We start from the raw sequence: 144,179 nt of genomic DNA, 5'->3' as shown, positions 1-144,179 counted from the left end.
TCAGTTTATTGTCATTGAGGAGGAAAGAAACCACAAGAATTTTGACTTTTTTCTCTCAAAAATTACTAAAAACCAATAAACTGATTATCAAAAAAGTTACCAGATGAATAAAATGGTTGATAACTAATCGATTAGTCCCTGCAGCTCTAGATTTATTGGTCATTGGTAGAACAGAACACAGTGAATTAAATACTTTAAGATACTTTAAGACTTTTACCACAAGAATTTTGACTTTTTTCTCTCAAAAATTACTAAAAGCCAATAAACTGATTATCAAAAAAGTTACCAGATGAATAAAATGGTTGATAACTAATTGATTAGTCCCTGCAGCTCTAGATTTATTGGTCATTGGTAGAACAGAACACAGTGAATTTAAAAAAAAAGTCACATCACAGGTGTTTCCTCTCTCCTTCTTGATGCGCCCAACAATACCCATTTTTGGTTAACTTTACGCACATGCATGCGCGCGCAATGTATGGCCAGGAAATGGAGAGGGCAGAGGGGGTTTCTGAGGTGAAGTGGGGGTGAGAAGAGGAGAGGAGGAGGAGTGTAGACCAGAGAGAGAGAGGGAGACGGAGATGTGGAGTGGCCGTGAGGGGACAGGAAGGGAAAGGAACAGTCGCTTTGCTGCTCAATTAGCGTTTTAATCTCCTTGTTAATGTTTCCCCGAGACAACAACGGGATTACACTTTTCACATCGTAGCTTTGGTTTATTTGTCTCGTTTATAGGTTAGGGGGAGAGGAAGGAATCGCGGCGCACTTTGCGTAAAATCCAAAGTGATACCAAACCATTTTACGCACGACTCTGAAGTTGGGTTTTGAGCAGAAAGTTGGACTCACAGGCAGCCTCTTTTGGCAATTTGGTGAATCTACCTGCGGGATTACAACTCTGTCCCTTTTTTAATGGCAGTTTTGTTTTAAAGTTTTAAGTATTAGCGGCTGGAAGGAAACAAGAGGACAGGGTGAAAGTTTGGGCTAAAACTCAGGACACATACGTGAGTTGGACTCACGTCAGGACTGAGCAGGACTCTTCCCATGTCTCAACAGCGGAGCACTTTCCCTAGCAGCACCGGCTGTGTGGCGCTGACGCGGCGGACCATGGACAACAGGCCTGTCCGGAGGAGGCGACCCGGAGCCGTGCGACATCTGCTGCTGGCGGCCGCCTTCCTCGCCTGCAGCTCCCAGCTGCTGGTGGTGGATGCCAACTCATGGTGGTGAGTACTTGGATGATCACTGGGTTTACAGGGTTTATTTTGTTTGATACCAACTTTTAAACGTGTTCACTCTCGCATCATCTCCTCCATATCTGTACCTGAATGTACTGACAACATGACAAATGGGGGGGGAAATGTGAACTATAGTCTTTGTGTTGCCTGTTGTGTGTGTTTTGGGGGTGATGTTCCAGTCGTGTGGTGGAGCACTAACAGTGAATGGAACAAATGTGAAGGCTCTGTCACAATATTTACCCTGGCTGAGCCCCAAATGGCACTGCATGGAGCCTGCTGCTGCTGCTGTTGCTGCTGCCTATAGGAGCGTCAATTAGCCACACTTGTTCTTGACTTACAAGATGCAACAATGCTGCTCAGTTCCTTTTGTGGTAATGTGGAGGAGGGTGTGTGCAGGTTAGAGGATGCAGAATTCACAAATCAATATATAACCACTACACTGTAAAATCTGACAAAGTGACTTTACTTTAAAAAAGTCAGGAAACTGGTTACCTCTGAATTACCAAGTAAAGCAGACTATTAGATTTAAGTTGGTGCTAAAAAGTTTAACAACTTCAAATTAATCGGTTTCCTGGATTTTTTTTAAAGTAAAGTAACATTTTCAAGTAAAGTAACTGCCAGATTTGACAGTGTAGTGGAGTTAAAACTACAGTATTTGCCCCCAAAATGTCGTGGTTAATGGTTTTCCCCAATTTTCTTTAAAAAGTCAATTCACTTTACACTGTTGTTAGTTATGTTAAGATTATTTTAGCGGAAAGTGGATAAAAATACAAAAAAAAACTGATACTGATGAAAAATGCTGCAAAGTTTGGTCCGATAATCGGCAATCAGTTGACTCATATACATACGTGTAAATATAAGTTTTATTTTACTTGTACTTTTGGTACTTAAGTACATTTAATATCAGATACTTTAAGACTTTTACTCAAGTACTATTCATATGGCAGACTTTCTCGTTTATCAAAGTAATATTTTAACACGATATCGTCACTTTTACCTGAGTGTGACCTCTGGGCTCTTTGTACAACACTGCCCACTTAGTCAATAAATCCATATGACTGATGATTATTTATCAAATCTCTCATCATGTTAAAGGTGCAACGTGCAGTTTTAGGGAATACATTGTAATCAGAAGATTATTGACTGATTATTTTATGCGTTAACAAACTAAATAAACAAACTCTCTTTGTTTCCATGACTGAATAAACTGAATAAACAAACTGACCTTAAAGGACAACACAGTTTCATACTCTTTTACTTTGTTTATATGTGGCAGACCCTGTCACCTTTTCTAGCTTCAAACAGTGTTCTGGGGACCTTATTTTCCTTTGAGAACAGCTTGTTTATTCAGTTATCGAAAAATAAATGAGTTTTTATTATTACCTCATTAATATTGTAAATATTAAAATTCTGAGTTTGAATTTCTTCTTCAAAATACTTAGTGCCCCTTTAATATTTGTTTTAACTACCAAGGCCATATTACTATTACTATTACTATTACTATTATTATATATATGGGATATTTATTTTCCCTTTATTTGCATGATCAACAAGCCAACTCGTGCAATAAATCAATAAATGCACTTGTTGTAATACATGTTATAACTCTGAAACAGAACTGATCTTTGTGTAGCTGTTTAGATGGGAAGCATCTCCACACAATCTGATTTCCATTTGTTTGTTTTGTTTATGGCCATGAAACGGCCATGGTCATATTTTCATTGTGTGGCCACAGATTGACATTTTTATTAAAGCAAAAGAGATCCAAAATGTATGATTAAGGTACAGTTTTGGACAGGAAAAACAGGACAGCGAGGGAAACCTGAGAGGGTGTTTGCGGTGATGAACACCAGAAGAGTCTATTTATCTACACTTTATAGGGCGGTTGTACTAATAAACTTGTGTCTGAACTTTGTCCTCCACAGCGCAGAGAGTGAGAGTCGTAGATCACAGAAATCCTGCCTCATCTCTTTAAGCTGAACAGACAGAGTTTACTACGTTGAATTTAGACTTAATATGGCCTCTGTCTCTCAGGTCGCTCGCTCTGACCCCCATCCAGCGGCCAGAGATGTACATCATCGGAGCTCAGCCTCTCTGCAGTCAGCTGTCCGGTCTCTCTCAGGTAAGTTCCACTCTCAAGTTTAAAAACAGGAGCTTATTCTGGCTTTTTGTGTCAGTGGTCAAATAAAGGAGAGAAGTCCCCCACAGGGAGCGTTAAAGTATCAAACCATTAGCGCGCTAATCTCTGCTAATCTCTCCTCCGTGCTGCTGTGCGCTCTGCAGGGCCAGAGGAAGCTGTGCCAGCTGTACCAGGACCACATGATCTACATCGGAGACGGAGCCAAGACGGGCATCAAGGAGTGCCAGTACCAGTTCAGGCAGAGGAGGTGGAACTGCAGCACCGTGGACAACACGTCTGTGTTCGGACGGGTCATGCAGATTGGTGAGTTTTTGAGAGAATCAAGAAGAAGAAGAAGAGGATAAGGAAGTGTTGCTGTGTCATGTTTTAAAAGACCCGTCAATCTATTTCAGAGTCACTTCAGGTTCCACTCTGACAAATTGAAGCTTTGTTGTTGTTGTTGTTTTTCCTCCGATCCTATATGTGATTGTATTTCGTTGGGAGACAATTGCACACAAGTGAAAGAGTGGTGATTTCACCAAGCATGCAAAAACCAGAAGTTACTGTTATCTTTGTTCAGCTGGAGGCGTTTATGACCCTTGATCCAATGAGACAGAAATGTAAGTGGTGGCAGCTGTATTGTGTTATTGACTATGTCAAAATATAGAACAAGCATTTACAAAAACAGATTTGTCATGAAAACAGAGTCATCTTTGTCACAAATCTGCTCAACTGTGTCCGGACAGGTCATGTACATTACAGTGCTGAATGTTTGACAGAACAGAGGTCAGGCACATGACAGGCTGAAATAATAATACCACATGTCACTGTTTAGACAGGAATATGAGTTGAACAGTAGCCTGAAATCTGATCTAAAGCAGAGTTGAGAGGGTTAGTAGAGACACCACTGGTCCAATGAAAAGACAGACCATAAAGCTTTAAGGTAACGGTTTGGGAAACGGACTTTGTTTTTGACAAGGTCATTAAATTAAAAGTGATACAAAATTTAAGTTAGTGCAACAATAGGTGTCAGGTAGACTTTGGACACTAGAGACATGCTGCCACCACTTTTTGAAATGACCAATTTTGTGCCCATCACCATCACTATTAGGAATATAGCTCGCACCAAGAAATGTTAGCTAAGAAGTGACAATAATTCGGAAGGTGGACCTTCAATATTTGGGGTCGATATGTGGTCTAAACGTCTGACATTTTCCTAAAGTGTAATAAGTGAAGTATTCTTACTGATGGATATATTTGATTCTTCATAACATCCATTAGTTTGTAGGATTACAACAGATTTATTGTTTGTAGTGGAAGGAAACACTTATCTCCTGTAGTCTTGTACATAAGTGCAATTTTGATGCACTTGTACTTTAGTTGTAAGTAAAGTAGTATTTCCATTTTCTGCTATTTTATTCTTCCACTGCACTGCATTTTGGAGGCAAATATTGCACTTTTACTCCACTACATGTATTTGATAACTTAATACTGGCTGCCAGATGCTTTGCAGAGTGCATGCTGCACAAGAGCAGACTTTCACTTTTACCAAAGTAATAGGTTAAAGGTGAATTATGTAGTTTTGGGTAAGAAATTGTAATCAGAAGAGAAAGATCTTCACTGACTGATTTCTTTTATGCCTAAACAAACTAAATAAACAAACTCTCTTTGTTTTTATGACTGAATAAACAAACTGACCTTAAAGGACAACACAATTTCATACTGTTCTGCTTTGTTTATATGTGGCGGACCCCGCCACCTTTCAAGCTTCAAACAGTGTTCTGGGGACCTTATCACATTGTACTTTGTACAACACTGCCTAAGATGGACTATTCATTGTAATATACATGACATTTAAAATCTTTATTTTGAAAACATTATGCAAAAGTTTATGCCTGAAAGTTGGAGCCAGTTTGGGCTACTTGTCGTTTACGCATGCGCAATGCGACGGATAACTTGTTCAGTCGATTCAAAACGCAAACGCGTGAAACCAGAAACTTAAGAGGCAGAAACTTGTCAGGTATCGGCAGTAGTTTTAGTAAACATCCAGCAGCAGGAGCTCAGACATGGATCAGTATCATGTCCGTCTAATTCCCAGCAGGCGGTGTGGGAAAGCTCTCATCAACACGTAAGTGTCAAATCCGCTGCGGGCAGTCAGACGAGGTGTTTGCTGCTCCTCTGTCCGTCTCCGTCCCTCTCCGGCCGCCTGTCTCTCTATTGACAGTCGGCCTCTCTCCGCGTTTATACGGAGGTGTTAGTCGGTCCATTGTCCCGCGGCTGCTCTTTTGAAATGCGCTGATGAGCTGACACCGAGCCGGCAGATCCGGACCTGCTATTTGAAGTCTGGGCCCCGCAGCCTCATAAACCACTCGGCCCCTCTCTCCCTGTCTCTGTCTCTGTCTCTTTATCCTGCTGCATAATATGGACGAGCATCCTGACTCCTGAGAGTTGAATGAAGAGCTCTCAGGCCTCAGCTCTGATTGCATACCTGCCTGTCTGTCTGCTGGGTGTTGATTCAAGACTACAGCCATCATATGATGTATTATAGAGCGACACCAGAGGAGACAGAGCAGCTCTTTAACTATTTATTTTAATGTTTGTGGCAGATTTCTAAAGGTTTTTGTACTGTGAGGAGGCAACGTTATACTTTTTAGTCCACTACATTTGTCCGACAGCTTAGTTACTTTTCAGATTACCTCCAAATTTGATTTAGCATCTTTCTGATAAACTGAAGTATTCAGCATTCCTTCATAGGTTGATATTCTCCCACTATTCTCCTACTATATGATGATCTTAGTGCACAAAGGTCAGACTTCAGAAGTACAGATGTGTGATAAAAAGTTACCTTGGTGAAAGTGAAAGTCAGTCATTTGAGTACTCTCAAAGTACCTGATATTAAATGTACTTATAAGTATCAAAAAGTAACTTTCTTGCAACTTCAGTGTCAAGAATACATTTAAAAGTAACATTTCAAGATATATTTCCATGTTTATACAGTATACGAGGGGTCAGCCTGGCCAAATATCCGATCAGAATAAAATAATATAGTATAAAAGAAGTCTAACAGGATATTTGAAACTCAGTACCTTTAAGCTCCATCAAAGCATCACCAATCAGAAGAAGGAAAAAAGGTGCTATCACAGGAATAAAACAGCAATAGAGGGCAAAAGTATGAGGATGAAGTCAGCATTTCAAATCAGCAGTTTTCTGTAGCAAATTTAGAGAATATCAATGTGAAACCGAAAAGTACCATTATTTATGAGAACATTAAACTCATCACTGAGAAGGGCATATATCCATATAGAATAAGGACATTAAATAGAGAAAATTCACCCTGTAAAAAGTCCAATAAAATGAAAATAAAACGGATAAAATGAAATTTGAGTGTAATGAAACCTCACTGTACTCTTTGTAAATGGTGGTACCGGTGGTGTTTCTGTGCCGTTCTCATGTAAATGTTCACCCTCGCAGCACTTAACTCCCTCCTCCCTGTCAGGTCATCACCGTCTTATTCATCTGAAAGCTTTGTGTGATGATGCAGAGAATAGACATGCAGGCTGTGATGTGTATTCCACCGTGTAACATGGTGTTAGATGGTGTTAGCGAGCAGAAATCATTAATATGGACTCGTCTGTTGGATGTAAAGCATCAAAGCAACGACGGAGGGTTGGTCGAGACATTGAGTATAGATGTTTTCCTGTTGTCTGTTTATGTTGTTATGTATGTAAGTATGTGTGAATGACCATTTAGAATCTGAATGTAGGTGTTTGTACAGAGTTCACCTCCTCTTGTGCTTTAAGTGTGTTTCCAAGTGGTATTATTGGCTATAAATAAGGGTTGACCAGCCACAAATAGGACAGGGATACCCAAATGCCTCATGGGAAAACTGATATGTTTACTTCATTAAATGCTGCTCGTGTCCTATGGATGACTGAGCTGGTATTTAAAGTTGTTGAGTTTAACCAGGTCCAGAGTTAGAGCCTCAAATCACATCTATTGTCTATTGTTGGGTCAGGTGGGTGTGGGGCTGTTTGCTGCATGTGTGTGTGTGTGTGTGTTGGGAGAGGGGGGGTTAACCTGTGCAGTGTTTCCTGTCAGCGAACACACACCTTAACTACAGCCCTAATTAAAAAACGTGATGTCAAAATAGAGCTTACTGTGAGTCATCTAAGAGTTTTAAGTAACCTATTTTCTCCCTCCATCAGGCTCCAGGGAAACAGCCTTCACCTACTCCATCAGCGCGGCCGGCGTGGTCAACGCCATCAGCAGGGCGTGCCGCGAGGGCGAGCTCTCCACCTGCGGCTGCAGCCGTTCCGCCCGACCCCGCGACCTGCCGCGCGACTGGCTGTGGGGCGGCTGCGGCGACAACGTGCACTACGGCTACAGATTCGCCCGGGAGTTCGTGGACGCCAGGGAGAGGGAGAAGAACTACCCGCGGGGTTCTATCGAGCACGCCCGAACACTCATGAACCTGCAGAATAATGAAGCGGGGAGACAGGTAAGATTCAGCATGAACTTAATTATAAAAAACTATATATTTTTAATATGTTGTGTCTTTCTTTCACTCCAGAAAAAAACAAAACAAATGCACATGCTAGCCTTATCAAGATCTCTAGATGCCCGTACCGCTTTTGTCCACAGTGGCCGCCAGAATCAACAGAAAATTAAAGTCCTTTGCAGCCGCTTTAAGTTTAGAGGTCGCCACACTTTTTCTGTATATCTTAAAGGAATGTGTGTGTGTCAAGGTGGCCCCCTGATTGCCTGACCTGGCAGTATTTGTGAGTGAGTGTGTGTAAGTTATTTATTGGGAGGGTCCAAATGGTATAACTGCTAACGCCCTTGGAGTCTGGCTAGGTCGCCAGGTCAATGCACATTCCAGTGAATTAACACACATACACACACACACACACATAGGCTCATACACACATATAATTGCAGGAACACAATGGACAATAACATGGCTAATTGTATGATGACATTGGATGAGACAGATGGTTCCTGGGGCTTTTTGGCCCACTTTGGTAGCCGTACAGCAACAATTAGAAGTTTCAAACTTGATATTGGAGCTAAAGTTCTTTGGAAATGCTTTCAGGTTACAAGAAATGCACTTAAAGAAGCTGTTCACCTTCGAATGAGCTGTACACACACACACACACACACCTCCCTCATAAAAGGTCCATTTGCCCGTTCTGGTACACACTGGACCAGGAGAATGTGTTTATCTTCAGTTAGAGGGGCTTTGTTTAAGCTGTTTGCAAGACAGAGACGCTGTGTGTGTGTGTGTGTGTGTGTGTGTGTGTGTGTGTGTGTGTGTGTGTGTGTGTGTGTTTGCTCCGTTTGATTTGTGTGAGAGACAGTGAGCCTGGTTTTGCATGTGTGTGTATCAGGGGTCAAAGGTGAGGGTCTGGAGAGGTTGTGTTTCTGCTGAGGGTCCCATTGGGGCTGTAGGAGAGAGTATGAGGGAGACAGATCTACTGCTGCAGCCTTAGTATTAACACACACACACACACACTCACACACGGTTCCTCAGCCTTTCTGTAACATACACACTCCATTGAATGAGTTTTCCTCCTCTCTCCTGTTTGATCCCTGGTTTTCATTGTTGTCTGTCCATCGAAACGGAAGAGAGGAGAAGAGAGAGATGAAAAGGAGGAGAGGAAGGCAGCCTCTCTCCTCCTCTTCATCCCTTCTTCTCTCTTTTTCCCCTCTCTCTCCCTCTTTTTCTTTCGTGGACACGCCGGTTTGTCCTAAGCGGGATTTGTCTTGCTTGGCTGAACAAGGCAAACCACAGGGCTTTTGTGGAGGTGACAGGGGCGTGCCGCTTGCTGTGTGTGTGTGTGTGTGTGTGTGTGTGTGTGTGTGTGTGTGTGTGTGTGCGCGCGCACGCTCAGCTACATTTGATTTGTGTGCAAAGAGGACAACGTGGTCGTCTGTGTGTGTCTGTGTGTACAAGCGTCTGGAGACAGAGACGCAGGGTGAGGGATGGACCTCCGTCACACTCCCCCGACTCTCAAAAGACCCCCACACACACACATACACACAAATGTACACACATGTGCACAGTCACCTAGGTCCACTGTCTCCGTTTCACACAAATCAAATGAGGCAGGGCTCGTCACATAGAGACCAAAACAACGTTGCCGGTCTGAAGACAATAACAGGCCACCTTGGTGCCGACCTCTGCTCTGAACACGGAAGTAAACTTTCAGTCACAGGTCAGCCTGTGGATCAATGTGTTGCTTAATGCAATAATGACAAGTTAATGTTTCGATTGGAAACAGAACATGTCTTAACAAAAGAGAAACATTTTATGTATGTTTGGATCTAAAGAAAATAGAAATAGAAATGTGTAAGTTTAAGCAAATGTAGCCGCAGCCAAAAAGCTGCACTTGAACACACCGCAAAGACTACAGACGACAGCCTACAAGCTCATACGTTCTGCCAGTGTGAAAAGAATAACTCTGCGGGTGTACATATGTTATGAAAAGGGTTTTTTGACACCATTCTCACTAATATAGCCACTTCTAATCGAGAATATGTCTGATCAGTGGCAGACTCAGGATGTTTGAGGGGATCGGGGCAAAAAAAATAAATAGGGCACCAGCTGTATGCGGTGGGGCACCAGCACACAGAAAGCTATCATGCATTTATAATGAACTAGTTACAAACCCTGATTGAATAAAAAACTTTTCACTATTTGTCCACTGGAAGGGCACCCTAGAGGGCACTTTATCTTATCTTATCTACCATAGGGGCATCAGGGAGGGTACTTTCAGCACCAGTGTGTCTGATAAAAAGTTGTAAATGTCACTGGCAAAGAGGAAGAGGAGAAACTTAAGGGGCTTTCCCTTCTTTCGGTTTTTCTTCTTGCGCGCACATTTGCTCAGGTAAACAGCCAGTCATAGTGATGTCTCTCACCGGCGGGCCTGTTGCTGATCCAAAGCAACGCTCTTGTGTAATTATCTTGTTAGAACAGTCTTCTATTTACAAGCTGAAACTGTTCTTTACGAAAACAGAAGTTTTAGATAGGACTCTCGTCGATCTAGATCTTAGTGTTTCAATCCCCGGTTAGTGCCTTTGTTTAGTTGAAAGTTGCTGATTTGATTCACCAAACCAACAGTCAGTGTGAAAGTCGGTTTCTCTACAGCTGCAAAGTTTATCACCCACATCGGAGCTGCTCTGAGCAAAAGTAGAGCACAGGCGGAGTAAATTAGGCCAACAGCAGGTCACAAAATTAGCTTAAAACACAAGCAAAGATTTAATGTCATAACTATATTTTGATTTTAACAACAAGAAGATAAGGCAGAAAGTGTATGCTTCTTCTTGGCTATCTTTACTCCTCATTCTTCACTGATCCTGTCACAAAGGGTGGGCTATTTTCTCTATTTCTGCCCCATTCTAGCACTAACACCACACACACACATACACACACACACGGCTCCTAACCCCTAACCCCTGTCTGAGTTGAACCTATTGTGCCTGACACAGAGACCGTGTCTCTACCACGGATGGCTGACCGTGTGTGTGTGTGTGTGTGTTTTCAGCAGGTCCAGTGTCACTGCGCCCAGCAGGCACGGCCCACCAAACAGCTCAGTGTGGTGCTGGACACACACAGACTCATACAGTAGATCCATGGTTTAATTTGACAGCATGTGGTTACTGGCACTCGTAATATTGATAATAATAATGAGCTGTTTCTATAGTAACATTCAAAGGATGCAGCTCAAATAGATAAATCTGCAACATGAAAGTACAGGAAACATAAGCAAGTAATAACTTAAAAGACTACTTAGAGAGAAAAGACTTGTTAAAAGTTAAACGATCTGTTTGAGGCTGTTGCTCGTAAACTTCCACTGATTTTGCCTCCTTGTATCTTTGAAAATGTTAACATAGTTTGGGGCCATTACATAAAATAAAGAGATGCGTCCCTAATTTTCTTACTACCATGGCTCCGAACCTCTAATAAACCTCACAGTGGGAGATCTGAGGAAACACGAAGGCTCGTAAAACAACTAGGAGCCATAAAATATAAGAATTTCCTCCTGCTGTTGTATGAAACTAATCCTTAACCTCCCATTAACTCCTCTCTTGCTGTGAACAATCAAGAGAAACAAAAAGAAAAGCGCTTTTTATTTTCCATTTAAATCCAAACTGTTGCTAAAAAATTTGAGAAACTATGCGAAAACAGAGCCACAGGCTTTTTACCTCACAAAATGTCATTGTCCTCGGCTCTAAGGGTCACGGGGGTCGGATCACGGGATTGGAGGGTGCCGAGTGCTATGCCTGCTGGGTAGTAAAGTAGAGGACAGGGGGAGCAGGAGGTTGGGGGTCGGGGGTGTTTCGGGATGCAGGGGTTAACAGAGGTGAGAAGGTAATTGGGATCAGGCGATGTGAGGAGACGGAGCGGTGGGAGAATTCAAAATAGTTGATTCAGCAAATATGTCTCAGTGGCGTTGGTGCAAACTTGAAACAAAGAATGTTTAGACACATAGTGCATGGTATCATTGGGGTGTGTGTTGAGGAGGGGTGTGTGGTGTGACTTGTTTCTGAATGTAGGTGAAGCTGCGTGAGTGGAGGGCTCCCCCTAAAGTTCACTGCTGCTACGGCCATAAATCTTGTACTTCCTGTTGAGTTTATTTTAACACACCCAAACATACAAAATGCTTCATGATGTTGAGACACGAGTTGCCGATCAATTTCACAGTCATAATGTAAAGAAATTGTGAAAATTGGCCAAGATCTGGACTATTTGGAGACACTGATACTAATTTTTTTGGGAACGTGTGGTAGGATTTTACAGGATTCAGAATGGGAATTGTGTCTATATTTATATTTTTAGACATTTGGTCTTTGCTCCTGTTTAAAACGATTTCAAGAAGAGACATTTGGGGCTCAGTGTCATGAAAAAGTAATAAAAATGGCAGATTGGTGTGTCTTTCTATTATAGGACGCTGTAATCCGCTGAAAGCCAAACTTAATAAAAAGTCATCCTATAGTTTTCCTGCTTGTGTTCTTTGAAATGACTGCTCTCTGTATAATTGTGTGGGAAACTTGATTTACAATAGAGCCACACTTCCTCTGCCTTCTATTTTCAGTCAGCTGTTTGTTTTAGTTTGGTGGAACAGCCGAGGAGAACAGCACATATGGAGCAAAAATCTTTTCTTCGTTTTTGCATTTTTCCTTCTGGTTGTCAATTTAACCGCACATTTTAACAGGAGGTGGTTTCGCACCAGTGCACAGTGCTGACAGACAACCGGAAACATCTTTCTGGATTTATTGCCGTTTAAAGACAATTTTAGAGAGGTGCAGCCGTGCATACGCTGTGTAAGTGCGCAGCTGGCACATGAGGATGATACATGTGGTTTCTCTACCATCATTTTTTCCCCCTCCCGTTTAATTTGTCAGCAGCATATTTAAAGATTTGAGCTGAGCGACAGATAGATGGTTGTAATGCCGTCATTTTAAGGCAACTTAGCGTGACAAACCACATGAATTCCACTAGTCAAAAGTTTAGGTAGCAGTTACTGCTACTCTGCTAAGCTAGGCTAGTTATCTTATAGCCAAACTAGTTTACTTCATAATAAATGTATTTTTACATGCCATTTTCACTAAATTAAACATTTCTAAGGTATAATATTTATTATGTTGGTAAAAAATGATGTCAATAAGTCAGATTCTTGCAAGTTTTGACCAAATATCAAGGCTATTTAATGCAATTTGTCATTGTAGGGCAGCATTAGTGAAACAACTTCACTTGACTTAGCTGTTATTGTTAATATTTGTTATCTGGATTTACCTTTTCCAGAGGCAATTTGTTGAGCACATTAGTAGTAGGAGGGTGTGGTAACACATGTTCACCACTAGATGGTAGCAGCGCAGCAGCAAATAGAGTAGATCTACTCTCCAACATACTGTTCCAGGTCAGACCTTCAGTCTGACAGATAATGTCATAAGAATGTATTATAAGGTCCAAGATACAAATACATTTTCATTTTCCATTCCTTTTTCTCCTCTGTCTTTTTACTTTACAACAATCATTCGGTTTGAAGATTGAAGATTAAAGCAAAAAATTGGCTTTTATTCTACATTTAACCAACAAACTGTCTAATTTTTGGTTTAAGTAGAAACAAACATTTTCTTTCTACACCTAAAATTAGACAGACTCAAGAGTGAGTGTTTATAGTGTGAATGTATTGTGTTTTTGCTTGTTCCCTGACAGCAATGAAATCAGATATAAGAAAACCAACCTCATCTATCTTTTTCTCCTCTCTCTACCAGGCGGTCTACAACCTCGCAAATGTGGCCTGTAAGTGTCATGGCGTCTCAGGTTCCTGCAGTCTGAAGACCTGTTGGCTCCAGCTGGCTGACTTCAGGCGCGTCGGGGAGTTCCTGAAGGAGAAATACGACAGTGCGGCGGCCATGCGCATTGGACGCAAGGTACTGAACTCATACTGTCATGAACAAAATACTGAACAGAAATACACTGGAAAACAACCTGAAATCTTACACCAACTGACTCTCTCTAACAGGGCAAGCTGGAGCTGGTCGACAAGCGCTTCAACACCCCGACCCCGGAGGATCTGGTTTACATCGACCCAAGCCCCGACTACTGCCTCCGCAACGAGACCACGGGCTCTCTGGGCACGCAGGGCCGCCTGTGCAACAAAACCTCGGAGGGCATGGACGGCTGCGAGCTCATGTGCTGCGGCCGGGGATACGACCAGTTCAAGACCTACAAGCACGAGCGCTGCCACTGCAAGTTCCACTGGTGCTGCTACGTCAAGTGCAAGCGCTGCACGACGCTCGTGGACCAGTTTGTGTGTAAATAGCACTGGAAAGGAGGAGAGGGAGCGGAGATAAAGGGGGGATGAAGGATAGAAGACAGGAGGGTGAATTTTCAGGGTTTTGTTCAGGATAAGTTAAGATACACAGGTTTAATTTGAACCCTTCTCTCTTTTATCAACACCTGCGTGGCCATTTTTAAGCACAATAATGTAGAGATAGACTGGCAGGGAAGAAGAACAGATGTGGGAAGAAGGAAGAATTCGATCGTGCTCTTTGGACAACAGTTTTTTCGACGGAGATTCCCTTTTCTCACCATTGTCATCATCACCTCCTGTCTGGTGTAACATCCTGATCACAACCCTGAAGGAAGGAGGAATGGAAAGACGAAATGGATCAAAAAAAGGACATCAAGGATAAACGGACCTAGAAAAATGGAACAACTGGATCCTGAAAAGAGGGACACATGCAACCAGTGTGATAAAATATGAGATGAAATAAATATATAATTAAGTAATAAATAAATGTACAACTCTGATTGTTATTTAAAGAGGCTCGAACAAACCTGAGGCACAGTTTGGACTCATGAAACTGAGTCCTTTTGGAGTTTGAAGCCATTTGAACGGTTGACCTTTGACCTTGCAAGAGTAATTCTAGCATATGTGAGTTGCTCAAACACACTTGCGATGCTAGGAGAGGACAGCCGAAACTCAAACAGATGGTTGAGAGCGAATGGAAGAGGAATCACATGTTGGGGGTGAATGGAGGGAATGGAGAAAAAATGGGAAAAAAGTTAAAGGAAGTTTGGTTGATTGTTTTCCGGCAACACGGCTAATTGGAATTTCCCCGCTGTCGATCTCTGTTCAGATGTGCAGTAAAAACACTTACTGACAGGACACACTTTATCCATTTGCCTCCCTGTTACTGCTCCTGTTAGAGCAGATTTGCAGCACCTGTGAGCTGACAAGTGTGTCCGTGCAGGTTAATGAGGCCGCGGCCATCTTGACAAGCGCGGCCGTTTAAGCAAGCTCCGCGACCTTCATCTGACAGTGAAGTGAGCAAAACCTCCATTAGTGAGATTAATGTGCCGTATCTGCCTTAATGAACCCCGCACTAAGAGACACGTTCACTGTGAGTGGACCTCTTCATCTCACGCTGTTATGCAACTTGTTAAGTCAACAAGAAGCCCTGTGGTGTCAATTCTGGCAGTTTTGCCACCAATTTAACATTTTATAATAATTATACCATGAATTTTTGCAATTTGTATTGGTTGAGATTATTGTAAATGTACAATGTATTCCGATGGATAGACACGAACATGAAGAGGACGACGAGGAGGACTGAACATGCTGTGTGGAAAAACAGAGAGGACTGCAATTTATTATGTGCTACTTTAAAAGAAGAAGGTATATTTTATTATTGTTTTTCATCTTCTGTTTTCTATGTTTTATACATGAGTATTATTGTGTATTCTTTTGATAAACTAGTCTTCTTCGACAATGAGGCGTCGTTCTGTTTTTGAGTCTGCTGCGGTTCTTTTGGAAAAGTCTGATCAGGGATCAGAGTTTCGCTCAGTTCCCAGACGTCTACAAACAGGTCTTTGTCATTTCAGAGGCTGTTTTGGAAAATGATGCCGCGATTGCTTAATCGGGAAGTAACGCAGCACAATGAGCTGACTTACAGTAGTGACATTCACAACATGAATGAAGGAAATGGACTAATATAGCAAGTCATTCTACTGTAGTCTGAAACCCTGGCCGAATGACAGACAATTTTATTTCTCTACATTTTTAACAAGTAATTTAATGTGCAGTATTTTGTAAGATATAAACCTATTCAGGAATTAAAGGATTAGTTCACCCAAAAATGAAATTTCAGTCATTATCTACTCACCCTCATGCTGATGGAGAGTTGGTTGAAGATCTGTAGTCCACAAAACATTTCTGGAGCTTCACAGCAAAGCAGCATTGCAGCATTCTCCGAAACAACTGAGCCATTTCACATTCATCATCAGTTGTTCAGTCCCCATCTACTTCGGTTTAGGAGAATGCTGCAACGCTGTAAGCTCCAGAAATGTTTCGTGGACTACGCAACTTCAACCGACTTTCCATTGGCTTAAGGGTGAGTAGATAATGACTTAATTTACATTTTTGGGTGAACTGTTCCTTTAAGTCTCTTGTGTTGGTGTTTGCTTTTACAATCACTATTCAACTTAGTATGAACATGTCCTCATTTTTTCATCGTCTCACTGCATAATATTACAAAATGTTGCAATGGATACCCTCCAAAATTCTCTAATGAAACCGGCCGTAATAAATAGTTGTCATAGCCGTTAAAAACAGTCAGCAGAAACGTTTTATGTGTGCTGTTTGTGTGACTAGGCCTCTGAATAAACATATCACCCGACACTAAAACTACAATGAACATTTGTAAATATTTAAATATTTATATGATATTTTAGGTTGCCAAAATTCACTTATGTGGAGTAATCTTCTAAACATTTTCATGTCAACAGAATACTTTCATATTGATTAAGAGCTGGTATGAAATTGAAACACATTAAAGCAGCTACGATTAACTTTTCTGTGTTGATTAATTTTCCCATTTTGCAACAGTAAGAATAGCGTGCTCACTCAGCAAATATATTATATATACAGTAGAGAATAATCCCCAAACACAAAACCTAGCGTCCGACTTTAACATTTACATTAAACGTCCAGGGTGTAGGATTTAGTGGCGACCAACTGAACACCCCTCGTCTCACCCTCCCGATACAGTGGCTGCTAAAAAAGCCTTCTCTGGAGCCAGTGTTTAGTTTGTCCGTTCTGGGCTACTGTAGAACCCGGCCTTTCCCTCTGTAGATATAAAAGGCTCATTGTAATGTCACAAAAACATAACGCTTCTTAGTTTCAAGTGATCATACACCAATGAAAACATAATTATGAATATTATATTCCATTTCTGCCCCCAAATCCTGCACACTGGATCTTTAAATTCTTTAGCAGACGATCCTTAAACCCCTTATTCAGGATCAATAACTGAAAAAAATGACTTATATATCTATGTCAGCTGATCATATCAGTGAGCAGACTGTCCTCGTGTTTAATATTAAATCATGTTGTGTTTATAAGTGTATTGTTTTCCAGCATGAAAAAGTAAAGTATAATGTATGTTGGTAAAGTTGTTTTTCAGTTCATTTATTAGCAGTTGTGATCGTCATTCTTCATCTTCTCACGCCTCCTCGAGACCTTTGATCTCATCAGATGGACGGACAGCTTGACTCCTCATCTGCTCCACTGACGCTGCCGCTTTAAATTCCCTACATCATTTAACCTGCACTCTCTCTGTGTCTCTTTGTGGTACCAGCAGTGTGACTTCAGCTCCTCTCTTTAAAAGCCCCGGCAGCCAAACAACTCTAACAACTTTTAGCACTTAAATGTCACGGCTGAGCAGGTCTGAACACTGACCTAACTAACGATGAGCAATCCCATTACTTTTAGCCGCTCACTGCTAATTCAATTAGACCACTGACCAGAGCAGCGTGACGACCTACTGTACTGTCAGTGTGTAATCTCCCTCACCTGATACACGACTCTCAGTGCTTGTGTGTTTAATGTTCTCATCACAGACAAAACTGCTGCTGCTGATTATTCCCACAAAGACTAGTATTCATGTAATAATTCTACACTGATGGTTTACTGCATGTGTCTGAGAGTGTTGTGTGTGTGTGTGTACATGTGTGTTTTAGAGGATTAGGTGAGTGAAAGTGTAACCTCTCTAATCCTTTTCACCTGACAGCCATCTGCTGCTGTGATGCTGCTAATTTGATTCTTTTCATCTCTAAAACAAGCAAACAAAAAGTCAGGTCATCTTTCTTTTATATGGCACTTCCTTTCTCTTATGAGAATGTTTCAGGTTAGATTTATTTCTTATCATAATAATATTTTTATTTTTTAAGTCTGTTCTTTTGCATTTATAGTACTTTTTTACAGTTCCTGCGGAGGGATGAGCAGTGTGAATGTTAAAGGAGAAAGAAAAGGCGATATCTCTTGGTTCTGCTGTATCGTTTTTGATCATTTGTTTTTAAACTGCACATAATTTGTCAAACAATGTTATAGGATGTGCAACGCTAGACCACCGGATGCTTTTCAAAACCTTGGCACCTACATTACCCACAATGCAATTTAGCCACTGAGTGACATCACTCGAGCCAATCTATCAGATTACATGCAGCTTCCTCTGGAGCCACAAAAGCATTTTACTGCTTTTTTCACATTTTGCTTGTTTTTGGAAAATTGGCAGAGTTAACCTTTATCAGTCTGTCTGCAGCTTTTGTGCCTTAACTCAATCCTGTACAGTTTGCATCAAACTACAAACTACAGTTAAAGCAACATTACTTCAAAAAGCTTTGAGAGGGTATAAAATCCCTTTCTAAATTCTAACTGTATTTCTTCCTGGTTAAAGCCAGATTCCCCAAGAAAAAATGTTAATTTTGTTCCCGCCACCACTATCACCTTGCATTTTGACTTGCATCTCCTCAGGTGTTTGGTGAGCTTGAGCTGTCCTGCAGCCTAGACTCTATTATAAACATTTACCTTATCTTCCTCTGTACAGCTTCGACTCTGCTCCTCCTGGAGACGCAGCGAAGCAGCCGAGCGGGGCGAAACATGCAGCCGCTGGGCTCTTTAAAAGGCCAAAAAGTGTCCCTGCACATCTGCATTGCAAACGGGCCTGGAACATCAGCACAGTGTTCATGGAGGGCATTAATGAGACCCTGCTGGTTATTAGCTGTGGGACCTTGTAGTGTTTGACTGCCAGCTGTCAAAATATGAAGTCAAACAGCGGTGGACTGAGGATGTTTGAGCGACGGGGGCGAGAAAAAAGGAAAAGGGCACCACATGTATGTGGGGGGGCACCAGCCAACAGAAAGTTGAGATCTAGCCTATGTATAGTAAAGAGTAGCATGAATTAGTCTGGTATTTACAATTTATTTCAACATGTTTTCTTATGTCTGTGCTGTTTTTGGCATTGAGCAATGAGATGATCCCTCTACAACCTCGGAAGCTCTGGTTTCTGCTCTTCCTTTGCTCAACAAGGGGGAAAGCGCCAATTCTGGAGAACATCTGGATAAAAATAACTTTAAAAAAAGATATATCACTGCAGATAAAATGAAGCCAAGTTCTTCAGTTGTACAGAGCTTGTTGTCTTTTTTTAGTGTAAAAATCTGTAAGGATGTCAGTGGGATACAGGCGATACTACTCGCTGTATTTCACAATGCTGTCTCACTGAGACAAAGCTACTTTTGATCATTTTACTCTTGTGCGTAAAGCCAGAAGCAAACTGTACAGTGGCATCCCTCACATGGTATGTTTGTGTGTAGATTAGCCAGCAGCTGTTGTAGTTAAGACATCCGTAGGCGAACTCTCTGATCTGGATTAGCTGAAGTGAAGAAGACGCACTCTTTTTCTCTCTCTCGCTCCCTCACATGCACACACAGACACACACACCAAAAAACACAGTGAATGCATTCATATTGTGCTGCTGGGTCGACTGCTCTCTTGTCTTTTTCTCCTCCTCTGTCTTTGTCAAACACACACACACACACACACACACACACACACACACAGAGCTCAAAGACCAAGTCAACACAAATGCTCAGCCACTTATCTGTAAGCTCATTCATCCATATGCGTTCTACAAGCTTTGGCTGGAGCCGAATGGACCGCTCAGTCCTGCTAAACCAGAATATCTAATCTGCTTGGGATGCTACTGTAGATTCAGTAAGAGCTGGAGGTTTATTTCCCACATCAGTGCCACTTTGATTATCCTAATTGATGTCTTTTAAACCTGGGAATAATTGTCCTTATTTATAACACAAAACTGCAAGACGTGTAGCTTCCTCTGGAGCCACAAAAGGCTTTATACTACTTTTTCACATATGCAGTAGTACTCCTCAAGACCTATAGACACATGCTAATGTGGGAAATCGGTGGAGTTACCCTTTAACTGCATCAGCGGTTTCTGTTGCAGCTGGTGTAAAGCGTGCAAATCACTGAGCAATGACGCAACACAGACAGTTGCTGCAGTCCTAGTTTCTAAAACAAGGTGAAATTTTAGAGGTCAGTACCAAAAATATTGTTCATAGATTTAGTTTTGCAGTATGTTGTTAAACAAAATGTAAATCCATGTTGCTCCATCTGGATTTTAAATCTGTTTTTCATTGCAAAAACCGTTGTAAAAAAGCTCATGCAATCTGCAGAATAAAGATATTTAAGGCATCATCACCTGCAAATACATGAATCAGAATTCAGGGCGGCGACCATGAAAAGTTTATTAAAATGAACAGTGACGCCAGAAAGTAAGCCTCATGGAAAATGTGTCGGTCATCAGAGGAGCCATAACTGAATACAAATGGATGAAAACAATACATACTTCATTGGTTTTTTAAAGCAATATACAAAATGCATGGACTGCATTTTACACATAATTAACAACATGATTAGCAATCTACAAGCTGCTCCTCTCTTTAACAACTCTGCCTCAGTGAACGCTAAATACAGCCGTGATAAAACTTTCCATGACCTGTGAGCGAGAGAATGAGGTGTGGCTGTTCACGTCGTTGGAGCTCTTCTCTCCCATCACACCCTGTGTGTGTATGTGTGTGTGTGTGCATTAGATCAACTGTGGGATCATGCCTGCAGCAATCATACTTGTTTTCACCATGGATGCCACACTGTTTACAGATGCTGGAATGATGACGGTCTTAGCTGTAGTTGTTTAATATGTGAAGAGATGTTATAGTCCCAAATTGCATTGACAATCATGCAATTTATAATATAGTGATCAATCTAAACCTTGAGCTGACACTGTTATCTGAATAAACTGAATAAACACTTGATTTGCGTTATTTAAAACAAATTATACACCTGATGACAGGTGTGGTCAACCTGTTGAGACTTGTGGCAGCTAGGTGGTGCTTCAGCAACACAAACAGTCTCTCTCAAATACACTAACACACACCACTGCCAGGCCAGCTAATGGAAAGTTATTTCTAATTTAAAGGAGATTATGTAGATAAATGCAACCTGACAAGTCTTTTTCAGTCCTCTGCGTCAGTGTTTTTCAAACGTTCTCTGAAATGTATGTTGTAAAATTTGACAAACAACTTTATTACTCATGAAATATTCATTAACAAAATAATTCAAGGTTCAAGGTCTTTTATTAATTACATTTTTTATGCTTTTTTATAGTTTCTTTCACACGGAAATGGAGTAATATATACATACATAAGTAAACAAACCTATATTATATATTGAAAAACATATTCACAAACAAAAGAGGGAGAGAAAGACAAAATAAAAAAAGCAAGGCAAATGGATTAATAAATAAATTGACACACCAGACCAAACTTTGTAAAATAATATAAAAGCAGCAACACAGAGGTCTCAAAGCTGAAAATGAAGTCAGCTGCACTGCCTTGTTATCGCTCTTCACACTGGCTGTCAATCAGGGCCTTTTATTTGTCACACTCCAATAATTCCCACGATCTGACAATTGTGTGAATGGCAGAACACTGGTGTTCCCTTGAAGATGTTTAAGGGATTTTTTTTATAGTATAGAATTGCTCTCTGCATTGGGAAATGAATGTGTGCAAAATACTGATATAGTAAATGCAAAACTCATTCACTACTGTTGGATATTGGAATAATAATGTATGGTTGTAACAAAATCCCATGGCACACCTGGATTTTCCTTGGCACACCACTCGGGAACCACTGCTCTACGTGTCTGAACTAGACATCAGATATTGTGTGTGCACCGTGCAACAAGGTGCCAATAGAGATTTGATTCAGTATTATTCATTTGGTTTGTATCTTCTGAAATAGCACAGAGAGAAACACACATACTGTCCACGCACTGCCGATTGATTTATTTCTTTAAAGTCCAGCCAAGCCCTAAATAATCGCCACAGTTTTAAAGCAGCCAAGTTGGCTTTGTTGCTCCAGTTGGAAGCATTAGCAGCAGCAGCAGCAGCAGCAACAGCAACAGGTTATCTAAATAGCCACATTACCCAAGGAGGGGCTGGCTGGCACACATATCCCCACATACACTTGCACGGATAGAGCAACAAAGGAATATTCAAATGCTGCACTGGCAATGAGAACATGGTGCAATCAGAAATCAAGGTTATGCAAACATAATGCAATACCCTGCTGCCATGTGATGTGCATGGTGCCACCACTGTGGGTTCACTGCTTCTAATCTCTTGAAGCATATCAGTTCACTTGCTGAATAAGGCTGTCTGGAAACCAGTAAATGATTGAGAATCTGCAATCACAGATGATGCAATTTGATGACTTGAAAACATACTGACAAATGGAAATGACCATGATGCTGAGAGATCCTGTTTCAGATAATAAAGAATGACTTCTAGTTGGCCAGAACTCTTAGTCATTGAATATCATCTACATTTTCCAGGACAAAGACGGGCAACGGAGAAAATGGGTGAAACAGACCATTTTAAAGGAACCATTCATTCCTTATTTTGAAGCGCTTCATCCTGTGACTACAGAGAAACATTATGTCGAACCGCAATACCCCAACCAGACGAGACAAAAATCGCTTCACATCATGTGCCTGCGTACACTTGGCAAAGAACACAGCAGTTCTACTGTAGAAGAAAAATCAATGATTTGAAGCATGAGGTTCAGTTTGGTCAGAAAGACAGACAGAGGGAGATGAACTTTATGCCAGACAGCCGGTTCAGCTGATTAGCTGAAAAACCTCCGGCTCAGTCAATAATACTGTGCTGAGTAAATTATATAAAATCATTTGAAGTCATTATGATTTATGTTAGATGCTGTCAGGAATCCAGAGAATACTGTTAACCTCTTTGTATTGTAAATGTGTTTGAGTTTGGCAGCCACACCCAGCTTGCTAAGAACTTCTACATAATTAATAACAATATTTCTCTTATTTGTGTAATTGTTTTCAGTATACTCTCCATACGCTACATAGAGTGGGCCTAAAGTACACGCTGCCCTTTTAGTGTGAAGATAATAAAACTTTATACTCAATGAGTCTTATCAGTCAGTTACGAGGTGATAAGATAAACTTGTTGCTCGTGGAGCACACAATAATAATCAGGTCAAAGTACTGAGGTAACGTCATACAGATACATTCATCTGCTTTAGCACACCAATGGCAACACATTTTTAGCATCACCTCTCCCAAATGGGCCGTCTTCTCCCCTGAAACCCAACAGATATCTGTTGAAAATGTTGCTGAATTTGTTTAGAGGTGAGATCGTGAACCTGATCAACCAGACCAGTGAAACTTCACTGAACTCTGCTGAGTGTAGCAACACACCCGGCTGCCACAGCCTTGCATCACAATAAATCCATTTGCACAATTATGCAATCAGAGACAACCATAATTGCAGTGTAGCTGGGTGTGTGTGATTTATGTGTGTGTATGCTTATTGTGTGAGCTCTAGCATGCTGCTCCCCAGGTCAGTGCAGCAGCGAGGGTAGGTGATCCAGTGGTGGTGTGATTTTTGACTCACTGCATCCTCCCCTCTCAGATATTGAGGTGGAGTTAAACTGTCACACCATCTGCACCTGTTTTATTTATACTGTAGTTGCTCATCACTTGTTAAGGATTTATGACCTCTCTTAGAATAACCAATGACAATTACCAGCAATATTGTTATTACAGCTAGAGCATAACTTCTTCTAAGCCTTTCAGCAATTTTCTAATGAATTAATCATTCAGTCTTCACTGTATATAAATGGTTTTCAAACTTCTTGTGCCCAAAGCACACCAAAGGATTAGTCAAGGCCAATCTCAAGGCAGAACTGCATTCATTTTGGTGTAAAGAAGCATATATAATAACTTGTTAATATTTATTTTTGGCTTCTTGGACGGTTTTAAAGGATTTTTTTAGGGAATAGAATTTGCCTCTGTGGAGGGAAATGAATGTAATGATACAATAATAATCAATGTTTGTAATAAAATCTGAAGGCACACCTGGACAAGGACACTATTTTGGACCAACTGCCATATATACATTAAAAAAACATTTAAAAGTCATTTGAATTATCTATTAATTTTCTGTTTTCCTTAGTTTTATCATGAAGAATTGATCATCTCTGGGCTTTTAAACTATCTCGTGAAACAAGTAATTTGAAGTCATTTGGCTTTTTAATCACAAAAGATACTTAGATTAATTGATCATGAAAATGGACTTTAGTTGCAGCATAAATATGTGTCTGTTGTACTGTGTGATGTAATGTTTCTTTGTTTTGTGGCTTAAGGGATATTATATAGTCTGGGTGGTATTTGCTTGACCAAATATAGCTGAAAGTTGCTCAATTCCCACATGGCAGCTGCTTGCAAAACAAGTTTCTGACTGAAAGAGCTGGCTGCGCAACTAAAACACCATTTATATTAAATACAGAGCGGCAACATATTTAATAACCTATCTCATGTAATTGTTTTAGCGAATAAATGTTGCTATATCGACTAATTTCACACACTTTTCTGCCCAAATAGTGAAAAACTACAACGTTGATCAGTTTGGAAAGTTACTTCCTGTTCCTGATCGTCAGAGTGTTTTTTTTTCTCCGTTCCGCGCTCTGATTGGCTGCCAGCCGTCATGCGAGCGGCGTCACGCAGCGAATACCTCCCTCCGACGTCGCTGGGTCCAGTCTGGTCTAGCGACAGTCAGAATCCCCGTTCAGAGTAGACAGGAGCACAGCCGCGACTACAACTCTGTGTCAACTGTCTTACACTACCTAGAGGACGGATTCCTGTACAGACACCAGGACCAGGTGAGGAACACGACTGACACTGACCACTATTTGTTGTTATTATTGTTGTTCCATCTTGTTTCAGACTGTTGAATCCACCCAGGACTTTCCTAGCGTAACGTTAGCGCCTCTGTGAATGTAACCTGCCAGCTAGCAGCTTTGCTATCCAGCTAATTCTGGCTGTCAAAACAACAGAGAGAAGCATAATCTGCTAGTAGCCAGCGGGAAAGCACAGCGCTGTTCTCTCTTTACGTGGCGTTGCACTCATCTGGAGGCAGGATTTGGCTTGTTAAAAGGCAGATAGGTGGATGTGTTAAGCTGTCAAGACGAACACAAGCGTCATTAAAGAGTTATCTGGCTTCTTTGGGGTTTAGCAGCTGTTGTTAGCGGACTAGCCAGCTTCGCTAGCTCGGTGTAAACAAACCATCATCGTAGGCTGTCGATGGGCTGCAGTCTGCTTCTTGTTTTAACATTGACAACACCTCCTGGGTCAAATGTAAGGTGGAACATTTTTGCAACAGTTTGAGGTGAGACAAATAAAAATGGTCCTTTTTGTGGCTGTCAACAAGAAGGGAGTCTGGCTGGAGTTTTGGGTTTCTTTGTCTTGCTTGCTCGCCAGTGTTTTGTTGACTCCTCTCTACTCTGTCTGAGTTTACATCATCGCTTAGTTGGCTCAATGTGCTGCTATTTATGCGCACTAAAATCATCTAATATGTTATTAACAACAGGATGCAAGTAGCTGGTGTAAAGGCTCATTTATTTAAACAATTCTGTGTTTCTGACAGTCCTGGTTTTTTTTTGTTTTTTTTTGGCTCAGCTTTGTTGATCTTGTATCTTAACATCTGTTTTGGTATCTAGCTCTCTCATGACTTTTCAGATTGAGAAAATACTGCTTTTTATGTATAATATAGCCATAGCACTATGCAGTAGTTATTTTTAAAAATATATGATAGTGCTGTTTAAGCTTGTATAAGTTTATTTCATGTTGTTGAGCCCCAAAGACTCAAAAGACCTGATCTGAACCCAATCCGTTTGCTTCATGCAAGTCTGTGGGGATTGAACACATATTTTACACATTTACAGTGTAATTTATTTATGAGGTTTTTTGCAGCAGTTTCTCTGAGAAGAAGCTAACATATTCATTAGTATTTTTTACCAAATAAAAAAAGATGCTTTCTGCAAAAAAGGCTGCTGATAGAGGTTTGTAATAAATATTATTAGTTCAGCTCAATGGTCCAAATCTTCTTGACTGGATATTATGTTGTGTTTAATAAGTCTTTTTTGCCAATCAGCATTTATTTTTAGTTGTACTCAACTCACATACAGCGCTGCATGCATGCCCATCCCATTTCAGTGTTCTCTGACTGTTTGGTTTGCCACAAAGCATGAGGTCACCTCATAAATATTTTATGGGCTGGGTAGCTGATAGCCTATTTGTCTTGAACCCAAACTTTATATGTACAGAAACACTCCCAACCGTTCCTCTATCTTGAGATTAGCCCATGGATATTTCATGGAGCGGAGTCTTAACTGGTGTTTGTGTTGAAACTCATTCTGCATTTTTAATCAGCACCTCCTTGTGCAGTTTGACCCTTTGGGGCCTGACAGTGTCATTATTTCAAAGTGCAATTTTGCTTAACAGCACGCATCGGAAAGTAACTTAAAACTGTGACCTGTAAATATAATTACACAAACCCATCCATGATGTTAATCTCAAGTGTCAGTGTCCCTCTGTGTCAAAGCTCACGTAGGGAAACAAAGCAGACCTGTGTCTCTTTTTTATGTATAGCAACTATTTGCACAGTACTATGTGGAGTTCATTAATCTGAGGCTCATCTAACCAGGAAATTTGTGGTAAATGTGTGCACCAAGTCTCCCACGGTAGCTATTGAGCAATACGTCATATTTTATTTTACTGGAAGTTCAACTCTCTAGAGAATTTAATGTATAATGAAGTCAGTCTTTGACAGTGTGCCAGGCAGGAGAGCAGCTAAACATAGCTTCTAATAATAGTAGAGGACTGTCAGTGCAAAAATTGATTGATCATAAGACAGAGTAGCTGCCTCATTCTTTCTTTTATATTCCTTTTCTTGTGTCTGTCTCTGCTTTCTTTCCTTTGCACAAAACAGGCCTGTGTGTTCGTGCATGTGATGTGCAAAACACGCCTTTTTCTTAAACGGATTATGTTGTTATGTTGTTGCCTAAGTGAACATGTACACACATCACAACATTCGCAATACACCCAGCTAAATAAGCCTGTCACTAGTTAATTGCTTATCCATAGGCACAGGAGGCATTTTCCACCCCAAACACTCAGTGTAAACCTCATTAAGAGAAAGATTATTTTTGTTTCTGTGTGACAGAGTATATATATGCATGCATGTTGGTTTGTAAATATATAGTTGTTAGGAAAAATATTATCAAAATCACTATATGGCCAAGTGCATCGTCCAAATCACAAGGGAAAATGTGTCACAACATACCATTATAAGTGAAGCATTGTGGTGCAGCAGAGATGCCCCAGTTGGTGATAATGGAATGCAAAAAAATACCATTTGTGACTAATTTTGCATCTGTCAATATAATCAAAATAGGATTTTTTGGAGGGTGTACATGTGGATTTATTTCTGTTATCAAGTTCATCCACGGTATATGTCATACAGTATGTCTTTACCCACATCCCAACAACAAGAATTCTCGGTAGGACAGCACAGGAGCGAAGGCACTCAAAAAGACTTTTAATGAACAGCAGATTTAACCTGAGTCTCTCTCTTAATCAGTGGAACCAACCCAATTTAACAGCTTCAGAAAAATCTCAGAGAAATCTTACATATTGGCAAATTGACAGTAATCTGACAGTATAAAATTAGTTGGTGACCAAAATGTTCTCATGTTACAGAGTCAGTCGGCACTGATATCTTTTGTAGTTAGTAGCTTCAGGTTTGCTTTTCATCAGAACATTAAGGGGACCTATTTTTATCTGCACGTGACCCACCTTTGGATTACCACCTAGTGCTTGAAAACCACTGCATTTAGTTCCACTGCATTCACCAGCAGGAGAGCCAAAAGTGCACTGACCTTGTTGTGGTCTGCTGTGTTCAGATGGTTGGTGGTTCAGTCAGTACCATTTACAAAGAGCAGTGTCTTTAAATATCTCAGGGTGGTAATTTGGGCAGGATTTAACCTGTTTACATGTTAGCCTTGGCACTGTATAGTGGAGGTCCAGGGACATTTACACATTTTCAAGGAATATTTGATATCTTCCGCGATTCTCTGCTGTAATTAAGTCTGAAACTGTATATCAGATTGATTTTTCAGCCTTCACCACCCACAAACTGAAGATTTGAGAGTTAATAACTCGGTCATAGTAGCTGGCAGCAGTGCCAGCCTGTTATACGGATGTTTTATGTGGATTTTTCTGCTCATGGATCTGTTGCATTGTATCTAAGTGAACAGTTGTGATTGTGGGAGCGCTTCTCTTTTCTGGAGGCAAACATTTCTTTATTTGTTGGTGGACATGGCTTTGCTCCTTATATTCTCAATGAATTTCACTGAAATGTTCAAATAATACCTCCTGTTGGGTGAACCACCTCTTAGAAATTAAGTTTAAAAAGTTTTAACCTAATAGATGTAGTGGATTTATTAAGTTCAATATAATAACAATAGATTGAGTATACCTCGTCTGAACACTGGCTCACCTGGACACTTGTGTGTCTAGCGTGAATGTATGGCTATAGTCGGGTAGAGCATTTGATTGAGGGACTAGTGCTGTTTAAAATGTATTCGACAGATTGTTGCATTTGTGAGTTTGTTTCACGTCAAACCAGTCCTTTGACTATAACAAATCGGCCCATCTCCTCTGGAGAAGGACACCTGAATGTCATCTAACATATGTTGACCATGTGTTATCTGTCACGGTATGTTCCTCTTGTCTTCTGATGGAATTAGGCAATTCTTATGAACAGGGTGTGTGTGGTGTTAATGTGGCTGCCTGTGTGTATATTTGAATGAGAGAACAAGGGTGTGTGGTTCACGTCACACTGGCTCTTTGTTTATCTCTCCATCATAAGACTGCTGGCAGCAGCATCAGTAACTCATAGCTGTACCAGGACTAAGTGGTCACCGCACTAACACAGACAACCTAGGTATGACGCATAATAGTTATAAAATTAAATTAGGTAAATTTTGAGATGAAGAAAGTTTATTTTGTTTATTTATTTATTTATTTTTGCTGCTAGTTGATTGATGTGAGTTAAAAGGCAACTTTGATGTAGAAAACATGCAAAACTATCTTGTAAATAGTCTGATGTCTCTATCATTAATTTTCTCATGAAGCAAACCCCACCCATATCAATCTGCACATCTGCTTTTATTACTAAATTACTTGCACTGACTAGCTTTTAGGTGTAGCTGCATGGAGACAGAGAATCAGAGGTGTGTTTCAGTAATATCACGTTGGGGTGGGTGTGTATACGCGTGGTTATGTTTAAGTGCAGGTCTAAGTACGAATGCATGCTCCCAGTGAACAGTAAAAGCAGTCATGTGGTCTCCAACAGCAGGTTTACATCATTGTAAAGCTGTCCTTAACACAAAGGAGGCCCTATTCACCAACCTCCTGCCACGGGAACACACACAGCATAAAGCACACCACACCACCAAATGAGGAGTTTGACTCCAGAGTCACTAATACAAGTTTTTGGAAAGAAAATTTGTTGATGGATAACAAAATAGTAACAATTTACCAGCCAGAAAGTGTCCTTTTTCATTTATTGCATTCAGTACAGTATTAAACGCACAATTTTAATTCTTCTGTTTCTGCACAATGAAAAGGTTTGAGGTGATTTTGGTTCAAGGGCTGATAATGTACAGGTTTAATTGCTTTTTCAAGACAAAACCACTCGGACGAAAAGAGGAAAATAGGAGTAAGTTGTTGACGTCAATAGCACTTTTCTTTTTACCAGAGTAAGCAAGATCAGGGACTCAAGGTATTGGCAATTTAACAAGAAAACTGACCCACTCACCCTGACCTTTCAAGGTAGAGATCTTTATGTTTGAGTTGTACTGATGTTAGCAAATAGTGGAAGGAGAGACAGACATGACATGTCAGGAGCTAGTTGACTTTACCATGTTGTTTAAAGGGCAATGTGCGAAATCTGTTGTCACAGGAAGCCGTTATAAAATGTCTTTGTGACTTTTGGATTGATGTTAGGACAAAAAAGATTCTGTTGAAGGTTGAAGTGTCTGTGCCGTTGCCTGTGCGTTGGTTATTAGAGTCATGACAACTTGGCTTTAAATTAAGAGGGATATTAATTCCAGAAAAAAAAGCTAATTGGAAAAGCAAATTTTAGCAAAATGTCCTCAAATCGTATTACTTAAGATTTGTGAATGCTTTTACCATGTGGATGTCCTCAAATGTTTTAAAATACATTTCAGAAGCTTAAATCAGAGAATTTGGACCTTTTTTAATCGACTATCAAAATAGCTGGCAATTAAATTAATAGATGACAATTAATTGATTAATTGTTGCAGCGTTACTTGTCCCGGAAACTTGTTGAATATTTGATACACTGCAAGTGCCTTGGATAAAAACAGCTACCTGCACGCCATGTTCCTGAAAATGGGAATGAATGTCTTCCACCATCTACATGACCCAGCTTCTTTTGTTGGGTTTTGTGGTGGTTGGCTTCCATTAGTGCTGCATTACCCCCATCTGCTACACCATCCCTTGCCCCATCTATTCCAGCATTGCGATGGTATGCGTGAAACAGCTGGAAATGTTCCTTAACTTAGGCTACCCCAGTAATTTACTGGTAATTATGTGTGAAAGAGGCTTGTCCTTGCTAAAACTCTTGCTAGTAAAAACAGCCTTGATGAGTAAACAACGGATACAGATCAGTGTAAACCTGTTCTGACTGATTTTAAACTGACAGACCTGTGTAACCTGTTTTAAACACAGTGTCTCTTGGTGACTGTTGCTGGTGTCTGTCTAACCTGGTAAACCAGATGTGAGGTCATGAGAAAGCTGAAAGTCATGCTCAAAGTGGAGTTCTGTTTTAAGGTCCATCACCTCATTGTAACACCGGGTAAACACATCTGATATAGCCCATCAGGTCAAGATTGTACCTGCTGAGAGGCTGGTTTAAGACACACTGGCCTACTTTACTGTGGCTATAATTGCTGTTTTATGTATCAGTGAATCATGTGAGAGTGTGAAATGGCGTTTTGGTTCACTCTCCCTGCTTTCATAGCATCCCATTCTCATAGCTGTTTTCACCAAAGAGCAGACGAGTAAAGTGAGCAACTAGCTGGTTACGGAGGCAGACATTTCCCTTGGGAGTTGGTAGAGACCAAAAACAGAGTTTAAAGAGAGAAAGAGTAAACATGACTCCAATGACAATAAATGCTAAATTAGCTCTGTGACTGCTGGATGTGTAAATAAGAAACTGTTTGTTAACAAGTTTACCATAACAACTAAAAGAATGGTGATGTTATGTCCATGTTATTTCAGGTTGATATATTTCGTGAGGTTTTATATTCAAGAGCATTTGGTTGATGTCTGTCATTTACTCGATTTTATCATTGCTGTTATGGTTCATCCTACTATATGCCATTGCTACGATCATTCTGGTAAAAAAAAAAATCCTCCTTTATGTAGCACAAATTTTGTTTGTGTCAGACAGGAAAATAGACAGAAATAAATGCACTGCTTCCCTATGTGGTACAGTCAGTGTTTGTTTGTGTGACTCTGTCAGAGAGAGAGTAATGACTAGCAGGTGACAGGCCACAGGCCATTTCTGACGGAGTGACTCAAACAGTGAGCACACATCGCAGGGAAGACGGCATGTTGCTTGACAGCCACTGACTTTCACTGCACAAGAACTAGAAGTAGAATAGGAATACTGTAACAATGCTGAGGAAGTCATGAATAAACACTACATACACTGTGTCAAAATCCTGTGTTTTAGTTGACTCTCAAGCAGGATGTTCATTATAATTTGCAGTAAATAGCCTAAAAATAGAAAATGTAAGAGGAATAGGTTTGACTTGACGTGCTAAATCTCTCTAATGAGATTGCTGTTGCAGCCAACAGTGTGTTTTAACTTTCCAGCACACCTGTCTTGAATAAAGCTTTAATTACGAGTCTCCTTAAAATCAAAGAGCTACCAACACAGAAATTTAGGTGAAACGCCTAGCAGACATCATGGGAGGCAAATATCAGCTATATGTATATATATGTATGCAACTTATTTCAAGATTTTTTTTTTGTGAAGAAATAGCTAGCTTGACCTCTAGCTTAGCATAAAAGACTCCTTCTATCAAGCCATAAGACAGCTAAATGAGAGTATGAAAGTGTCCTCTTTTGTAGCATTGTTTATCTGCTTGAAATCGAATCAAAAGCGCTAAAACATGGGTATTAAAATCTTCCAGTGAAAGGCTATAACGATAACTATAATGATAACGTTCGGAGCACCCACACTGATGAACGGTAATGTTCTTTAAACGGGGGCGCCAAGCACTCGCTTTCTGCTCCAGTTCTGTTGGCTGCTTAGGAAAATAGATATTGATGACCTGTTACTGCTGTACTTTTGTAGAGAAACAATAAAACAACAACCGAGAAGAATATGGCTTCAAGAAATTCTTCAAAGATGAGATAAATGCGAAGAATCCATCATTCTGTTAGAGAAAACAAGGAGTTCTCGTCTTTTGAGGTCAAATTTTATTCACTTTTGTATGAGTCAATGTCAATTATCTTAGTTAGTTTTAAGAGTTTAAGAACAAGACGCCCTGTGAATTGAGACAAATTTTGATTGGCTGTCAGTGTTCAATTGTTGTATAGTCGGGGTTTGGATTCCTCCATCCTCTTTAGTTGGATAATTTTAAAAATTATCCATTTATAGATATTGTTATTGTTCTTGGTGTGAACGACCCTTAAATCCATATGTGACTATTCCTCCTCTACTGGTTGCATTATCGCCCTCTCTCTTGTCTCTATATTTTCATTCTTCTAGGTTAGGTTTTGAACATGTGTAAAAATGGCCATGAACTTTTTCAGTGCATCGACAACTTGCACAATATTTACACGTACTGTTCAACCTTTGTCCTACATTTGACTACGAGTAGTATTTCACCCACATCTTCATGTGTCACTACACAAACATCCATACACACAACCAGATGATGCCGCTAAGCAGGTTTACTGAGTCATATCTTCTGTCCTTCTGTAACATCTTGTTCTTGAACCCCTCTCTTTCTTCTTAGCAGATGTAATGCTTTCACCCGCTGCCATTGTGTGCAGTGAACTTCCTCATAAAACACATTTTCTCTCCCTTGGCGCCCTAAACCGAGTGCGTTCATGCCTCATATTCAGGCAGCATTCACGTTCAAGCAAAGACCCCCTCCTCTATAGCACATAATTTATACACAAAGTGATATACATGGGATTTTATAGTACAGTCACAGCCATGACAGATGGGCCCCTTAACCTAAAGTGGGTCCCTAGTCTACAGTTAAAGAACCAGAAGTAGGTACTTCTGCTTCTTTTTCATTTCAGTTCCACATTTTACAGCTGCTGCTGCTGCCCAGTTTCACCATTCACTCTTTCCCCTTGAGGAGAGAAAAGTAGAGAACAAATCAATTCCCATTGACATTTCTTTTCGGGTTTCAGTCATTGTTATTGTCTTCCTTCCCCCAGTCTTTTGTTTTTCTTTTCACCTGAGTTCCTGTGTGGTTTGTCTGTCGCTTGCCAGGATTGATTTTTCTGAGCCACGTCTTCACAGCTCTACAGTGACAGTGACTACTTTGGAGTGAAGTCAGCTGTCTTCTGCCTGTGTGTGTGTGTGTGTGTGTGTGTGTGTGTGTGTGTGTGTGTGTGTGTGTGTGTGTGTGAGTGTGAGTGTGAGAGAGAGAGAGAGAGAGACAGAGAGACAGAGAGAGAGAAAGATGGTGACAGTGAGCACGAGGGAATGTTAGGCACATGCTCATGCATGTGTGTGAAAGTGCACATAGATAAATGACCTTGTCTCAAGAGTATTAGCTTGCTAACCTTAGCATGTTTATTGTTCCCATTTATCTCAGAGTACAGGAGTACTAGAAAAAGAAATTTGGTCATTACTTACAGATCTATTTATCATGTAGGCTAATAAAGTGCAGTATGAAATGAAACCTAGACCCAATGTGAAGATGGTCTGCTAAAAGATAGGTGAGAACATCAATACCACTGTCTTGTTTTGTCTTGTAAATGTAAAGCTATAGCCAGAAGCTGGTTAGCATATTTTAGCATAAATTGCTGGAAACAGGGGGGAACAGCTAGCTGTGGCTCCATCCAAAGCTAACACAAGGTAGATATACGAGTGGTATCAGTATTCTCATCCAACTGTGGAGAAGCAAGTAATGTTTTTAAGTCTTTTATTTGAGAAATATGAGAAAAATGTGTTTATCCTCTGGGTGTTTTTTCATTTCAGTGCAGATCAATGATAAACATTAAGATAAACATAACGGGAAACAACAAGACTCTTCAGATGTGACAGTGGCTTTGACAGCAGAGCGACTTAATGTTGAGAGAGGTTGTTATGATAAAGTCACAGGTTTGATCTCTTCAGAAGACAGTTAATGGTCCTCTGGATACCAGCAGCCTTCACATGAGACTGTAATGTAGTAACTCAAGCAACCCTCTATCTACTGTTATTTAAAGCTGTTTAAGGTTAGGATAGCTTCAGTACATCAGACAGAACGTGCTGCGACATGAAGTGCAGATAAGATGTGCTGTATGACAACAAACTAACAACACATCTCAAAGTACAAAATCAGAGCTGAATTGCCAGGGTTTTAAAATTGCCAACTCACAACATGCCATCACGGCATGCGAGACATGTACACACACTGATTTTATCAGCTGTAGTGGATTCACACTCACGATATAGCTGGTATTGACCTCTGGGTCAAATCAATAGCATCAATATTAAAAGCTCAATAGCATCCACGCTTAAAAGACAATAATGTTTATTGATGGCATCGCTGTTTAAGTCTCAGCCCTGGGCTGCTTCATAATGTCAGGAGAATAAAATATTAAAAATTAAAAGAGGAAGTCTGTACTAAAAGACTATTTCTATATTGCTGAACAGTTGGAAAGCTGTGCCCATCGAGCAGTTTCATTAGCCAAGAAGGGGAAGTGTTGGTAAAGGGCACTGTGCACACAAGTAGATTTGTGGGTGAGGAGTGAGTATTGGTTAATCCCCTCCTAGACCCAGAGTCTGGTTCCTTCAGGCTTCTGTACTGTTTTTACCCGCTGTGTCCATTCTTCTGTCTCTTCCTGGGGTTAAAGTGTCATTCTGAGACAGTTTGATGTTTTTTCTGAGTTGCAGGAAAAAACGAACAGATGGTAAACTTGTCTGTGTTATTGTTTTGTTTCATGGAGCTTGATTTTAGGAAATAATTGAACCTTGCTCAGGGACTTTAATGGGGGGGAAAAGAAGGGCGTTTACAACATTACCGAGCCAAGAAAATCATGACCATATTACCCGGCACAAAACATCTTGATGAGTCATTTTACATCCTGTTGACGACAGACATAATGTGTCAGCTGTTCTCTCAGAACTGAAACTTCTACATTTGGAGTTGGCTCGAAAGCTGGGAAGCCCCATTTGGTTTGGGTGTTTGAATCAGTTTTTTTCCCTCTCTGTTCCATTATACAGAAGCGAGTGTTTTATCTCAATATGGGGTCAGTCTGTTCTGTTCTGCTACTGTGGTCGTCCATTTGGCTCTTGAAGGCAGTGCAAATGAGTGTAAAAATCAAAAACACACACGGTAAGTTAGGAAGCTGTAGGAAACTGACCATACCCTCTATGCATGAGGGTGTACAGGTTCTGTATGTATGTGGTTGTCCACACAAGTCTCTAAATGTTTTTTTTTCTTCTTCCTCTGCTTCCAGACTCTTATCAGACCCACACAGAACAAAATGTCTCTACTGTTTCAATTGTCAGGAGAGCTGTTTGTTCTTGTGTGGCAATCAGGCCACAAGACTGTTATCTTGGGAATCAACTACAGCTGCAAAAAAAACCAAAAAAAACCCCCAAACTCTTCAAAAGTAGTTTATTCCTCTCATTTCCCCGGCTAATAAGGACCCAGCATGAAATCTTACTTTCCATCATGACAGAAAATGAGGGAGCAGTTTCTCAAAAAGAGCATCAATATAATTTTCAGAAATAGTCGATCGGGGAGAAAGAGGAGGGAGGAAAAGCGGAGGGATTGATTGGACGATCTCTGAGTGCTAGAAGTGTTTGATTTCGATTAGGGGACCTGCCCACAGGCCAGTCATTTCAGCTCAAACTATATTCTTTGTCATCTTGGCAGCATAGAATAGCTGTACTGTCTGTTGGTCGATGTCATTGGGTTATGAGACCCTCTGTATTTGTCCTATAGCTCTAATGATTCTCTCTATAATGTTCTTTTGTGTGGTCTTCTCTTTCTACTCTCTTGGTCTCTTTATCCTCCTCCTCCTCTTTTTCAGTATGTAGATGTTCTTTCATCACCAGCACCAGTTGTGGTTTGATGGTTCTTCTCTCTAATAATTGTCATTTACTGGAAAAACCACATGCATGCACTCACTAAGACACAGCTATTCTCTAGAAAGCTGTTCCCATTGTTGTAGTAAGTGCCTTTGATTTGAACAGTAGCTTAACCAGACTGTTTTCTATTTCCCTTTTAAGTATCTTCTTTTATACTACCTATTGAATGAACAAAGTTCATGTCAGTAAACAACTCATTGAAGTGCACAATTTAATGTGACTAAATCAAGTGAATGTCCTCAATATCAGAATATAGTATTTATATTATATACCATTTATAATTTAAAATACCATCTACAAGGAGACTATTGTCTTAGAACGTTTTATCATGATAAGTGTTGTCTTTTCCTGTGAGTAATAACTGCATTACAGGAAAATGATGTCATTTTCTAAGCTAAGCAGACTGTTCTGCTTGTTCTAATACTTATACTTACCCAATATATGCACATTTTTTTTGCAATGATCCCTCAAATGTGGTTATCAATCTCTTGTGATAAAATTAGAATAAGCTTAACAATGACATCACCAAATTATATAGAATCCACCAAATGATATAGGCTGTAATGGCCACAATACTGGTTATTGTTAATCAAGAATCTCAATGTGTAAATATTTTGAGAAAGAAATAGTCATCCCAACAATATAGTTGCAATATTATTATCAAGGTACTTGGTCAAAAATGTTGTGATAATATATAGTGATTTTGTCGCCCAGTTCTTGCATTTATAAAGTGCTTTTGAGCAAATATCGTACTATTATTTTAAGGCCATATTGCCCAACCCTAGAAGTATGTTTCCTATTAATATCTAGTTTTTCGTACTTTTAGGACCACTTTGGGTTGTAGGGCCATTCAAAATGATTGATTTATTGTTATAGAATAGTTGTAAGTGATTGTAGTAGGGATTGTATTGGTTTGGCTCTTTTATATTGTCGTTATACAGTTTCATGGGTATGTTATTCATGTAGGCTAGGTTGTCTTGCGAAGTAAATGTCCTGTCCAAATATGAAAACCCATTGTAACTACTCTGTTGTTATCCTTCACTCACACTTACAGTCTAGATGGATAAAGCTATTTCAATATGATGATTTACCCATGCTCAGATGCAGTCAGGTGCTGAGCAGCAGTAATGTGAAGAGGCCAACTTTCTATCGCTGTGAACTCTCTGAACTCCATTTAGTTTGATCCCACTGATGTTACGGTAGAGTAGGTACATAAGTGCTCACTTGTGGCCACCACTGACCTTCCATTCTATGTAAAATAAGAAATTAACATTTGCTTTTGTTTAATGAAACTTAGCTAGTTTATGTGTATGAGTACTGAAGGTGTTACATTGTCTTGTACTTCAAGATCCATTGCAGCTCTTGTGCTCCTTATGTGCTTAAAGCAGCCTGTTTACAAATGTCTTTAGCAGTTTGTGTGTATGTTCACAATAAGTGCATGCTCAGGTGTGTATGCACATGCCTTTGTGTTGTCTTTCCCCTTGAGTGTGTAATCCACTAATGTATGTTTGTTGTAGCACAGGGGAATGGTTTAAATGAAGTGGTCCAGTGCTCGGGGGCATGTTCACATGGACTCGGCCTCTCAGGAGAGCGCTCCATGTGTGTGTGTCTGTGTGTGTGTGTGTGTGTGTGTGTGTGTGTGTGTATTTTAGAGGCTGACACACACAGAAAACTGATCTCAGCAGCGAAATATATGCTGATATGAATGTGCAGCTGCAATTCTCATCATTTGCGCAACATTAGCACCGTGGTCGCGTGAGTGTTTGGAAACAAGCCGCTGTAGAAACATGCAGATATGAATGGGTCGAGGTCAGGTACACATGAGCTTATTTATCCTCATGAAGGCCAAATGTCTGCCAAGGATAGAAAAGTAAACCAAGGACGCCTTCAGTCACCATGCTTGCTCCAAGTTTAGGCTGCGGTCCTGGAAAGACTTTTTTTCAGTGGAACCAGAACTTATGTGAGACTTTAGTTTAGTACGACCTCCCAGTCATGTGGAATTTTCCCACCTTGCTCTCCATTTTAACACTGCCTGACACATTTTTAATGAGGTGATATGGTGTTATAGTTTCCTGTAAAACTGTGCATAGAAACAGTGAAGTGGTAAGATGGAAAAAAAGGCATTCAACAGGGAACACAGCTACTTCCTGTGTGTGCATGTCTTGTTCCTGTCCTTGACACTTTGCTCGTCGCTAAGCAACTTACCATGACAGCAACTCTGCAGCTCCTAATTGGCTGCCGGTGTTATTAGAGACAGTGTTAGAGACCTTGATACCACAGAGAACTTTTTGAACAGCGAAAGAGATAGAGCCATAATTCAGAACAGCTTTGAATGAATGGACTGCAGTAGCAACAGCCATCTATGGAGGACTGTTTGTCTTGTATGGGGATTGAACTTGCGACCTTTTTAACTACAAGACAATGCCTCCACTATCATATATTTAGTCTGGGCAGTCAGGCCCAAATAGAAGATTTCCCATTGCTTTGGCTTTAATGTACTGTATATACCAAGCTTAATTGCTCAGAATGAAAGCAGTTTTGTTATTACAGGACTGTATTTTTTTACTGTTTGGGAAATTGCCCCACAGGATTATCTCATTACTTTACTGTTGTAAGAATATGGTCTTTTAAAAGTTATAATGTCCTGCTTCTTTCTTCTGTTTTGTTTCAGTTTTGCTCTGTTTAGATTTTATAACTGTAATTTTACATTTGAGGATAAACAAAATCATGGAGACTAACTTTTTTCCCTCTTTTTGTTTTCTCTATTTCTGTCCTTCTCCAGCTTTGCCCTATAAGGTCCTGAGTGAAGAGACTAGACCACTGCAAAGACTACAGCCTCCTCAGTAGAGTCCAGGTTGGTCACCTATCTTATATATATGTCAATTACTCTATTAGTCCATTAGTTGATCAAAATAAAACTAATCTATTTTGATAATCGATTCATTGTTTCAGTCAATTTTCAAGCAAGCACAGAGTAAAACTTTTGTATGCCTGTGGATTGACAGGTGCGTAGGTGAAGACCAAGGATAGACAAACATTAACATCCACCTTTTTCTGTTCAGACTGACCAGGTTTGGTCTCATCTGGGTTCAACCAACCCCATCCATCAAGTTTTCTGTCTTTGGAGGCCGGTCCAGCGTCTCAAGCTGGACGGAGGAGAGACGAGCGGGGCCGAGGGCCCGGCCTTCGTGCTGCGACACAGAACTTCAAACCTCGTCGAACACACGACAGATAGTCAGCCTACAGATCCCATGAGTCCCCGGGAGAAAGGAGACAAGTTCACCTCAGGTCCCTCAACCAGTCACCTCAGCACCTCAGAGTGCCCCTCACACAATGGGGTGAGTACCCAACACACATGCTGACATCTGGTTGGTTCAGAGCCATGTGGCGCGGTTTGGCTCGACTGGTCACACGGTAAAACTATCCCACCAAAGCACTCACACCCTCACATTAATAATTAAATAGGTGGTGTATACAGGGATAGCATAATATTCTGTAACTGATGCTGACCAGCTTTCTGTGTAATAACACAAGAATAAACATAAACTATATACTTGAGGGTTTTTTTTCTTTCCAAAATCAAAATCTGGACCAATGCATGATGTGAAAGGGAATTGATTTAGCTTTTTCAGTAATTTTGGAAAGTACAAGGCTGTGTAGATGTCGATCATAAGAAACAGTAATTAGCATCGCAGTTTAATCACTCGTCCACAGTCTGTTGCCTTTGCTTGTGTGTATACAGCTTTTTAGCATAACAGATCAAAAAGTAGATTAAGTACCAAAGTTAATTAAACATTAGGGGACATAGATAACTTGATCTCAACAGATTTAGATTCAAAGTTGGTTTACTGGGACAACATGTGAGAGTTTGCTTGTTGTGTGCCTTTTTTAAAAGTACTTCATGGTGGTGTTTAGTTCTACTTTAATGTCCTTGATGGGTGAGTTATCCTTAAAGTCTTGAGGTTAAAACACAGAAACATAAATAAATAATAAATAAATAATAAGTAAAAACAGTGACGCACTGCACTCTAGATGCACCATAACCAGAGCAGTTGCATGTTTAGTGCCTTGCTCAGGGGCAGAAAGGAGAATATGTGATCAGTTGCTCAGGTTTTACCAGCAGCAGGTTCTTGGAATTAGATTTTGCATGGTTTGATCATGAGCCTGGTCCAAAGCTTTTCAACCTCCGCTTATTATCGACAGCCTCACCACCTTCAAGGCTTCTCAAACTCTGCGATGAGTCACTCTGTGCTGTAGTAATTAGCAGTGCATTATGATACGGTTGGCTCAGCCTCGCCTGATGTTCAGTTTTAGTTCCACTCCAAAGTGATGTGGATATTGAACTTGTGTGAAATTCACGGCTCCTAAAAATAGGCCTGTTGTGTCTATACGAGGACGTCTTCCTGGAAGGAAAGCAAACATGTTTACCAAAAAAATTCTGTGTGATTAGGATCCCATGAAGGCAGCCAATCGAACTGATCAAACAAATGTGCCAGACACTCTCCCTCAAAGGCAGCACTTGTGTTCCTGTTTAGACTGTGTGTGTGTGTGTGTGTGTGTGTGTGTGTGTGTGTGTGTGTGTGTGTGTGTGTGTGTGCATGCGTGCAGACAAAGCTGCTGGGCTGTTGTTCAGTGTGAAAGGCAATTGGCATAGAGCCGTTGAGCTGAAACACAATAGTGTTGGCGTGTGTGTATTGTATCTGCTTGTGTGTGTGCCCTTTTTACCTGCTGAAACACAACACTGATACCTGAGAGGATGCGGGGGGCCCCCTGGCCCTGAGCAGCAGGGCCAGGCTGTCTTCAACACCCCACAGGCTGCCCTTTGAATTTTTCAGCATTTATGGTAGGTGTTGGTGAGAGTCTCGAAATGTGTCTGTGAGTGTGCGGTGAAGCTTTGGGGTTTGTGTCGCACATCCTGTTTGCCATCAGATTGGACGGGCTGCCTCTGAGTCTCTCTGGCAGTTTGATCTTTTGGTTTTCTGTTTGAATTTTACGTGAAAAGCAACAGGGATATATATATATATATATTATTTTTTTAACACAACTTTTCATTCTTTTCAAGTTTCTTTCTTTTCAGCCCTTTTTGAGCTTGTCCCTATGAGATCTTTCCATGTCTTTCTGATCAAACCTCACACTTGCAGGAAAGATTTTTTGTCATTTCTTCCTTTATTTGGAATCACATTGAAGTAGCACCCTTAGTTAGAAACCTTTACAGAGAAAGGTTGTGATAGTAGATAACCATCTTTGAAAATGTCACAGTTTCACAATATCCTTTATCACACATTATTATTATTAGTTATACTGGCCTCTAAAAGTTAATTTTACAAGATATGACTTCCCTGTAGACATGGAACTTGATATAAACCTGAAGTGTATATAGTTTTAGTCACACTTTCAGAGAAGTAAACATTTACCATTACACCATTAAACATTAATGTTTCATTAACGATATCATACAAGTCCTCTATAGATGGGGTGTCTGGCTTAAGCCATCTTTCTATTTTGTTTTAATATTTGTAGATGCTGAATGAAGAAGCCCAGAAATGGAGTTCATCCCAATTAAACGTAATTTTTGTCACTAATTCAGTATGAATCAAAAAGTATTAATTTTTGTAAAGGCCCTAAACAAGTGGTAATAACTGGCTTCCAGGGAACAGCTGGAAGATCCTGAGTGATGCAGAAAAGACTTAGCTGTTTACCTGCCAACAATCCCAGACTGAAATATTTGATATCAGAATAAGATGCTCAGAATTGTCGTAAGACGAGACCATTACAATTAAAATGTGTCATAATGAACTTATAGCATCTTAAACTAACACTATGGTTTTGCGTTGGTAATCCATCCAAGTGCCAGAGTTCCAGTCCAACTGAGTGTCTTATACAGATTGTTTAATTTAATTTAGGTGATTAAGTCTTAGAGGAATTGAGGACAGCATTAGCTGAAGCTAAGTCAGTTTCAATTGAAAGTTTGTGCTAATGCAACTAATGAAAATTAGATTTTCAGGAGAGTGGAGAAAAGATCCTGCAGAGAACTGAAGATGGCCGGAGAACCCAATAAAGTCTGATAATGTTAGCCTGTCTTTTAAGAGGAGTTTAACCAGAGAATGAATATACTCCCGTGTTTTTTACTCAGTAATCAGACAAAAGATACTTTGCTGTACACATGCACCTTAATCTGAAACAAACTGAGAGGAAGAGGAGAATGTCAGCCAAAAACGCCAGCTGTGGAATTTTATTATACACACTTCAACCACCAAACAACAAAACAAGGGAAATACCAATAAACTCTGAACAATGCTTTGAGATTTTGGGCCTTTGCGTCCTCTGCACATCCTCTCTTTGTGCCAATATTTTGCATTGACGTCCAGCCTCAGGTGGATCTGACATCCAGTTTCACTTCCTCTTATTGTACCTGTCATCTGCTATCACAGTCCTTTGGTTATGAGAGCATTCCTGCTATCGTACATGCATTTAACCCTCTGACAATATAGTGAGGAATGCTGCTGTAATGCTGACATGCTGCAGCATTGTAGGGGCCACAGTGGAATGAGGAGTATGAAGTTGATTATGTTTCTAAGAATGGAAGAATGGAAGGGATAGTTGAGTTTACGTGGATTTAACTAATAGATAGTTGTCGATAAGTAATTCGAGGTAACATCCTACACATGCCAGCAGAATTTCAAAAAATCCCTCAGAAAGCTGCCAAGATCAACATGGCCCTTAGGCTTTTAAAATCTCCCAGCACTGCAGGTGATACCTGGCCACAGTTTGACATCCATTCTCTCAGCCATTGATGCAAGACAAAAAGCAACTCTGAGGCGGTTTCAAACAATGAAGAACCTTGATTTAAGCCCTCCGACTGTGTGCAGTATGATAAAAATCTGTGTTACTTTCTTGCCACGCTAATGCAGATTTTTCATGTCCTCCTCATGGCCACAGCCAAGAACAGAGGGAACAGTTCGTCTCATGGCAGCCTGAGCAGAGTGTCTGTTTTTCAGTGTCCGGCGTGTCGTGTCGTGTGTTTGGAACACACTGTCTGTTTTTTTTTTTGTTTTTTTTAGGGTCTTGGCGTGTTTTCCAAATTGTTTTGGTCCCGAGAGAGCATTGTGCGTGCGCGAGTCACATGTCGAATCTCTCTCCATCCATGCTGTGCAGGGGTTACAGTGTACAAGGGTGAGCTCTTCCCTCTTTGGTCAGTTATAAGTTGTCCGGCTGTCATTGGTCAGCAGAGTTTCAGCTGTGTTCTTGTTGGCTGGCAGCCGTTTTCCTGGATCCCGCCCACCACCAAACTGCCAACATGTGACTTTGTTTATATTGAGGCTGAAGTTCCATGTTTGCTGGAGATTTTTCCTCGAATGTCTCCCCTCCTTCTTCACTTCCTACACAAACTTATCTTCCATTCACTGACTGAAGATAACTATTGAGAGCTGAGGAGTCGTCTTAACACACACACAGACATACAGGGTTTCAGGTGTGTGTGCATGTGAACAGTCATTAGTCTGGTGAAAGCCATTAGCCAGGTCTACATACAGAATGGTTAATGAGTCTGAGGGGAGCTGGATATATGTTTTTTTTGTGTGTTAGTGTGTGAGACAGGGGGAGAGATTGGTCTTGAGGGGCTTTTAAGAAAAAACTGCCTCGTTTATTCTTGAGCAGATCGGTGTCTCGAGGGATTTCCTCGTTCCTCTTTTGTTCTCGTGTCTGTATATCATCCAAGACTGGCTGCTTAGCTCGGGAGTGTGTGAAACGTGTTGGAAGTCTTCATGCTGTTGTTTTTATTCTTTACTTTGTCCTGCAAACACACTTTTCCTGTAAGTTTTTCCTGGGTACTTCATCCATCATCTGGTTTTCCAGTTGTAGCTGACCTGCTGTTGTGTTTAATACAATGCTAAATCATTACTGTAGTTTTTTTTTGTTGTAGTTTTTCTTTTTGTCTTGAGTTGAAGCACTTGCCCCAAAGTTAAATAAAACGCAGGCCTGCATGATTATTACTTTATCGACTTATCATACATATCTTAAATTATCAACCACCTTGATTATTTTTACTAACCTTGATATTTTTTGTTAACAGAGCCTGAGAGTCCACTTTATTTATTGTTGTTGTGTGGTTTTATTTAATTTATGTTTTATTTATTTAGGATATTTTAATATTTGTTTCACATTCAAATTCCAGTGTGAGTAAACGTGCATTATTATGCTATCTTTGTTGCATGAAGTTGTCTTAAAATTACAATAATTTTTTCTTTGACTATATATCATCCAACTAAAGTAGTTACTGTGACAGGCCCTCATACACCTTAGACCATAACATAAGGTGTCAGTGTATTAGATTTTGTTAACTCGTAAATCTAAATTTAGTATGAGCATGTATGACCTTATTACACAAAAGAAAAACAACATTCACTCTACCGCTTCCTTCACATTGCCATTTGAAGAAGAGTGCAGATGAACCTTTTTTATGAAAAACAGCCCCCCAGATTCATGCAAACTCATCTAATCGCGCTTTCGAAACTTGCCTGTAACGCACTGATAAGGTTAGCAACCCTCTTATCAGACGTGAACTCTACTAAGGTCATACACACTCATGCTGACATGTACACACATAAAAACATTTTTTATTTTCATTCATTTAATGAAATAGTTGTTGAACAGAAAATAAATCAGAAACAATTCTGATAATTAACCATTTATGTTGTTTTTTTTTGTTTTCTTCGTCCTCTTTGATAGTAAACTGAAATGGAGTTTTGGACTGTTCAACTGTTTTTAATTTCTGACAATTGGTTGATTAATGGAAAGAATAATCATTAGGTGCAGACCGTGTATATCATTTCTCTGCATGTTTACTTATTGAGCAGCAGTCAGTTCTATATTTTAATATGGGATGTGGGTATTAACATCATAACAACCAACAGAGTTTACAAGCCTAAAGCAGATATGGATTGTTTGAGGTAATAATTCTCCAAACTCCACCCAAAGACCAAGCGTTTACTTTGAGATAGCTTGGTGGCCGTTGTCGGCTTTAACATGTTAACAAATCTGTTTGAATACATTTTCGGAGTTCCCTCAGGCAACTCCCTGGAAATCTGCTCTTAGAAAAATGGGAACAGCGCTCTGCTGAAGTATGACAACAACTGAGATCATGATTACTCAACACATGTGACTGTGGCTGTGAAGCCAGTCTGAGCTGCGCTGACCTCCAGACTGTTTTAGCCATACATGATGAGCTCTCAGAGCTGAGGATGGACATTTCACAGGGGGATGGGATCATATCCTTAACCACCCGCATGCACACTTTCACACAGAGCGAAATTTGACTCCTTAACCCCTGTTATAATGACTTGTTGGACACTGGGAAGGTTGAGTCACGTGTGGCTGACATAGTGCATTCATCCAAGGGGTGTGTGTGTGTGTGTGCGTGCCTGAATGTAAGCACATTAGTGTGTTAGTGATAGCCCATGTTTCCAAGAACTTTAAACAACTTCACTCCTACAGTCCTTCAGTCTTTAGTTGTTATTAGATCTGATTACAGCAACCTCAGCTGAGCAGTTTGCAGCCAAACTCTCTGGATCACCTGCTGCTAAACCTCAACACTGTGGCTTTCACAGTCTGGATTGAGTTTAGTGCCGGCAAACAGATGTTTCACATGAGAAAAGCAGTTTATTCTCTGTCTCTCAGGCTTGCAGCTGATTATTTTCAATGTTCTTTCTCTAAATATCTGCAAACTCCCCAGCTTCCTCTTCACAGTGCAACACCAATACTAAGCACAAATATTATAGAGATCAAGGCAGGAAATCACACTGTGTTTTTCTCAAACCATAAAGAAACAGAAATGTTGTAGAAAGCATTTTGTAGCTTCAGAGGGAGCTACGCAAACATGGACAAACGGCCTCAAGTGTGCCACTTGAGTCGGCGTCGTTTGGGTCTGAAAATGACAGGTTTAAAAAACAGAAGTTTTAAGAAAATGCTGAAAATCTAGGGGTGTGGGGTAAGATCATGTAATAACATTTTCGCCAATCTAGACTAGTTCAGAGATTAGCACACATTCTTTCTGTAACAGTAACAGTCGTGCGACTATACAGTAGGCCCACATGATATGACAAAAATCTGTGATGTCCGATGACATTCAATAATAATGATGATTTATTGTTTTCGTGGACTACCCCAAGAATTTCATTAACCCCTTCTGGCCCCACCTATAAAGACTTTGAAGTGTCCATATTTGCTGTTCTCTCCTTCCTCAGCCATGGTAGCTAACCTTGCAGTCACCACCAAATTAATCTGAGTGGAGCTGACAGCTAGCTGGGGCTTCATCTGATTGGCCAAATGGTGTGAATGCAGGAGTAGTGTATCCAGGACTCCACCTGAAAGGTCAAATGTTTGCCTGCTGAGTGGGAATGCATTAAGTCAAATGATGTTTCTTATTAATCGCGTTTCAGGCAGTCTTTTGTGATATGTTTATCGTGCACGTTCATATTAGTAAAAAAAACAGTAAGAAGGCGGTTTGCAGTGAGACGGTGGCTGATCATAAATCACTTAAACGTCCAGGTTGTAGGTTAAATCCTTCCCATTCATCTCTGCCTCTCTCTCCATATCTGTGTCACTTTCTTTTCATACTGTACTACAGTGCTGTGTGTATGTGAATCTGCCCTTAAAGTATTTACTGTATTCACTGCCATCCGATTGTGTGAAATCTCAGTGCGTATGATATGTGTGTGGTGTGTATCGGAGTGTATCACCATGCTTCATTTATCCCAGTATCATCTGTGCAGGTGTGAAACGTGTGTGTGTGCACACCCATTCAGTGATAAACAGTATATTGAGTACACTTAGAGGACACCCTGTTGTCCCCCTGCATGCACACACACACACTCACACAGAGGTATTCACACCCTTCAAGAATAACCTCACAATCCACAGCACGACCGTCAGCATCTGGATTTCAGCTCCCACCTACATTACATGCATGCATGGACACACATGAGTGGCCATTACCGACACACACACAAAGACCGCAGAGCGCACGTGACTACTTGGCAGTCGCCCAGATACCCTCTACTCACAAAGTATACTCAATCACTGACGCTTACACACACACACACACACACACACACACACAATCGATGTCAGGTGTCACCTTTATCTCGGCTTTTGAAACAGAGGATTTATGAGAATGTGTTTTTTTTTTTTCTCGCCTTCAGGTGTGATTGAAACTGTGCTTGTGTGTTTGTGTCTGTGTGTGTGTGTGTGTGTGTGTGTGTGTTACTACACACAGCAGCAGCAGCAGCAGACTGAGATTCGCCGTCATGCATGATTAAGCGCAGTCTACACAGCCGTAAGCAGACAGACAGATGTCAGACTAACAAACTTTCGGAACCAGAAAGTGCCCACAGACTTTTACTGTTCTGACACATGTAAATGTCCACATGAGAGACATCACAGACACACACACACACACGAAGCAGGGACCATGCGGTTGGAGTGTATTTTGCTGGTGGGTCTTTAAAAATGGGTTAGTCATGCATTATATATACAACAGGACTTCTCTCTCTCTTTCTGCCGTTCTCTTGTCTATGTCGTCTCGTGGCTTTTTCCTCATTTTCTCACTCTTGTGTCTCTTTTGTTCCTCTCCCCTTCCTCCCCTTCCTCCTCCTCCCCCTCCTCCTCCTCCTCAGAACAGAAAGCACATCTTTTCTAATCACTTCTTTTCACAAAACGTGGCATGTGCGTGCGGTGTTCAAGAAGTTTATATTTGTGTTAACATGCATCGACAGCTCTTTGTTGTGTGTTATCAATTTAGTCCACCTGAATCCACTCACTGCTTTTTTTTCAGCGTGTGTGCGTTCAGCTGTGTGTGTGGGTCTGTTTGTGTGTCAGTTATGATGAATGACTGTGTATTTATCACAAAGCAGTAGCCATATTAACTCCGTGCCCGACTCCCCAGCTGTGACAGCTATTGTGGTGAATTGAATTCACACTGTCTTTCTAATCTTCCATTTATAAACGAAGGATTAGACAGACTGTGTCGACATCTGTTCGTTAAAAAATTAGCTTTTGTTTTTCTTGAAATATACTCTGGGTTTTCATTTTTGCTCGTAATAAGTCTGATACAGTTAGACAATAAACCAATCAGTGTTGTAATCAGCACAAATTCAAACATGTAAAAAAAGAGCTTGGTTGTCTAGACCTTACCGCTGTTGGGCAGGTTCTTTTGTCTCGCCTCATATGAGACCATATATTTTGCTTTATAGTGGCATAAAATGAACTGAAAAGGGGCAATTAAATCGTTAATCGCAACAGTTAATCATCTTAAATTTTACGATCCTGACAGCCCTAATTACAAGGTGTCACAAGACGATATTGACCTGTTTTAAGGGGCTACAAGTCAAAAAAGTTTAGCCCATTTAGCACTGCTTCATGACACTTTTATATACTTTCTGTAATTATTTTAATCTACAAAGTGTGAGCACCTTGTAGGCATCTTAGTTCAATAATCTAACACCTTGCAGCAACACACGCCATCACAGTGACACACTGCGATTAAAAAAGTGACATGATGATTAACTGGTCCTGTTCATTGCTCACTGGCAATTTAAAACAAGCAGCTACAGAGTCTTTACGACCACATGGTGCATCACAGGACACAACAACAACATGATTTGTGCTCATATTCCACAGTTTGTTTGTTGAACATCACTGGTCAGCAGATGATCCATGATGAACCGTCAAGGAATTTCTCTTGTCATGTTGAATCTCATTTGCATGCTGAGAGCAGGTTCAAATTAAAGGTCACCTCCTCTGTCTTTCAGTCACACTTCACTTCTTTTATCCATCAACAATTAAAATGCTTGAAAAAAAAAAACAGAAAACGTTTGTGCTCTTTGTCCAAAAAAGAGTCCTAACGATGTCTGTTTCTTGTCTTGTCAGAGCATCCCAGAGTGCAACGAGGACAGAAGAACAGATGAAGATGAAGGAAGAGGGGAAGAGGAGAAGGAGGAAGAGGATGAGAAGGGCAGCGATGAAGGCTTCATGGGAATGACTCCGCTGCTGCAGGCTCACCACGCCATGGAGAGGATGGAGGAGTTTGTACACAAGGTAAAGACCGCGTTAACACACAGGTGTACACATACTATAATAAATATCTCCTCTGCATTCTGCCTTTTAACTCATCTGTACTGATGTTTTGGAGCGCCACACGTTTAATTCCACCACCCACTAAACTTGTTAATCTTCCCAGGAGTGATGTTTGTTTTAAAGAGGAAGTTTCACAACAACACTCAGTAAAAGAAACCAATAAAACCATAAAAACTCAACTCATAAAAACAGAGTTTAGTGTCCTGAGTAAGCTTTCAGTGCTCAGGTTTATTATTTTTATTTTTTTATGTTCTACTTTATCTCTCATACAGAACATTTTGTGAGTCAAACTGGAAAATATCCAAAAATTTAGAGAGTCAGTCGCCTGCAGAAATCAACCAGTTTCCCAGGGATAAAAGTGTTTTAAAGTGTAGTTTGAGAGTGCAAACTTAATAAAAAAAAAACACATTACTGGTTTATTTTCTGCCAGAAACTCTCAGAACATAATGGATTTAACAGCAAGTTCTGAGAAGCTGGTTTATGTCCTGTCAGGGTTTTCTTAACCAACTATGTGTCATTATGATCATTTATTATTTTGCGGTTAAAAATAGAAGTAGGTCAACATCAGGAGCTAACATGTCTGCTTGTAAAGTGACACTGCTGGAATGAGCTGAGCACACCAGCTTGGACTAACACACACACACACACACACACACACACACACACACACACACACACACACACACACACACACACACACACACTGACAGTGTGCTGAAATTGTAACCAGCAGCTTGTAAATTAAGGAAATGAATGACTGAAGAGAAACTGTCAAAGGATTCTTTCTTTCCGCTCTCTGCCAGATCAGGCTTCAGTTTATTTATTAACATCACTTGACCTCGATACTGTTCATTTGACACTGACACCTACACTACACACGATCGTACTCCCCTCTTACACACACACATTCTGAATTCAGTAAACAACCAGCTGCTTCTAATAAAAACATTTTAATGTGATAAGTTGTAATTTTTTCGTTAAAATCTTCCATCCACATCAGAGCTTATATATGATTTTTCTATCCCTGTTCAATCAGGTGTGGGAAGGCCGGTGGCGCGTCATACCTCACGACGTGCTCCCTGATTGGCTGAAGGACAACGATTACCTGCTCCACGGCCACAGGCCGCCCATGCCTTCATTCCGCGCTTGCTTCAAGAGCATCTTCAGAATCCACACGGAGACGGGAAACATCTGGACACATCTGCTAGGTAACACACACAAACACACACACACACCCACTGATGCTCTTATAACCCAAACATCAGTGAACTCCTCAACTTAACCCATTCAGTTAATAATCTCAATTCTAGCCTTGAGCCAAATCTTAGAGTTGTCTCTTTTTCTGTGTTTTTACCATTTTCTGAGTGTGTTCTTACTTTCAGACTTACTTACTTACTTTCAGGTCAGCTTAAACTTCCCTCTAAATGTCAGGCACATTACTCACTGTTATAAACTGAAACAACAGATGAACAACAGCACACACACATTACAGCCAGGACGGGGAAGAGAAATACCAGACTAATGAAAGAATAAAAGAAGTAAATAAAGAAGTTACGTATTAGTTAGTTCTTTGGATCATCCTTTTTAACCAGACGAGCTTGAACACCAGCAAGCAGCACAACCACTTATTAGCTTTTCTAAGCACCAATATGTCAGAAGCTGAGCTGTGGCTTTGTCTAGGAAAACAAAAAATGTCCCCAAATCCATTAAATTCCAGGGCATTACTTACTTACTTATAACTTTTGGGTGAGCGCCTTAGAATAAGATGGATTTGTGTTTGGAAGCTGTTTGTTGTTTTTACACCAAAGCATCATTTTTTTCCTTCTCTAACTGTGTAAGAGCCAGTTAAATGACTCAACTTTGTGAGATTCTGCTCCCACCTAGTGGTTACACAGAGATACTGCAGGTAGCTGCCTTTTTGACTTGAGTGGGATCATGGTGGTAGTCAATACTATTTCTACTACTGATGCTATTTATCTTGATTTGGTCTGTTTGCTTTATCTTCTTGGCATTTAAAATGTGTATCAATTAGTCCAGTAGGTGACAACAAGTGACATAAGTGCTTCTGATAAAGTCAGTGGGGGCCGCAGCATTGTGGATTAATGTTTGATTGTCACACTGTGTCTCTGCAGGCTGTTTGTTTTTCCTCTGTCTGGGGCTGATGTACATGTTCCGGCCCAACATGTCGTTCGTGGCTCCGCTCCAGGAGAAGGTTGCCATAGGGATGTTTTTCCTGGGAGCCATCCTCTGCCTCTCCTTCTCCTGGCTCTTCCACACAGTCTACTGCCACTCTGAGGGCGTCTCCAGAGTCTTCTCCAAGTAAGACTCACACACTGCACAAGAAACATGTCCTTTAAAGCTAATGAACTGTCATGCACCGTGTCTTTAACTCCACTCTGTGTTTCTGTGTCCAGGTTGGACTACAGTGGGATCGCCTTCCTGATCATGGGCTCCTTCGTCCCCTGGTTGTACTACTCCTTCTACTGCTCCCCTCAGCCCTGCTTCATCTACCTGATAGTGGTGTGTATACTGGGGTTGGCCGCCATCTTTGTCTCCCAGTGCGACTTCTTTGCCACGCCGCAGTACAGAGGAGTCCGAGCAGGTAGAGTTCAACATTTACCTTTTATTTAGTTCTTTAAAGCTGCTCTCATCAATATTTTATATTGGCAATGGATCATAAGACTTTGTAATGTGGAAGTGGTCGCTTGCAGTGATAAATCCTCAAAGAATGATTCCCTTCTGGACTTCACCACGGCACACAGGAGCTATCACAACTTCATAATGTCATTATAAGTCAGTGTTAGATTGTGTATTCACTCTCTCTCTCTGTATCTGTGTTCAGGAGTGTTTGTGGGTCTCGGTCTGAGCGGCGTCGTTCCCACACTGCACTTTGTCATCAGCGAGGGTCTCATCAAAGCCACCACCATGGGTCAGATGGGCTGGCTGCTGCTCATGGCGACGCTCTACATCACCGGCGCCTGTCTGTACGCCGCTCGCATCCCCGAGAGGTTCTTCCCTGGCAAGTGCGACATCTGGGTAAGCGACGAAGACTTTCTTCTTCTTCTCCTTCTTCACATCACTCCGTTTCTCTCTGACACACATCTAATTTACTCTTTTCTCTCTCCGTCTGTCTCTCCTAGTTCCACTCCCACCAGCTGTTCCACATCTTGGTGGTCGCGGGGGCTTTCGTTCACTTCCACGGCGTCTCCAACCTGCAGGAGTTTCGCTACACGGCGGGAGCGGGCTGCACTGAGGACGGCACTCTCTAACGCACACACTGACTTCACTCAGTCACTCACATGCATTTTTCGGGGAGGCACTGGTTCTAATGATATGCACAGAATTACACACACACACATATAAAACCTAAGACATGCGCACACACACTCTCCCCCCCCCCCCCAGACTGAAGACCAGAGAAGTGGCTTGTCTGGTGTGTGTGGTACACAGGAAGTCCTCCCAGGGGGCGCTATTAAAAACGACCGATGAGGGTTTTTGTTTCTCTTTCTGTCCCTCTTGTCTGTCTGTCAGACCCCCACCTCCTCTATGAAACCACTTCCAAGACACGGCTTGTTTTACAAACCAGCTTCTGAGACTCTTTTCAGGAAGTTTGTTTTTGGAAGCTCGGCATTCAAAACCCCCTTTAAAAAAATCCCATATTTTTCCTCTGTGTTGAATTCTAAGAGTTTAATGGTTTGATTTGAAAAGGAGGCGTCATTGTGGCTTTAAAAAGAAGAAAACATTTTGGAGTGTTTTTTTTTTTTTTTTTTGCTGAATGCTGTTTTCACACTTTAAAGCATTCGAATATAAAAAAAAAAGAGTTGAGTGGAAACTGTCTTTGGATTTCTTCCATAATTGTGAAGGTAGCAGGGGGAGATGTTGGGATCTGGGTGGGCCGGGGGTTAATAGTCACTTTTAAAAGTTTAAAAAAAACAAACTTTTCCATGTAAATAAGATTTCTAAATTTTGGGTTATAGATTTGTATGAAATATATATGAAAAAAGACCAAAAAAAAATATGTATGGCAAGAATAAATAAAATATGTTAGATGATAAATCAATTAAAGGCGAGGTCGGTGGATGGAGAGGTGTTGGAGCTACACCTGCTCTAGCAGCGATGGAGAGGATAATACAATAATACTGCGGTCGGAGGGAAGCGCTTCAAACAACTTTATGTAGTGTGTATACGCGAGGATGAGAGGTGGAGACGAGGAGGAAACACAAGGCACAACATCTGAATCTTATCAAACGAACAGCGACTTCAAGACTCCGAGTCACTCTTCTGATCTTAGAAATATAAACGAGGAGGCAGCAGAACAACTGTCCGCTACTTAGTTTCTTTCTTTTTTCGCGTTCTGATCTCAAATCAGGACATTTGTGCTCGAAAACCAAATTTAAAGTAAACATTTGTCGTGTTTTATTTTGAAATTCCACGTCAATGCAATATGTTTATTTTCTTCCCTGCCCCTCGATAATGTGTTTAAACATGTTAGTTTTATTTTGGTAAAACTGCAGTATTATTATCACAGTATAGGTGCAGTTCATCGTCTTCCACCTCTGTGACACTTGATAAGATTCACCTCCTCACAGAACAACAAAACATGTTTTTCTTTTTCTGATTGGATTGTATTTTAATTTATCCACTACTGTTTTTTTGGTGTTATTATTATATTATTATTATTGCTGCAAGCTTTAATTTTTCTTTTTCTATATTTTATTATTTGTTTCTCTTGTTCAGCCAGAGATCATGTGATATTTGCTTCAAGTTGAGTCTCCTCTAAAGATCTGATAAACAGGTTTTAAAAAAAATGTGTTCTGGCGATACCAAAATCTCACCTGCACGATGCAAATTCAGAAATTCATCATGAACTGTGCGTCTGTGATCGATTGCAAGTTTCTTTTTCTGAACGGGAAGTTGAATTACTGTCAGAGTGATCAGTGTTTCCTCTTCTCTCAGTTTTTTTTCTTTTCTTTTCTGCATTTTCTGTTTTTATTTGATCTACTTCATATTAATTTATTCTCTTGGGGAGCGCCTGTCTGTTGAAGCACACGTTCTGTCCTGATGGGAGTGTTTGATTGCAATAGACCTTTATATCTGCTGTATTGTTCTAATAAAAAAAAAAAGGTTTTTTGAATCTGTCACTTTGTCTTGTTATAAGTGTGAACCATGACATACATCAGATTTACATTATTTCTGTTATTATGAAATCTCCGTTGCTTTCCTACTCAGCAGGAAAATATTTATAAAAGAGAACTTTTATGTTTTTTAATCAGAGCAGTGGAGGAAGTATTCAGATCTTCAGTGAGTAGTAAAAGTCAATGCATCGTAATGTAAGTAAAAGTATGTAAGTATAACCAGACTTCAGGATCTCTTCACGGTATCTGTGAACATCTCTGGTTGGACGGACCACTCGTGTCATATTTGGTTAATATATATTTATTCTGCCCTCATGTACGTTGTTGTTTGTCTCATGATGTAAAAAGAGCTCCAGAGTCATCTGACAAACCTGTGAGTCTGAGAACTGAATTACCTTTTTAAAATGTTATTATTCAGTGTTAGTATGGAAGCCCAAAGGGGACTTTATTAAAACGACAATGAAAATCCACAATATCATTTTGATTTTTCATGTGTTTTATTCCTGTGGGCCTCCATAGTGATGAGCACAACAACTTAAATTACAATTATTCTGTCCATTTGTCCTCAGAAGTTTCAAACCTGGAGCTCCTAACAAACCTGAAGAAAAATAACCAAAACTATCTGCAAGTGAGAAAATCAATGAATTTGACATTTGTCATGTTTCTACTTATTTTCCTTTAATCGTTTGCTTTAATACTGAAAGACAACAAAAGAATTGATGCGTCAACATCCATTTATTTTTATTTTTCTTATAAAAATGTAGACCTTGCGGACAGACCAGTTCACAAAAAAAAAACTAAATCTAAATATTCAGACTCTTTGAAAACAGAATCACAACGTAGAGTCCTTTAACCTAGATTCACTTCCATACATACATTTCAAACTTCTTCGTTCCTTTAAAAACACAGTAAAATGACGCCTCGCCTTTCCAGCGAGAGCGTGACAAACAACCTTTTACAAATGACCGATGCAAAGAGCAAAAAAGAAAACAAAAATACAACTTAAAAATAGATCTTAAAGCATAATGCTGCAAATACATTCTTTTTCCAGCAGAGACGGACAAAAAACACAAACAGTAAAATAAGCACTTTGGTCTTCCTCCTCAAACACACTGAAGATGATTATGCGAGCAATGAAGTTAGTTTCCGTTAACTCGTGAACTGAGACAACATGTAGGATGTTTTCTGTGGGGCATGATAACTTCACGTACCATGTAGGAGTAACTTCAGACTGATGTGAACTGCTGACATATTATTTTGAAGTTCGGAGCTCACATTCGCTTGAACAGCAAATACACACTCAAGCAAGGTGAGGTACTAAGGAGAATCTCGTGACACTGAAACAAGACGCGACTTCTTTCATTTTGAATCTGTTGTTAAAGTGCAAATCTTCACGTTCAGAGATCTTTTAACTGCAGTCAGGTAAGTTCTGGGTGTCTGATATCACATTTTATATAAAATCCAATGAATTTCTTTACTGGTTTAATGTTGGCTGACAACCTGACCAATCAATCAGAAACAGCATTATGATATATGCAGGATAAAAGATTGACCCAAGTGTAAGAAAATTACACTCAAGGGTGTTCATTGACTGCAGCACAGCCTGAAAATCCTACAAATTTTCTTGAATATAACCTTTTTTTTTGTTCTTTTGCTAAATTTTCAATCAAACAATTTAACAGGGGACTCCCCAAAAACAGAAACCACCTCTAGACCAGATTCAGTCCGTCTGAAGTCACTCAGTCACTATTTTCTGTGTATTAGACACAATAATTTGCTCTTTAGGGAGAAGTAAACTCATATTTCAGACACTTCTGAACCTCGCATAAAATGTGATGTTGCAACTTTCTGCAAAAACAAAATGTGATGTTTGTGAATTTCGGAAGTAGTTTCACATGCAGGGAGTAGGAGAAAGTCCTAATCTGCACTTAAAGGTCAACTCCACCAATTTTACACAGTACACGGTGGCTAAGTTGCATTGTGGGTAATGTAGTCACAGGTTTTGAAGCAGAAGAAGAATGTATGGAATTAAAAAGGCGATTTTTAAACGAGCCCAAGTGTTACAGGAGTGCTACACCAGCGGACTGCTTTTCAAAAACATGGCGCCTACATTACCCAGAATGCAACCAGATTACATACAGCTTCCTCTGGAGCCACCAAAGGCTTTATACTACTTTTATTCACATATGCAGTAGTACTCCCCAAGACCTGTAAACACACTTCAATGTGTAAAACTGGTGGAGTTGCCTTTTAAAAATATTCTGAACACAAGTGATTTTTAACCAAATCTCATTCATTTTCTGCACATTTTAATGGATGTTGTATGAAAACGTCCTGAACCAGTGAGAACATGTTACTACCTGCACACATGTATTGCTGGAAATACTGTCAAACCCACTGATGTGGGGAGAAGAAATAAAATAAATGACCCTTTTGTTTAATGCTGCCCTAATGAGACTTCTATTTCTACATACAAGTCCACGCCTGTACTGATTATGATCCACATGGAGCTTTTTACACACCTGTTCCGTTTATTAATGGTGTGTTTTTCTGCATGTTTCACCTCTCCCCACAATTGACCTACAGAACGGTACTGTTAACATTCACTAACAGATATGTAAATGTAGTTATTACATCTGGGAGCTGGTATGAACGGGGAATTTTGAGGAACTAAGACGCTGAGAACTCTAAAAACAGATGATCTTTACATTCTTATTCGTCAAACACAGGGAAATGACACCAAACATGCCTCTAATTTGAGCTTTTTTTGCACCAAACCAGCCAGATTTAAAATAATAAGGTATTCTCTAAACAAGTTTCTTTGTTCTTGGGAAAATAAAACAATAGCTGGACTAATGTTTGTGTTTTTAAAATGGGTTTTAAGGTCGTAACAGAGTTTTGTTTTGACATGTACTCAACATATAAATAATAATAGTAATAATAATAATAATAACTTTCAGTTTCAGCAAACAAAACACAAAAAAATGACAACAAAATGATTTTTGCCCCGTCGGCATCTCAATACTTTGCCTTCAAATATTTGAATGAAAACTTTCGCAGATGCAGCTGAGAACCTAAACCATCACGTTAAACATAATAATTTATGCTTATAATAATAATAATAATACTAACACTTGTTGTAGACAGATAAAATATAGCATCGTTTTGTGTCAAAGAACACAAAAATGAAACAAACTACAATTCAAATAAAACCTAAGTAAAAACACTGAGTGGGTAAATAAATAAATGTGTGAATTGCACAAAGTGGGAACGTTGAAGGTCAAAGCACTCGGATATGTGAAGACCGACGTTTAGTCTTTCAGTCAGGCGTTAAATCAGTCAGTCAGTGAGAGTGAAGGTCGACGCCGCTTCTCTGTTCACTGTCACGATTTGATCTTCCACAGCTGTGAACAGGAAGAGAGACAGTAAACAGGATTAAATCTTCTTTTATGAACTCTTGAACAAACATAATGTTAAAGTTTGTTCTGCAGTCATAAGGAAAGTGTACAAATATTGTCCACTACATGTGAAAGAAGCTCTGGTTGGTTGATTTCAAAAGTAAAACTATTCTTTATGTTGTCAGTAGTCGGGTTGAAGCTAATTTTACAACCACTGTATGTATGCATAAAAATCGGATTATAAAAAGATGAGACGAGATGTGTCAGGAGAGGACAAGAAGCTATCAACCATCCTTTACAGAAAAAATTCCAACTTTCAAAGTATGTCCACTGTAAGTTCTTGTTCTCGCCACTGACAGGCTCAGATTGTCATTCATATGGCAGAGCTGAGTCTTTGTAGGATTCTTATTTGCAGTGGTCTGACAAAGTTATGGAGAGGATCTCGACAGAGAAACAGCCTCCATGTCCCTCTCATCAAAACCACCAGACTCCATTTACAGAAACAGTAATGTTATTGTCGTAAATCTCAACAGAAAATCTGTCTTTCCAATGTTCCAACAATCACCAACTTCAGTGTTAACATGCTCTCTGTCACACACACTCACCTTCAGGTTAAATCCTAACAGGTCAGATATGACTCCAGACACGGCGGACAGGATGACCACCTGGGTGATGTTGTAGAGCAGAGGGTTCATCGTCAAACCATACAGCCTGAAAGGAGTGTCCAACTCCTGGAGGGAGAGGGAGGGAGGGAGGCAGGAGTTTAGATAACGAGGCTCATTTAAAAGACTGTAAAGAATCTGATCATTAAAGAACAACTGAGAGTTTTTACTTTGAGTAGTTTGGTAGCCAGTTTTAAGACGTTGTTGACCAGTGTCAGCTCCTCTTTCTTGTTTGGCTTCTTCTCCATCTTCAGATACAGGTTGATCTGTGAAACACAGGATGGATCAGTGTCAGTGTCTGATCACCTTTTCTGCAGTGTGTGTGGTTATGTGTGTATTTTCTGTGTGTACCTGTTCAGTGAGCAGTATGGAGGTGTTGCTGTACTTTTTGCTGGTCTCGGAGCCCAAGGTGACGAACCTGAGCAGGAACAGAGACAGACTGGAGCACCAGATCACCAGCTCCCAGTTATAGTGACACTCCAGGAACGTTTCATGGACGTGCAGCAACTGGAGGAAGAAAACACACGTACATTAATCTGTCTGTGATCTAATGTTTATTTCAGTATCAGCTGTCTTTTAAGCCACTATGTTAAGAATCTGAAAATGATTATCACAGCATGCTGATGTTACCTGGGCACAGCAGATGAAGACGACAGACAGAGTGAGCAGGAAGGCAGAAGACACGATCACATCCACTGAACGCTGAGGACCCCGTCTCTGCAAACACAACAGGGAACCACGTCATTTAATTTCATTTGTTGAAGCTGTGAATGTGTCACACTCCCAAAGATAACAGAATTGTTAGTATAAATACTGAGAAAGTATTTTAACATGGATACAAGTTTTTCCAGCACATTCATTTGATTTTTTATTTAAAAAATGAACAGTCGAAAGTGTGTAGATGTCACGAGTGAGGTACCTTGAGGTAGGAGCGTAGCGACAGCCACATCTTGATGTTCTGAACTTTCTTCAGTCTAAAATGAGGGACTTCAGACTTCCTGGCTCTGCGGGCCGAAGTCAGGTGACCGAACAGCTTGGCAAACAGTAGCCTCTGAAACACACGTGAACGTTAATAAATAAATCTCTCTAATTTAATGAGAACAGAAAACTGAGCAACTTCATTAAAAGCAGTAAATCAGAATCTCATCGTCTCACCTGTTTGTAGGTCCTCTCTGCTACGCTGAGCAGGAAGAAGAAGAGCCATATAAGGCAAACACGCACCAGGAAGCTCAATGTCACCATGGTGATGACCAAGGCATCTGATCCAGACTCGCCTCCCAGCGCCACAGAGAGTAGCTCATTGGCTGAGAGCGTGGTCAGCTGATCCAAGTCGCGGTACTGAGCCAGCCTGAAGGAAGTAAAACACAGACAACAATCAAGTTTTTGTACCTTTAGATATTAAATTTCACGTATTGAGGAGTTAAATTATACCAGCAGTACCTGTACGCGAAAGGTGTGAGGCCGAGTGTCACTGAAACCAGGTTCCCAAACACCTGGTAACCAATACCAGGAGTGTAGAGATTCACCTGTGCAGAGAGACATCGTCAGGTTTCTAATCCTCATCTCTGACATATAACATTAAAAGTGTGTATTCCTTTAAGAACTCACTCTGTTCATGATCATGCCACTGATCTCCAGGACGGACATGTCGGCCTTCTTACACTCGTTTCCCTCCCACACGATGGCGCTCACTCTCTCCAGACCGGGGTTGGAGCTGTGCAGCCAGGGAACGTGACCCTGACAGGAAACAACAACATCCCAGAAACCCAGTAAGCAATCAAATATCTTGGTGATTTGCGAGTCAGAAGACGTCTGGATTCAAAGGGGCATACATTTGGTTGAAAAATGACTTTTTAGATGTTTCAACAGCATTTAAATTACTCTTTTAGTCTAGACATCCAAGAAAACCCTCACTTTCATTCTCAGGAATGTTCAGTTTTTTGTTTTTTTACCATTCCTATAAAATTTAGAAACACAAATCATCATAATTTAACTAAACCTGAAAGCCATGTGTCTTTATGTTAGAGGGTTTACAGACCTGATGGAAAGGGTCGTCTCTGTATTCCTTTTTAGCAGGAGGACAGACAGGCGTCCCACCTCCTTCTCCCTCTGTAAAGAAAAGGAGTCACAGTATTAGTTTCAATGACTTCAGCAGGTAGATCAGAACTACAAAAGCTTTTGAACAAACTTGTCACAAATACTTTGGTTCTACTCTCAGCTAATCTTTCCCCCTGACCTGTCTCTGAGGTGCAGGATGATCTGCACTCAGCACAGTGCAGGAAGTCTTCCCACATCAGGTCCTCTGTCTCAGACTCGTGCCGAGTGCTCTCAGAGTCCTGAGTCCTCAGACTGGAACATCTGGAGCTGCAGCTGGTGCCGGACTTTGGGACATCCTGATAGACAGAAGGGGATGACTGCTATTTGTGACAAAGTCTTTTTTAAATTTCTCTGACTTAAATTGATTAAAAAAGTTAACATGTTGCATTGTTGTGTGCGTTTACCTCCACAGCGTAGTGTTTCTTGTAGTGGTGTGAACTCTTGCGGTTTCTGAGCGTACATTCACTGTTCATTCTCTCCACTCCCCTGCGGAGGGCGCTGTAGGATGCTTCAGGATCCTCCTCGCTGGATGCCTCATCTGATGCCGGCTCCTGAAAGACACAAAACACACGTCAGCCAAACCCTGGAGAGATCGTCTGAAACAACTGTTACTTCTGTCTGTGTTTGACGGCTCACCTTATTGCCGCTGGCCAGCATCAGTCCCGTGCTGCGAGGTGTGTGAGCATGTGTCGGCTTGGCATGAGAGTTCCAGCACACCTCGTCAGCCCGGTTCAACGAATCACATCGCTGCTCGTGGAGCTGGAGCCCCTCCTCGCTGCTGCGATTGGTCACCCGGCCGTCCAGCGACACGTAGCCGTTGTCGGTCTCTGTCGACTTGTCGATTGACAGCTTGGACTTCTTAGATCTGAAGGACGAAGAAAAGGAAGGAAGAAAAGGCGAGAAGGAAAGATCGATAGAAAGAGATCGATGGACAGATCGAGACAGACAGATATTCAGATAAAACGCAGCAGGTCAGAGAGTTTAACACTAATGAAGCAGACATGCGGTGAGATAAAAACACTAACAGGATGCATTCAGAACAACACTGTGGAACATTCATACAGAATGAATGCCAAATATTGAGAGAACGTGTTGAATAAAACACTGAATAATTTTATAAGCGGTTTAGGGATAAAATATACATGAAGAATGCAACTATAATAACAAACAGGTTGGTGATCCAAGTCTTAGTGTTCAACGCAAACAAGTGAGTATAACAGAGGATTAATGATTGACTGACTGAGAAAAATGAACTGACAGAGGTGGAAGTGTCTTCCACTGAGTGTTGAAGTGAGTGTGGCAGATAATCAATAGATGAAGTGACCAAATCAAGAGTTAATTAGGGCTCAGAAACGTTCCACACTGTTGCAGTCTGCTGAGAGCTTGCAAAGAAGAAGCTTGGGGAGAAGGAGCTGCCTGACGTACGATAAAATTCACATTACAGACATAAAATTGGTTTAAAAAAGGTACAAAATCAGCTGTTAGTTGATTTACTGATGGATTTTTCTCGCCCCATGTTTCTTTTGAACACAGCTCGGTCATTAAATCATGCGCATTAAAATCAGCTGCAAAATCCCTCCAGCAGATTGCTGTTGTTGTTTTGGTAACACACATGGTTGTACAGCCGGCAGTACACCAACTGAACTAAATGTTGACAGTAGAGGTTTAAGAAAGTACCGAGCAGGTCATGACAATGTTTTCCAATTAGAACTGTCTTTCAGTACCAAGTGTTACATAATCAGTCGACCTATAACAAACAGGTTTCCCCCAATTTGTTGTGGGAAGATTAACAACAGGAGAGGAAGTGATGTTGCAGCTGAAGAAGCCAAGGTTCGGTCTGAGGCGAGGCTGGGATTCAGTTCAACATTTAAGATAATGACATTTAGAATATTTACTTCCTGATGGACGAATATCTTTGTAATCTGATAAAATTCCAGATTGAGAATTTACCATAAAAAATGACTAACAGTAACAAAAAAAGAAATCAATGAAAACTGTAACTTTAACCCGGATTATTTTGTGAACTGAACCCCGGCCTCGTCTTTGTGCATCGATTCATTTTAGGAAGATGGGAAACGAAAATACACACCCAGCTTTACAGATATCATGCCAGAAATCTTGGAAGAGAGCGCCCAGGCTGTATGTGGTGCTGGCTGAGTGGGAGTGTGGCGACCCCTCCTGTGTGTTATCGGTAGTGCTAGACCCGTCGCCTTCCCTATGCACCTCCATCTGAGATGCCTTCCTCAACTTCCTTCAGTTTGGAAAGAATAGAGGGGTGGAGAGAGACTTAGAGCGGACCACAGGAGACTACGAAGACTTGAAGATACAGCAGTGTGTCCACAGGGAGCCTTGCTGCATTTTTTCATATAAATATAATACTACTAATAATAGAAATAATACTTTTTTAATCAGATGGGAACAATAAAAAAGATTTTAAATTTTACAGAAACTACAGTTTCAAAGAGCAAAGTACTAGTGCAGCACTGGTATCCAAAACTCTGGCACCTGCTGGACACAGCGGCTGATACAGTAAAAAAGGCAAATTCTACAAAAATCAACTCTTAGGTTGTTTTTCTGCAAAAGTATTTTTAACAAAAATTTCAAAACTAGCTTGCCAATTTCAAGAGAAAATGATATCTGAAGACCAACATATGTCCTTTTTTTGCAAGAAATTTTACTTCAATGTCTACTTTTGCAGGATATTAGCATAAAAGTCTGATTTTGCAGAATTTCCCCTGAAAGATTTGGTTACTGTCTTTTTATTTTTACATTAAAAGTCAAGATAAAAATCTATCATCTGTCACTGGTTAGAAAAAACTTCTCCCATCATGAGCTTGAAATGGCTGATTTATTTTACTGCTGGTGTTACAGTTAAATTTGATTTGAGTCCTTAGGCATGTAAGCAGCTTGCCAAATATCAGTAACATTTTCCCTTAAAATAAGTTTAAAAAAAGCTGTTGACACATGAAAATTGCCCTGTGATGAGACTAATTTCTATTTTTTCTATGAAATGAAACGCCTATTAGAAAGAGAGACAGATGGAGAGAAGTGTGCAAAGGAACAGAATCAACTCTGTGTGAGAAAATACCCATTTTCATGATTTTTCCCCTTTTCTTAAATTATCCTTGAAGTGAAAATAACCCAGATTTGATTTAGTGATGGTGCAAACACTATTATCGCCCAGAGCTCAAAAACCTCCCCAAATCCTTTCCAAAACTGTGGCATGGTCCAATTTTCTTCGCATGAGTCTGAAAATTGTCTTTACTTCATTTTGAAAGCCAAACACTGAGAAATTTTAAAGCAACAGAGAGAAAACCACAAACTGCAAGTCTAAAAACTACAAAAACACACCAAGTAAAGCAAACTACTTTCTACTGTCACACACAGTGAATCCCATTTGTCTTTAACCAGTGACTTTGGATTTATCATGGAGAGATTTACTCAAACACCCAGAAACTCATCATCAATCAAATGAGTGATTTAATTTGCCAGTTCATGAGAATGGCTCATTTCTGTCTGGCAAGAGCTAATGTAGATACAATAGAAAAGGCTTTTTTTCAAGAGTTCTTGCCTTTAAATGATCTTTTAAAGAAGAAATAATTGAACAAATAACTGTATACATACATTTAGAAAGGTATCAGTAATGTGGTGATCTCCATGATAAACATGCTTCTGTTCAGTTTGATCTTTAGTGAAAGAAGCTGACTGACTGAGAGCAACCAACGAGGACAAATGCAATCCAGCAACAAAAGATTTATTCATTCATTTATTTCCACAACTTTCTTCCTCCCCTCGTTCTCCATCTCGTGCTTGTTATGTTCATTTCTCCCTTTTTCCACGGGGACTTTCTGCAGCAGTGTCCTCTAATATCTGATATCTACTATTGATTCTCTTCTTCTGTGCTTAGTTTAATCTCTCCCTTCTTTCCCCCTGTATATTCTGCACTGCTTTCCTTCTTTTTTCTTTGATTCATTTCTTCTCATGCACAGTATTCCCCTGTTGTTACCTGCGTCTCTTCCCCCCGCTGCTGGAGGCAGGTTTCGGTGTCCTGGTGGAGACGATCTGACAGTGGACGGTGCCCAGCAGCAACATGAGCCAGATGGCTCCAAACACCTCAGTGGTTGGTATCCCATGAGGCTGAGGGATGGAAACATACAGGACTGCTGCTGCCACTGCAGGGGAGAGAGAATTGAGCGATCATTACAACATCGTTTCATTGTTTAAACCTGCAATGAGGACAGAGCTGTAATGGTTGAAAGAAAATTAATTGCCAGCTATTTTGACAATCAATTCAGTTTTATCAAGAGAAACATGTCAAATATTTGCTGGTTCCAGCTTCATAAATGTGAGGATTTGTTACTTTTCTTTCTCATTAATGTCAGTAAAAGAGTCGTTGGATTTTGGACTGTTGGTTGGACAAAAGAAGCGATCTGAAGACGTCACTTTGGGCTCTGAAAAATTGTGCTGAGCATTTCTCACAATTTTTGACATTTTATAGAGTAAACGATTAGCCAATTGATCGTGAAAATAACTTTCAGATTAATCAATAATGAAAATAATCTTTTAGTTGCAGCTCTAACTGAGAATTAACAACAATTTCTGCAGCTTCATGAGGTCAAATGTACCTCTTCTTTGACCTTTAAAGATCCAAGTGTTTTGATGCAGTGTGTAAAGGAAGTGAGCAGGAATGGTGGAGGGTTGGAGAGAGAGAGAGATGAAAACAGTCTGAAAAGGGCATCATGGTGTAGGTGGTGGAAAACACCGTTCAGGAGCCTTTAAAAGTGTTTGTGCAGCGAGTGTGTGCAGCTCCGTGGGCGTTACCTGGGAGTACTCCACACTCGCAAGATGTATTTTAAGAAAAACAGCAGATCAGACGCATGATAGCAGCTGTTGAACATGCTGGATTTAAATAAAGCAGGATTTTGCAACTGTATGTCATATTTCTCATATTTAATGAACAGATTTGGTGCACAGTTTAAGAAAAATGTAATATTTCCCACCTTGCAGCAGATAGAGAGCCAGCAGTAAGAGGAAAATGGCCCTGGAGGTGACCTGGATCCACCATCGATAAAAGAACGGGAAGAAGACGACCCTGACGATACCCTTCCTGGTCAGCGACGTCCACGGACTCTCAGGTTTGGCCTTGGCAAACGCCGAACCTGTGAAAGGAAGCGAGTTAATACACGAGGAGAGCTAATTAAGCCAAATTACTTTGCAGCGTACACAAAGGCTCATCACCTAAAACATCCTGGAGTCACATTATAGCAGCGTGCTCATCGACTCATCTTCCTCCCCTGCTATCTCTTTAGATATGTCTCTACTTCCTTCCACCCCCTCTTCCTGATGATCTACCCTGCTCCGTTTCTTTCTTGATTATCTCTCCCTCTTCCTGCACTGTGACATAACAGCGAGGATAAATTTGACTGATCTGATGAATAATTGAAAATGTGATGAATATGAGACAGATAAGAAGAGATGAGAGCGCAGATACAGAAAGAGCGAGGATTAGTGGTGACAGGAGGTTGGCACGGCGACGCTGGCATCTCAGGTTCGTGTGTGTGTGCGTTTTATGTCGACGCCACTGAGCGCACGATGTGTGTCTGATGGTTTTAGCTTTAGCGGGAGCCTGTCTGCATATCTAATCTAATTATCTTGATGGAAAAGAAGTTTGAACACACACACACACACACTCTTTTCTCACCTCTAACCAAGTCCACGTCTATCAGGTCTGGTTTGACATGTCCTGTCTTCTTTGGCTTGTTCCTCAAGCCCTGCAGGGGGAGACAGAGAGACACAGAGTCAGACAGATAAACAAAACAGTGAGAGACATTATTAGTATGAACGTATTCACACACGCAGCTACAGCAGCTCAACTACAGGAGGCTTCTCGTGCACTTTATGCCTTCATAAACACACACACATTCAGTGTTTGAGGAGGCACACCGTGCAGTCAGGCTCACACAGCTACGTCTCTATTTCACTGCATGTGCATCTACTAACAGCTACTAGGTTTAACTCCACATTTTAAGCCTGATCTGGAAACCAAACCAGCAAAACTCTGATTCATTAAGTTGGTCAAAATGTTCAGTCCCTCTTGCTACTTTAAACAATTCAGAGGATAGAGGAATAACAGCAAAACATCCCTAAAGACCATTCAGTCCTTTAAGCCAGCTGTGTCGTTTCATAACAGCGTGTTACAGTCGTCATCTTCCCCTGTGAGGTTTACTGTAGGAGCTCTAAAGTTAGTGACTCGTGCAGTTTATGACTCTGGGAATAACGTTCCCCTGTGGCACGCTCGCTTCCTGTGGCAGCCAGTCACTTCCTCCTACTGAATGATGCATATACTCCTTCTGTTTGTTTGTGTGTGTGTGTGTGTGTGTGTGTGTGAGTGTGTGAGTGTGAGAGTGAGTGTGGTTAAGTACAACAATGTCTCAGTTACCATAGCGAACAGCTCGACAATAGCTTGGTTTTAATGGGGTTTAATATCAATGACTTTGGGTAAACACAGACATGACCACAGTGCTGTGTGTACATGTGAGCAACTACACACACACACACACACACACAGTTTCCTATCCAAAACAGGAGTCTCTACTGTATGTATAGTAGCTTTAAGAGTTTATTTAATGTCAAGTTACCCAGAAATATTTGTATTTGCATTAGAGGTCGACCAATTAATCGACACCAGGAAGACGTTTTACAAACTATCTGCAACAGTGGAACTGATAGTGGCTCATGCCCCGTCTCAACGGAGCAAACGTTCAGCGAGGTGCGGACGCTATACGACAAGCAAGAACGCAGACCAGGCTCTGTTTCCTCTATTATGATACCAGGCTTCTCAAGTTGATTACTCACTTTGAGGGACAATAATACCTAAAAAAATTAAAATAATTGCTCCAACCTAGATGCATTACATTTATTTTCATGTTCCTTTCCAGGTCTATTTATTAATTACTTTGAGTTTGATGTTCAGTTCCAGATTCATACAGGAAGATATTGGCCAATTAATCAGCTCTCTGCTCTTTCCTGTTCCCAACTATTAAATCAGCCATTAAAGATCCACTATTGTTCGACCTCTATTTTTTTTCATATGTATCTGGTTGGTCATATTGCAAGTGTTGTGTATTTTTGCTAGATAAAATCAGTTTTGTGCCTACATAAAGTATATGTTGACAATACGCCTAATATCCTGTATTGTATCAGCACTAGTGTGAAAACCTTTCCAACAATACTCAACACTACTCAAAGGTTTTCCTTATCAGCTCACTAGAGAGGAGGAATTCTTTACAAGTCCTTTCAAAGCTTTTAGAAATGTTGCACATTTTAAGAATGTGTTACAACAGTGTTGTAAAATGACACACAAAGCTGAATCTGATTGGCTCATGTTAATATTTACATACAGGCCAATCAAGTTCAGTGTTATCAGTCAATGGTCTGATACAGAGGCCTGATAGCAGCCCTTATCTCTAAATAGCACTACCAACGACCTATTAGACTGTGTGTGTGTGTGTGTGTGTGTGTGTGTGTGTGTGTGTGTGTGTGACTGTGAGAGAGAGAGGAAACAGGGAAAACGTGAGAGCGTAGACAGCGTGTGTGTGTGTGTGTGTGTGTGTGTGTGTGTTGGGCTAAAAGAAGCGGATCAATAGCTTCCTCTTAGCAGTAGATTTACTGCAGCACTAAAGTCCTTCACTGACATCTCTTCTGACCGCTGCTCTCTTATCTCTGAGCTATTCATAGCCTCTTATCTTTATAAACTAGTTTCTCCTCCAGTTACAAGTTATGATGTTGCCTCCCTGACTGATTGGTCCATTTTGTATGCATTCAAAACATTCATTTGACCGATTAGACCGATTCTTCTGAGAGGAAAAAGTGTTTGAAGCAGCTGCTACTTGCTGTTTAACTTTCTGATTAAAAGCTGCTAGTCATTTTGACTTATTATTCTGGTGCACTGTTTGCTATGAACATAAAACACATTAAAATGTATTTTAACAGTGAAATTTAAACCAAAAGCTCCTCATACGATACTGCACTTTGCTGTTTGCACCAGCAGGTGGCAACTAGGTTTCCTCTGCAGAGGTTTACAGTGTTTTCCTCAATAAAACCTCACATAACTGTGTAAAACAGGGTGTTTAGCTTTTTTGAAGAGTTCATTTCTAATATCCTTTTTTACTTCTACAAAAGGTTAGCTCAATCACATCATTCATAAGATTTGCAAGCCAGAAAATCATTATTTTGTCAGTTTGGGTAACTTATTCCACTTAGAAAACAGCAGGATTAGGTGAAGATGGAATAAAACTGTTCTAACATGACATTTTTTGTCTCGTTTGTTTATGTAAAGTCAGAGATAAGATGGGAAACAAATGGAAACATTTTTAATAGGCAAGATCTATTCAGTCATACTGTTATTAGATATCATTTATGCTTTTGTAAACTAACATTGTCAGAAGTTAAAGGGTGTGATAAGGACATAAGGTAGCAGCTGTATCTTCTCTAAAACAAAAACATTTCTACACATTTTACAGATGGATGCTTTAGTTTTCTGATAAGGTTATTGCTTATCTGATTTTTTATGAGGCTACAAACAGTACAATGAAGTCTTACAGAGGTGACAGGGTGACACACCTTGTACTCAGACTAAGATCAACTCTGCACGGTCTGCTGCAGCCGCAAACTGGGAAACCAATTACTTGACTGACGAAGAACCAAGGTCGCAGCTCTGTGTTTGTTTGTGTTTGTGTGTGTGTGTGTGTGTGTGTGGACTTTGAGCTCATTAAGGAGAGTGACTCTCACCTCTCTGTTTACAGGACAAGAGGTACAGTAGGAGGGAAGAAGGGAGATATCACTGACTTAAAACAAATAAAGTAAATTAAAAACAAACATGTAATCCTGCTATAAACACACCTTGGGAACATTGGATATCAGAAAATCTCTATTTAAATCTGAAAAGGGATGGATGAAGTTGTCTTCTAAAAGGGTCGAAGGTGAGAGGTCGGAGCAGACAGCTGAAGAGGCTCTAATGACCACAGCTCTGAACTGACGGGGAGTCGCTTCAAGGCATGCACTCACAAAAATTATGTCCAATTAACCTCTGCTTTGAACTCATTAAGTAATATCATGAAGCAGTACAAAAGAGGTCTATAACTCTTCCAACTAATGTATCCTACTAAACAATCTGCATAATAAAGCGCCAAACGACTATCACCGCAGTCTCCGTTGCATTGTGGGAAATGTAGGTGCCAAGAGACACTTGTTTTTCTAATTCTATGACAATGTCTTCCTGCAGTGTCTCCACTTTCTACTACTTCTTTGTTTGTGGTTTTAACAGTTTACGTATATCAGTTTGGAATATCATTACGCAATAAATCGTACAAAATGATGCAACGACAGCAACTGACATCCTGCACGTACAGTTTACACAAGAATTCATGTCAGATCATTATCAATTTATATTTTTGTTTTATTCTAATTATGTCTTTCTTTTGTCGTCTTGTGTCCAAGAATTATTTGACAACTGGATCGCTTTGACCTTTGAGTAGCAACTACCAACAACACAGGACACACTGCATTTGTTTCCAAGTGCTTAATATATGCTGGACATTGTCCTGTTGTTACAAGTCAGTCTTACAGAGTTTTCAGTTATTTCTGCTGTGAACTAAACGCAGAATTTGTTGTGATGTCTATTCCTGGAGGAACACACAGCACTGGCTGGTGACAGAAATGCAGCTACAACCCTGACACATTCTGAGTTTAAAAACATTTTTTTCTTTCCTTCAGCAAGTCTTTGTCACTAAAAATAAGTTATTTTTCAACCCAAAACTCGTCTGTTAGGAATTAAAGATGACCAAAGTTTCCACCACACCCTGCATGGTGCCACCCTGATCACATGACTCATGCTAATCCAGCTGTGTGTTCACACCGCAGCTGCTCAGCTCCCTCATTTGTCTCTGCCGAAATGTTGGGAAACAACTTCTTTCCTGCAGCCAATCATGAAGCAGTGTGAACACAGAGTGGGGTTAATAAACACACTGGGAATCAACATGGCAACTGAACTGAGCCGTGAAACCAACCAATCACAGTCTAGCAGTCTACAGAGTGGGTGAGCAGACGTGCACTGTGGGACAACAGGAGGGACGTCCTCCCCGCTGTGTACTCACCAGAGAAATAAACTGAAGAGAGGAGGAGGAAAAGACGGATGGAGAAGAAGGGATGGAGATGGAGTTGGAGATGAAGAGAGGGGAGATGGACAGGTGACACCCAGGCAGGAGGGCAGAGAGGAAAGAGTTAACAGAAAACACTGGAAAAGAACTGGCAGCATGGTGAGAGACAGAAAACTGAATAAAAGAAGAAAGAGAGGAAGATGGAGGACAAAAAGAGACTTGGAAAAAAAAGAAACAGGATAACGAGAGACATTCAAATGCAAGAGCACAGTTAAAACAAAAAACAGAAACATGGAGGTGTGGAGCAAACAAACAGTGAACCAACACACCTTTATTTCTCGCTGCTCCACTGATTTCTCCCATATCTGTTGGTCATAGGCGCCAATCTGGAAAAACAAACAAACAGATTGACGATGAAATATGGAGAGAAGAGCTACAGCAAACAGAAAGCAGGCCCACGTTTCTTGTTTTGCTGCACACATCATCTTCTTAAGAAGAAGGAAGAGCAAAAATTAACCACAATAAAGTTTTCTTAGACGCACTAGAAAGCTTCAGTTCCTCTTAATAACATTCGTAATGCTGAGCATAGACTACAGTGGACAGAACAATGTTTTCCCCAGGAAGGCTCTTTCATATTTACATAAAAATGTAGAAATAAACATCATTAGATTGCTTGAACTGCCTTCATTTTCTTATCTGCTTCATTATCATCATATAAATCCAGATTATATCCCCATGAAGAGTCTGCAAAATCACGTTATGATGGTTAGTGTTTTGTTTCGTGTGGGAGCCGAGGATTTTTATGGCTCTTGCTTCGCATTTGGAGCCGTCACAGTGTCATAAAACAAGTTTTTACTACCGCGATCTGGATAAATCTGCGTCGTTAAATGTGTGGTGATAAAGTTGTCGCAATAAATTAGGATTTTAAAAAGCCTGAAACTTCATTTTTTAAGCCTCATTTCTTAAAATGACAAACATGTGATTGACCACTTGCACTTAGTCGGGACAACACTGAAGTTCATACAGGATGACAAGGGTGGGTTTACTGTGTGCTGTTGAGCCTTACTTTCACCTGTACATGTTATTATTAAGACCATATCTGGCATCTTTAAACCCTTTGGGACTCTCTGGAATTCAAAATAAAGTTTTTTATCTGCACAGCATGAGTTTGTGCACCAGACCAAACATGCTGAGTAGACTACAAACAAGACACCATATATTATATCTATAGTATGTGCCTTCTTTTCACTTTTATTTACTTATGACCTCCCAACAGAGGAGTTAAGAACCTGTGAAACTGGTCCAAGACACAGAAGGTCAAGTTCAACTGGAGTGCAGTTCACAAGAGTCCTCTCCAACGTAATGATCTTGTACTGCAGCCAGTGTTTATCAATGTCACACACACACACACACATACGCTGGGAAAGGGGGAGGGTGTGACTGTAGAAGTATGCATGCAACACAACCAATCACTGTCACAGAGATCAATAGACCTGCAGAGTGTGTGGAAGAGTAAGTTTGTGTATGAGGCCAGTGTGGAAGTTCATACTTATGTAGAGCTATACAGATGTGTGTCAGAGAGACGATAGAGGGACAGAAGGAAGAACAGACAGTGATACGTGGGAACAAGATAGATTTGTGCCCTGTCCAGGCATCTGACCTGGGAACGCACATCCAAACACACAAAACAAACACACTCCAAGGTCAAACTGCACTAGTAGAGCTGCCACTTTCTCAAGTCTCGTTCTTCTCCACACGGACACAAATAGCAGTTGAGCTTTGACTGTTAAAAGCGAAGGGGAAAGAAGGACGCCAGGAGGCTAAATTCACCCAATTTAGTTGCTTTTCATAAAGCGTGCATGTGTGTTTCAGAGACTTTAAGAGGATCAGCTGATGCTCTGACCTCAGCAGATCAGTGTGTTCATGTGAGTCTGGGTCAACCCCGCGAGCTCGCCAGTGGAAACTCTACATCTTTAATGGGACTTCATTAAACATGAATAGAAAGATGGGAAGAGGGGGGTCAAAGACTAGGAAAGACAAACATGAAGAGAGACAGCAAAGATGATCATTTAGAGAGTTCTAGTTCTCTTTTCTTTCCTCTCATTCTCTCAAGCCATGATTTTTCTGCTGCATATCACTTATATCATGTTATAAACACAGCAGAAAGTGATACATGGCATGTTTTCTAAAACTATCAGTGTTTGTGCTTTTACACGCCGCACAGACCAGCTTGGATAACTTGTGATATCCTCGTGTTATCCACCAGATACCAGCCAAGATGTGGGTCAGGCAGTGCGTCACAATGTGCTCGCCCTACATTACACGCTCATGTACGACCCAGTGATCTCAAGATCGGATTTCCGGCACAACTTTTAGCTTTTCATTTGTGTATTCAATTTGAAATATTCTTTTAACATGAGATTCTATCACATCATGTGGCTGTCATGATGCCATTTTTTAAATCATCTATTCGCTGGAACATTTTTGTTTGCTTTCTTTTCAAGCCATTTGGTTTAAAACTGGCACTATAAAGTCAATGTAGTATGCACAATACAAAAAAAATCCACTTCTCCCAAATTACGGAGGTTACTAATTGTAATTGTCCAACCAAAAGATCTGTGTTATTATCAGTCATATTTCTGTCCATTTCTCTGTAACTGTAGTTTCTATGTTCTCGTTATTTGGCCCCCAATCTACCTCTTTTGTCATTTTATGCTGCAACAAGGCACTATCGATTACTCCTCTGCTGATTTAGCAAAATAAACTGCAACTCCTAAAATCTGACATTATGATTGGGCTGTGAGTTATTGATAAATGTGGATCCTGGGGCTCCACCAGTTGGAAACAAACGGCTCATTCTGAGCCACCGGATAGAATTTAATGTGACGTCTGACTGACTGATTGACTGTGTGACATTTGGGCTGACAGCTAATTTTCCACATCACTCCACCTATTAAAAATACACACACTCAGAGATTGGAGAGGATGTTGGAGTGGATGTGGAGGACAGCCAGAGGGCAAACATGACCAGACTACTCATCGGCAGAAAGATAAAGAAGCAGAGAGGGTGGAGATAAGGAGAGAGGGAACAGGTATGGAAAGAGGAGTAATATTCACACACACATCCCTTGTTATATCATGGATTAATGAGGTAACTGAGATCTGACAGAAGAGGATTAACTCTACTGGAAATCCTCTTATCCACACACACACGCTCATCCTTACATCACTATCTGTATACATAATCACCGCCTCTCAAAACAACAAAACACTTAAATGACAGTTTATCTCCCTACTTGCCGCTTAATTCGGGCATCATTATCATTGTCTTTAAATGCTCAAAATTCATATGCAATAAAAGGTTGCTTTATTATTTTCCAGAGGTCAAATTGCACACGAATCTGCTCTGATTTCACTGAGAGAAAATACAGACTTCATCGATTTGACAACCAAATCAAGTGCTGAGAGTGCACCAGAAGGGAGGATGACGAGGCCAAGTGTGCCGCTGCGGCAGTGCCGGGGTCACCATGACGACGGATGGAGGGACGATCCAGGAGAGGGGGAGAGAGAGAGAGAGAGAGAGAGAGTGGGGGGATTATGTCGGCGAAGCAACAGAGTTATATAACAACTGCCTCTGCAGTGGAGGGGGTGTTACACAGACACACAAATAGGTGCTGCTTTGAGAGGCATTAGGGGTTCAGATTTATGTTTGAGTATGTGCATACAGTAGACGCACATTCATGAGGTTTAACACACTAACATACATGTCAGCTGTGCATTATCGGCATTGTTCAGCTGTGTTACTTATAGCCATTCATCTGCTGTCTGTTATTTAAAAGACAAGCTGGGGTTCAAATTAGTGGATAAAAGTTGCAACAATTATATCATCAGATTCAGGAGGAGCATGTTGAATGTAGTGATAAACCAACAGAGAATTATCACACAGCTCTGCAGCTCCACACAGCGTTTTAGCATCATTCAGCTCATTCTTTTGGTTTCAATGCTCACAACTTCACTGTTTTTATCAATTTCTGGCGGTCTCAGTGTTTGTTGCAGCCACAGCAAGGAGTTTTGGGAGAAAAAGCAACAAAAACCTGCAATACACCAAGCACCAAATAGCTTACAGACAAAGTTTGTGACTAGCTGGTGACCATAAAGGAGCATCTAGCGACTTAATTAAAAAAACAGTCGTGGTTTTAGCTAACTTCCTGTCTGTTTTGCAGTTAGCGATCCCCTCCCGCCTCTCTACGTCACCGCACTTGCACAACTCCTTTCTTTTTTCAAGGCAGCTCTCTTTGCCGCTTTCTTTTCTTCAAGCGTTTTTCATTGCTTAGCCTGTTTATTCTTATTTTTTAAATAAGAAAATAATGCTTTCTGTAGCTTTAACATTTTGTGAAGCTGCTAGCTGTATATCACCATCAAGCCTTTCCCTTCTGTATGACAGTGGCAAAGTTGTACAAATAAGCAACCAGCCAAACAAACACTGAACATTCCCGTAAATGTATTTTTCGTTTCACTATGATCTATTTGTCTACCTTGTTCTACATCCCTTCCAGTTTGAAAACCTCAGTACGCTCCACTGAGAACCATGCTGTGATGGAAAATGCCTCACCTGTTTGTGGGAATCACCTATTTAACATGCGCCTGTCTAGGTGTGGTCATCTTTGACACACATATTAACCACCAGCTAAACCACACAGGAACTGTTGGCATGTACACAGGCATGCTTTCGGTTTAGAGTTGTGTGAGGTGTTGGTGAACGAATAAACGAATCAAACGTTTCATTTTACTGTAAAGTTCTGAAACAATTCAACATTTATTGGTTAATCAAACTATTTTTTCATTATGCATCAATTTTCTGTTGTTGATTGAATAAACAAATCACTGACTTAGCAATTAATCTATACAAATTGGATCCACCAATCCTAAAACACAGATGATGATTGTTCTAAAACAGCTCAACTACGCGCAAATCTTCAGATAAATCACAAAATGTCAATATAAAATTGAGTCATGAAACAAGATTCCCTAAAAAACAAAATAAAAAGTAAAGGTGCTAATAAACAAAATAACTAAATAAGATTGAGTGATTGGATGAGTGACAGAACAATTTAAAAAATGAATCAGGGTCAGACAGCTGGTTGTGGCAGATTAACCCCTCTGCTGTGTTTTCAGATGTGACCATGACAACACGCACAGGCGTGTTGCTGTTAAGTGTGTAAGGTCTATTTCCAGGTCTGACAGGTGTGTGTGTGTGTGTGTGTGTGTGAGTGAGAGAGAGAGAGAGAGAGAGAGAGACAGACTCCTTTCAGCAGCAAGAAAGACAAACAGGACCTTTACCAAGTGAGTGGAGAGATTTTTTACTGCCGGTCTGTTGAACTTCACACAACAGCTAAAGGTAAAATTTTGTCCAGGTTAACTTGTTGACAGTCAGTCAGCAAAGAATGGTGCATTTAGTTTAGTATATTTTAGTTTATGAAGTGTTAGAAAATAGTAATAATCCTAATTCCAGAGGACCCAAGGTGACATATTCAAATATCTATTGTTTGACCAACTGCCCAAAACCCAAAGATATTCACATAAAACAAAGAAATCCACTTTATAGAGAGTCGGGAAATGGGAAACATTCTGTTTGAATGGCAAATAATTGAATAATGATCAAAATAGCTGCTTTTTTTTTGTCAATCAACTAATCATTTAAATGACTAATTTCTAATTAAAATTGTGAATATATGACTTCTCATGTTGATCGAAGGTACAACACACACAAAGCAGCCAACTGCACGACTCGTGCTACAACTGAACCACCGGCCAAACTATAAACTGTACAAAATCGATAGATAAATAACACATGAAGCTAGTGGATTATTTATGTGTTGTCTCCTCTACTCTAAATATACACAGACTTCCCACAGAGACTTGCTAATCTTGCAAAGTCAGTAACATCCACGGATCTCAGCCACATACCAAGCATGTGAACTGTGTCACTTCTGTCTTAAAATAGACCTTAAAGCCACCACGCAAATAAGCTATAATCTGATTTATTACTGTGAAACGTTTAACCTCAAATATTTCGCAGACATGCCACAGGAGGCTGCCAATTAGTTCCTAATTGGCAATAGCAGACACGCCGTGTCAGACATTAGAAAACAAACACAAACCGTACGCCGAGTCTTTTTGCAGGCAGACATATGACAGACAGAAGTATACTGCGTGTCATGGAGAGCTGAGGTTGGTAAGATCAGTCTGGACCTCTCTCCCAAACCTTAAACCTGTTATTTCTTCTAGTTACTAGGACTTTTACTTCATGCTCGTTACCTTTCTGACTGACAACGCAGAATAAAATCTTTCAAAGCCTTCAAAACATGAGAAGTGGACAAAACTGTTAGCTGGCATTTATGTCCATGTATGAAGTGGCTGATTTAAAGGGTCAGTTCATCCAAATTACAAATAAAAGATGTTTTCTCACTCACTTCTCGTGCTAGTCTTTTCTGCTTATCTCATTTCATTTATGCCGCTCCTGTCAGTGAAAATGAAATTGACCTTAAAGAAAAAAAATCTAAATAAATGTGTAACAGTATCAACATTACTCTGGCTAATCCCCCCAAACACTCTCAGACCATTTTATTCAGTAGAAAGATTTCCAATGTACACACCATGTTCCTGTTCTGTGAATTTATCATATGTAACACACAGTTTCTGGAAAGCACCATTGCTGTTGACTTTTTAAAATGTCATATACTGTGAGCACCACAGGGGAAAGCACATTCAGCTCCATTGTGATGAGCTCTACATGTTTATACGTCTAAAAGCCTGGACCAGTAAAACCAAAACCAACTGTATAGCTACATTTAGATACGACTACAGGAAAGTGACAAGATATTAGCTATTTCCATTAAAATGTGCCACAAATTTTAACCAAATTTTGAGAAACTCTGGAAAAGGAAACATGAATGAATGCTTGTCTGACTGTTGTGCATTTATAAAAGAGCTGGTTCATTGAGATGAGCAGTACGTGGCGCAAATTCAACAGTGGTAAAACCATTTTAGCATTGCAAAAGAATCTCAAACAACTATGATGAAACATGATGGTAATATGACATTTCTGTTTGTTTCATGAGTTAATGGGAGTAAGGTTACATCAGAATACAGTGAAGCAATGAGGAGATTTTTTTAATCTTCGGACACATCTTCTTCCTCTATCAGAGCGGAAATATATGAAGAGTCACGTAAGTTACACATTTGCTGCATCAGAACTTCTTCGGAAAATGTGTAACCAACTTTTGTCAAGTTCATTAACTCTCGAAAAAGGCAAAAACAACCTCATGCAGAGCGTAAAAGCAATTGAAGATGTGCATATAAACATGTTAAAGGAAACACGGCTATTGTCACTGTCCGATGAAAAACGGGCATGTCCAAATTTGGTGATTTTTAATTTTTCTGATAAACTTAAGGATCAAATATCCCTTAACAAATAAATAACTCTACCTCGGACGGCATCTGCAAAAACACCTGAGCGATGTCCTGATCAGAAACACATCATATGAGACTAATCTACAAACATAACAGGTTTTTTCCACCATGTGACATTTGTCAGGAGCCAGTTCTTTAAAAATACTCACACCTAAATACTCTCCTGAGGGCAGTGTTTGTTTGCTTGGCAGTATTTCAGGTGTTTGCTTAACACCAAATCACAGACTATCACCTGCTGCCTCTTGTATTTTTAGCAAAGCCAGTGCTGGACTAGACAGAATATAATAGCTGCAATGAACCCATCTTTGCCCTTCAAGGCTCGACTATCTGCTGCGAAACTGGTCAGTCTGGACGATAGGAGATTTTTGAATCACTGGAGATAATATATAACATCATCCTCTCTGGGTGACTCAAGCAGCAAAGACAAGAAAACCCTGTAATGACGCGTGGCTGAGAATCACAATCTTTATTGTGTTTTATCTGTTTAACTTAGGAAGACAGACGAAGAAGGAAATAAACAATTAACACGTCTAAAAAGACGTCAGAGATAAAGAAGCCCTGAGGACAGTCAGACAGGTGTCATCCGCTCCCTAAAAACGGCTTTATTCATTCATGACTAAGCGGTTGTCGTCACTGGTGTGCCTCTGCCCAGACAAGCTCAGCTAGACACACAAACACAACCACACACACACACACACATATGCACGGCGACTGTATACACATCAAGCTTAAGCATGAATTATTTAAAGAAAACATTGATTTCCTGTTTTTAATCCAGTTTAAAACTTTTTTTCATGTTATCAGCAATTCATTTAAAGCTTATTTAAGTACCAAAATAAAAATACAATGATGGGAAAACCAGTTATTTTCAATTGACAATAGTTGTTTGTCTCACACAGACAGCAGTGTTTAAAGTTTAGACCTTTAATTAAAGTTTGAAATGTCTCAAATGAGTCATCTTCAGTGAAAGCTCATGTTGACGTCTTCATCTGCCAGGTGCAAGCAGAAGATCAGAGAAAGGCAGACAGACAGGCGATAGAGAGATGAAAGACAAAAAGAAAAAAGACAAATGAAAGCAGGCAGACAGATGTGGAGACAGAGAGGCTGTGCAGAAATAACAACAGATGAGCAGAAGTGGTCTGAGAAGAGACAGACGAGGTCATAATGACAGACAGACAGGTTTGGAAGGACAGACAGCCCCGAGAGGCAGACGGGTGTGTAAGCTGAGAGCTGCAGGGGGAGCAGCGTGGAGTCCAGCAGAGGATCTGATATCTGAGACCATGGAACAAGAAGACACACAACACCGGGCTGGTTTCACACTGTGCCGATCGGCCCGAACTCTGCTGCTGCTGCTGACAGCACCGAGGAGGTCGCTGCCAAAATACTGCGCATCAAAAAGAGGCTGCACACTGAAATATCTCAACTATTTAACTCATTTTTTGGTTTTAAAAAGGAGGAAAATTAACAAATGTTTCAGAGAAAGACCGATAAATCATGTCAATGTACCTCATGTGGATCATTATCTGTATTTATTACATATCTTACATATCTGAGGTCATTTAGAAACAGCATTTTGATAACATATGTTAGTTTACAACAGAGTCCTGACAACTGTGTTGTTTATCAGTAAAATGTCCTGCTCAGTGCAAATTGTAGAAAACTGGGTTTGGAAGAGTAAAATTCAAGTATTTTAAAAGGTACCTAAACCAAAAATCTCCAGGCTCTCGGAGTCTTTATCACCACATCTAAATTAGCAATGATGAATGCAACTACAAAAATTAAGTTTACAGAATCCTTCATACCCACAGCAACCAATGTATATTGTTGCTCTGTTTATTTCATTTTAACATTGATTTGATGTTTTGATTATGATTATTTAACACAAAAAATTGGGAAGACGAGATCATTTCATTTCAAATATATAACGTTTTTTTTTTAATGTTTGTGTATATTGAAAACATATCAGTTGAATTTTCACTTTGAATGCATTTTCAAAACTTTCAAGACTTTGAACCAAGAAAAAAAAACCATCTTTGTTTTTGTTGTGTTTATGTAAAGGTACTGGTGTACAATAACAGGAACTGGTGAAATTGAAAGAAAACAGTCTTGATTATGCAAACTCTTTTCAAATTTGTTGCATTTTTCAATCACATATGCAGCTTTCTTTTTAGTACAAGGTACAAGGCTTTTGTCTTCTATTCTTTTTAAATATTACCTTAATTTAATCATTCAGCGGCTCCAAAATGGATGAACACTGTAAGCGTGACATTTTTGCCAGTTCATGGTTTGAATACTTAACAAGGAAGAGAATTGAGAGAATGTATGACCATTTACATCCCAATATTACATGAGAAAGTTGCATATTTAGTAATGACAACTGAGCAAAATAATCAGCTGTGGAAAACTGTGAAATGCTGCCGAAAACTCACAAAGAGAAATCTAGTGAGTAGACTTTTGTTTGTATTTTCTTTGTCTGACTTTTACATTTTTTTGACTTCAGATCTGTCATGTTTTTTTTTTACATCATTCTTCTCTTTGTGGCCCTCAAGACATTTTGTTTTATCTGACGAGTCCTTTGTCTTGAAGTATTTGTATATGGATACACATCCATATATGTGTTAACACATGTAGACTCAGTTAGGCTGAACAGAGGCCTTAATGAGTTTTCAGCAGGAACAAACTTGCTTATTAAATTCTGAAACAGCAGACTGCACCCTCCAATGTGAAGCAATGCTGCCGAGAGCTGGTCTTTATTCCCAAAGCCTAGAGCGGTTGCAAAGCCGAGTTAAAATATTTAAGAATAAATGTAGCAGTATAATTCAACTTCCTGTTATCCTCTTAAATTTCTCATGAAGTCTGAATTTTTTAGCAGAAAATATGCAACAAAAAACCCACAAGCACAGACATTTTCATATAGCTTTTTCTTATTATGTGACATACAAAAACCAATCCAGTGTGAAAATGCAAGAAATGTACAGCGTCTTACCTTTTTCTGGTACCACACCACAGCATCTTTTACTTTGGAAGCCATTTACATTTCCCTTCTCCCGGCCTAGGGCATCTTAGACTGAAAACACAGCAAGAGACACAGAGAGAGAGAGACCAGCGTGAGTGACTGAGTACTGAAGAGAGAGGGAGGAGGACTGAAGTCTATATACCTGAGAGGAAGGTGTGTCCTGAGCACTGACGAAGGCGAGAGGGAGGGGAATACTAAGAAAAACCCACACATTTGCGCGATCATGCAGATTTGGGCAAAGGCGTTCACTTTGCCTTCTCCTACATAAATCACACAATTTAAGTCTCTTCTTCTGATCCGTTTGCCACTGAATCACACACTCACACACACACACACTACATTAGTAATAAGATCAGTCACTTAGTCTCCCTTGACACCCATCTTACAACAAAAGCAAACACAACTCTTCTATAAGCCAACTGGAGACAGTTATTACTCCAATACTGCTGGTTAGAGCTGGTTTTACCCACTGAATCACATTTTGAGACGCATAAATCGACACGCACACACAAGCATCATCCAGGAATAAATTTGGGAACGGCTGCTGGATGCCTTGCAGTGGTTTGGGCGTCAGTGGCTGGCAGTGAAAGACAGGCTCATGAACACACACTCGCGCGCACACACACACTCGTGCGCACACACACACACACACACACACACACACACACACACAAAAAACACACACACAGTTCAAATTGACAAATGCTAATGACACACACAAACAAGTGAATGAGTGCATTCATTACCTTGCCTGCCTGCAGCAGGTTAGCTTAGCTTAGCATAAAGACTGGAAACAGGGGGAAACAGCTAGGCTATTCACCTTCCAACACCTCTAAAACTCACTCATTATCTTAAAATAAATCTTGTTTGATTAATCTGAACTAAAACCAAAGTGTACACAAAAAAGGTTATGGTTCTACAAAGATTTAGCAAATAAGCATATTTCCCAAAATGTCAAACTTTATTAAGACAAACAGACTTTGTAAACTGGATATTTGTGGGCATCAAACAAAAATGGACCAATCTTTCATACAACACAACTTTAATTTCTATATTAAAGTTACGCTAAAATAAAAATAGCAGAAGAAAATGATAACTACAATCTTCTACACTCAGAAACAAACAAATCTTTTGGCAAAAAATCTTAACTCAAGTTCTACTTACTAGCTTTTTCTTCATCAACTGATGTGAGATGCGGTCGAAAGACACAACAAAGCACGCAGGTCGACCTCATGTTAGGAGACTTCTGTTTTTAACGTCAACAATTAACCAAACTTTCTTTATATCTAAAAAAGTTTCTTAATATACAAAAGAATATTATGCTGTTATTCTGTCAATTAGATAAATGCATGAAATCACACAAACTTTTTATTTTATTGCTCATAATATGATTGTTAATTATATCTACAACCAAAATGAGCCACATGTTGTATTGATGGTAAGCCTGAGGGTCAAAGCACAACTTAAATGTTGTGTTTTCTGAGCTGTTGTTGCATTTTGACCCTCAGGGCCACCAAATCTATTATTATCATCTGATTATTAAAATCTGAGGCACTGATGGGAAGTACACATCACAGAACACAGCATACATCTGTGACCGTGTTCAGAGTGTATATCAGGTCCTGCAGTGTGTAAGTGTTACAGTCAGTGTGTTATTACAGTGAAGTTGTCTTTGAAACAGGATCTCCTGCTGATGGAGGTGATGCGAGCGTGTTTGTTGTGGTTAAAAACAGACCAGAGCAGACTCCACTTCAACGAAGTGTTTCAAAGTTTACACTGAGAACAATAAGGAGTTATTATTTCCTCATTTACGTCAGCTTAACATGCATGTCTGAATAGAACCGTCTTCCTAGTCAGCATTAATATGAGGGCTGGAACTGCCGTGATTGCCGTTGTAGGTTGAAACATTAAAAGGAGAAACCTCTTTTGGTTGGGGTTGGAAGAGGAAGAGGAGGGCAAGAAGATGTGGTTAATAAGACGCTGTTAAGTGGAAAACACGGAGGCTTCGCGGTTAGCCGCTCTCCTTCTCTCTTCTCTCCATCTGTCTCTGCCTCTCTTCCTTCGCCCTCTGTCTTTCTGTCTCTTTTCTATTTCTCTGTTACGCAAGTGCAGCGTTGTCCTGCTGTGTGAGGAGTGTGAGTGGGAGGGATGGAGGAGCAGATAGATGGAAAGTGATGGAGGGCAGCGGCTGCAGGCCAGGCTTACTCAGGGGGCAGGGAAAGCTTTCTGTTTTCGCTTTGGCATCATCAGAAAATATTACTCAATCTGATGAAATATTGCAAAAATGAATTTTATTACTAATGAAGTGTGCAATTTCCCCTTAGCCCTTCAAATATTTTTTCCCTCTTTTTTATGCTTTTTCTTCCAGGTTTCAACCTTTAATTTGACATGGCAGAGATGAGACATCCTGCTTTGCATGTGAAGGCTTGTCTGTGCAGCCGGTCTGCAGGGTAATCCCTGACGATCGCATTTACAGCAAATTCTGTGTCATCCTTCCAACGAAGTTCTGCTTAACGATTGGGAGATTTTTTTTTTTTTTTTTCAAAAAGCCATCTGATGAGTCAATTTTTGTACCTGAGATCATACTGCAGCACTGTGACAGCTCAAACCTGCCAACAACCAAACCACAGCATGTTATACGTGTGATAAAGTCATCACGTCAAACAAATACAGGAGTATTAGTGTGTGTGTGTGTGTGTGTGTGTGTGTGTGTGTTTCAAAGCACTCATGTTCAAAGCTGTGTTGGAGCGACTCCAAGCTCAGCGTGTCAAGAATGTGAGAAGTTCAAAAGCAGGAAGGAGAGAAAATTTTCTCGTCCGAGCCAAGTGTGAAAGGTTTCTACGTCGAGCTCAGATGTCTGCTAGTAGTATCAACTGCACACACACACACACACACCCACAGCAAACCAGCAGCTGACTGATGTACAAAACTGTTAAGAACCCAGTGACCATAACCACAAATGCTGCATGCACGCTGATCATAAAATTGCAGAGGAGTGGCTGTATATGCATTTCTGCATGATTGTGTTTTGTGTGTGTGTGTGAGAGAGTGTGTTTGTGTGAGCGTGAGTGTCTGAGTGTGAGTGCATGCACGCACTTCTGCCCCAGAAGGCAAGAGACATTTTTAGCAACAGGAAGAAAGTCTCTTGCTCGCTCCTGTCTAAGATTACGATCATCACTCCTCCCTATATCGTTCACTGCAGAGCCACACTATTCCTGACACATAGTGGCCTTTATCACACACTTTGTCACAAACCAGCTCAGAGAATGTGACAAAGAGGGAGTCCACGCAAAAGATTTACTTAAAACAAGAGTAATTTATTAAAACTAAAGTTAATGTACAAACCATAAGATGATGATGTAGAGTGGATGCCAGGTAGGAGGGAGAGACAGAATGAACACGTACTGCCTGGTGAAGTTGGCCAAGACAGTCTCCGAGACAATGTGAGAGGTGTCACAACTTGCTTAAATTAAACATAACAGCATGGACAATGCTGGTTTGTCCTTTCTAAGGTGCAGTGGTTACACAAGTTAATGGGTTTACAGTGTAAACCAAGGCCTTCGTATTAAATCTTAAGTGGAGAGAAGCTGTGACAGACAGGAATAATGGACTGGGTGTATATAAAGAGCAAACATAAACACAGATACAGAGGAAGAGTTTATATCTTGTTCATTCATGATGAGAGTAACACACCCGTCCTAGACTTGCATTCACTCATTTGCTGTTCTAACAGAGATTCAAACTATTCACTTCTGCAATGAGAAGAACAAGGATACAAGGATAAATACCAGAGAAGGAAAGCAGCTCATACTCACACACAAAAAGGCCTTAAAGGTGTCATTTGTAGAATATGGCCAGAATTCAAAGGCAACATCTGAGGCGGCATATCATCATCACTGAGTAACCGACAGCTGCTGCTAGCTATCCTTGGCTGTAGCTATCTACTGTTTGCTAATTAGCTCCAGGCTCTATTAGCTGTGGAGCCGGGGGCCCTATGTTTTTTGGACCAGGACCTCTGGTTGGACAATGAACTGGGACTGAACACAGCCTACAAAACCAACTGACAGTACGCAGGTGATACAGGCAGCTCTGACCAAGACTAGGACTTCGGCAATGACAAGATACAGCAGGCAGAGACACGAAAGGCGTGCAGCAGAAGATAAGCGACAGAGAGTCAGATCAGCAGCGGGTTTTAAGTTGATATGATATGTACGATAAGTTGATAACGTAGATATTAAAAAATGAACAGCACAGTATACATTTCCACAAAAATACTAAAGCTAGCAGTCCAGTGGTTGAAAGAAGTGAAAGAACCACCTCATGTCTTGATCATTTTGGTGAATATTAGAATGGACTGATGCCGTTTTCAGAGCATCATGTGTTGCTTGTTTAATCCAATTAATATTTGTATTAACATTAAAACACAAAAAGGCTGTAAATCCTCACATTTAGTAAGCTTGAACCAGAGAAAGTTTGCACACAAACTATAGTAATACATTTTTATTGTGGGGTTTCTGTAGTTTGATGTTACACAACATGCTATTTCAAGATCAGACAACATCACTGTTAAGTCTACAATAAAAATGTCTTGGTGGTGTCCAATTACTGCAGAACAACAACTGCTAATAACTCCTGCTGTAAACAAACCGTCAGACTGCGCAACCACAAAACAACAATGGTAATCATGACGAGGAGAGAATGAAAACAGACAGACAAACCTATGGGAACGACACCCAATCATTAGTGGGGATGGACCATAAACATCAACATTCTGTTTTTAACTCTGAATCTCGACAGCGTTAAAGTTTCAAATCCTCCCATGTCCAGAGATACGAAACATAGGCAGATCCTCCCTCTTCAAAGCCTCAAAATCCCTGTGTCATAGCCCAGTGTGATGCCAGCAGTGATTCACAGACATCATTAGACAAAAACACACATACAGACACGTACTATTGCCCAATATGGCTTCACAGACAGGATTAGCTGTTAACTGCTGGGTTATTATTTATGCTGGAAAACATAACAAATAGGCTGAGACTTCTTTCCTAACATACTTTTTCCAAAACCACACACTCACAGTGTTCTCAAAATACGCTGTGGTTAACTAAAGGGTATTTAGGGAACAGAGCCTAGACAACAGACACACACACAGACGGTATGTATATTCTGGTCACAGGATTCAAAGACCCTGAAGAGAAAACAGCCGAGGCAGAGTGTTTTCTGTGAACCTCCGAGAGTTGAGCCTACATTTATAACCCGATATCTTACATTTTATTTAAAAGGTTGCAATGCGTTTGTCCCCAGTTGTTATTATTCATCTTTCCACAGGTCATTTTCATACCAGCAACTCTGGCTACAACAAACTCTTGTCAACAAGAAGCTTCGTTCACAAACGCACCCCATTACAAAGCTCTCAAAGAATTCAGCAACTTTTACAACCACACACAAACACACACACACACTCACTCACAGACCCTTGCCAAGTCTGTCTGACCAGTAGTCTGTCTGAACTGACCCATTTACAGACACAAAGGGAGAGAGTGGTCAAGTAAGACAGTGCGTATTATGTAGGCCACAGTTTATAAGAGAGCTCTTTTTGTGCCAGTGACTCTGTGTGTGTGTGTTTGTGAGAGCAGGAAATGGTTCAGTAATTAGCCATATGTCTTCTGCAGTTACTGTACGAATGTTGTTGTGAATGAACATCAGTGGCAGAAGAAAGTAGTGGCAGTCTTTGGGTGTGTGTGTGTGTCCTTTGCTTAAGGAAAAGTATAATGTGAAAATACGCCCCTACAAGTAAAAGTCATGCACTCGAAACCCAGCTACTCATTGTATTGTAAAATGGACACACTGAGATTATAAGGGGAAAAAAGAAGGGGAGGTACCATGTTTCTGAATTTGACGTAGTGTTTAACGTTTTTTCCCCACCGTCGCTCTCACACACTGATCTAAAAAAAATAAAATTGACCCAGTAATTTTTAGTGTATGGACTGATTTGGGACCGTTTCATCCTAGACAACAGCAGCACGGCAGCACTGACTATCAAACAGTCTAGTAAAGAAATCGTTCAAAATCAAGACAGCTAAATGGAGTGTTGAGAGTGCCGGTGTGGGTGTGTGTCTGATGGAAACTGTGTGGTATGTGGAAGCCGTGTGTGTTATGAGGATTATTTTATTGATGATTTTCATAACATTTAATTGAATTGGTTATGCAACCTGCCAGCACTCTGACTTTTTAATCTGACACTTTATAGCTACAGTCTGTGCTCTCTGAAATTAACTAACACACACACACACGCACACACTTTCTCTTTCCATTCTTAATGTCTCACATTATTGCAAATGACTAGCGTTGGTTTCCAATAACTGGCTACATTTTGCACTCAGTTCCAAGTCGTTAAAGTACCTCATATGTGAAGCTCTGACTAATGAATCTCTTGCTGAATGTTTAATTTCCTCTGTTCTTTATTAGGAAAGCACAATTTACTAAATATTCAGACGGTCACTGAGCTAATCTAACTAATAATCTCACTGACAAAGCCTACATTGATAAAGCTGCAGATCTGACCCAAATCCTACACAAGGGGAGGGCAAATTAAGAAGGATTTAGATAAGATTAGATAGATTCTGATTTGATTTCTGAAATGCTATCAAACCAGAACCCTTCAGATTTCAAGTGACTTTCACAACCTCTTGAGGCTTAATGGCATTTCAATCAATGTATTTTGAAAACAGGGGCTTGCTTTCCCCAATTCTATCTTAAAAGTGTGACACTGTTTCTGTAGAAGTATTTTAAGTTAAGTGGAGCACAGGAGACACACATTAAGGTCGGTCAGTGCAGTGTATGTTTCCTAAACCTTGTGATGTGTAACTGTATACACTGCAGCAGCATCAGAGGTTTAACAAGCTGGATAAACTTTGAAATGAGTCACGTTAGGTTTTAAATTTAGGGCAGCGGGATGGTTCATGTGACAGGCTTCGTTTGCTTCCTATATAGAAGCTACGATCGGCTGAACGCTTCCACTCACAGTTCACAGGTGGAGGACTTTTAAGGCCGCTGGAAAAGCCACCTCAGGGAAAACAAACAAACAGTTGATGAATAATTTGACATATTTTTTGGAAACATTGTTTCATTGATGAAAACGAGACAATAACTACTTTGTCAACTATGATTAAATCTATTTACAGTTCATCAACGATTAAAAACCAGACATAAATATTAGGGTGGGACTAGTTGGGAAGAGATCTAACCACAATAATCTCTTTGTGTGGTGGTAGGAAGGGAGGAGGGAGACGTGCTAAAGTTAGACCTTTGGTTTGACATTAACAATGTTTGTTTGCTATGATTGGATAAACTAAACTGTCAAATAGGAAATGCTGATCAAATATGACTCAAGAATCTGTTACTGCATTGCCTTAAATGTATTCAGAACCATATTTTGTGTACTTTTAGTGACCAGACTGCCACCATCAAACGGGGCAATTAGTGGTCCCGTCTGGCCCAGTGCATTCTGGGTGTTGTAGACAGCCCAGTTTTATGAGAAGACCATCACTCTAGGGGTGAAATATTTCTGTAAGTATATACTGTGTTTGGAAATTTAAAGGGAAAACTAAACCCATTTCTACTGTAGATGTAGTCGACTAGAGTCTCAGTTACAGGTGAGAAGGCTGCTGAGCCAGTGACCGCAGTTTAAAAATCCTGTCAGGATCCAGGAGACCACTGGATAGTAATTTTGACAGGAGGTTGGGACATCTCCAGCCGTGATTTTAGCAAACATAACATGATCGCTTCCTTTCCCAAACCAAGTGGTTTTTGTGCCTAAGCCTGATCAGATCCTAAGCACAGCATGTCACAAGATAAAATTGTTTAATAAAAAAAAGATAAAATTTATTACGCGAATTAGGTTGCTAAAACTAAATGGCATTTTAGTCAGAAAACTATGACTACAACTAAATCTAAATTTGCTGTCAAAATCAATACTGACTGACAAAGTATGGCATGCATAGAAGGCTTTATACACAAATTCACTTCATTCATTGTATGTGAAAACCGAGCTGCTAATTATGGCCTGAAGAAGCAGAAAAGAAGGAAAGAAGGAAACTGAGCATGAAGCAACACTGCTGTAAACTCCTCCTGCACTGATCTGTATCCGAGTTGACCGCAAAGCTGGTTTTTAGATGGTTAATTACAGAGAAACACAGGAACTGAAGAGAATAGACGAGATGTCAGAGTAGAGAAGATTACAGTGAAAAAAGCTGTTTTAGGACTGCTGGTTTTCTATCAGTGTAATGTTTCTCTGGGCACAAGAGGAGACCTCCTTCATGAGTCCATTAACTCGTGATGTGAAACACTAGCTGCTCCCCCTCTCTCTGGGTGCTCTATATTTCATGATGGGTGCAGGTTACATCTCTGAGCTGGGCCGAGGGGGCACGTGTGTGTGTTTGCATGCCCACAGGAAATATGACGCTGCTCAATCGACGGTGAAGGGTCGAAGGTGTCGGGGGGATTCTCAGAGTGAGTGTGTGACACGGAGGGGTGGTGAGGAGACGGGGATCATGTGTTCCGTCATGTAGGGTGAATCCCTGACATTCTCAAGTAACAACAAACGACACTACGCTTGACCTATACAGGGCTTGATCATATAGCAACACACACACTACAGGTAGTTGGCTCATTAGTTATTTACTGTGTCATGCACATACCCATACACAAGTGCCCAGCCCCCATGAACTTGTAAGACACCAACAATACAGTTGGCAATGGCAAAACATTTGTTGGACAAGAGCAGACTTGTTGACAACGGGCTTATTGATTCATCTGCTGATTATTTATACAATTAATTACTTAGTCTATAAAATGTCAAAAAATGTATGTAAAATGCTGATCAAAAGCCCAAAGTGGCATCCTGTAATTGCTTCTTTTGTCCAACCAACAGTCCCAGACTTTTCATTTATTATCAAAAATGACAGAAAAGAAAGGAAGAAGCAAATCTTTTAACATTTAACAAGCTGGAACAAGCAAATGTCTGATGTTTTTGCTTGAAAAATGACAGAATTTATTTAAAGGTTATCAAAACAGCTGCCAAAAAATGTGTAATTTAATTTAATCCATCAATGGACGAATTGTTACAGCTCTACTTACAACACTGTAAGGATCAACTGACCAGCCATGAACAGAAACATTGAACCCCAATTGAGTTTATCTATTGGCAATTCCAATAAAGTTCATCCAAACAAGATAATAGCATCCTTTACAAGGGTAAGAAGAAAGAAAAGAAAGGCAGTAATATTTTGAACAATTCTTCAGTGAAGGACAGAAAATGAAAAATCTGGAGCTGCAGATGGCAGGAAGATTCTGACAATATGGTGTCTGATCTGCAGCGAAGTTTAGTTTTTTTTAGTTCAGACTACAACCACTACAAAAATAATACTAGGGATCATGTTGTGATTTTCCAACCCTTAAGACTCACAAGGTGAAAACATTACCACTGTCACAGCTTGTAATTTAAACAAACTCAGTGCAGTTTCTAACAAATCTTTTCACAGCAGTTATGAGGGAAATCAGACCGTGGAACTCCTCAAACTGCAACACAGCCGACCAACATTTCTGATCAGCCAGATCGTTGATCGTTCAGGCAATTAATCAGCCGTTGCGACTCCCCGAGAACTAAACATCAAACAACAACAAAGCCTTGTGACTCCCCGATTCTAAAATTAGTCTGCCGTGACTAATTCAGGGTTAAAGATCCGGCTGAATGTGTCTTAAGAGAGAAGCTCATGAGATAAAACCTGAAATGAGCTTTGTCTGTAATGTACACCTACATCACAGAACAAACACTGCCTTTTCTCTTCGGGGAGACCATTAAACATACCTTCTTCTAAAGTTAGGCATTTAACACAATGGTGCACAGCAGAGCTCTTTGACTCTTAAAGGAACAATTTCCGCTGAGCATTGTAAATATTTCTATTACACAATCATACTCTAGAAATGTTCATGCAAAATATCTCAGCTACCGATCTTTCTTGTAGGTCACCATGCAGGCTTAGTCACAACTCTCTTCCGAAGTTGAATCACCTTATATTTGTGTGTCTAACATTAGGCGGTTTTGTCAAATGTGTGAAAATACAATACAACACATTTCTGGACAAACTGGTGGTAACATGTAGTAGGAAGACGGAGAACCTCTGCGTCAGTGTGGGCATTTGTTGGATAGGAAACCAGTAACCACAGACGAACTGAAAGAACTGAGTCGTACAAACACACACACGCTTTTGCTGATTGAACACACACACTAAAAAAGCCCTGCATGCTCTCCTCAGAGAGGAAGTATGTCCTTTTTTTTTTTGCACATTCTCCTATTTTTCCATCTGTCTTTCTCTTTCAGACATAATGAACAGTACTCACGAGCTACTGGTTCTGTCTGAGAAGGCTCACTGGTGTGTGTGTGTGTGTGTGTGTGTGTGTGTGTGGACAGCTGACACCCTCACAGCAACAGAACAGGGGTTGTTGGAGCATGCAACGCTCAAACAAAAACAGACTATGTGAAGTTGGAGGGGGGGGGAGCTGCAAACTAGTAAAAACACAATGAGCGCACAAACATGCACAGACACACACAGACTGGACTCACCTCTAGTCAGGCCGTGTAGCTGACTGGTGTTTCGTCCTCACAGCCAAATTAGGACAGGAGCTGGACATTTGGAAAACAAAGAGAGCGAGAGGTCAAGACTGAGTGTCCTGTGATGATCGCATTTGAGATTCAAAGCAACGACAGCAGCGTGTGTGTGTGTGTGTGTGTGTGTGTGTGTGTGTGTGTGTGTGTGTGTGTGTCAGTCTCTCGAAGCCAGTCCGTCAACTCTAATAACTATATCTAATTTCATGTGTGAAATGGGGTTTCCAGTGTGTGCGTGCATTCTGAGCAGTGTGTGATTTGTGCTTTGGCTTATGTCCACATGATGAAGCTGCACAAAGACACTAAAAGCAGCTCTCTTGCCGAGCTTCAAACACACACACACACACACACACACACACACACACACACACACACACACACTCACTCACTCAGGTCCCCTCTAGACACAGTATGATTTCTCAGAAACAATAATGAATAACATCAGCCAGAAAAGGAACCCAACAGGCAACTTTCCTCCAACAATATAGCACTTGTGCAAAGTCAGGAGTCTGGCCACCATCACCACCACCACTATCGTCATCTGTCTCTTTCATCATCATAATCATCCCCAACCTGTCTTCTTTGTCACCATAAACTATCTTACAGAATGACGTTTCTGATAATGACAGGACAACAAATGCACGTAACCTGAAACTCGAAGTCACACTGTTGCAGGATGACCCTCAGTCACATCAATATGATGCAGTTGAAGGAATTAACAAAAGAAAGCAGTTCCATGTAAGTGCATCTTCACTCAGGCGTTAAAAAAAGGCTTTAGAGGGAGACGCAGGAGTAAGTTACACTTCTGTAGCTCAGTGATTATATTTGGAAACCAACAGCTGTTAGCCAGGTTAAAGAGACAGTTCACCCCAAAATCAGAAATACATATTTTTCCTCTTACCTGTAGTGCTGTTTATCCATCAAGATTGTTTTGGTGCGAGTTGCCGAGTTTTGGAGATATAGCCTTAACTCGAATATAATAACTAAATGGCATTCGGCTTGTGGTGCTCAAAGTACCAAGAAAACATTTGAATACCTCAACAGTGATGTCTCTTTCCAGAAATAATGAATCAAGATCATACTTTGCTGCGAGCAGTTTCATGCATTTCATTTCCGTATCATCGGACTGAAAGACGAGTGCATCTACTCTTGGACAAGAGGCTTGCTAACTAAACGAAGTAAGCTAATGTTACAGCTCAGCCGGGAATGGCGGTATTAATGTTTACATCCTGCAGTGCCACAAGCCTCTCTTCCATGAGTCTTCCTTCCGTGAGGGGATACAGTTGGCAGGTGTAGTTTTATAGAAAGAAAATAGTTACGACATAAAACTGATTACAGCAAGGTCTGTGGAATAACTTGAGTAACCAGCAACCCTATCTGAATCATCTTGGACCTGAGCATTCTGCCATTATTTTAGTTTCCTGAAACCGAACTGTAACCTATGATTTATCTCAAATGTAGATCATTTCCTGTAACCCTTTCATATAACTTTGTGAATCTGAGCTTGAGTAACTGGGAAACATAGCTGTCTAGTTTTTCAAATAATTTTTTTTGGCACTTTGAGCACCACAAGCGTAGTGTCATCTGGTTCAAATATATTAAAGGGGAAGGCAGAAATCTCTAAGGTCCATATCTCTGAAACGTGTCAACTAACACCAAACAATCTAGATGGATAACTGGCACTAAAGCTAGGAGGAAAATCATGTTGGGGGGGGTGAACTGTCCCTAGGATGACTAGTATAACAAGGATTCGTGCCAAGACATCCTTAAGTTAAAGGAAGACAAAACCACAAAAGTAATCGGGCCCAGATGCAAGTTTGTGCAAGATTTTGACAAAAACTACAGCAACAGAGATGGATTTTGTGGAGTTTGTGATTCACAGAACCTCAAAGGGGTCAAGGCACCATGAAGAGAAATGAAAAGTTTACAAGTGCAGCAGATTAGTATATGCTTTGATAATATGAAGCCAATCTTTTATTAATAGATAGACATGATGCAGTCTTGTCCCGTTTAAAAATAAATCTCAATGTATGTCGAAAAATAGACATTGAAACTGAATTTAAGGGGGAAAAAACTGTTAACAATTAGAGTAAAAATTCCCTAGACCAGCCTTAGATCAAAGACCTCTTCTCAGGACTGTGTTTCACTGACTTCTTCGTCACGCCAAAAATAATCAAAAACACTTGTATTGGGGAAAAAGGCATATGGAAAAGCTTGACTTGCGTTTGCTTCTGTACCTGCAGCAAGTCTCCAAACATGTAACGATACGTCTTTTGACACAGCAGGTCACAGCAAGGAAAAGTGCAGGCGTTACTAATAACACTGACGATGACTCTATTCTGTTTGCGTGAGCCAGCATGCACAGTACAAGGACCATGAAACTGAAGCAGCCAAATGTAATTCAGTCCGTTTTTTTTTTTTGGTTTTGTTTACGCCTATGTTTTTTTTCCTACGGTGACGTGTCAAAATGTTTAACTATCGCTACTGCATTTCTTCATTTAACAAAAAGTCTGAGCAGCTCCAGAGTCAAGTGCACCTGTTATAAACTCTCCCTCCTGCCTTTAACACTTGTTTTACAGACTTAGAACTTGAGCAGCAATGGCTCATCCTAACAAAACACCCTCCACATTATCATTAACACAACCTGCAGTGCAGCCGAGCTTGTAACATCAGCAACTTCGCTCGAAGCCACTTGACCTTTCTCTGTGACCTTTCTTCTCGCGCTCGATACTGCAAAAGTTATAATGCTATGAATTATGTCACAGCTCCGCAGGCCATTCTGCAGCTCCAACATAAGATGATATGGCAGTCTAGTGTGTATGATGTAACTACATTGCAGCTGATGATGTAACCAGCTCTGCAGGCAGAATCGAGCTGCACAATGCACACAGCATCGTCTGAGATCTCCTCAAAGAGACGGAGACAGACAGAGAGAAAGAGAGAGGGAGAACAAATAAAAGAAAAATAGAAAACAGCAGGCTGGTCAGACAATAGACAGCAGTCTGAGTGTGTGGATGCTACAATTACACACAATGACACACTCAATCAGGCAGTCACTCAACCATTACAATTCACTTTGTGCAAAATGTATATGCAAATAAAAACAGGTTCACGAACACTGCAGAACTGCTGCACAGCCGCCTTGACCGACAAGTACTACTGGCCTAACTGACGATCAATCAATCAATGTCTGGAATGCCGCGCACACACACACACACACACACACACTGTGTAGTCCCGTCCATAATGTGTGTGTATGTGCAGGTGTTTGCTCGGAGTGTCCCGGGGTGTAACATAATGCCAGTCTTGTCGACACAAAAGACGCAGGAACAGTGATTTCATCATCTCATTCTCATCTCCCGTCTGTCAACAAATAACAAGACTTGTTTGCAAACGCTTGCTGAGTGCTCTTGCAACCACCGCTTCCTGCCGTTTGCTGCTGCACTGCATTAAAGTGCCTTGCTCAAGGGCACCCCAAGGCTTCTTCTACCTGACAATGTATTTTCAAAAGATGGGTTTTAGTGAACTGTCAGTGTGATCTGAATGGATTCACGGAGCAAACAGCCTAAATCAAAGAGAGGTTTGCTTCGTCGTTATGCAGCAGTAATATATAAGTAGAGTTGCAATGATTAACCCATTACTTTTCAACTATTCAATTAATCACAACCTATCTTTATTTCGTTTGTTTCTTTACTCCTCTATGACAGAAAACTGAATAGCTTTCAGTTGTGGACAAATCAAAACATTTGAGGACGTCATCGTTGGCTTTGGGAAACACTGTTCGACCATTTTCTGACATTTTATTTACCAAACAACTGATCTATAAGTCGAGAAAATAATCAACAGATAAAGTCCTAAATCTAAGTATTCGATTTTTACAAAAAGTTAAATACAGAACCCCACATTACATAATGCTGCTATACATGTCTGACAGCATAGCTTACTGCTTGCAGGTGAAACAAAGATGGTAAATTATTGGCTACAGTCCAAACAGAGTCATGTCTAACAGCTGCAGCAGTACACGATACTGCAGTGGGTCGTTTCTGCTGGTGTCATTGTTTTATAACATGACTTATTACTCAAACATAGTCTGATCTGTTCTGTGTCTTCAGCCTGTGCGGACATGATTTACAATGAATCTATATTTCATGTACAAACTTCATGTTGACATAAAAAAACGTATGAGGATGTGAAGCTTTAAAAAGGTTTATTTGACTCTCCTCGCTGTGTGTTATAGATTTGTGGTGGACTCGTTAATGTAGGGGTCATGCATTATGATTGCAGTGGAAAATCTGGGTGAGCAATGACAGCGTTAGTCAGACACTGGAACAGACAAGGCTGGCTGAACGGCGAAACATGTTGGATAATCAGACGGCCTTGCCAAGCTTTCTATGCCGAGGTCACAAGATCGGTAGAGAGAAACAACGCTGGTTATAGAATAGAATACAACAGAATGAGAGATTAATGTCGTGAAGAGCAGAGGACAGAGTTCAGAAGAAGTGAGGAAAATGAACTTGAAATAGAGGCAAGTTTAGCTCCCATCCTCCAATTTGATTGTTTTTCTTGGTCTTTTTTTATTCTAACTCTGGATTTTGGAGAAAGGTTGCACAAAATAAGCAATTTAAAAGACGTCACCTTCAGAATTTTACACTAGTTTCTCACATTTTACAGATCCAACGAATACTCGAGTAAATAATCGGCCGGCAGGTTAATCAGTGATGCAGGCTCTCGCCCAGGAAATTGTTTAGCCAAGGTAGTAAGCCAACTGGATCCAGATGTTGGTCGATAAACCATTGTCGATTAATCTGCTGATTGTGTTCTCGATTAGTCAACTAGCTGTTCAGTCTGTGTTGTGATGGTGTCCTCAAATGTCTTGTTTTGCGCACAACCCAAAGATATACAGTTCATTGTCATAGAGGAGTAAAGAAGACAGCAAATATTCACATTTAAAGCTGGTATCAGAAGATTTAGACCTTTTACCTTTAAAAAAATGACTCAAACAGATTAATTGAGCATCTAAACTCCTGACAATAGTTGGTAACTAATGGATTTTAAATTAAATAGACTACATTTGCTGTCTGAAATAGCTTCTGTGCACCTTTTATTTGAGGTTTTAAGTTTCAATAGTTGTATTATTCTAATGATTCTAGGCTACAAACACTGTAGTGGAAATTATGGTCAGTTGCAGCAATTTCAGTGGAGGCATTCAAATGTTTTGAAGCGAGTGACACAGGACAGTGCGGGGACAAGGTAACACACAGTGGTTTGAAGTAACGTAGTAACGTTACACACGTTGAGTACATTACAGTCCGAAGCGTTACTGTGTTTTCACTCCATAAAAGGACACGACCTGCTCAGCGCCATAAACCAGTCAAAAAGAGCAGCTAATCTCGTAGCTAGCCTCCATGTAGATGCAGCCACGGTGTTTTCAGACAGTCTTCACGGTTCACTCCACACATTCTGCCCTCCTCCACCTCCTTCTCCTGCTAGCTCCTCTCATGCTACACAGTTAGCTAAGCTACCACCGGCAGCAGGCACAAAGAAGAGCCCGCACAGCTGACCCTGATTACTGGTGGCCAAACATGCAAGCCATGCAAGCCGCTCCGTCTTACCTCCCTGACAGCGACGGCTGCTCCGAGTCCCCACGCAGACCCGAGCAACGCTTTCCAAACGTGATTTTTTTTTGTTGTTTTACGCTGCCCAGGGCTAGTCGACCTCGTCGGCTGTCTGGAAGAGATGCTGAGTGTCTGCTCGGCTCTGTTTGAAGCAGCAGCTCTCTCCTTTCTGCCTCTCACTGTGAAAATACAACTTCAGCCCTCTACCGTAAAGCACCGCACGAAAGCGCCGTGGCTTTTTAAGCCAATAAACGTCGCTGACGGCCAGTAAAGAGGAAAGGAGATCAGACCGTACTCGCTAATCACTAAAACGAACGAATTAACCGAAAAGCAACACACAAGACGGAAAAAGGTTGCTGTTTTATGTAGTGGCACGTTAAATTGCGTATAAACACGAGCACAGATGGAAATAGAAAGAGCTTTACTCACCTCTAGTGGACGTTCAAACTCGCTACAGGAAACGTTTACAACGAATTTGCGCTTTTTAAACTAGCTTTACGGTTGGACCAGAATGATAGACGTTAAACAAACGTGACGTAGCACGACCAGGACCAATCAGCTTCCAGGACGGGCGGGCCGGGACGTACAGAGATAACGGGACCAAAAACCCTCCGTCTGTTATCATTAACGGACACGTCTGTGGATAATAATGTGACATTTTACAAGAGATATTACAGGTTTTGGTGTATGCCATAAGGGGAGAAGAACATGCTGCTGGCAGCCGGTCTAGAAATACAGTGAAAGTAAGTAATCCGGACTTTGCCTTCAATAAAACCTGTTAGCGTTAGCTAGCTTAAATGCTACTGGTCTATAAAAGCTAGCTAGCTGTCATTGTAACATGAGCTATTGATTTCAGCTAGGGAAAGTGACATGTTGTCCGATGTGGTTAATAATAACACATGTTTAATAGTCATTAGCAGCTGTTTTAACGTTGCTGTCTAGTCGTACATGTCGGTTTTCTCGCCAAATGAACGTTACTCTATAGCTAACTGAACGTAAACGAGAGTCTGATTGTTTCTGACCTCTCCTCTCTCTTCTGTCCAGCCTCTGTTTCCTCCTCTGATCTGTCTCCAGTCTGTGAGATGTCTCTGGCTCAGAGGGTTTTGTTGACCTGGGTCTTCACCCTGGTCTTCCTCATCATGCTAGTACTCAAACTGGATGGGAAGGTAGAGGTTTTTTCCTCTTAATACTTGTCAATCTCATCTTTTGAGTCACCCCTTTCTCTCAGCTCCTGGTTACTGAACATTTCATCAGCTACACTGTCAGTCAAATGTATTGTTCACCCTTAACTTTAGGTAATCCAGCTCAATCAAGACAGCCTAGTAGTCAATTTACTGCAAAGCATAAGTGTGTGATTAATTCAATTTTACTCTCAGGATTCATAAAGTACATCATCTTCTCGCCGGAGCTAGAAAGTGACCCATCACTCTGAAAGAAGACAGAAACCATGGATAAAGTCTTGATTATGTAACTATAATCTTCTTCCTGTCCTTCCTCCAGGTGCAGTGGAACTGGTTCCTCATCTTCCTCCCAGTCTGGGTCTTTGACGGCATCCTCATCCTCATGCTTGCCATCAAGATGGCAGGCCGTTGCAAGCCTGGTTACGACCCACGCAACGGCTCCCCGGACCTGCGTCTGCGTGCCTGGTACCTGACGGCCATGCTGCTCAAGCTGGGCTTCTGCCTGACGCTGTGCGCCAAGCTGGAGAAGCTGGCGGACGTAAAACTGACATTTGTGTGCATACCGCTGTGGACAATGTTACTGGGGGCACTGGTGGAGCTGGGGCTGAATATCTTCCCTGAGAGGAGAGAGGCATGAATGTCTGGTGTCTGACCTCAACATGAATCATCACAATTTAACAGTTGAGGAAAGATTTGTGCTTTTATGACCATGACTTTGTGAAATTGGAGCTGACGGAGGCTCCAGATTGAATCAAATCTCAGACATAAGATTAAGAGACTTAAAAAAATAATAATCATTGTGTGGTCAGACCTCAGTGGAGTCTGCTGTAAGGGCTTCAACAGGGCAGCTGCTATTAAATCCGTCACAATCCATTCATTTAAATTATCAATTTAGCTTGGAAGCGGCTCTATTTTCTTTATAAAGACAGAAAATGCCATAAGGGGAACAACTATACATGTATAAGACTACTGTGAAGCCGACACTGGAAACATTAACGTCCTTTAATGTTTGCTTTTGTTTTGAACTCAAGATGTTACGGATTGTTTTCTAGTGTATATAAAGCTAGCAAAGCTGCTTTTCTAAAAAAAACAAAAAACTGGATGATCCGAATGATATTTGGTGAATTTTGACTTTTGTTTGGAAGCCAATGTTTTGCCAGTTTATGAAAAAAAATGATGAAAACTTAGCCTTGATTAGAAAATATATGTATTCCCATGTTAAGTTGTAATTAAGAGATAAAAAAAAGTCAAAATTATGATCTAGACTTTTTATCTCATAATTATGATTTACAATGGGAATATATTTTCATTAATTTAAGTTTGCTTTTTTTTTTTTGTATGTAACTGGCAGAAGTGGGCTTCCATACTCCCGGTACCAGAATAATGAGTGTAAGTGTACATTTTCTTACATGTACTTTAGATATTGTATGGCACTTTTTTCTTCTCATTCCTGAGCTGTGGAGAGGAGGCGGCCAAGTATTATTTCCCAAGTTATAAATTAACTTCAGAGGTGTTCACGACAACAGCTTAGTTTTGGCTGCAAGCACGTACGGAGCCAATAATTACAGAAATTGTTTGGGACATAAAAGCATCTTTGGAGAACTTGTGATGTTCCTTTTTTCCCCCCCAGGCTACCTCCTCTGCTGTGTACAAGGTCTCTTCTGTCATCATGTGGCCCATGAAAATCAGTGCACTGTTAATAGGTACAAAATTCTAAGGTCAGTAAGAGAAAGAACTGGGCATGACCAAAGTGATTAACAGTCATATGAATATGGGAAATCTAAATTAATGCCTCACAGCTCATCAGCTTGCTTCATATTCCAACTTTACGGTACGGCTGACACTGTGCATGTTTTGTGCCATGTGATTGTTTATAAGTATTATAAAATACATTCTTTGCGTTATTTTGCACCATGTAGAAATGAGAAGGTATGAGTGTTTTGAGATGGAAAGTATTTGATAATTGATGCATGTCTTGTTAAAAAATAAATGTCCTCTGTACATTGAACGTTGAGTCTTTGTCTCTAATAGTCATAATGACACAAAATCAAGCTCGAGTGCTTTAGTTACAGACTCTGCAAAACAAAATACTTAGGTCAGGGGGGAAAATCCTGTGGGGACATGACCTGGAATGAACTGTGAAGCAACCACAGAGCCAGCAGCAGTGTGTGTGTGTGTGTGTGCCCTTTCAGACACTGAAAGCTTTGTCTTTCTCCATTTGTCTTAAAATATTGTGGTATTTTTGTATGACTTTACATAATTCTAATATTCAGATATATAACCATGTGAGTTCAACGTTTCCAGTTTGCAATCTTCGTATCAACAGAGCTCCATTTGTCCTGACTGTCCTCACCAAGAGGAACTGAAAGTATGGATAGAAATGATTTACAAAAGTGCAGCAGTGGACAATCTTCCAGAAGGCTTCGTGTAGCCTGAAGCCAGTTTCCACAGTGGAAACACTTGCGTCAGACACCACACCTTTAACATTGGCCATCATCAGAGATGGAGGTGAGTAAGCTTACATGTATGTCCAGGAAGGGGAGAGACTGAAAGAGGATGGGTGGAACGGGAGAGCTGGAGAAGAGTTGTGCTGAGGAAAGAGGAAAGTCTTAATGTGCAATGGCTGGTTGGGCTTTTCATCATTACTTATTACGCGTTATTCCTTAACATGCCAGCATGCCAACTGCTCTTGTAAATTTAGCTCAGGCAGCACTCATCGCAAAGGAGACGTTCACCCAAAAATGAAAATTCAGTCATACTCAGCTTCACACTGATGGAAAGTCTGCTGAAGTTTTGTAGTCCACGAAACATTTCTGGAGCCTCACAACAAAACATCACAGCAGCATTCTCCTGAACAACTGAAGTCGATGGGGACTTGTTTTAAAATGTTAAAAAAAACAACAGTTTCTGGAAGCCCTGAAATCCCAAATTGATCTGAAAAGGTGTTATTTACACCCTTGATGCGCAGTCAACCTCGTGCACCCACTTCAGACGGGGTGCGTGCGAACGCTTTTAATTTAGCAGCTACAGTGAAGAATTAAACGAACTAAATAAATGAACTGAATAAACAAACTGACCTTAAAGGACAACACAACTTTATACTGTTTAACTTTGTTTATATTTGGCGGACCCCGCCAACTTTCTAGCTTTAAACAGTGTTCTGGGGACCTTATTTTCCTCTGAGAACAGCTTGTTTATTCAGCTATGGAAAAATAAACATTTCTGAGTTTGCATTATTACCACATTAATATTGTAAATATTGAGATTCTGAGTTTGAATTTCTTCGAAGTGGGCCCAACACCGCATTTCGGGAACCATTTAACTAAACTACTGAACTGTACAAAGTAGTAAAACTAGTAAATTGCTACTTAAAATGCACAGGGACACATCTGTATTAACAGTCTAATATATACAGGCTTTTTAATGCAGGACTTTTACCTTTTTTTGGGGTGTTTTGACATTATTGTATAGGTATTTTTTTACTACAGTGAGAGATCTTAATACTTCTTCCACCTCTGCTAATATGACATAAAGTCAAACATCTGTTTATGAAGCTGAAAAAGTAGAAAAAGCTCACATTAATTTAACAACTTACCAAATCACGAGTGCTGTTTCCACATAATTAGTACCGTGGCTCTTCGACCTTTGACTGAAAGACTGTGCACTCTGTGTGAACGCACTCACGCGCTCTCAATGAGGTTTTTCCGAGTATTCCCTCCAAAAACCCTTTCTCTGTCTCGGCTCCAACTTCCTGCCTCACACCCACTCACTGTAAAGGTCAGCTGAGCTCCTCTGGCATTCCTGCTGTGTGTGTGTGTGTGTGTGTGAGTGCACAAACGGATGAAAACAGAGTATTTGACCTGACAAACACCAGGCCTGAATTATGGGGCTACTGCACTGTGGTGTGTATGAGCTGTCTGCTCCAATCTGGCCTGGTAACTCTGCTGCGCTCATTGCTGCAGACTGCAGTGAGTGGGTGGCTTGCATAAGGGCTATACACAGAGAGAAAGCAAAGGCATACATTAAATAAAGGTGGAGGTATAGTTTCCAAACACAGGGGGACATTTTCTAAATTCTGAGGTCCGGGTAAGGTTGCTAAAAAGTTGGTGAATGCTGGGTAGTTTTTCCAGGCTGCTGTTTTCAGTCCACAATCTCTATGTATGTATAAATATGTCACTGTTGTGTTCACAGTTTGTTTCAGCTGCCCACAAGTGGCGCAAATCTGTTATGTTTAAAGCTGCCCTATGGAGTTTTCCTGTAACAAACAAAACGTATGTTTACATCACGTGTAAACCCACTGTGAAGTCACCCATTGATTTGTGGACTACCATTCTGAGGCCTCGAGTTGGCACCATCATTTACAGAATGAACATCATACTTTGTTGAACAAGGCTTGAAACTACAGTTTGATACCATAAACTCAACACAGGAGCACAGGAGTAACTAGTAGCTAGTAAGCTCAGTTAGCCGTGGAGCTAGTGGTTCGGACTGGGAGGCTGGGGACAAGGGGATTGCAAGTATTTTCATTGCTGGTGGGATTTTTGGACCAGAATGGACCGGAGCCTACTGGCTATCATGCCAACTTCAGTAGATATCTCTGCAACACCATACATAGACGTCATAATATCAACACTGCTATTTCTGTTGATAATTTTTGTTCATAATTGAGGGTTTTCAACTAAATCATACACACAGCACCTTTAATATAAAGTGGTGATGATTTTCCCAGTTCTTGAGCGTACACTCTTTTGGATATATATATTTATATGTGTTTTTTTCCCACCCGACCAGGAAAAAACAAACAACTTTTGATGCAATATTTTTCATACATTGAACCTTTTATTAGCTAGGCTCATATTTAAAGTAGAAACCACACTACAAGTTTTTTCCTCTTTACAAAACTTCTTATGTACACTACAGTGCTGACAGTTAAAAATCACAGAAACAAAATAGAAAAAAAAAAACCAAAAACAAACCAAAAACCTTGAGATAAATAAACTCTGTGAAAACAACACCAGCCCCTGAAGACTCGTTTTGTTTTCGACCATAATTCTGTCACATTTGTACAAAAAATATATAAGTTCCTGTCAGTTTTCTTTTTGTAACATCTGAAACCAAAAGCATAAAAAGAGCTGCAGAGCGCCTTGCAACCGGCATCAAGTGCTTCATTATCACATCGCTCTCCCCAAAGCCATGAAGTGAAGAGTTCTGTCTCTGAAATGATGTCCTGAAGGGAGCTGAAGGCTTCTTACGTTTCATTTTCAAAGATCTTCCAGGCTGGACTGGAATCCTAAATCTCACCACAGATATTTGCTCTCATTTTCCAGTAAAAATTTAAAAATGGGACTCCTAAAAAGCGCCCATAAAAAGGACAGAACTCTTTATCTACATGGCTTGGGACCATTTAGTAGTTCACAGTTAAAGACAGGCACTGGGGAAACGTTGTGGGCTACATTAGCAAGTGGGCTTGTACTCCAATATTGATATTAAAACCAAAGACATCAATTTTTCTCAACATCAAAGCCCCACAACTGTGGGATGACTCTAAAATCAGATATTCACCATTTTAGAGAAACATATACTCTTCATAGTTAATAATTTATTGTACTTTTAAAACACAAGAGCTCACTCCAGTCCCTGGTCGATAAATAAAACATTTAATAAAACACGATGCTCCACACTGTAGAGAAACTGGACTTCAGGTAAATAGATAAATAGTGCTTTGGGAATGAACTCTCGACAGTGTACCTTCTGTTTGTCTCAAAGCACAAAGAATAAAAAAAAACTTGTATCATTGAAGTGCTGAGGCCTGAATGATAAACGGAATAGAGTTGGAAGAACCTGAAATTGTTAATAATCGAACATAATCTGGGTTTCATTAAGTATCTTCAACAGTGTCAACTGTATCCATGTCACAAAGTGCTGTAATGAGTCACATTTGGGAAGTCTGTGCACCTGCATCTGTCTGATATTGCTCTGTCATTCTTATCCAGATGCTGTGAGATCTAACTCATGGCAAGCTCTTAATGTAGCTGCAAAGCTACTAGATGAAGAATATTTCAGTGACCCTGAACCATTACCTAAAAGTTGATAAGGTAACTAAGATTTAGGATTTTTTTTCTTTTAGTGAGACCAATATTTTTGTGGATGTGTCCTGAATGTGTTTTTTCCTGAGACTCTAAAGGCCTGCATGTGTAGCAGCCTTGGCTGGGTCAAGTTCTTCCTTGGCTGACCAGCAAGTGCTCGGTTTCCAACATTAGGAGACCCCGGTACACATCCACCAGACACTGAAAAATCACAGCTGAATTACAATAAGAGCTCTGCCACAGGTGTTGAGAGCTACAGGTACAAGATATTCGCAAAGCTTTAAAGGAGTAGTTCGACATTTGGGGAACATATACATATTGATACCTTTCAGGTTAGCCAAGCTTAGCAAAAGCTAGAATTACCGCTCACGTTTGTATACCTCCGCACACGAGTAAGTTGCAGTTTACATCCATGTCTGTCCAGAGTCATGTTATATATGTCAGTGAAACCAATGAACTTGTGTTGGCCTACTGCTGTATGTCTTTTAATGTCAAATTTGTTGTATGTGTTCACATTCTTGGCCAATAAAGCTGCAAATTGTGAATACTAAATGCTTTACAAACATCTTCAAGAAGGAAACGCAGAAAATCTATACAATCTCCACAGTTTTAAGGCGAGATTAGAGTCAATAATTCAGTATCTGACCAAATGTGAAATATGGTCACAATCTGGTGTTAAATAATGGCCAGAGAAGTGTTTTTATGATGTCACAGTAAAGTTGAGCTTTGCTCTTTTGGATATAAAATGTCATCACTTAGGTTAATCCTATCCTATGTGAAATGTTACCACACTGTAATTAGAGAATGAATTATTAAGTTGTTGCCAAACATTTGTTTTGTGAGATCACAGTGACATCAGTGTTTTCAGTCTTTATGCTAAGCTAAGCTAAGCAGCTGCTACCTAGAGCTTTATATTTACTGTACAGACATGAGAGTGACATCAATCTTCTTGTCTACCTCGAGGGCAGACTGCAAATAAACCGCATTTCCCAAAATGTCAAACTATTCTTTTAAATTGTGACTCTCTTTAATTTTACATTATAGTGTAGCTTATTATACTGATTTATAATTGTTATGGGGGTTTCCTTTTGTTTAGTGGCACTAATATTCTTCTTGGACAACAAAACACTGGAACTCGTTAGAAAAGTCACTTGTTAATTACATTTAAGCACTCCTCAGTGAATTAATCGGACATTAGCGGCTTTTTAAGAGCTTTGAACTCAGAGTAAAAATACTGATACTTCTTGTCACCATATCAATAATGGGGAAAAACAATAATATTTAAACTCAGCAGATTATTGCAGAGCATTATTGCTCAAAATACAATATTAGGGAAAGGTACTGCGATATACTGTATTGATAAAGATGTATCGATACAATATAGTAGAGGAAATGTAGCGATATTACCTCAATACATCAGTGTACTGTGTAAAATCTGAATTTGACCCATCATTATTTCAGAAACAGTCTTGGGCACAAAGAATACGCTAGAAAAAAGCCACAAAAATGGAAGCATTAGCTGCAAGTTTCACAAAAAGGTCGTCATCAAGACCTTTTTTATATAAATATGTGACACAAAGTCTGAAGAAACCATTTTTTTCCTTCCTAACTGTGACGGCTTCACAGATTTTCTGATATTTGAGGGTTATGCTCACTTCAAACAACAGAACCAGACAGCAGTTTTCCTCAAACTACCAATAAATGCAATTAGTTCTCAATATTTTTGAACCCAAGCACAACCAGTACAATCTAAACCAGTCCAATCAAGAGGTCTGGGGTAAATAAACTCTGCTTTATAAACTACTGTCTTCAAACACTCCACCGCCGTCCTCCTTATTTCACAACAACACAACCAAAATAAAACCTTGTACAAGTACAGTCGTTTAAAAACAGCATCCTTATGTACAAAAACTACTATAAAATCTGCTCCTCTTCATGCTTCGGGGGAGGCGAGAGGACAGAAGGGGAAGGCTGAGGGGGAAGAGGCGGTGGTAGAGAAGGAGGAGGGGGAGGCGGCGAGGAGGAAGGGGGAGGCGGTGGGTGAGGGAAAGGCGGCGCTGATGTTTGGTATGGCATCGGGTACGAGCTGGGTGGCGGCTGGGAGAGGAAAGACTGAGGAGGGAGGAAGGGGTGGTGAGAGGGGAAGTGGGGATGCTGAGGGGGGAAGATGTAGGGGTGATGGTGAGACAGGTGAGGAGGGAGAGACTGGGAGGTGCTGTGGGGAGGCTGGTAGTACGGCTGAGACTGCGTGGTGATGTTTGGTTGGTGCAGGTGAAGTGAATGGGGCGGCGGTTTTTGACTGAGGAAAGAGTTCAGAGTTTGTGAAGGGAGAGAGGTAGTCGGGGGGAGAAGCGGAGGCCGGTGAGGGAGATGAGAGTGTGGCAGGAGAGGGGGGAAAGAGGGGGGAAGCATGTGAGGGAGATGAGGAGGGGGGAGATGCTGGGGTGTGTATTGCTGCATGTAAATTCCTTGTCTCCCGGCGTCAGGTGGCGGATGTATCTGATTCGCAGACGTTCTGGAGTCTGCGCCGCGAGTCCATTTCTCTTGGAGCGTCCACGAGTCTGGCGGCGTTCGAGCTACCGTGTGTGTCCGCGTGCCGGCTTGTACATCAACAGAAGATGACCCGTGTGGCGCCCGAACCTCCGTCTGCACTGAAGGGACGCGAATAAAGTCTTTGTCCTTCTGTTTGTCTGACTTAGAGGAGGAAGGCAGCTGAGACGTCGAAGACACGGCTGGAGGAGGGATTGTGGAGGAAGACTCCACTGCAGGCTTGGGACTCGTCAGGGAAGATGTAGCGGAGGTTGGGGTAGAGGTAGAGGATGGAGTGGGAGCAGCTAGAGAGGAGCGTCGAGAAGGCGATAAAGAAGAGGAAGACTTAGGAGCTGAAGAAGAGGAGGAGGAGGAGGAAGTTGTACTGGAAGACGTCGTCCTGCTGTCCGAGTGATGGTGATGGTGGTGGTGATGATGATGGTGCTTTGATGATTTGGGTTTTGTGTCCTGATGAAGAGGGTGAGGTGAAGAGGATTTGTTCTTACAGAGAGGAGGGGCAGGAAGTTCTGCTTTCACCTTTGCAGGAGGTGAAACCTGCTGTTTGGGTTTCTCTCCTATAACCCTCTCCACCTCTTCCTCTTTGTCTCCAGCGCTGCTCACGTTCAAGTCCGCTGAGTACGCAGGCTGAGAGGAGAGAGGTGGATGCTGCTCCTCCTTTTTAACAACCAGCAACGTCCTGTTTCCTGCCTCCTCCTCGTCCTCATCCTCCTCCTCCTCCTTTATCCTCTCCTTCACTTCTTTCCCACCCTTCTTTTCTCTCCTCTGCTCCTCTTTTTCCTCCACTTCTTCCCTCTCTTTCTCCTTCAACTCAACTTCCTCCTCTTCTTCCTTCACCTCCTCCTCCTCCTCCTCCTCCTCCTCTTCCTCTTCTCCCTCTCCTTGGTGGTACTGTTTTAAACGGACGTGCCAGGCCAGGCTGCAGACGGACGACACGGTCTTGAACTGGTGGACCACGTTGCGGGGGATGAAGTAGATGTCGTCGTGGCAGAGGCGGATGCGAGCGTAGCGGATGCCCTCCCGACGCAGCTGGTTTAGTTTGGCATCATCCACCCACTGCACGCACTGTGAAGACAGAGGAGGGGTGGAAATGAGGAGGTGCACTGGAAAATGAAACCTCCATCTTTTGAAATATATTTTGAAAACTAGAAGAAAAATGTATTGTAACATGCAATTAATCTTAACTTTTTAAAACTTTTGGCTTAATGACACAATATGCAAAAATCATAATTTTGCCACACAAACACTTTCTAGTATCACTTACTTTGCATTTATCTATTTATTGCTGACAACAATTTTGTGAAAGATAATGTTTGGAATATGAAGGAAATTCCTTTTGATCTGTTCCAGGGCAGGCAGAGCTGCTCTGCAGCTATTTTTGTTCACTAAAAGTCTCCCTTAATATTTTTATCATCTTGATGTGATTTGTTTAAGCTGTGAAGCTCTTCTCTGTTCAGTTAAAAAAGTGAACTGTCTGGATTTGTGCGCCTTCGTTTCTACAATTGTCTTTATTACCAGTGATCACCTGAGGTGAATGCCTTAAGTATTAATTTAGAGGAGAGTGCATACTAAATAATTGACAACATTTGGATCCATGTGGTACTTTACTCTGAAGAGGTTGAACCCACATCCACTGGACATCCTGCAGTGTTCAAATATAGTATGCAGCATTATAACGACGCTGGAATCAGCAGTGCACTTGATCAACCGAGTTAATCGAGTGTTTCTAGTTGAACTGATCTGTTTGTTGTAAGGAAGCCATTTTCCCTGGTCGCTATCCCCAGGTAACGATGGAAGAACTGTGGAAACCCCGCTGATGAAGGAGGCAAAGAAGGCAAAGAGGGAGAGTGATAGAAACCGAGGTAAAACAAAAGTAAATGGACGGGTATTCACTTGATGGAGAGCGCCGGTGTTGTGTCAAAATCTGTTCCCCTGTTGATTTGTGTTTCCCCTTACCAGCATGACTTGAGGCGGTTCAAAACTGGCATTCTTTCTACAAGATCAGTAAGTAACAAAACCTGCCTGCTTATCAATACAACTGGGTGTTTTGCTCTGGCTTTTCATAGCACTGAGATCAGGGTTTCTAGGTCAAAATGGTATTCTTACGGTTGTAGTTTAATCTAAAAGTATGCGGTGTTTGTGTTGTAACACACGCTGCACCATTCAGTTGATTTGTGCTTGATAGAAGTCTTTGCGAGCATACAGTAGTAGCATACAGCATACAAATATCATTTTGTCTGGGCAGGCCTGTTTTTCTGAGCGAATGCACTGGGATTTTGATTGAAAGTCAGGAATGGCAATTCTGAACTATCAACTTCCAAACTGCAGTGGATTTCAGCGTAAATCTTTGCTCCAGACAATTTCTGCAACTTGCTGCAATTCTCCACCAGGTGGCAGCATCCAACACCAGGTCACATTAACTCTACACAAGTGTTGAATTAGGAATAACTCTAATTTTGGACATAATAAAGATGACTTTACTGAGGTGAGTCTGATGTTTAACCTTAGTGTCATTCCTTCTGTGTGTGTGTGTGTGTGTGTGCATAATATAAAACCTGAGACAGAGGAGGTTCGTGAAGGTCCAACTGCAGCCTCTGAACTACATGAGGGAAATCACCAGCATGGAAACACACGACATCTTTGGTTACACGAGGAGGCTCCGAGCTGAAAGTGAGGGAGGATGGACAGAATAAGAAGGATTACACGTTATCTGATGGTGTGTGTTGCTTCTAAACACTGAATATCATATGTTGCTGCACTGCCCACCTTTCTCCGGCCCGTACAGCTTTCAGCACCCCCACTGCCGCTGTGGTCTGACGTTCAAAGCCCTGACCGATGTGATCGGCGTGGGCCCGTGTCCGATCCTCAAACAGCATCTCTCTGGGCTCGCTGGTCCTGGGCAGTGACTGCAGTAGGTTCTTAACCTCGTTGGTGGAGCTACGACAGGACAGACATGAAGATGAGACTTCAGAAAAACAGTACAGTGAAAGGGGAGACACATAAAATGTGTCCACTAAAAGACTTCTCCTCTGTCTCTGCTTGCCTGCTGTCTAAATAAAGAAGAAATAACAAAAGGTGAGTGGGCAGCTCACTTCTCAGCTTTGTTTGTTGCTTTGTTTCCTGTCTGCTGTGACAAAATAAAAGCACCACACGGGCTTTATCTGTTGGTATTGTTGTCATCTTGGCTGACATTGATGTGATCCAGACACCACAGTGCGACATGAGGAGCAGAGGATGTTAGAGAGGATGAAACCCTGCATTACAGTGGAGATAATAACACATTCTTCTTGTGTATTCAGGTAGTGGTTTCAGTAGGGCTGCAACTAGGGAGCAAAATTGACTGTTTTGTCTGCTGGACAAATGGAAAGTGAATGTTCAAATTTTACCAGCCACTCAACAGACTGCTATTGTTTTTGTTTTGTGGCAGGTGAGTGAAGAAAATCTACCTGCCACATGCATATTTTACAAAGATTTAGCGAGTGGCTGGGGCTAATTTTGAGCCCTGGCTGCCACTACTGACTAGAATTATCAATCTACTGAATATTAATGGTCTGGTATTGATGGTTTTGGCCGAAGTTGATATATCAAATAGCTGTTTCTGTCTGATTTACATCCCAAAACCAAAAGACATAAATTTAAATATTATTTTTTTAAACACTAAGAGAATCAGGAAATACATTCTATAAGCTGAAATAAGAGAATTTATAAAACTTAAGTCACAACATTTGTGATAATTGTGTGTTGGATTGTCATATGTTCCCCGCCAATTTAAAAAAATAATAATAAACACATGTTGGCAGCAATTCATATCTTTTAGTGGTCTTTTCATTAGAATATAGTGAATGGTGGTATATCAATGTGGTAATGCTCCATCACGTTTTAAATCTATTACACAGTGCATATTGAACTGGACCTTGACCTCCACCTGAATTCTTTTTTTTAAGAAATCGCAAATCAAATCGCAACATCGGTCAGAGAAATCGCACTTAGATTTTTTCCCGAAAGCGTTCAGCCCTACTTTAGACCTTTTTCTTCCAATCTGCTGCAAATTATTTTGGGTTTCCATGTTTGCTAGTGGCAAAAATGACTTTCCTCACATTATCAATATGGGCTCTATTTAAATTCAAAACACAAAATACTGGCAGCAGGAAAATAAGAATGAGAAATTGCATTTTAAATAACGTAATGTAAAAATGGAGTAAACAGATATGCACAAGTACACACTTGGCTTATTTTTATGTTTTTACGCGTCAGCTTCTCAGTCTGTGTGCATGAAGCCGTGTTGCCAAACAATAGAAGCACTGCAGTCAGCTCACTACTGGATCAGTGACTCACACTGGAGCTGCAGTCAGATTCAAAAAAAGAGTATAAACACACAGATACAGAGTCTGCGAGAGATTCCTTTGAGAGCGTAACACACACACACACACACACACACACACACACACACACACACACACACACACACACACACACACACACACACACACACACACACACAGGCAGCACAACAGTGAGACTACCCGTGCTCAACACTTAATTGTGCATTCATTCATTCGGAGATAAGAGGAGAGAGGCAGGAGCTGGTGGAAGAGGAAGAAAGAAGCAGAGGAAAATAGTACAGGGGGAAATGAAAACACACACACACACACACACACACACACACACACACACACACACACACAGCTCAGCGTGTCTGAGCTGACTGCAGGCTGACAGTAATGAATGTAAAACCAGGAAAGCTGGTAAGTGAAACACTGAAAAGAAGAGAGTGTAGAGGGAGGAGTGCTGAACGTGCACATCTGTGATGTTTGAAGTCGACCATCTTCAACTACCCTCCATATGTGACATCCTCCCATGTATGCCAGTATGCAGTGTGTGAGTGTGTGTGCTGCACCAAGTCGACAGGACAGATTCCTGTGCATTTATGGGCAAATAAAGAGGGAGGGAGGAGAAGAGAGGAGATAAAGGAGGGACACAGGAGGAGAGGGGTGAGGTGGTAACATAAAGGAGAGTAAAGAGGAGAGAGAGAGAGAGAGAGAGTGAACCACGGTCTCTGACGACAAACACTGATAATGTTAAAGCTGCAGGTGGTTCATCATGTTTACGTTTCACACGTTGAGCTAATGCAATTGTGACAAGGGCTGCAGCTAATTATTATTGATTAATCAGTTAATCGCTTATTTGTTTAGTCTACAAGATGTCACTGTTTCCCACAGCTCAAGACAGCTTTAAAGACATAACATAAAACATTAGCTTGTCCGCTATTGCTGATTTTCAGCAGCAATAGCGGTTGTTTTACATGAAGACAACAACTCCCATGCTCCCACGCAACTTATGTCTTTTGTTTTGTTTTGATTGCAAAACCCCTAGTGCCAGAAATTACATTCTCTGCATTTAAACATCCCCCCTCTGGACATATAACATACTCTGCTTTGAATAAAAATTTGCATCTGATATAGGTTTTTCACAATGAAGTTGAACTATCTAATTTAAAACTCGCTGTAGTACGTTCACACATCAGTTGCATACTGGAACATGATTGGCATTAGTGTGATAACGAAGTCACGCCTTTAACATTCCTTTCATCTTAAACTCAGTGAGCACAGGTAAATGTTCCCTCGTCAGTGGATGAATGTTAAGCAAAATCCATTTTAGACTGGAGGGGGGATTCAAATGTTTTATTTTGTCCGACCGACAATCCAAAACCCCAAATATATTTAATTTGCAATTATTTAAAATATAGAATAGTAGAAGATCCTCCCATTGGAGAAGCTGCAGCCAGAGATGTGACAATTAGTCATTTAATCAATTTTTATAATCAATTAGCTGTTCAAGTCTTTTTTCATTCATAAATGGCAGAATATGCCTCTTAAATATGGAGAATTTCTGCTTTCTCTCTATTTTTTTTATATCATATCAAACTGAATATCAAGTTCAAGTTCTTTATTTGTCACTCTTATATGACACACTTGGCAGACATGTGAGTGAAATATTGTTCTCCACAGCAACCACATTCATCAGACAAAACCCACAGAAAGAAAGTCACTAAAGGAAGAACAAAATATGAGTCTTTACATGTGAAGCTGTCAGGTGTACATACGTCTAACTTAACAGACGCAGACAAACCAGAGAAACCGCCGTGATTGTGGCCATCGCCGTCTTTCCATCTTTTGGACTGACCAAACAAGACATTTAAAGACATCATGTGAGACTTTGAGCAGTTTGAATGGACATTTTTCACTATTTACTGACATTCTATAGACCAAATAATTAATCAATCAATCTAGAATATATCTGGCAGATTAATCAATAAAAATAAATAAATAAATAATCCTTAGTTGCAGCCCTTGCTGGAACCAAAACATGTCCATGGAGTTTTTGTTCAAAAAGCAACACAAATGATTAAATGCTGCTTATCAATTTCTGTCGGCTAATACTTTCCACTCTACTTGAGACTGAGCAGACACACTCGGCTGTCATCCGTCATGCAATTTGTATCTAAACAGGAACAGCATGTTCTGCGTCGGGCCGCTGTCCTGTTGGCGACTGCTGCGGGCTGATGTTGCTGCTGTTACTATGCAATTATTGTAAATCTCTGCAAGCGTGGTGCTCTTTGACTAAAAGCTGAAATATTTTGGTTTATTTTCACCACTATAATCAGGCTGAATTCTCAGACAGACAGTCTCAGTGCTGTCAGAAATGTGTTACAGCTTGACCTTTTCACTGAAACCACCAAGAAAGAGAAGCTGGACTCAGCAAAGAGATGTTCCCTGTACACGAGCAGACTTCCTTCCCTTAACGTACGGTCAAACTGCAGACAAGGTCTCGCTGCAAATATGATCACGTCCTTCTCTCTCACTGTTTTTATCTCTATTTCTTTATACACACACACACACACACACAGACATAAACAAAAACACTTGCACTGCTGTGGCATATTTAATATATGTGCTTTCTTACAGTTCCTGAAATAACAGCACAGAAACTCCACAATAAATCAATTTAAAGCAGGAAAGAGAGGTCAAGAGGAGGAAACAGAAGAAGAGAAATATAGGAGGAAAGACAGGGCGGATATTACGAGGTGGCAGGAGAACAAGGACAGAGAAGTGAGGCAGACGTGGGGAGAGTGGAGGGAAGAAAAGGGAAGAAGAGTTTGGGGGAGGAGAGGAATGAGAGATTGAGGAAAGATGTGTGAGCCAAAAGGGGGAAAGTATGAGAAAAGTAGATGTCACTCTTCATTTGTTAGGATCAAGTGATGGGATGAGACAGGACACGAGTGAAAGAGGAGAAGGGAACAGTTTAACCACCCTCTATCCTCCATCTATCCATCCATCTGTGTCTCCATAAAACAGATTCTCTCAGCCCCAGCTGTTACACGAGTGTTTCTGACAGCACACACACACACACACACACACACACACAGACGTTCACAGTTTCATGAGAGCCATCGCCTTCAAAGACCACCTGCACCAGCTGATGCGTAACATGTATATACAACAAAACATACGTATTTACAGACTGAAGTCAGGCGTAGACACTAATGATAAAGTGACAATTACTTTCTTTATTACTTTTATTCATAGAGGAACGTCTGGCTTAATCCAAATGTCCCCACTTTGGACTTGCGGACTGAGCCCTCGCGAGCTTCTGTCATGCACACTGTTATGTGTTTGCTGTCATCATGTTATCACAAACCAAATCTAGCCATGGGTACAAATAAAGTAACCTGAACTTGTCATCTCAAAACACCTCTTTTCCCCAATTATTGTCCAACCCCCCAAAGATATTCAGGTAATATTGATATAAAACAGAGAAAAGCAGCAAAACTGAGGACAATTCTATAGTATTCTTGCTTGAAAAATGACTCAATTTGATTAATTTGAGGATATTTGTCTGTCGATCTAATAATAGTTTCAGCTCCAAAATCAGACGTTAGATTTGAAAAATAAAAATTAACAAGAAGAGAGAACTAACTGCTGCAGGGGCGGAATGTGTGCGGTGTGTGTGTGCTTGGCCGGCTGCCATGTGAAGTAGCGTCTGATGTCGACTCCATTAACATAACGATGATCTCATCTGAGTGGTGAGCCACATACCACACACAAACACAGTTCTCACTCATAGTCTCCCTCACTGATATCATGTGTGTGAGTGTGAGACAGAGCTTATGTGTAAGCAGCAATGACACTGTGACAGAGACAAACAGAGAGGGTGTAATTGCCTCATCCGGCACTGCTCGGCTACAACAAAGCGTCCTGCTGCTACCACGGCTGCTGCTTCAAATGGGAGTGTGTTTTGGTGCTGTTTTTCCCCCATAATCGGCCCTCGTGGGCTGTACAGCTGGCTCGATGTGGTTCACACACAAATAGACACACAGTACTGAGACTTGTAGTCCGTGCAAACAACATTCATGAGACAAAAATCCCTGCTAATTCTGTCTGTGTCTCATTGCAGTGCTCAAAGAAGATCCAAAATATTGGCTGACGTCATTCCTGTGTGTATTTATGTACCGTGCTGTTTGACTCACCGTTTCCTTTTGAAAGGGGACTTTGGTATATCAGCTACAGGTATCATCTGTTCTCCTGGTCTGACCCACATTATAGGACCGTCGTCGCTCTCCGTGGGATTCATCAGCCTCAGACTGGAGAACGTTCCCCATGGAAGAGTCCGCTGCAGCCAGACAGACAAAAGAGAGAGCATGAGGGAAAATAATCAAAGCAGTGTGTTAGCACATCCCCTTTCACTTTTTCAGCTGTTAACCAATTCATCAAGTAGTTTATTTTTTCCAGAGATTCCCAAAACAAAATCTCATGCATGAGAAATTGCCACCCCGTGGCATAACTTGTCACTGACTGCTTCAGAGGGTGCAGAATCAGAGCCCTCAACAGATAGGAAGCGCCAGAGGACGTGCGTCTTTTCATATTCAGTGTACGACAGCACTCCTCCACGCTGGCATGCAGGAGATTTGATGTGGCAAACACAAGAAAAGCTTGTCACTTGTGCATTTCAGGGGCAGCAGTAAACACAGCATTTGGTGGTCTGTTCCCGTGCAGACATTTTAAAAAGAAAGCCTGTATGAACTGAAGCTGGAAGCTGCAACTAATCACTTTGACACACCTCTTAACAGCTTTTCTTCCCCAGCCACCACTGAGAATATTAGGTATGTTGTTTGTGTCTTGCAGTGTCTTTCCCATCCGCTCATTTTGTGGCATTACCAAATAATCAGTGCATCAACATATTTGGGCACACCTACTTCATAGATGCATTAGCGGACATTTAGAATAAATAAGACTTTTTATGAGGTACAACCAAGTAAATTGTGACCAAAGTAACCAACGCCTTCTTTCTATTTCAGTGAGAAGGTGTTGTGTGACAGTGTCTAAACACTTTCTATTCTAGACTGATCCTCCAACAGAGCGTGATGTTACTTTAACAATCAGAGAGGAAGCCCAGCTGAGTTATTTAGATTTCTTGAGTCGAATATGAGAACACGATGAAGCTGAATGTTTTGAAGTAAGACGAACCGTGTGTTTAACTTTGTTGAAAGAACAAACAGAGAAGCAGGAGGTGGTCAGTACATCTTCCTCACAGCACTGAGGAGATGTAAAAACATTAATTTGCCACGCACATGAGGGACAATGACATAATAAATACGGGGTAGAACAGCTTTTAGATGGCAAAATTCAAGCACTTTCAAGGTACCTAAACCAACAATTTTAAGACTCTCAAAGCCTATCATCACACCTAAATTGTTATAATAAATGCAATTCCAAAAACTATAAAGTATAAAGAAATTATTAATACCGACAGCAACCAATGCATATTGTCACTTTGTTTATTTTAACCAGCTGTTCATATCTGATCTGATTGTATGTTTTGGTCATGAGTATGTAATTCTTGCTCATTTCAGAAGACAACAAACAAATATGACCACAGGACTGATCCATTAAAGTTCAAGTGCAACAACTTAACCTAAAGGCTCTGCTGTTGCAGAACGTACATAAAGGGGGCATAAATGAGCCTTATTGCAATTGTAGATGATCTTGTTCTTCCATACAATGCAAAATCTGGTCTGAGCCTGTCTGAATACCGCTGTCACTTTCCCATTCACTATCCTATCCTATACACCCATTCTGTTGCTGATTAGCATTACTGCCATTCATCCCGTCCACACTCACCTTCAGGAAGGGCGACTCCTCCAGCATGCCGAGGAATTCTGGGAAATAATCCCCGACCTCCTCGTCCACGGCACCCACCAGGCTGATCTGTCTCATGGCCCCGGCTCTGTATGTACCGTTACTGTACGTCTTCTTCACCTGCAGCAAAAACAGGTGGAACACAACGTTAGATAATCACATTCAAACAAATTTTAACGCTACAGCAGCTGGATGAGATCAGTTACTGTGCCCAGTTCTTAGCAAAAATATATCTTTATTCACTTGAAAAGGGTGCAGGTGAATAAAACACAGAAATAAACATTCATTAGAGAACATTTTGTACTTACACCTTTAATAAACATCTGTTTACATTACACATTTAACCTTTACAGACTCGACTAACAGGCTGAAATGTAAATGTTTTCACAATATGTCGGCTTTTAATATTGTTTGACTACAATACAAGAGGAGAACACTAAACTAGACACTGACATGGAAGCAGTTAATCACTACCGGGTGTCAAAACAGACGCTGAACTGTATGTGTGTGTGTGTGTGTGTGTTTGTGTGTGTTGGCGGTTTCACTTGATGTTTCTGCTCCACCGGTGTGACTCAACAGACTGTTTGCTGCTCTTCACTTGGCTGACAGAGCATAGTGTGTGTGTGTGTGTGTGTGTTTCTAACCCATCTCCCATACCCTTGGCCCTCAACAGTGTCTTTGGATGTGTGTGTGTGTGTGTGTGTGTGCAGTACGTGCAGCATGTGGCCTGCATGCTGTACTCTTGGCTGATCAGGATGTGTGTGTGTGTGTGTGTGTGTGTGTGTGTGTGTGTGTGTGTGTGTGTGTGTGTGTGTGTGTGTGTGTGGACCAGATCCTTGGCTGCTCGCCTCTAGTGAGTCACCACTTGACAACAAGGCAGAGATAAAGAGAGAGAGGCGAAGAGAGAAGGACCAGAGGGAGGGGTGAGCGAGGATTCACTGGAGAGAAAGAATGAAGGGAAGAGAGACAGATGGAGAGAAGTGGTGAGAGGAAGGAGAGGGAGAGAAAGTTTAGGAAGACAAGCTGTCAAAGAGACAAAACAAATGTGGTGGAGACAAAGAATAGAGAAAAGAATGGAGGGGAGGATGGAAGTAACTTCGAGGGGAGTGATGAAGGAGGAGGGTAAGTAGGTGAAAATGAAGATAAGATGATGGTAAAAGACAGAAAGGACAGAAAAGGGTGAAGGAGAAGGGGGACAATGGAGTAGGAAACAGCAGATAAGATTAAGTAAAAGATGATAAAGAGATAAAAAAAGGAGGGAGGTGGAAAGACGGAAGAGGTGATTGCAGGTTAGAGAGGACGGGCAGATGGAGGTGAAGTAATGAAGATGGAAACAATGAATTGGAAAAAGACTGAGGAGGATGGTGTTCGGCAGCTCCCAGTTGCGTCCTTGAGCAAGGCACTAAATCCCCAAAACAGCTGCTCAGAGGCCAATCGAGCAAGATCTGTGCATCAGGGCAGCTCTCAGGTGTTTGTGTGTGTGTTAGTTTCATGCAGGGTGTTGCTTTGAATAAGGAAAAGTTGTTGATCCAGGTTATTTGTGCAGGCTGGATAATTAGTGAGATTTAGATTGGCCATAAAACCTGCAGCTTGTTACCGGTCTTCATTATCAGCTTTATTCTTTGTAATATTTAGCAAACATTTAAATATTTAAAGATTTGTTGAGACTATAACTCGACCAATGATGGATATTTACATTTTTTGAGAAATGTTTTTTGAAAATTCTCTTATTCCAGCTTCTTCAATGTGAATATTTTCTGTTTTTTTTTTTTTTACTACTCTATGACAGTAAACCGAATATCTTTGGGTTGTGGATGAAACAAGACATTTGAGGATGTTATCTTGGGCTATGGGAAACAATGATTGACATTTTTCACCATTTTCTGACATTTTATAGACCAAAAAACTAAAATAAAATCAACAGATTTATTGACAATGAAAATAAACGTAAGTGACATAAAACAGAGAAAATAAGCAAATTTCAGAAGCTAAAACAAGCGAATATCAGGCATTTTTGTTTGATAAATGACTTCAAAGATTGATAGAAATTGTTATTGATTAATTTCCCGTCATTCAGTGTGCTGCTGTTCTTATCAGTAATATGTTTTGTTTAGAAACATAATCCCCCTTTCTCGAAGCTCCACTGCACGTTCACTTGCAAATTGGTCTAATTACATGCTTCAAATAACTGCCTATTGGAGTTCACTTAATCTATAATGAATTAACAAAATAAATCAGTTAATCATGCGTGGATGGGCCGAGCCACGTGTTGGTGTTTGTTCACTTCATTTCACTGCATCTGTGGCCTGACACTGTGTGATATCCTCATAAGATGATGATGACTACAAGCTTGAAATACTCGCGCACACACACACACGTAAACACATCGCAACTTTAAATAGTCTCACTGATTCAATGACCTAGATACTGAGGGACTGAAGTGTGTTTGTGGAGGCACACAAAGGCTTGTAAGCACGAAGGCATTTGAATCTCTCGGCCAGTGTGTGTGTGCATGCATTTATCCTCCTGCATTCTTATAATTGTGTGAGCTTATGAGTGTCTACTTCTGTGTGTGCGTGTGTTTACACAATGCATAATTTAACAGTAGAATAACCCCCACGTTGTCAACAAAGAGAACAGCCTCTCACTATCACAGGAGGAGTATTAGGAAACACTTCCTCTGCCTCGAATAAATTTAACAGTCAGTGATTCACTCAAACACAAACAACTTGTCTATAATAAGTGAAGGCAAACAGAAGGAAACAGGAAATGTGACAGACTTCCTCCGAGTGGTTCAAGTCTACGTGCACACTGACACACTCAATGGCTAAAAATTACCAACATTATATTTGTTTCTTTTACTGCTGAGCTTAATAATAAGCTTAATTCAAAAAGGGAGATACAACTGCACTAAAACACAGGACGATAATAAATACCAGCAGATAGGCCTATCACAATAATTATGTGATCAACTTATGGATGTAACATGACCTCGATGTTGCCCGTTGTGTTTACATGCGTGTTTATTCAGTGATCAATTATCCACTGTGATCGATGCAAAATGAAAACATCGATCCATATCATTATTTTGATGATGTGCTTTTATTTTGAAATTCTCCTGGCACGTCTATATCAGCTTTTCTGTCCAAGTCGATAAGGATATTTACTTCAGTCGCAGAAATAATTCAGCAGTGTGGATTCATTTTGGATTTGTAGAAAAGACAGATCGACAGACAAAAATCTGATTCAGCAGTCCGCTACCTTATTGTTATTGCTGTTGCTTCGGCAATATTAGCCTCTCCATTTCAGCAATGTGAGGCCGAAAACTGTGCATGCAGGTTGAAATTCAACTTAATTTAACGTCATAACTTTAATTTCTTCCCATTTTGTTGATAATTTTAGTTATTTTTTTATGTTTGAAACTAAAATTATTACATATAACTCCTTTAGAATGGCAATATCGTTTATCGCAGTTATTTCTGTGACAATATGTCTTCCAGCAAAAGTTGTTACTGTGACAGCAAAAAAATAAATACATCAAAAATTCTGGGCACAAAAGAATAAAACAGACAAATCATTTTTCTCTCCCCCCGGTACATTATCTAAATTTACTGCATCTCATTTGGTATTCCAGGTCTACAAATTCACAAGATTAAAAAGTGTTATTATATATAATTATCATCACTGCCATCCCCCCGCTGCCGTCACTTTCTTTGGCTTAAAGCAGAGCGTCTTTAAGTCTAATAGATCACTCCCTCTCTACTTTCCTCTTCATGCTGTTTTACTCAAATGATCTATTTTTCTCTCGTCTCTGTCAGCCTCTCCATCTCCTCCTCTATCTCATCCACTCATAATACCCACGTCCCCGGTGGGAAGTCTATTAAATCAAGCCTCTCTCTTCTTCCTGTTCTTTGGTTCAGTCCCTGTAACCACTTGTTAATTCTGTAACAACTTTCCTTCCTCTCCTCAACACATCCTTTCATTCTAGCTGAGTTCATGTCATGGCACGACTCTATAGGACCTCTTCCTGACCTCTGTAAGCCTGTCTTCCTCTCTCTCACCAGCGATCCGTGTCACTCTTTTGAAAGCATTATGTCCAGTCAGTCTGTAGTGTACTAAGTCTATTAGTCCATTACTGTGCCTGCGTCACAACAGAGCTTCTGGCTGCTGACCGGTGCCTCGTACACAATCGCTCTTCAAAACTTTTCTTACATAATCTCTCCCTCGGCTAACCCACACAAGGCTTTGAATTAATAAAATGGTTGCTGTCCACCTTCATTTAAGTCCAAGTTGAGACCAGGACTTTTTCAAAGCTTACTGTTTTAAACGCTGCAGTGCGAGACGCCATGATGTAGCACCAAAGTCTTTACCTGTTCTGTTAACAGTGTGTTGGAGACAGTTTGGAGAGCTACAGTGTTGCCTCAAGGTCAGAGTATATGAGAAGTGTAGGAGCAGGATGCCTGCGGTGGTGGAGTCAGATAAGCTGAAGGTAGCTGTGATGATGTTTAACCCTGAAACTGTGAACCGTCAGCCAACGTACGAACGAAACTTGTCTGTTGTCAAACGGCGAGTACTGGAAATTCAAAAGGGACTTCCCCACAGATAAAGAGCCAGTAATGGTGCTAGCTTTAGTCGTGCTTCATTCTTTGTATAGCCTGACATGGCCAAGCTTGATGAAATCAGCTAGTAGATTTAGTTTATTCTTCTTATTCTTATTTGTTCATTTTGGGCTTAGCTGTTACATCTATGAATAAGATGTTTACTCAACAAAGTCCACATTTTCCTTATTTACAGTGAAAGAAAATATGTGTGTACAGTCTCCTTATCTTGACTCCATAGGTGTTATTATGCAGGAATTCATTGGATGGATAAATGTTTTTCAAGATTTTAAAGCTAACATCTTTGGCTGTAGGTGGAATTGGATAAGACAAATATTGTTTTCTTATTTCACTATTCTTGTAGAGCATATTTTCATCTCAGCTGATAAGGATAATATTCTGTTAAAATAATTAAACATTTCAAATGAATTTATGGTTTGTACAGCTTTTAAACAGCAACAATTCAAGCACTTTTAGGGCAGCTTAACCAATTGCCAAAACATTAATCATCACATTTAAATGAAATTTATCAGTGAACCACTTGCTGCCTTCGTTAATATCTCCACCACTGACTGGTCTTAGATCTGATACAATATTAGAATATGTCCAATCAGTGTTGTAAGTGCAATAGGGATGACTTTTATAACTTTACTGACACGTTGAACAGAACAATTAATATTAAATTTACCACCAAATTTTCTGTATTGTAACAGATTTTTAAAAATGTATCCATAAAATGAGTTATATGCCTTTGTCCAGTCATGCTCTTCAACGTGCTAGCTGTTAGCTGGTTTTACATGTGGGGCTTTGTTGTGAATGCTCTTACACAGCTATGAGCACATGAGCACAACGTGAGCTCAGACTAATATATCATTAAAAAGCAGCTTTGCTTTGTATTAATTTTCTGATATCATTACACTCTTTGACTCAACAGGAAAGTCCAAATTACCTCACTGTCGAAGCACCTCGTGTATTGACTGTCAGGCTGTACTTGCCCTGAGAAAATGGAGTGCTGTAATCTTCTATAATCCTCAGCACCGCTGAAAATGCCTTCAGTCAGGTACTGAATACCAAACACTCGCAGGCAGCAGCCTGTGCAGCAGCAAAGCAACTTTGATACCGGCAGCCTGAACATCACACACACAGCTTTTTATCAATTATAATATATGTAAGTTAGACATGGAGAAGTGCATGGGTGATTGTGTCTCAAACTCCAGTAGCCCACATGAGAAACGTAGTGCTGAGAATCAAATTTACATGCAGGTCGAACAAACACCAAAAACATTGCAAGCTGTTGCAAATTCTCGCCTTCTCTTCCCTTCACACACACACACACACACACACACACACACACACACACACACACACACACACACACACACACACACACACACACACACACACACACACACACACACACACACACACACACACACACACACTCTCTAACTAGAAAAAGCAGCCATCCAGTCATTTGTAACTGGAACCAAACAAAAGAGCAGAAACATAAAGAGTGGAGGGATGAAAGAGGGAGAATGACAGACTAACACAGAGGGAGGGGGACATGAAAAAGGGAGAGAGAGGGAGAGCTGAAGAGAGAGAAAATGTGTAAAGAGAAATCATTAATCTGTGTGTGTGTGTGTGTGTGTATACACCTGTGCTGTGTATATATCAGTGTGCATGCTCACATCTGTGTGTGTGGACTGTATGTCTACTTCCCAAGGTCACTGCTGAGAGCTAGGAGAGAGAAAAAAAATTAACAAGACCAGTGGACAATGACGTTAGCTCTGCAAGGAACACTACTCTTAAAGGGACAGCTCGGGACACGGGTTATTGCAGGGAAAACTCAATTTAGACAATGGACAATTTAGACGTTTAATTAATTCATAATCTGGATTGAATTTATTCAGAGACGTGCTGAGATCAAGGATGTGTTTGTCGAAGCAGAACTGGCCGAAACTGAAACAAACACATGGAATAACATAATGAATATTTCATAAGAGGAAGAAATAGCCAGAAGGAGAGCGATAGAGAGCATAAACTGCTCTACCCCCTGTAGTACCACACACACACACACACACAGTGTGGTAGCTGGTCCTGCATGCACTCACATTGAAAAAGAGCAGGCAGTATCTCTATACAAAGCCACTCAGGAGGTTTGAGGCAACAAAAGGCTTTTCATTAGTGAACTATAGACATGGGACAACTGGAAATGAAGAGGTCTAGCTGTGGCGCTGAGCTCACAGGAGACAATCCAGACAGACACTATCAGCACCACACACATACACAGACAGACGCACACGCACACACAGACGTGCGCACGCACGCACACACACCACACACACTTCTTGTTTTTCCACTTGTCCTCAAAAGGTTGTGTTCAACTATACTTGTGCTTTTTGAAAAAGAAAACGAAGATAAAAACCCTTTTTGAGTCTTTTTGACAGCAGTCATCTCTTACAGTCTATAATTTCACTTCCTGCTTCCTTTTCTGTCACTTTTCTATTCTTATATCCACCTCCTCTTTGCATCTTTTTCCATTTTATTCTTTCTCACCACCTTTCACCTTTTGCCATCGCCCCTTGTAACTCTGTCTCTTTTCACTCTCTAAATATGACATCCTCTTGCTTTCCATCCCCATTCAAGACAGCTGCCCCCAACTTGTTAATGTTGCCATCTAGTCTGAGAAATCAGACATCATTATAAATGCCAAAAGCTGTTTTACGCTGCAGCCAGATGCTTCAACCAGATGGTTAAAGCCTGAACAATACAACTTCTTCATCCACACACAGCAGTCGTCTGCTCTTTTTCCTTCAATCGATGTGTCTCTATTACTGTATCTAAATGTTCCCTGCCCTCCATCTCTTCATCTCTCTCCTTTCATCTCCTGTGTTTCTTATCCCCTCTTTTCCCCTTATTATAGCCTTTCCAACAGCCTTCCTTCTCCGTCAATCTTAGCTTGTAAAGTGCTGCTCACTAGGGCAGAAGACGTAGGGATATATATGTACTGATGGCCACTGGCAAGCTTTTTTACTTACGTATTCTCACTCTCTGCTATACATGTATGCAGACATATGCAAAATATTTCACATAAATGCTTCACAAAGATATAAATTGTAATATTTCTACATTAAAATGTACAAAAATGACAAGGCTTTTTTTTATACATTTCATTGAGTTTTGTATTCACATTATCCGAAATGTTTCTAACAGTGTTGAAACCCTGAGAAATCTATAATTTTACTCAAGGTAATGGGGCGTTTAATTTGGTCTCCTGTCACTATAACTTCCAGGAGGGAATCAGAGAGTGTGAAAGGAAGTTAGCGAACGAGACTAAACGTAATGTAGGGTTAGGCCAATGAAGGCTTAATACCAGACTGGACCAGTAATACCAAATTTACCATTAGCTATCGCATGTGGCCAGTCCCAAGAGGAACATAATGAGAGCCCATGAATGACAGCAGCATTACAGATCATGTCATTGTGACGTGCTGTATTTTTATTTCAAGTTTTCTTCTTCTCAAGTTTAACATCAAAATGATAAATAAAATAAGACTTCAGCTGAGTCAAATTGGAGAACAGATTACAGAGGCAACAGTTCAAGTAGTCAAGTACATGAATCTTGCAAGTCAATAAGTTTTCAACAAAACTGCAGATGTTTCACAATAAAAGCCTCATTAAGAAATTAAATGAGTCATGTAGATTCCAATTAGATTAGATTAGTTTTAGATTTTCATTGATAATGGTGGTTGTTCAACAATGAAGACAAAAACAAAAACAATTCCATGCTGGTTACATATTTAGTTTGTTTTGATTGAGAGACCGTAGCGGCAGAAATTACAAACTGTGTCATACAAAGATTCAACTAGGTGACATACACTTAGTGTACTCATCTAATGTTTTCTTGAACGTTGCTCACATCAAGCCACTCGTTAACTAAACAATCTTTCTTTTCACAAGATGAACAATGGAGAAATCACAAAGCATCTTGTTATAAATCTTTGTGAACACAGTATTTGCACAAAAGTCACCCACCCACCAAAGCACACAACAGATGCAGTATTACAGAGCTTCCAGCCAAATATTTTTTCCTTGCACCACACCGGAGCCAAGAGCATGACACATTTTGAAACAGAAACTGTGTGTGTGTGTACCTGTCTGTTCAACCGTAGATGACTTAAGACTTAATGGTTTTTGGTCAGTCATCACTTCCTATGCGCGTGTGTGAGAAAGTTTGAAAACTGTTGTGTGGACACTTATAAAAAGCATTGTGCTGTCATCTTTTCCTGCAACACTCCACATACAGTATCAGAACCAGACACACCTTTGTCATATTCTCATCAGACGAACTCTATCACATGAATCCCTACTAGTCACAACAGGTCGACAGGTATTTCACAGACAGCTGTGATACTCAGCCTGATAATCAGCCAACTAGATTATACACAGAGGACCTAAAATAAGAGGCTTGGAAGCAGTTGGCCCACACTATTTTGGACTTCAGACCACTTTTTTTACTTTTAATGTCTGAGAGCTCACCATCTGCTCTGTGCTCTCTGCATCCACAGCTCCAGAACTGAATAGACAAAAACTGTGTAAATCCATTTTCTTAGATGCGTGACTTTAGTTGCAGCATAACACTTATTCTCCTTCAAATTGATGTTTCCAGGTGTGTGTGTGTGTGTGTGTGTGTGTGTGTGTGTGTGTGATTGTGTCTGACTGACCTGAGAGTAGAAATTAGTCATAGTGGTTGTTTCAATGTCTTTCTTTCCCAGTATTTCCATTTTGACTGGAGCTGAGGGGAACTTCGTTGAGAAGTAGTCCAAGAAGTCAGGCAGGTAGCCAGCTTCTCCATGGATAATTCCCATGACGTAGTGAGCTGCCTAGAAGACATTGAAATAAAAATGAAATATTGGAATTAAAAAGGGATAGTTCACCTCAAAATCCAAAGTACATATTTTTCCTGTGTACCTGTTGTGCCATTTTTAAGTCTAGATTGTTTAGGTATTGAAAAAAGCTATTATAGAATCCTATCAATATTGATGTGGTACCTGGGATGAGTCCTCGCTGAAAGCCAAGGTGACAAACTCCTGGGCGAATTTCTGCCTCTGGACCGTGGAGAGAGACGAGAGCTGGGATGTGTAGGCGTGGGCCACCAGGGCCCCTCCGTTCGGCTGGTTCTCTATGTGGATGTACTGGGCAAACTCTAGGCCCGCCATGCCAGGGAAGCTGCACTGCTGGTGTTTGATCGAGGGGGGTTGTGGTGTCTTGATGGAGTTGTGAATGGAGGGGTTAAAGAGAGATTTGGAGGCAAGGGGAAGGGAGGAAGGCAGGAGGTGTGCAGTTTTGTTGTTAGGTGGTGGGTAAACTGGTAGAGGGGACTTAAATGGAGACAGGGAGGAGTTGTGAGGGGGATTGGGGGGTGGAGAGGATGGAGGGAGGAGAAGGAGGCCAGCGCATATAGTTTGGCAGGAGCGGTGGTACATCTTCACACGTTTGTGCTTCTCGCCCTCTTTGTGTTTCTTCTTCTTTTTCTTCTTCACTTTTTTGATTTGCAGCTCTTCCAAGCTGATCTTGGCTTTCTCTTTTTCATCTGGACGGAGTGACAAAAAGAGAGAGAGAGAGAGAAAGAGAGTGAGCGAGAGGGGGAAGCGTCTTATTACTTAGAAGGAAGAGATGTTTCATGGGACAAGATGTGCATAAAAGAGCCACACTAAAGTATGAGAAAAAATCTAATTTTGATGCTTGAAGCTAGCAGGGAGACACATCATTCATGTGAGCTTTGGAAGAAAAAAAATCTATTCAAGTCTGCTGTCTGATGTGTGATGGATCAACAAACCAATCCTCAGCCCTTTTTCATCCCCTTGCTGTAAGAAGACACTTTTCACTTTACAGTGAATCAGCTCCTCTCGCAATAATGAAAGCTCAGAAAAACCCCCTAGTGATGTATGGTGACGAGAAAAAATGGAGGGAAAAACATAATCTGTCAAATGGGTAAAAAACAGAAACATATATCCAATACGTTTTTCACCCAGATTGTTTATTTTAATCATCAAAACAATCTGATACCTGATTAATTCCCTATTTAAAAAACAATAAAACTGAAAATTAATCAGTGCTAACTATTTTAAGCAAGTGTAGACAGATGACTCATAGCGTTTCCCAGATGGTGTACATCTCCCGGGGTGCAAACATAAAATAAATTGAAGGGGCCTGAATTGGAATCCCTTGAGAGAAGCAGATATGACTAAGCCAGGAAACAAGCTCTCGAGTAGCATATCTGAACAGAGATAATACTGTACATGGTAGACTTTCTCTTGAATGCCTGAGGCACGACAAAGTGGAACATGCAAATTTATGCACAGTGGTACTGTATGTATTTGTGTCTGAGTGTGGGCCTGTGTGTTTGCGTGTGTGTGTGTGTGTCTGAGCTGTTCACATCGATCTGCAAATGTGTCGCTGGCTGCCTCATTCCTGCCCAGCGGATGTGCATAAAACTGGACATGTATACGTTCTCTGTGCATGTGTGAGTTACTCTGATAGAGACGCTGCTGTCTCAGCATAATTCAAATATCAGCTGTCATCACATTCAAACACACATAAACAAACACACTCTAAGTCCAGTTTGTACCCCACACGTTCAACACGAGATAAGGGAGACAGAATGAAAAACAGCGGAGTGAGAGAGTGTAACATATTGTGTGTGAGAGAGCAACAGCAAGAAGGTATTTGCAGTACAATACCCAAGCTACTAATCCAAAAGCTCTTTAACCCACAAGCCACCCCTCCCCTAATTCTCTCAGCACACAGATACACATGTTTACTCACAACCCCTAACCTTCATCAATCCACAGAAGAGCAGCGATGTGGAGAAAATATGTCAAGTGTGACATATTTCTGTGTCAGATATTGTAATGGTGATATGAAATGTAATAAACAGACCGAAGGAGATAATTTCAGTGTCATGCTTGTGCAAACTGCAAATAGAAATACTCAAAATTAATGTGTTTTTTTAAATAATAAAAGATCATTTCAAACTTCAAATATTTTTTTCTTGATTAAAAAGCACCACTAATGTACAAATACAGATTCAGACAAAATACAAATAATCACTTAGTGTGTATTTCAAATATTTGTGAGTGTTTTGGTGTGCCTGCAGCTTCATAATCATTTCCAGCAATGGCTCCTTCCGCCATGGTTTATTGTGGGCAGACTCAAGTTCGCTGTCAAAACCACACATTTTATTATGTGTTCATGCGCTGCATTTGACTACAAGACTAAATTCACCCGAGGATAAAAAATTTCAGGTGCACATTGCTTAGTCCTTATAAGGCTCATTGCATGGGTGGAATATAGTCATAATGAAAAAAATAAATAAAATAAATGCAAGCGTCTTTCAAAAAACATCCAAACTACTGCTGACAATGACCCTGATTAAGGCCTATGCTGGTTGCAATTTTGCACAAATCCTACAGTGTGCCTTGGATTGTATTGAAGAAGTTTTATCAAGACTATATTTCACCCATGCAATGGGCCCATCACAAGATGGAAAAAGTTTCAGCTGCAAACACTTGCAAGTGCGTGAAAGGGCCCTGACTGATAAATTTTAATTGTAAAGACAGAGCAGCTCTCACAAATTAGAGTTAGTGTATGAATCTTTGCTTATAAAGCGACTCTAATACCATGTGTTTATTGCAGACAGACAATAACAATCTTCATAGGAATACAACCGTTTTCCTATCTACAACAATCATTCATATTTGACTCAACTCAGTGAATACAATTAGTGAGTCCATGTCCAAGTGATGTGGAATCTAATTTATCGAAACATGTTATGGAAAAACAGTGGCTTCATGGTTATTTTCATGAACGGTTATTCTGCCATCTATTTTCTTTATTAATCTTTTGGTCAATAAAATGTCAGAAAGCAGAGTAGTTATATTTACATTGAGGCAAAGCGACAAATCCTGACGGTTGAAAACCTGGAACCAGCTTTTTTTTTGGCATTCTTACTTTAAAATTGATTTAAGTCACTAATAGATTATCAAAATGTTTAGTTGATTGATCAGAGCATTTAACTTTAAATTTAGCACTTTATTCATCTTGCTTGGGGAAATAAATTAGTTTGTCAAGATGAAGATACCAGAACTTTCAACTTAACAAGTATAAAAAAAAACTATACTTGATACTATATGAATATTACAGCAAAATGATGCTCCTTCTGGTGCTCCTTACTGTAAATTTTAGAAGCACCAGCACAAAATTTAGGAGTACTACTTAAATTACCATGCAACACAACACATACATTTTCTTCCATATGAACTCTACCCTTTGGTTTCCAAGCCAAGTTCCTTCAGACAGAGCTACTGCTGCCCCCAACTGACTAATTGACTCATTATTTCTGCTCTGATCAGGAGCCATGTGACCTGTTGTAGCACCCCTGGCAGTAAATCCATACCAGATCACTCACTGTCAGCTTCTCTAAAGAAAAAGGAAAAATTTTAGTTTACGACCTAACGCTTAACACAAAGATTTCCTCCATTAGGGTTCTACTTATTGAAAAACTGTCCACAAATATGGATGTTATTCCTATGACATTTCAAAACATCAACCTCTTTTCTTTACGCACAAACACACACATTCATAAAGGAGGAGCCAGGTTAGACGGTCACGATCAGTTTAAGGTCAGATAAGTTCCCAGTCAAAGAAACACACACACACACACACACACACACACACACACACACACACATACACATACACACACACACACAAACAAATAGCCTCAGTGGTAGTAAAGCAGCCTTACTGTCAGACTAGCTGTTTGCTGCTTATTGATTTCCTATAAATGCTTCCTCTGGCTGCCCCTCTCTCTCTCTGTCGCCCTTTTCAATTGTAAACTTATCACTCTCTCATTGATTAGATTTCTAACTTCCCCCTCTGTCACTCCCAACATTTGCAAACTTAACACTCGCTGATTAAATACTATTACTGACAACCTACTCTCTGGTGGGGCGAGCCTCCTCCTCATTTCTCTCTCCGCTCAGATTCAGTATTGCACCCTGTATCCCAGCGTGTCTCTATTATCGTAAACACACATGAGTAAATACCAGGCTCTCCTAGCACTGCAGACTGGAGACTCTTTATAACCTGTCCCTCGCTCTCTCTCTGTCTCTGTATTCACCTTTACAACTCTTGCTAACGCTACACTCATACTAAGAAGATGAACCAACATTACAAAGGCGTCTGTCCATTCCACACACAGCAAAAAGATTAAAAGGTTGAGCTAAATTATCCATCTGTGATTTTCAGCTGCAGCCGCTGGCTATGGTATGTGGCCAAAGCCTCGCTAAGACCTTCAAATGTCACAGTGTGGTCGTGGCATACCAGCACGGAGACACTGCAAGTCTGACCACAGCTTTAGGGCAAATCAATCAGAATAAAAGTCTGTCTAAAAAAGGTCGAGTCAAGAGCACAGAAAGAGACGGACATTACATCACTGCACTCTGCAAATAATTCAGTCAAAAGGTTAACAATGAAACTCGCCCTCGCATTCATGAAGTGAACACAGACTGATACACCTTTGGGCTGACAGCAGCTTTTTACATATTTATTTGTGTTGGTGTACAAGTTGGCAGTTCCGGAAGGTAAAGTTGAATGTTTATTGTCTTTTTTTGTATGTTTTTGACCCAAGTCAAGGTTTAAAAATCTTGTTATTATCTATGATTTGACTTACAATGGAGTTTACTATTCTAAATGTACCATTATGTTATACAATACTGTTTAGTTAAATTGTAAATATCCTGCCTCAGTACATCCTGCATGTTTGTCACAATCCTTTAATACAGTTGAAGAGGTTCATTGCCAAAAATATCCATGTTAAGCCTCATATCGACTATTTTTTTAAGCTGATATTGATCTCAACAATCACATGTTAGTCATACAGCAGGATACAGAAATATAAAAGACTACCATTCTTAAGGTTGCAAGTCACAGTTGTTTTCACAACGTGTCGTTTATTTTCTTGATGACTATAAATATTTATCCATTTAGTAGATTTAATGCCAGAAAAATGTGAGAAAAAGCCTGTTGCAATTTCTCAGACCCAAAGGTGATAGATAGATAGATAGCTAGATAGATAGCTAGATAGCTAGATAGATAGCTAGATAGATAGATAGATAGATAGAGGGAGAGAGAGAGAGAGAGAGAGAGAGAGAGAGAGAGAGAGAGAGAGAGAGAGAGAGAGAGAGAATAGATACATGGGAAAGCTACTTTGCCCTGGCTCGTCTCTCAGCTTCTCCTGTTACGATCCAAGCTACCTCAGGTCAGACTAAATAAACCCTAAGAACAAAATGTCCATGTGAGGAGCAGCACAGTGCAAAGGTCAACCTAATGCCAGGGAGCAGTTACAACCACTGTGGCACAGTGCTATATAGAGCCTTTTGTGATGACCCCACTGTATTAGCATTTACTCACCACCTACTGGGGTGAGTGTGTCTCCTGCTTATATGTTACAAACATAATGATGATAAACTGTACAGCACCCGGTGAAAGTGGTGCCAAATGCTCAGGTACTTCCAGTGTTGGGTGTGGACGAATATCTGGTTTCTGAGAGATCTGACTCAGTTTCATTCTCAAAACTAAAAAAAAAACACATCTGCCTGTCATGAGTTGAGTTTCCTAGTTTCCAACCCACTGTCACAATCCCACTTTTAGTTTTTAGATGTGAGACGTGGATATAAAAACATTTTACAACTGATATTGTTTCTCATGGCAGAAAAAGGTAAAATACTCAAGATTTTTGTGAATGAAACTTAAGACTTTTTAATACCTTCCTGTCAGGAATTTATTTGCTTCATTGCTTTTCATGACTCTTCTTGACCTGCAGATACACTTATATACCTCTATAGCTGTGATTACATGGACAATATTTTGTCAATCCAAAATCATTCTGACTTGAAATTTTAACTTAAATGTTTAGATGGATGCCAAATACATTTTTGTTTACTTGCTTGAAAGCATTTTTTTTTTTACATTCTTCAGCGTTTTTTGATTTGGGCAATGTCTCTGTCCCTCCCCCGGAAGCAATGTCACCTAATGCTACTCTCATGTGAGGCAAACATGCGCAGAAAGAATATTTGTATTCCAACCAGAGAGAAATTAGTGGCTTAAGCGTTACATGGTTATTAGGCCCTCATATTTTGCTTAGGCTGTGATAAAAGTTTACACCACCCCTCTTGATCTAACTGAAATTTCATTCAGATTGGACCATATCAAATCTGTCTAACATGAGATGCAACAAATGAGCGATTCCATCCATTGAGGAAGGCCATGAAACGTAATCAATAGCTTTGGAAAGTCAGTGGACTTGAGATTCTTTTGTCAAGCTGCTGTTTCTAAGATCAAGACTGAACAATCACACTCCATTTTCATGTTTTGTAGCAAAAAGCCAAATATTCACTCGTTCTAGCTTTTCACATGTAAGAATGAGCATTTTATAATGCTAAATTTCATCGTAAATTGGAAACCTTTTGGTTTGGGCTGTTTGTTAGACAAAAAAAGTGACTCAATAAATAAATTCACACCTTCATGAATCAGTTAGTCTGCATGTATGTGCGTGTGTTTCCACCAACCTTTAATCGGCGGCTTGACGTCTCCGTTCTCTCTCTTGATCTCATTCACCACTTTGTGCTTCTTCTTCTCCTTTTCTCTCTCTCTGTCTTTGACCTTCTTCTTCTCCCGCTCCTCTCTGTCCCTCTCTTTTGCCTTGTCCTTGTTGGAGTGCTCTGTGGAAGCAGAGAGGAAGGTTTTAAGTCTTGACGGTAGAGAACACATTAGCATGAGCGCTCGGATTTACTCACACACACACACACTCACACACGCACACACAAACACACACACACACACCATTCACTTCGATTTCTTCTCCAACACCTTAACTGAACTCTTGCCAAGTGCTTCACCCTAACAGTCACCCTTAACTTTTCCTTTATCTTTTTCTTCTTCCTCCCACAAAATGTAGGGTTTCTCCTTCCCTGCTGCAACAGTTTCATCTCTCCACCAAACCTCTACCCTTATCTCTCATGTTTCCTCAGCAAAGTAATTACCTTCCAATTCCTTAGGCTGCACCAGCCGCTCTGCAACTTCGATCATAACCCTAAAGCTACATCTCATCAGGATATAACTCACATTTCTTCCCCCAAACCCAGCATCGACTAGCTTCAATATGATCTCAAAACTGCTAAAATCCTCCACTGCGTTAGGACTCATTTTATTTCATCTTTCAGCGCCTCTTCTTCTGACAGAACCTTGCAAGTTCTCAGGTAATATTACAGAACGAGGAACTGGAGTACACTCATTGAAACTGCTCTGGATGAGAGGATCAGTTTAAAATGTAAATATTACAACCATTACACACACCTCTTCAGTTGTGAGGAGTGTTTTCAGAAAGGCAAAGCATGTCTAAGTGCAGATGGGTGTAAATTAGCATCCCTCACCTTCAGAGGAGCTTATGGAAGACTGAAACTGCCAAAATTAAAAAGTAAAAGAACAAATAAATGGCACTGAAAATGATACTAAAAAAAAAAAAGTGGGCATTAATCAATTTATCAAATGTGACATAAATCCCGAATTTATTTACTTTCCCAGTTTAATTTTCCATTTAATTTATTCATTTTCTAATTCTTTTTGCTTTAAATTTTGTGAAATAATACAGAATTAAATACATAAAATGATCAGAAAATAAATACATTCAGGAATTACCACAAAGATACATAAAAAAAGCAAATTAAAACAGAAATGTCACCTTTTATAAATTAATTAATGCCTACATTTCTTGCATGTAATGACATATTTACATATATATTGAGTTCCATTATTTATTTTTGATTTTGGTAGTTTCCGTCCTCCGTAAAAGCTAAGAAAACCTCACCTTTCTTAAAATAACTTTCGTTTTATCAAATCTTTTATACCACTCCTCCTTTGATTCTTTATTTCCTTTCATAAAGAAATAAGAAGAAAAAAAACACACGCCCTCCTTTATTTTTTTCACATTTCGTTTGCAGATTCTTTCTTTTCCTTCGCAAGGAACTTTTTTTCTTTGAACTCAGTCAGATCCGTCTTTAAAAGGAAGCGGTGTTTTCAAACTGTTCACTCTCCTGTGGACGTGGGGAGTGGGAAAGTGAACACAGTGGGGTTTGACTCACTGTTTGTGGGATCAAAGGAGAAAAATGCTTTGAAAGTAAAAAAGGCTTAAAGGAGCAGGAGGAGAATTAGAGGTACATCGATACACTCCTTTTAATGATTGTTTTAAATAAATACCATGGCATCTTTCAAGTTCAGCGGGTCGTTTTTCTTTGTTACTCAACATGCAGGTAGTCGTACCCCTTATACCCTGTGGTTAATAGGAGGAATGCCAAGAATGTTAACAAACCATTTTAAGAAAATAAATGCTGTAAAATTACCTGACACTGTAAGAAAGCCCCAGCACGTTTCAAAACATCAATTTAGCTCCACAGGAAGCTGCCTACAAAGGAAGGGTTCACTCAGATCTACTGCCAGATGTATAAAAACAAGTCAGACCATGCCGGAGCAGTAACATTTACAAACTTTAAGTTTACAGGCAACGGGAGATAAATTAGCTCGGGTGGCTTTATCAGTCTTTAACACACTGGAAAGTTTGAGAGAAGGGGCTTCCTCTTAAAACAAAGAGAGGATCATCAAGTTCAAACTGGCTCATAACTTAAATGTTGAACAGTGTTTATCAGGAAAACAGCACAAAACTAGAGGTGTAAATTAATAAGAAATGAATTAGATCCGTCAAACTGAAACTTCTTATCTGCTTTTGTTTTCTGACTGTCTTGCAGCAGACAGTTTTGAAGGCGAACACAGCAGGTGGTTTTCACTGTTTGGATGATCACAGGAGAGACAGCGCTTTGAAAGAAAGAAGGCCACAAGCAGCTGTTTGTAACTATTGCTACACCAACACCCACTATCTAACTGTATGGATCTGGAGAGCAGAATCATGAATTCAGAGAGTGGGGTATCCACATTTTGATGTTTTTTTGTTAAATGTAAAGTCTATGGTTCTTCAATCACCTGTCCTTAAAATTTACTTTAATGTCCAACTTCTAACTTGTATTAACCTGCAGCACAGTGTTTAACATTGTAGCTCAGCCAGGTATGAATGTGTGTTAGCACTGCTTTTAGATTTGCAGCTGGACCAGGATCGGGCTCCAACAACTGATCAGCTTCATAATCGGTTTATTTTCTAGATTAGTCGATTAAATGTTTGGTCTATAAATTGCCATAAAATAGTGGAAAATATCTGTCCTAGTTTCTCAAAGTCCAAGGTCATGTCTTTAAATGGCTTGTTAACTTCTATTTAACATTCATTTTTGCATCCCGAGAATCTGATATTTTATCACTGACAAATTTTTTCTTCCTGTATTTCTTTGAAATCTCATTAACAATCAGAATCATGCAAATTCTGTTTCATTGAACTTTGTGGAGGAATCTGATCTTTATCGCAGCCTGACTTGACTAGACTGAAACAGCTTTAACTTCTTAGGTCGTGAAACGACCTAAAGGAACTGAAACAAGTCAAGTTGCCTACGATATAGCACTTAGAATAACCATGACCTGGATGACTGAGAACCTTCATCAACATTAAACTGAAGCTGATAAGGAAAGAAAAATGGAGCTGTCCACACGTAAGCACATGATATTTTCTGGATCAGCGTTGTTGGACCGTAAAAGTACAGGTAAACCTGCCCTCCAGGAAAATTCTGCTCCTCCAGATGGTCAGTCCACCCCTGCCGCTGTTGCAAATCCATGCTTCACCATTCAAGCACATCTCAAAATAATTTAGCAATAATCTTCAGACAGTCTTTCATTCTATCTAATTGCTATTGAACATTCAGAGTTAAGTGTCTTGTAATTTTTGGGACTGAATAAATGACCCAGCCGACAGTAACTTAATTGGGTGCTGATTGCAGTTAAGCTTCATTTTGTCTCCCCCTCGCTGTACGTGGCCACACACGAGTCGTCCCAGACATAGTTAGAGATTCAGTCAGCGCGTTGCATTTACACGCACAAAAAACCTAATTACTGCAAAATCAGACATTTACATGATTCGCAACAAGCAGACTTCCCCAATAACACAGGTTTACATGACTGAATAATCAGGAAAAGATGGATTTCATTGGTGCTCGCTGGTTTGCCTTCAAGAAAGATCCAATAACTTGTCATGTGAGTTATAAACACAGAAGGTTTGAAAGCAGAAATCAAAAACCACACCACTAGCCATATTACTCCTTTTAAAACAAGCTGTTTTGCCTCAGCATTAATCTGTGACTGTATTTCATGGTTTTTATCCAGTTGTGATTTGTCCGATTTAACCTAAATGTGAGAATAATCTTCGGGCAAACTGCATTTGGTTAGAATTATCATATCAGACTGTGTGTAAATGCACTGGGTGTCAACAAGGGGTCACACAGCTGAATACTACAGCTGGTCTCCGTGAGGATTAACTGACCTTTGAGTTAAACAACGATTTCTTTTGCACTAGATCAGCCTGCCCGATGCGGCACTGTTTCCTCCCGTTTGCTGCTCTTAGTCAGACTCATGTCTCTTATTTAAATACCAAATGTAACCAGGAGTCACTGCTCCCTGGCACTTGTCTTCAGTTCTCGCTCCAACAGCAAACCCACCACTAATAATATTACTGTGATGATGTGATACTTTTTTGATCCCTGTAAGAAGATTCTTCCCTTCCAGGGAGGTCAGGGCGCAGCCGGCCTCAGAGTGGCGCTCCTGAAGCTGGCAAGACTCGCTCTATGGCTCGAGGACTCAGGCCCTGTCCACACACACATTTCTTAAAACAAAGCTTTCTCCTTGTGTTTTTGCCTTTCATACCCACGTAAACAGCATTGTAGGAAAACGCTTTCCAGGGTGAAGATATTAAGATACTCTGTTTTCACTGTTTATGTCTTGCCAGGCAGAAGATTTTTGGAAATGATGACACCAATACTCAGGTTCACCCAGGTCTTATCAGTGATTGTAGCATCATTGGAAAATGTGAACTCAGTGTATGAGATATGATGCTGTGGAGTATTTGAGTTTGTACATTGCCTGAATAGATGTAATACAGTCTATATTTAGAAAGATGATTTTTTAAAATAAAAAATAGTGTTATCCGGGAGGATTCTGTGAAGAGCAGATACATTTTCCTGTGTTATCATGTTCGTCCTGTTTTCAAGAACTTATTTTTACCTGTTGGCTAGGTAGCAGCTAGGCTTGGGCCGATATATATTGTGCGATATTTTTCACAATATCGCATATTGAACAGCTGTAATTGCATTTTAGGGATTATATTTTGAAAAGAAGATGCATGCGGTGCTGTTACTACAGTTTAATTGGCCTGATGTGGCGGCATGCACACAGCACGTCAACATACAGACATGGAGGACGAAGAAAAACACTAGCTCACCAATTTGGCAATATTTTGGGTTTAAAGCGGGAGAACGTGGTGAGCCTAGGGATTTGAATGAGGCTATATTTCATCTCTGCTGTAAGCAGGTGTTAACTAAACAGGGCAACACCACAAATTTGCTGTCTCACATCAGGGTCCATCACACAGCGCAGTTCTCTTGGCTGGACTAGCCAAGCAAACAAGCAATGATAATATCATCTATCGTGATATTTGAATATCGCTGAAGCCCATAACCAGCCCTGGTATCTGTAACAGATATAATAGAAACTACTAAGTAAAATTACGAAAGTAAGTAGACGATCTGCCTCCTGTTCACACATGTTCAGTGTACGTCAATGGTCATGTGATATGCGTTTTCAGGTGTGAGATGAAACTGCTCATCTGAACAGGGATCACTTTAAGAAATACCAATGTACAAGAGAACTATGCCTCAATCTCCCATCCTCACTTGGGACTGGCCCTACACTCAGCACATATTCGAAAAACCTGGTTCAAAATGTGTTATTTCAGTGATATCTTAAGACTGCGCCGACTGCGGCTGTGTCACAGAGTAGAGGGAGAAGGCTGACACACTATTACCAGTTTTTACAGGAAGGTGCAGCTCAGAACGGAGCATTTTAATCCCTGAAACGTTTTGCTCAGGATTAATGTTTTCCAGCAACACTCTGCTCCGCTTTCATACCCTTCCTCGTCTTCAAGTTTGAAGCTACTCAAAATAATTACAGTCCCTTACAGCTGGCCACTGACCAGCTCACTACAGCAAGAAGAAGTAAAATGCTTTGCTCAAGAGCACCTCAGTGAGATTGTTGAAGGAGTATTATTATTTATGGCTGCATTTAAATTTTCCCTCTCAGGTCCAGAGATGAAAATGTTCTAGACAGAATTAGAAGCACTGCAGTGTTTGCACGGCTGCATACAGCATTAAGATTAACATATCAAATTGTACCTCTTACACTACTAATAAAACTACACTAATTGACTTAATGATTGCTCAATGTTCATTATGCAGTTAAAAAGGGACTTATTTTTTTAATCCCACTTTTGTGTTCTGATCCATGTAATCACTTACACCAGCCTCTATCTGTTCTGAAATAAAGCATGCAAAAACAATCACCACAGCTTGTTTACAAGACTGTGTTTCTGTGAGGGTTACAGGCCAACACCACGTCTCGTCGTGGTGTTCACTGACTGCAGTGGCTGTTCAGAGCATGTCATGACCTCTTAAACTACCCAACTGGAAAGGGGTGACATCATGCACTGACACGCACACTTGCATGTGTCCACTCAGTACTCGCACTGGTGTCTAAACACTCGCACTCAAATAACATTTACACGCACTGGCACACACAAATGCAGGCATGAGGGGATTTTGAGACGCTTTGAAGCGACAATGACAGAACACCAAGAAAAACAAAAGACGTGGAATTAAAAAAAGTCAAAAACAAGTGTCCACTAATGAGACGATGACAAAAAGAAATCTGTGGATTCTGCACTGTTACCCAATCAGTCCCTCCCAAGATACAAATAAATAATTTTGTTAAATAATGTGACATCCTAGAACATATTTGTAATTTTATTAATTAATTAGCTGATATCAATTTTGTGTATGAGGAAAAATTGCAATAATAATGAGCAACATATATGTTGATCATAAACAGCATTCCTTTATTTATGTAAAACAATGTTTAGGCTTTTATGTTATATATAAAATGAAGCGTTTGGTTTATATCTATATATGACATTAAGTATCTATATATTATTTGTAGTAACTTGAAGTCATTAGACCAGGTAATATATTGTGTGCAGGGTGCCAGACTTATTTTTCACTCATGATTTAGGTGCACCCAATAATACATTTTAATTGAATTTCATAACACATTATGTGAATGATTGTAAACAGGAATAAAGGTGCTAAAAAAATATTTTCTTCACTTAAATCACACGTAACAGGAAATTGTGTTAATCGCAATTGTTTAAAAAGTAAGCCTCTAAATTTCAGGCGGACTGATGCGATCAGTGATGGTGCACCAATTAGCCCTGGTATGGTCATTTGAGTTGCAGCAGTATGCCATTTTCAAGGTATGCCTTGGTATGAAAATGGACAGTTACCATACCATCGACATATACTTATCTACGGCATTTAATTTGACCGTGTAAGTGTAATTGAAAAAAAATTATATTTCAAGTTTATATCAAGTTTCATACCTGTCAAAACAAATATTTTGTGAAATTAGAATATAGCGTTTCTTCAACCAAAATACCCTTTTCTGTCATTCAGTTAAGAGTCTTTATAACTGATAATAACAATTATATTAATTGTATAATACCATATACCAACTGTGAAAATCTCAGCCCATCTGTTGATGGTGTTATTTTTATATTGTAAAGTGATTTTTAATTAAACCACTGATAAATGTTATTGTCTAATGTTATTTATTCTGGCCTTAAAGGGTGCATTACAGCAACTGCTGATAATTTATTTTACTTCTTCTCCAGTAAAATTATTCTGGATTTTCCCCTCCCCTACAAAAAGTACTTTTGGGCAGTCAGCCTTTTCCCATCGAGCAGCAAATGCCTGGAATACCATACCTACAGAACCAACGAATATCACATCTCTAAACTCTTTCTCCAAATCTATAAAACAGTGGTTATTAGAAAATCAAATATGCTGTCATAATCTGGGATAATGTGGTTATGCCTTTGTCTTTACTAATGTCCTGTGTCCACGTGCTTTTGTCTGCACTTATGCCTTTCTGTCTGTGCTCATGTGCTTGGTGCTTTTGTCTGTGTTCAAATGCGTATGTGTTTTAACGTGCTCAAGTGCTGATGTTTGCGCTTCTATGCTATGTGATAAATTGTCCTCATATGTGTGTTATGTTTTCAAATGCCATCAACCTGCCAGGGACAGCTGTCATGGCCTGGAGTAGTGGTTGTCTTATTTTACTTGTTTGTGCTTATGTGTTGTGTTTTATGTCTGATGTTTTTTTAATGCCATGAAAATTAGCCTGTATGGCTAAATCTGACACATTTACATGATAGACTTGGGTGCTCCTGTTAATTAATGTGCATTGTCCTTTCTTTAAATAATATATATATATGGGGGTATGTCGTCATTAATGTATAGCTACTTGTCACTAGGGTGCAACTATTTATATTATATCAGTGTAATAATAAAGGTTTCTGTCGTAAAACAGGTGAATGGAGTGGTGGAATGAATGCATCGTGCTCTGCTTATACAACTGTAGAATATGGAGTAACAACAAGCTGTGGAGCTGCGAGTCTGTTTCCCATACAGCCTGAGGTTACAGAGGGGGGCGTGGTGCTCTACCAAAACAACACTTACCCTATAATGGCGGGCGGCTGTCATATTGTTATGACAGCAGCGTGTAGTTTTAATACACGAATCCCTCCAAACAAATAAATAATATTTAACGCGAGTTGGTGTTGGTGAATATCTAACACTTCATATTAATCCTTTACGCTGACGAGGAAGAGATCGCAGCATGTTTATAACATCTTAAACCGACTCCAATATACGACTGCTTAACGTAACTAAAACACGTTAATTTCTGTAAATACGACGTAAGTACGTAACGATTCCGCAGCAGCACGAGAGCAGCTGGTTACGATGTAACAACCAGGTCGCGCGACTGCTGCCCCGGAACGCCGCTGTGGAGCTCGAGGGTTCACGAGCGGGTGAACACACCAAGCGACGAAAGCAGGCAGCCATAGCCCGCAGAAACATCGACCGACGTCGGCTTTGCGGCCACTAAACTCGATGTAAACACATTTCTACAACGTTCAGTTATTAATGTGTGTAACACTCGAGTGGTCTGCGGGCTCCTGCGCGACGTTCAGCGGCGCCTGGTCGGTCCGAAAACGGGACCGTCCAGACAAATTAGGAGGCGGACAACTGCACACTCCGGGCCACATGTAACGCTACACGTCCCGAGTGGCTGAGCCAAGTCTCTATAAAAAGGACAGAACTCCAGCCTACTTTTAATAAACACAACTCAAACTTCATCAAATCGCTCCATGTAGAAATTAACGACATAAAAAAAAATACACATTTTGATGGCCTACCTTTGGGTAGCAACATGACCTCCCCGTTTTCTCTCTTCGCCGCAGAAGAGTTATTAAACCTGCTGATATCGTTGTTGTTGTTGTTGCCAACAGTACTCCCGGGTCCGGAGGAGGTCACCGACAGTTTATGTTTCTTTTTCTCCTCTCCGCCTCCTTTCCCCTTCTCCTTCTCCCGCTGTTTATCTTTATTCGGTTTCTTGGGTCTGGAGCAGGAAGGCGCTTTGTGGAGGAAGAAGTCGCTCTGTTTGAAGACTTTGTGTGTGTTTGTCGGCGGTTGGGCTCCACCGGTAGCAGGCACCGGAGGGTTGCTGCCACTCGTCTTGACCGGGCTGAGGCTCCACAGAGCCGCGCTGCTGCCATAACTCTGCTGCTTCGTCGTCGGCTGCTGGAGTTTCTCTTTGCCGCTAACGGTGCCTCCCACTCCCCCTTCCCTGCTGAGTTTCTTGGGTTTAACGCTCCTCTCCTCGACTCGGACCTTCTTGGGCGGCGGCGGCGGCGGGTTGAAATCCCGGGAAGACTGAGAGCGGTTGTCGGGAGCTCCCTTCGCCTCGCTCGGCTTGACGAGCGGGCTTTTGACGGAGCCGACCACCGGGGCTACCGCAGTAGCAGCAGCGGCGGCGGCGGCTCCGGTGAGGTGAGCGGAGCCCAGCGAGTCAGCCATCTTGAGGCTTCTCCCTCTATTTACTCTCTTTCCCCAACGGCCGCCGCTGCTGTTTTTTTGCGCGACGTGCAGGCAGGCAGTGAAGGGGCGGGGCAGATATGTGATTGACAGGCAAGCCGGAGGGGGCGGGATCAAGGCTTGATTGACAGGCAGAGAGGGAAAAGCTAGAGGCGGGGCTTAGCTGCTGTGTATGTACTGTTTATGTATTATTATGTAAAAATAATAATAAAGAGCAAAGCCACTGAAAAACCATTCACTAGTCACTTATTAATACAACCCAGTACAGATGGTCCCCTGAGGGTCTAGTGTGCCGTATTTAGGGCAGAAATAGAAGATAGTATTGGCAGAAATTGAACATAATATTCATAAACATGTTTTCTTTACTGTGCGGCCATCTAAAACTAAGAATTGTACACATTGTGGAAAGACACTGTGAAAGACGCGCCTGTAAAACGGTGAAGAAATTATTTCTGAGACGAGGGG

At 40.5% G+C, this 144,179-nt stretch overlaps 5 protein-coding genes across 10 annotated transcripts in view; 3 read left to right on the top strand and 2 right to left on the bottom strand.

Moving 5' to 3' along the window:
* wnt5b (wingless-type MMTV integration site family, member 5b) overlaps positions 1 to 15,243 on the top strand; it is an 83,906-nt gene extending 68,663 nt beyond the window's left edge. The window contains exons 2-7 of one of the 2 annotated variants that reach the window (XM_073481093.1): positions 1,048 to 1,214; positions 3,261 to 3,348; positions 3,510 to 3,669; positions 7,551 to 7,843; positions 13,624 to 13,782; positions 13,875 to 15,243. In XM_073481093.1, coding sequence (XP_073337194.1) covers positions 1,099 to 1,214; positions 3,261 to 3,348; positions 3,510 to 3,669; positions 7,551 to 7,843; positions 13,624 to 13,782; positions 13,875 to 14,174 — 1,116 coding nt within the window. In that variant the 5' untranslated portion in view covers positions 1,048 to 1,098 and the 3' untranslated portion in view covers positions 14,175 to 15,243. Of the gene's footprint in view, positions 1 to 624; positions 1,215 to 3,260; positions 3,349 to 3,509; positions 3,670 to 7,550; positions 7,844 to 13,623; positions 13,783 to 13,874 lie in introns of those variants that run through there. The other variant, XM_073481092.1, reaches the window with a different exon arrangement.
* Positions 15,244 to 24,834: 9,591 nt separating this feature from the next.
* On the top strand, positions 24,835 to 54,771 carry adipor2 (adiponectin receptor 2). The gene is made up of 9 exons (XM_073480317.1): positions 24,835 to 24,959; positions 39,285 to 39,356; positions 39,565 to 39,840; positions 49,427 to 49,594; positions 50,670 to 50,841; positions 51,766 to 51,952; positions 52,048 to 52,235; positions 52,476 to 52,669; positions 52,774 to 54,771. The coding sequence occupies exons 3-9, from the start codon at positions 39,754 to 39,756 to the stop codon at positions 52,900 to 52,902; spliced, it is 1,125 nt and encodes a 374-aa protein (XP_073336418.1). The 5' UTR covers positions 24,835 to 24,959; positions 39,285 to 39,356; positions 39,565 to 39,753; the 3' UTR covers positions 52,903 to 54,771.
* Positions 54,772 to 57,631: 2,860 nt separating this feature from the next.
* LOC141008663 (protein PHTF2-like) lies at positions 57,632 to 98,300 on the bottom strand. Of its 4 annotated transcripts, none has more exons than XM_073481111.1 (21): positions 97,850 to 98,021; positions 92,196 to 92,255; positions 81,542 to 81,622; positions 71,412 to 71,468; positions 66,627 to 66,696; positions 65,926 to 66,084; positions 64,932 to 65,097; positions 63,015 to 63,176; positions 61,562 to 61,790; positions 61,330 to 61,476; positions 61,065 to 61,221; positions 60,867 to 60,937; positions 60,437 to 60,565; positions 60,269 to 60,354; positions 59,984 to 60,176; positions 59,748 to 59,879; positions 59,459 to 59,545; positions 59,180 to 59,335; positions 58,999 to 59,094; positions 58,772 to 58,897; positions 57,632 to 58,172 (listed from the first exon to the last, which is right to left on the bottom strand). In XM_073481111.1, the coding sequence occupies exons 3-21, from the start codon at positions 81,584 to 81,586 to the stop codon at positions 58,152 to 58,154; spliced, it is 2,289 nt and encodes a 762-aa protein (XP_073337212.1). In that variant the 5' UTR covers positions 81,587 to 81,622; positions 92,196 to 92,255; positions 97,850 to 98,021; the 3' UTR covers positions 57,632 to 58,151. The 4 variants fall into 4 exon arrangements, with proteins under 4 accessions (XP_073337212.1, XP_073337213.1, XP_073337215.1 ...); XM_073481112.1 differs by lacking the exon at positions 97,850 to 98,021 and adding an exon at positions 98,282 to 98,300 and having other exon boundaries at positions 58,067 to 58,172; XM_073481114.1 differs by lacking the exon at positions 63,015 to 63,176 and having other exon boundaries at positions 58,067 to 58,172; positions 97,850 to 97,938.
* Positions 98,301 to 98,466: 166 nt separating this feature from the next.
* On the top strand, positions 98,467 to 101,041 carry LOC141008356 (transmembrane protein 60-like). 2 transcript variants are annotated; one of them, XR_012180066.1, is made up of 4 exons: positions 98,467 to 98,595; positions 98,897 to 99,018; positions 99,353 to 100,422; positions 100,664 to 101,041. XR_012180066.1 is itself a non-coding variant. In XM_073480681.1 (3 exons), the coding sequence occupies exons 2-3, from the start codon at positions 98,935 to 98,937 to the stop codon at positions 99,668 to 99,670; spliced, it is 402 nt and encodes a 133-aa protein (XP_073336782.1). In that variant the 5' UTR covers positions 98,467 to 98,595; positions 98,897 to 98,934; the 3' UTR covers positions 99,671 to 101,041. The 2 variants fall into 2 exon arrangements, 1 of the variants encoding a protein (XP_073336782.1); XM_073480681.1 differs by having other exon boundaries at positions 99,353 to 101,041.
* Positions 101,042 to 103,852: 2,811 nt separating this feature from the next.
* LOC141008437 (uncharacterized) lies at positions 103,853 to 143,696 on the bottom strand. Its single transcript, XM_073480803.1, has 9 exons — positions 143,036 to 143,696; positions 134,094 to 134,246; positions 127,512 to 128,053; positions 127,185 to 127,343; positions 117,845 to 117,982; positions 116,194 to 116,336; positions 110,433 to 110,603; positions 110,222 to 110,330; positions 103,853 to 108,731 (listed from the first exon to the last, which is right to left on the bottom strand). The coding sequence occupies exons 1-9, from the start codon at positions 143,694 to 143,696 to the stop codon at positions 107,034 to 107,036; spliced, it is 3,774 nt and encodes a 1,257-aa protein (XP_073336904.1). The 3' UTR covers positions 103,853 to 107,033.
* Positions 143,697 to 144,179: the final 483 nt, after the last annotated feature.

The sequence above is a fragment of the Pagrus major genome, chromosome 14, assembly GCF_040436345.1.
Source record: "Pagrus major chromosome 14, Pma_NU_1.0".
NCBI classification, from domain to species: domain Eukaryota; kingdom Metazoa; phylum Chordata; class Actinopteri; order Spariformes; family Sparidae; genus Pagrus; species Pagrus major.
Note: the sequence above shows the minus strand (reverse complement) of the source record. Positions and strands in the feature narration are given on the sequence as shown.

What these genes read in the sequence shown, in the direction of transcription:
- adipor2 (XM_073480317.1), top strand. Translation starts at nt 39,754, where the DNA reads ATGAGTCCCCGGGAGAAAGGAGACAAGTTCACCTCAGGTCCCTCAACC. An exon ending in CATCTGGACACATCTGCTAG is followed by an intron (nt 50,842 to 51,765) that starts GTAACACACACA and finishes GTGTCTCTGCAG; the next exon opens with GCTGTTTGTTTTTCCTCTGT. An exon ending in GTCTCCAGAGTCTTCTCCAA is followed by an intron (nt 51,953 to 52,047) that starts GTAAGACTCACA and finishes TTCTGTGTCCAG; the next exon opens with GTTGGACTACAGTGGGATCG.
- LOC141008663 (XM_073481112.1), bottom strand. Translation starts at nt 81,586, where the DNA reads ATGGCTTCCAAAGTAAAAGATGCTGTGGTGTGGTACCAGAAAAAG. An exon ending in TGGTGTGGTACCAGAAAAAG is followed by an intron (nt 71,469 to 81,541) that starts GTAAGACGCTGT and finishes TTGTTTTTCCAG; the next exon opens with ATTGGCGCCTATGACCAACA. An exon ending in CAGAGAGGACCTACAAACAG is followed by an intron (nt 59,880 to 59,983) that starts GTGAGACGATGA and finishes CGTGTGTTTCAG; the next exon opens with AGGCTACTGTTTGCCAAGCT.
- LOC141008356 (XM_073480681.1), top strand. Translation starts at nt 98,935, where the DNA reads ATGTCTCTGGCTCAGAGGGTTTTGTTGACCTGGGTCTTCACCCTGGTC. An exon ending in TACTCAAACTGGATGGGAAG is followed by an intron (nt 99,019 to 99,352) that starts GTAGAGGTTTTT and finishes TCCTTCCTCCAG; the next exon opens with GTGCAGTGGAACTGGTTCCT.
- LOC141008437 (XM_073480803.1), bottom strand. Translation starts at nt 143,696, where the DNA reads ATGGCTGACTCGCTGGGCTCCGCTCACCTCACCGGAGCCGCCGCCGCC. An exon ending in CGTCAAGCCGCCGATTAAAG is followed by an intron (nt 128,054 to 134,093) that starts GTTGGTGGAAAC and finishes CACTCCGTCCAG; the next exon opens with ATGAAAAAGAGAAAGCCAAG. An exon ending in GCTGTACGGGCCGGAGAAAG is followed by an intron (nt 110,331 to 110,432) that starts GTGGGCAGTGCA and finishes CCTCACTTTCAG; the next exon opens with CTCGGAGCCTCCTCGTGTAA.